The sequence below is a fragment of the Hakea prostrata genome, chromosome 4, assembly GCF_041222555.1.
Source record: "Hakea prostrata isolate BN-2017 chromosome 4, UWA_Hpros_2, whole genome shotgun sequence".
In the NCBI taxonomy this organism is placed as follows: Eukaryota; Viridiplantae; Streptophyta; class Magnoliopsida; order Proteales; family Proteaceae; genus Hakea; species Hakea prostrata.
Genome location: NC_142603.1, coordinates 50929439 through 51072451, shown reverse-complemented (window position 1 = coordinate 51072451; position 143013 = coordinate 50929439). Strand labels below are relative to the sequence as shown.

Sequence of the window (143013 nt, the reverse complement as noted above, 5' to 3'; positions counted from 1 at the left end):
GGTAATGTTGCATCATCCTCAACTATATCTTCATGCTGGAATAAGATTTGGAATATGGATACCCTCTAAAAAATTAAACATTTTTTGTGGTGCTCCTCTCATGAAGCATTGGCTATTGGTAATTCTTTATTTAGTAGAAGTAGTTCCCAAACTCCCCTTTGTTTAATTTGTGGTGTTGGTTATGAAACTGTGAGTCATACTTTATTTTTCTGTGACCATGCTAAGGAATGTTGGTGTTTATCCCCCCTTCAGATTGATATATCAAACTTTTTAGGTGTTTCACTTTTTGATTGGATGGATTTTATTGCTCATCATTTTAAAGATGTAGATGATAAATATACAGTGGATCAAATTTGGAGTGCTATGGTTTGGTGTATTTGGAAGTTCAGAAATGCGTCCTTATTTAGGCACATAAAACCTTCGATTATCCATACTATACACTTTTATCACTCTTTGTTTGCAGAGATCCAACTCCATGTCTTTACTAATCCTTGTTTGGATCCGAGCCATGCTACAATAAATCTAGATATGGGAGAAGGTACTTACTTTTTTCAACTGTATGTTGACAGTTCGTGGGAGAAAAACTCTTCTTCAGGAGGGAGAGGCTGTTTAATTTGGGATTCAACGGGAGTTTTCTTGGCTGCACAATGCAAGTTTAGTTCAGCCCAATCTGCTTTGATGATGGAATTGGAGGTCATTTGTGATGGTTTTTTTCTAGCATCTTCTCTAGGAGTTTCTGCAATCCAAGTAAATTCGGATTGCCACTGCGATTTTAGCTTTGCAGGACTCTTCTATCTCTTTAGATTGGTTATATATGGGTCTTGTATATGAGATTAAACTCCTTACTATCAGGTTTACTGGTGTTCATTTTCAATTTATTCCTAGGCATCTTAATAGTTTTGAGGACTATTTAGCCCGTGGGGTGCATCTGTTTCAGTTATCTAGGGTGTGGTGGGGTATCCCTTTGTTTGTAATTAACTTTTCTTTTCTCTCTGTGGGGTCTCTTTCTAAAGACCTCTTCATCTAATGAAATTTTCTAGTTTTTGACCAAATATAAAAAGTAGACTACCACGTACCACCAATACAAGATTTTTCTCTTTTATATTTCTTTTGAAACAGACTTATAACGGACTACAAGGGCCGAACCTATTGACTTTTATTATTTCGTAATAAAGTTGACTTTATAATACAAACACAAGGTGATTCTGACTTCGAAAATTTTATTTTATTTTTTATCAATTAAATAAAAAAGAACTTCCACATGAAACAACGACTCAATCGAAATGAGACAAATACGAACACTAATAAGTAAATTAAGAATTCGAATTTTCTTTAGACTGGAGTTTCCTATATATGCTCTATGATTCGCCTTCATCATATAATCTCATGAATCATGCATGCCACAATCGCCTCAACCATAGGAACTAAAGATTTCGAATAACATCTTAGATTCTACTCCTCCAAGAAAAATCATTAATTTCTCAATAATTAGACGTGGAAGCAACTTGTGATGTTAAAAAAAAAATGCTATATAAAGGGGTAATGGTTGTCTTGAAGACTTGAACCAATCACTCATAGTCATCGATCATTCATAGGAGTTGAAAAACCAAATTATGATTGGGCTCTTCACCATGCCATTATGGCTTTTATTCCTTCTAGCTCTCCTTCCTTTGCTTCTTATTCTCAAGAACAAACAAGTGAGGAGAAGGAACCTTCCTCCTGGCCCTGGTAAGCTTCCCATTATAGGTAACTTGCACCAATTTGGCGCACTTCCTCATCGCTCTTTACAGCAACTCTCTAAGCAATATGGTCCAATCATGCATTTGGTACTTGGGCGCATACCTACAATAATCGTCTCATCTGCTGAAATTGCAAGTGAGATCATGAAGTCTCATGATATTGATTGTTGCAGTAGGCCTGACTTGTCAGGGCCAAGGAGGCTTTCGTACAACTTCTCTGACATTGCTTTTGGGCCTTACAATGAGTACTGGAGGGAGATGAAGAAGCTCTGTGTACTCGAGCTTTTCAATGTGAAGAGGGTGCAATCTTATAACCCCATTAGAGAAGCATGTGTTGCTTCCATGATTAACTCAATCTCCAAATCTGCTTTAACTCCTGTTAATCTCAGCGAGAGGCTTTATGCCCTCACTGATGAGATAACTTGTAGGGTTGCTTTTGGTAAGAGTTACAAGGGGAGAGACTTTGACAATGGACGCTTTTCAGAAGCTGTACATGATGCCGCAGCTATGTTGGGTAGCTTCTCCGGGACAGATTTTTTCCCTCATGTAGGGTGGATCGTGGACAGACTCACTGGCCTCAACCGAAAGTGTGAGGAGATATTCCATGAATTCGATCATTTCTACCAACACCTGATTGATGAACACCTCAAAACCAAGAAGAATGAATCCGAACAAGAAGACATCATTGATGTCTTGCTCAGTGTAGGAAAGGATCATACAGGTGCAAGTGGTCTTACTCATGATCAAATCAAAGGACTCCTCATGGTAATTAGCCCACTTGCTAACTAAATGTCTCTAATACTTTTTTTTCTTGGATGGGTACACTTAATTAATTACCATCTGATTTTGGATTTCTTTGAATTGTTCTTGACGAAATTATTTTTTCTTCTCAGAACATATTTTTAGGTGGGGTAGACACTGCAGTTGTTACAATGGAGTGGGCAATGACAGAGCTTGCCAAGAACCCTGATGTGATGAAGAAAGTACAAGATGAGATTAGGACCACCGTTGGAAACAAAGGAAAAGTTGCTGAAGCAGATATTGATAAACTTCAATTCTTTAAACTGGTGATAAAGGAGACTCTGAGATTGCATATTCCTGCTCCTCTAGTGGTCCCACGAGAAGTCATAAACCATTTTACCATTGATGGATATGATATTCACCCAAAAACAAGGATTCTAGTGAATGCTTGGGCCATAGGGAGAGATCCAAAATATTGGGTGGAACCAGAAGAATTTATGCCAGAGAGGTTCATGAATAGCACGGTTGATTATAAGGGGGCACATTTCACACTGTTGCCCTTTGGAGCAGGTAGGAGAATGTGTCCTGGGATGAACATGGGTCTTTCTAATGTTGAGCTTGCACTTGCAAATCTTCTCTATGCCTTTGATTGGGGCCTTCCTGATGGGATGAAGATGGAAGATATAAACGTGGAAGACCAAGCAGGTGTCGTTGCTCGTAAGAAAATTCCTCTTTGTCTCATTCCTATTAAGAAGGTGATGGACCCTTAGAAGCAAGTCAATTCCTATTTGCATGATTTGAACTCATAAGGATCACTTTTATTCCCCTTCCCTTCCATTGTTGTTCTTGTTTACATTGGTTTTCATTGTTGTTCCTTAGTTGGAGACAGATTTCACAAATTCTAGAGTTGTGTGAGATCTACTGTGAGAGTGGGAGCAAAGATGGGTGGAGAGCTAGCCCCACCTGGGTAGAGAGGATCTGGACTCTGCATCCTCCTAAGGGCTTATGCGAATGTGATGTCAACGCCCTTGATTCGCATGTTGTGTATCTAGCTTAAATTAACAAATAAACCAAAATTTGTAACTTTCATATTAATATTTATCTTTAAAATTGGAATTTGAATCATTATTTCCTTCAATTTAGAATAAGATTTGTAATTTGTGTGTTTGCTGAATGGAGCAAATCCACTTCAGCTTCCATTCTGTAGCTTAGAATTTATATTGCGAGTATTCAAAAGAGGATGTGCTAACTGCAGCTGATGAGTACTGATATCTTGTTGATCGTTACCTACTCCACAATGTTATACATTGGCACGCTTACATTATTATCTTGGAATGGGAATTTTGATGATCAAACGAAAGCTGTTTTGTCTTGGTCAATTCAGCCCAAGAAACTGGGAAACTGAGTTCAGGAGAATCAAATAAAAGGTATCTAGAGCATCATTGATGGGAAGAACAAATAGATATTTGGATAGACTCTAAGAGCTGGGAAAAATTGGCTCTTACAGGAATACTATTACATGCTTTCCTCCAAGGCTCAACTTTGTGAGATTGGAATTTATGCAGCTCAGTCCAACTGTTGCTTTGTCATTGATATTTATTGGGCAATACCCCTAAGGAAAGTAGGGGTTGTGGGGCTTGACACATTGGTCGGTGAATTATAGTTGTTGCCCGAGGTCGAGGCATCAAAATATTTCCTTCAATTTAGAAAGCGAAATCCTACAAGATTCTGGAGCAAAATTTAACTTCTTAGCCTAGAATAAACAACTTAAATTGAAGCTCGCCCCATGAATCCAAAGGTCATTATCATAAGGTGAATCATATAAATAACCCATTGCTAAACAAGGCCAATGTACGTAGCTGAATCACCTTTGCTCATTGTGATTTTGTTTTCTAGTTCTATGTTTTAGTAGAGCCACTTGAGTGTTGCAACTACTGACTTGATCATTAGAGACAGCTTCCCAACCACTGTGGTCGACCTGTGTTTGAATTTTTTTTGCAGGTTTCCATCGATTGAGTTATTTTCAAATGCATCATAAAGCATTCTTAATTTCTGTGAGTAGGAACTAGACACAATTTACCATTTCGACCATGGTGGGAGAAATTTCGATTATAAAATGAAGTCAATGTAAATGAAAAGATCATTTCCATTTCTGATGGATAAAAATTCTATTAGTTGACACTCCCTAAGTATATGTAGTATTCCCAACCCCTAGTATAAAGTTACCTATTCCAAAAAGAAGGAAAAAAAAAACCTTGCTCTAGGGGCTTTGGGCAGTGGGCTGCATTAGGGTTATGCATCCAAATCCAGGTGTTAAATCCCGATTGGAGACCCATTATAATAAGGATTATCAAGATTTTTAAAGAATATTTAATTTCTTTATCAGACTAATTAATAAAAGATTAACTCGTTCATGCACAAGCAGCACACCCATTTACCAAGAAAAACGTTCAAGCACAGCCGGAAAAGTGGAGTTTCTTCCACGTGGCATAACAGCGTCGTCGACTCGTCGTAACGTATAATCTAACAGCAAAAGGGGGAAGATTCCTAAAACTGTCGTTTTGTAACTGTCTACTGAAGACGCTCCAACGACACCGGGCAACCGTCTTATCTTCAAAGGTCGGTGTCGTTCTTTTCTTTTTTTGGGTCAAAATGTCTGGCTGATTCTTACTTTGAAGTTTGAAGTCTTTTTAGGGTTAGGGTAGTTACGACTGTTGGCTCCAGGTAGAAAATATGTGTAGGGACGTTAATCCAGGTAGGCCAAACGGTTGAATCCGGATTAGATCAGATTGGTTGTTGCCTGGTTGGCTAGTAGGTTTGAAAAAAAAAAAATGGTTTTGTCGGGTTGAACCATCCCAAAATTCATTGCCGTGATAATTCCTGTTTTTTTCAAGAAAAAAGAATTGGTCCCTTTTCTCAATTCTCTTTCTCAAAGTCATGGGCCCATGCGATCGACTTCTAGCATCTGAGCCTAAATCAGAAGTTTCTTAGTGGATACCAAAATCACAGTCGGATCGTCAATGTCTCCTACGTCTCGGTTACCGCCAGCAGTGCCCAGATAAGGTTAAGTGGCCCGCCGAGATGGGCTCACCACCTGCCCTTATCTACTTCAACGCCGGCATGTTCGTGTTCGAGCCCAGCCTGATCTCCACCTGCGATGATCTCTTGAAGACTGTCAAGGTCACTCCACCTACACAACTTTTGCAGAGCAAGACTTCCTGAACATGTTTTTCAAGGACATCTATATGCCCATTCCTCCAGTATACAATCTGGTTTTGGCCATGCTATGGCGTCACCAAGAGAATATCGAATTGGAGAAGGCCAAAGTCATCCATTACTGTGCTGCGGTAAGTCTTTTAAAAATTGTGTACGTGTGACTCGATCATCAGCCAGAGATACTGTCATGGATCCAATATTAATTGGTTATTGTATGAATATGATGAACAGGAATATAATCGAAGCCCCGGAGGTACACGGGTGAGGAATAGAACATGGACAGAGATGATATATATATATATATATAAAGATGCTGGTGAAGAAGAAGTGGTGCGACATTTACGACGACGAAGCTTTGGATTACAGGAAGCCGGCAGAAGTTGAGCCCCGGCACGGCAGCCTCTTGTCGCGGCGTTGTAAGGCCCCCATCGGCTGCTTAGAGTAGGGGTACCATGGATGGTACTAATTAATAAGATGGGCATGACTAGTTCATGGCCGAAGTAGCCATATTACTCATTGGATGATTTTTTTTTTTTTTTTTTTTGGTAGATGTAAAAATTACTCAGATTGATATCCAAATACAGTTTCGACTTATATTTATTTACTTGAACATCGTTCTTTGGTATTTAAATTTGATGCAAATGAAGTGGATACTGTATTTAAATTTGATCGCTCGAGTAGTGTGTGTGATATGGCGTTGCTCTTCCAAGAAACGACCAATTTATTTTTGCTTTTCAAAATCCTGTTGACCGTATAAATTGGAAGTGTAATGAAGACTCTAGTACATGCGTGCAACAAGATCTCGAAACCTTTGAGGACATTTATGATGAAATCGTTAAGCTACATTTCAGTAATAATATTGTCCTACTCTTTGGAGAAACGATCAATTTGAGTCTTACGTTTCAAAAACCTATTGACTGTATAAATTGCAGAGTGTAATGAAAACTCCCGTACATGGGTGCAACAAGAATTGGGAACTTGTGAGGACATTTGTGATGAATTCTTTGACAATTACAAAGGCAATTGAGAGATTTAGAAAACCTTAGATTTTTTAGGATTTTGAGCCAGTGGTGGCAGCTGATTTTCAGCAAGGGGCAGGTGGGGGCAGTGGTCACTGGTCGAGGAAAAGGGGGTGTGGTGATATCCAGCAGTAGTGAGTTGTTTCTTGTAAAGTGTAGGAAGAAAATGGTTCACCCACATAAGAGTTGCACATGGGGAGGGGATAAATGGGTTAATACCCCTTTAAGGGCATTAGGGTTTCAATTTTAAATTTTAATTTAATAAACTGAGTGAGGCTACCTATATCAGTGGAACCAATAATTTTGGAATTGCCTCATGAATGATTTTTATTTCACTTAAGTCGGGTGAAGTGGGCCATCAGTATAAGATTCTTTCTTTTATACTTCTTTTGTTCCGGAACAGATGATTTTATATAAAATGGATGGACATATATTACATATGAAATTAAGGGGCAAACCCATTGGTTTTTATTATTTCTTAATAAAGTTGACTTTTTTTTACAACAGATAGTGATTTGACCAAGAAAATTTTAATGTTTTTTTATTTATTAAATAAAGGTTAAGTGTAGCTAATGGACATGTGAATAGGTTAGCTAAACTGCTTTGAATATTTGCCGTCAAATTTGTTAAATTAAATCTAAATCATCAATAATATTCCTATTTTTTTCTCTTATTATTTAGGATTAGTTAAGTTTAACCTAATATCACCAGTTGTTGATTCTCGTTGGCAGTAACATCTCTTTCTTCTTCCTCGGTTTCTTCTCTAATATTGTTCTTCTATAGGTTAACACTTTCTTTTTCCTGAGTTTCAGGGCCAATGGAAAAGGAGAAGGAACAGAGGAAGAGACAGAGAAGGAACATAGGAAGAAGAAATTTAGCCGTCACATTAACCACCAGCAAAATTTTTTTTTTTTTTTTAATTTTTTATTTAACTGGTGATAGAAGGTTATCTTAATTAATACATAAATATTAGGAGAAAAAATAAGAATTTTATCGAATGATTCAAATTTAGTCAACGGATCTAACGGTAGAAATTTAGAATCATTCAGTTAATATATTCACACGTCCCTTCAGCTACCCGGCCCTTCCCTTAAATAAAAAAGAAGTTCCAAATGAAAGATTGACCCAAAAGAATTAGACAAATATGCACATGGATAAGTAAATTAAGAATTCGAATCTATTGAGCGTTGGGATTCCCTATGTTCTATCACTCGCCCTTCATCATATAATGCATGAAGCGTATGCCACAATCGTTTGTGGCGCCGGAACCATAGGAACTAAAGATTTCGAAAGACATAGGATTGGGATTTCTTATGCTATATCATTCGCCGTTCATCACATAATCCCATGAATTATGCCACAATCGCCGAACCATAATAACTAAAGTAAGGTCTTGGATTCCCAAAAAAAATCATTAATTTCTCAATAATTAGACGTGGAAGCAACATGTGATGTAAAAAATAAAAAATAAATAAGCTATATAAAGGGGTATATGGATCATACTTAGGAGCTGAAAAACCAAATTATGATTGGGCTTTTCACCATGCCATTATGGCTTTTATTCCTTCTAGCGCTCCTTCCTCTGCTTCTTATTCTCAAGAACAAACAAGTGAAGAGAAGGAATAACCTTCCTCCTGGTCCTAGTAAGCTTCCCATCATAGGTAACTTGCACCAACTTGGTGCGCTTCCTCATCGCTCTCTACAGCAACTCTCAAAGCAATATGGTCCAATCATGCATTTGGTACTTGGGCGCATGCCTACAATAATCGTCTCATCTGCTGAAATTGCAAGTGAGGTCATGAAGTCTCATGATACTGATTGTTGCAGTAGGCCTGACTTGTCAGGGCCTAGGAGGCTTTCGTACAACTTCTCTGACATTGTTTTCGGGCCTTACAATGAGTACTGGAGGGAGATGAAGAAGCTCTGTGTACAAGAGCTCTTCAGTGTGAAGAGGGTGCAATCTTATAATCCCATTAGAGAAGCGTGTGTTGCTTCCATGATTAACTCAATCTCCAAATCTGCTTTAACTCCTGTTAATCTCAGCAAGACGCTTTATGCCCTCACTGATGAGATAACTTGTAGGGTTGCTTTTGGTAAGAGTTACAATGGAAGAGACTTTGACAACGGACGCTTTTCAGAAGCTGTACATGATGCCATGGCTATGTTGGGTAGCTTCTTCTGGGACAGATTTTTCCCTCGTGTAGGGTGGATCATGGACAGACTCACTGGCCTTAACCGGAAGTGTGAGGAGATATTCCATGAATTCGATCATTTCTACCAACACCTGATTGATGAACACCTCAAAAGAAAGAAGACTGAGTCCGACCAAGAAGACATCATTGATGTCTTGCTCAGTGTAGGAAAGGATCATACAATTGCAGGTGGTCTTACTCATGATCACATCAAAGGAGTCCTCATGGTAATTAGGCCACATGCTAGCTAAATGTCTCTAATACTTTCTCTCCTTGCATGGGCACGCTTAATTAATTACCATTTGATTTTGGATTTCTTTGAATTGTTCTTCATGAAAGTATTTTTCTTCTCAGAACATATTTTTAGGTGGGGTAGACACTGCGGCTGTTACAATGGAGTGGGCAATGACAGAGCTTGCCAAGAACCCCGATGTGATGAAGAAAGTACAAGATGAGATCAGGACAGCGGTTGGATACAAAGGGAAGGTTGCTGAAGCAGATATTGATAAGCTTCAATTCTTTAAAATGGTGATAAAGGAGACTCTGAGATTGCATATTCCCGTTCCTTTAGTGGTCCCACGAGAAGTCATAAACCATTTTACCATTGATGGATATGATATTCACCCAAAAACAAGGATCCTAGTGAATGCTTGGGCCATAGGGAGAGATCCGAAATATTGGGTGGAACCAGAAGAATTCAGGCCAGAGAGGTTCATGAATAGCACGGTTGATTATAAGGGGGCACATTTTACACTGGTGCCCTTTGGAGCAGGTAGGAGAATATGTCCTGGGATGACCATGGGTATTTCTAATATTGAGCTTGCACTTGCAAATCTTCTCTATGCCTTTGATTGGGGCCTTCCTGATGGGATGAAGACGGAAGATATAAATGTGGAAGACCAAGCAGGTCTCGTTGCTCGTAAGAAAATTCCTCTTTATCTCATTCCTATTAAGAAGGTGATGGACCCTTAGAAGAAAGACGATTCTTATTTGCATGATTTGAACCCATAAGCATCACTTTTATTCCCCTTCCCTTCCATCATTGTTCCTATTTACATTGGTTTTCATTATTGTTCCTTAGTTTGAGACAGATTTCACAGATTCTAGATAGCTAGCTAGCTACTCGGCTTCTCTCCCATTAGCTTTAGGCCATTGGATTTGATCGGATCCACTACACTCTGCGTACGTGAGTGCACATCATCTACGCCCAACTACCCGTCCTCCCGTCCCTCCACCTTCACACATGGGCCTGCCATGTTGTGTGAGATCTACTGTGAGAGTGGGAGCAAAGATGGGTGGACAGCTAGCCCCTCCTAGGTGGAGAGGATCTGGTCTCTGCGTCCTCCTAAGGGCTTATGAGAATGTGATGTCAACGCCCTTGATTTGCATGTTGTGTTTCTAGCTTACAAATAAACCAAAATTTGTAACTTTCATCAATATTTATCTTTAAAAATGGATTTGAATCATTATTTCCCTTAATTTACATTTCAAAGGTCAATCATCACTTACCAAATCATTTATTTTTCTTCATCACATTGGAAAACGTACCATATAGCAAGTAGTTACCTTCAATATTGTCTACCCAAAAAAACACCATCAATGTTGTTATATGTATTCCTTATTGTATGATTCTTGCCCACCCTTGATATTCTGACCGAAGCAACAGAAGCATAGTGTCATGCTATTATATACCTCATCACAACTTGGATATATCATGTTCTTATCACAACTTGGATATATCATTTTCTTTGTGATACCACCTCTGTCACGACCCCAGTTTTCACAGGCTTGGTGGGGCCCACATTATGGACATTTAACTAGGGCATGTGACAGTTCCTTTCTTTATCAACCTGTTTATAACTACTAAAACAAAATATTAAATTAAACATTCTCAATAACAAAACAAACAACCTGTTTGATAGTTTGACTCATAAAATATGTATATAGTCTAAAGTCCTGTTATGTTTATATTTGACCTTTCAATAGTGTCTAGTTCAGTACATACAGTCTCAAAGGAATATATACATCTAAAGTCCAGTTAAGCAATACATCAGTTGCAACAAAAATAAAAAGGTTTCCATCTTCAATTTTAAAGGTACTGTTAGGTGGTAGCACCCTTACTTTTATCACATATCTGAGAACTTGTCACAAATTTATTTGTAAGTCCTTCAAATTCATTGTTGTTGAATCGACCTAGCTCGGACACCAACGTTTGGTACTTGACCAATGCACCAAAAGCTCCAAAGGTAGCTCACACTTTGGGGTAAGTAGCCCTCTCTAAGTGATTGCACTCTGCTCCCTCAATTTTTTTTTTGTATTTTTTTTTTGGACAGTAGGTAGCCTTTTCTTAGTAGCCCTTTCCGAGGTTCAACAACAAAATTTGGAGCTGGCTTAGGGCAAACTTGTATTGGGTCATGTGTCTTATAATACAGATATTCAAAGCACATGCACAAATAAAGGGCAGAACTTGAAGCTCTGACATACCAGAAAACTAGGCTTGTCTGTGTTTGTGGCCTAGACGGACATCTTACTTTCGGTGCAGATGGAGAAGATGAAGTTGTCAGTGCCCGAGGGAGAGGAAGAGGGGGACATGGTTTTATTTATGGTGCTAGAGAGATAGAACTCCAACTTCAATGTCGAAGAATCTTAGAGTGACAAAATCATTTACTGTCCCACATGGAAGAAGTTCGTCTGACTCAACATTTGTAACGTGCTTCTTGCAAGATGCGTGGAGGCATAAATGGTCAAGGCTTAGCAATTGTTGTTGTTGGACACACAAATGCTAGGAATTCTACTCTAGTTAGTGTGCTCTTTCAGACAATGATTTATATAGTGATGACAGGGTATTTGTGACAGTGGATCATTGGTTTCGAAATGTAATTCTTTCTTCAGGGAGGAAAGTGCTTCTTGATGATACAACCGGGTTTAACTCAGATTCATCTATCCAATTAGTGGAAGCATTTCATGCTACCTTAGAGAAAGTGGTGGAAGCAGACCTTTTAGTGCATGTACTTGACTCGACTGCAGTCAATTTGGATGAGGAACAGTTAATTGTACTTGAAATACTGCAGCAAATAGGGGTCTCTGAGGAAAAGCTTCAAAATATGATTGAAGTTTGGAATAAGGTAAATCTCTTATAGAAGAAAACTAGTGTTGATGGAACTTTGTGTGACCTATCTAGTTTATGAGAGGGGATGAGGATGAGGTAGCATCTGAGCTGTCACCTTATGAGCTCAACGATGAGGAAGATGGTGCATTTGATCTGTCATCTATTGGAGTTCACAAGCTTTGGGTGATGGACAAGATGATGGCTTGGAGAATTTGGAGATTTAGGATGAGCAACAAAGGGAGTCCTCTAAAGCCTAGAAAACCATGTTTATTCCTTTCTTTGATACCAAATGTTAGGTACTTACCAATGCACTAAAAGTTTAGAATATAAGCTAATGGAATGAGCTGAGTCAAGCTTTTTAACTTATCCCACACTACGCTGGCCCAATCTAGCATCCATACATCGAATTAGGCCCCATTAGGCACATTATAAGATCAATGTTAGTTAAATCCCAAAACCTTTTATAGAACAATGGTGGCAAACCATCGGGATCAGGAGCTTTCAAGGCTCCCATAGACATCAAAGTGATGAGTGAAAGAATAGATCGGACGTATAATATAGATTCGGTGAACCGTGGTCAGGTCGGAAGGATTGAAGAATGAACCGGAGCATCAATGGCGTGTGTTGAGAGAAATCCAGAACCTATTCTCAACAACTCGGGAAAGGTGAGATTCCGTGGAATAAGGATCTTCATCCCTACAGACTCAGGGACCGAATAAGGAAGGAATCCAAATTGAATAGGAAAGCGGAATCGGAATCTTACAGGATTCCCAAGCAAAATCTGACTTCATGTTTTTCTTCAGAAAAAGAGTTGGTCCCTTTTCTCAATTCTCTTTCTCAAAGCCATGGGCCCATGCGATCGACTTACTAGTATCTGAGAGCCTAATTCAGAAGTTTCTTACTGGTTGCCAAAATATATCACAGTCGGATCGTCAATGTCTCCGGCCTACGTCTCGGTTACTGCCAGCAGTGCCCAGATAGGGTTAAGTGGCTAGTTCGCCGAGATGGGCTCACCACCTGCCCTTATCTACTTCAACGCCGGCATGTTCGTGTTCAATGCCAGCCTCTCCACCTGCGATGATCTCTTGAAGACTGTCAAGGTCACTCCACCTACACCACTTTTGCAGAGCAAGACTTCCTGAACATGTTTTTCAAGGACATCTATATGCCCATTCCTCCAGTATACAATCTGGTTTTGGCCATGCTATGGTGTCACCCAGAGAATATCGAATTGGACAAGGCCAAAGTCATCCATTACTGTGCTGCGGTAAGTCTTTTAAAAATTGTGTACGTGTGACTCGATCATCAGCTAGAGATACTGTCATGGATCCAATATTAATTGGTTATTGTATGAATATGATGAACAGGAATATAATCGAAGCCCCGGAGGTACACGGGTGAGGAAGAGAACATGGACAGAGATGATGATATATATATAAAGATGCTGGTGAAGAAGAAGTGGTGCGACATTTACGACGACGAAGCTTTGGATTACAGGAAGCCGGCAGAAGTTGAGCCCCGGCACGGCAGCCTCTTGTTGCGGCGTTGTAAGGCCCCCATCGGCTGCTTAGAGTAGGGGTACCATGGATGGTACTAATTAATAAGATGGGCATGACTAGTTCATGGCCGAAGTAGCCATATTACTCATTGGATGATTTTTTTTTTTGGTAGATGTAAAAATTACTCAGATTGATATCCAAATACAGTTTCGACTTATATCCATTTACTTGAACATTGTTCTTTGGTACGTTCAAATTTGATGCAAATGAAGTGGATATCAATAGAGAAACTAGCAAGTAATCTGTTTCGGATAAATCTGCAATCAAGCAAGGAACAACATATACATCACGATTTTTAAATTCTTCATCAAAACGTTCTCTTTGATTTATCTCTCCAAAGAAGATTACTTAAATGGATCTTGCTTGAGTAGTGTGTAACATATATGGTCTTGCTCTTCCAAGAAATGTCAATTTTAATCTTGCTTTTCAAAAATCTGTTGACCGTATAAATTGGAAGTGTAATGAAGACTCTAGTACATGCGTGCAACTAGATTTTGAAATCTATGAGGACATTTATGATGAAGTTTTTAAGCTTCATTTAGGGCCTGTTTGGTTACATGAGTCTGGAGATTTCAAATCTATGGAGTCATAATTTATAAAATTAAGTGTTTGGTTGTGGAATTAAATCTGTGGATTCATCCTAAAAAACTATTTGATGGACGTGATTTTTGTGAATGTGCAAATGTATAGCTTTTTTGAAATCTCTGGATTTCACCCTTTACCCATAAATCTACAGATTCACGTTTTTAGTGTAAAAAGATGAATCTCTAGACTTCATGAATCTAGAGATTTTTACAACCAAACGGGTATAATTCTCAGATTCATGAATCCAGAGATTTCAAGATTCACGTAACCAAACAGGCCCTTAAGTAATAACATTGTCCTACTCTTCCGAGAAACGATCAATAATGAGTCTTACATTTCAAAATCTCATTGTATAAATTGCGAGTGTAATGAAAGCTCCAGTACATGTGTGCAACAAAATTTGAAAACTTGTGAGGACACTTGTGATGATGTCTTTGACAATTACAAAGACAATCAACAAGATTTAAAAAACCTTTGATTTTTTAGGATTTTGATTTGTTTTGTTTTATTTTAGGGTTTTGAGCCAGTGGTGGTAGGTGATTTTCGGCCAAGGGAATGTGAGGCAGGAGCCACTGGCAGAAGGAGGGGGTGTGATGGTTTCCAGTGCTAGGTAAGCTGTTTTAATTTTAAAATTTAAAATTAATAAACAGAGTGAAGGCTATCAATGGAACGAATATTTTTGGAATTGGGTCATGAGTAATTTTTTTCTCTTAACGGGGTGTCTAGAGTTTCACCCCATTTAAGTAGGTCACCAGTACAAAATTCTTTCTTTTATATTTCTTTTAGAAGAAATGATTTTATATATAGGGGATGAACATATTATATATGCCACCTATAAGTGCTGAAACAAATTGACTTTTATTATTTCTTAATAAATTTGACTTTTTATTCCAAACCAAAGGTGATTGTGAGCTAGAAAATTTTAATGTTTTTTTCATCAATTAAATAAAGAAGAAGTTACAAATTAAACATCTTACCAACCGAAAGAATGTGACAAATACAACAAGTAAATTAAGAAAAGAATTTGAATCTTGTTAGGATTGGGATTTCCAATCTATCATTCGCCCTTCATCATATAAACTCATGAATCATGCCACAGTGATGCCTCAACCATGGAAACAAATATTTCGAATAATATCTTAGATTCTACTCCAAAAAAAATCATTAATTTATCAATGATTAGACATGGAAGCAGCAACATGTGATTTAAAAAATAAAAAATGAAAATGCTATATAAAGGGGTGTATGCTGGTCTATTGAATACTTGAACCAATCACTCAAAGCCATCGATCATACATAGGAGTTGAAAAACCAAATTATGATTGGGCTTTTCACCATGCCATTATGGCTTTTATTCCTTCCAGCGCTCCTTCCTCTGCTTCTTATTCTCAAGAACAAACAAGTGAAAAGAAGGAATAAACTTCCTCCGGGCCCTGGTAAGCTTCCCATCATAGGTAACTTGCACCAACTTGGTGCGCTTCCTCATCGCTCTCTACAACAACTCTCAAAGCAATATGGTCCAATCATGCATTTGGTACTTGGGCGCATGCCCACAATAATCGTCTCATCGGCTGAAATTGCAAGTGAGGTCATGAAGTCTCATGATACTGATTGTTGCAGTAGGCCTTACTTGTCAGGGCCTAGGAGGCTTTCGTACAACTTTTCTGACATTGTTTTCGGGCCTTACAATGAGTACTGGAGGGAGATGAAGAAGCTCTGTGTACAAGAGCTCTTCAGTGTGAAGAGGGTGCAATCTTATAATCCCATTAGAGAAGCGTGTGTTGCTTCCATGATTAACTCAATCTCCAAATCTGCTTTAACTCCTGTTAATCTCATTGAGACACTTTATGCCCTCACTGATGAGATAACTTGTAGGGTTGCTTTTGGTAAGAGTTACAAGGGAAGAGACTTTGACAACGGACGGTTTTCAGAAGCTATACATGATGCCGTAGCTATGTTGGGTAGCTTTTCCGGGACAGATTTTTTCCCTCATGTAGGGTGGATCATGGACAGACTCACTGGCCTCAACCGAAAGTGTGAGGAGATATTCCATGAATTCGATCATTTCTACCAACACCTGATTGATGAACACCTCAAAAGCAAGAAGAATGAATCCGAACAAGAAGACATCATTGATGTCTTGCTCAGTGTAGGAAAGGATCATACAGGTGCAGGTGGTCTCACTCATGATCAAATCAAAGGACTCCTCATGGTAATTAGGCCACCTGCTAGATAAATGTCTCTAATACTTTCTCTCCTTGCATCGGCGCGCTTAATTACCATCTGATTTTGAATTGTTCTTGACGAAATTATTTTTTCTTCTCAGAACATATTTTTAGGTGGGGTAGACACTGGAGCTGTTACAATGGAGTGGGCAATGACAGAGCTTGCCAAGAACCCTGATGTGATGAAAAAAGTACAAGATGAGATAAGGACCGCCGTTGGAAACAAAGGAAAAGTTGCTGAAGCAGATATTGATAAGCTTCAATTCTTTAAAATGGTGATAAAGGAGACTTTGAGATTGCATACTCCTGTTCCTCTAGTGGTCCCACGAGAAGTCATAAACCATTTTACCATTGATGGATATGATATTCACCCAAAAACAAGGATCCTAGTGAATGCTTGGGCCATAGGGAGAGATCCAAAATATTGGGTGGAACCAGAAGAATTCATGCCAGAGAGGTTCATGAATAGCACGGTCGATTATAAGGGGGCACATTTTACACTGTTGCCTTTTGGAGCAGGTAGGAGAATGTGTCCTGGGATGAACATGGGTCTTTCTATTGTTGAGCTTGCACTTGCAAATCTTCTCTATGCCTTTGATTGGGGCCTTCCTGATGGGATGAAGACGGAAGATATAAACGTGGAAGACCAAGCAGGTCTCATTGCTTATAAGAAAATTCCTCTTTACCTCGTTCCTATTAAGAAGGTGATGGACCCTTAGAAGAAAGATGATTCTTATTTGCATGATTTGAATCCCTAAGCATCATTTTTATTCCCTTCCCTTCCACTGTTGTTCTTGTTTACATTGGATTTCATTGTTGTTCCTTAGTTTGAGACAAATTTTGCAGATTCTAGATAGCTAGCTAGCTACTCGGCCTCTCTCCCATTAGCTTTAGGCCTTTGAATTTGATTGAATCCACTAGACTCTGCGTGAGTGCATCGTCTACACCCAATTGCTCGTCTTCCCATCCCTCCACCTTCACACATGGGCCTGCCCATGTTATGTGAGATCTATTATGAGAGTGGGAGCAAAGATGGGAGGACAGCCCTGCCTAGATGGAGAGGGTCTAGACTCTGCATCCTCCTAAGGGCTTATGAGAATGTGATGTCAATGCCCTTGATTTGCATGTTGTGTATCTAGCTTACAAATTAACAAACAAACCAATATTTGTAACTTTCATTAATATTTATCTTCAAAATGGGAATTTGAATCATTATTTCCTTCAATTTACATTTGAAAGGTCAATCATCACTTACCAAATCATTTTTTGTTTTTCATCACATTGAAAAACATACTATATAGCAAGTAGATACCTTCAATATTGTCTACCAAAGAAGAAAAAAAAACCTAAATGTTGTTATATGTATTCCTTATTGTATGATTCTTGCCCACCCTTGATATTCTTACCGAAGTGATAGAAACCTATGTCATGCTATTATATACCTTATCACAACTTGGATATATCATGTTCTTATCACTTCTTTATCATATGATCTTGCCTCAATTGGGGGTAAGTGATGTACAACCCTAAGACATGTCATGTTGGTGCAAGATATTGATGCATCAAACTCCTCAAAACATGGAAATTCCATAAGGCATTTCAAGTGCATACATGATATTGGTAATCTTTCTTCCTTCTTAACCATGGGTGTTGTCAAGATCTTTGGCTTTATTATTTCTGTTGGTCCATGGTCTATATAAGTTCTACAATCAGATAGATCTATTCACATCGAAGTTGGAACAGAGCTACACAATTTTCACCAAAATAGTAAGGAATACTGAAGATCCTTGTGTAAATGAACCAAAGAATGTCAACCTCAAGAACTTATATTTTCATAAGCAATCACTGCAATGAAGTTCTCTTTGAGATGTGTAATGAATTCACATGACTCAACTTTATTGATTACTCCTTTAATTATTTTCAGATTTAACTGGTAATCCATTTTCTTGACTTGGTATAAAGCATGTGCCTATTGTATCCGCATGATTTCTCAAACACTCTAGGTTTGTTAATCGTTTAAGGTAGTTTTAGGTAGTTTCAGGAGGTTGTAACCCATCCCTCTATGAATATCAGTGTAAGCTCATTTTTAGACACCAATCATCAATCAAATGACAATTTACACTTATCTTCTTATTCATTTATTTATTTATTTTTCATTTTTTAATCATAGTTTAGTTTTAGGTTTTGTTCTTCTTCTTCTTCTGTAGCCTTAGCATAGCAATGGTATAGGCTCACTTAGAAGGAATCCCACAAGTTTGTGTTGCCTTCTCCCAAAAGGCATCAAAGTCCTCAATACATTGAAACAGATAGAACTCACAAGAGCCTAATAATTCGCAATTCCCTTGGGTCAGTCACAAACTCTGGCATGCTAGTGCAAATCTAAGATGAAATTGGACAAACATTTTTTTGGCAGGCTCGGTGGGACGTCAGCCATAATGGTAACAACACGAATGGCGAGAATTGTAGAAAAGAAAAGAAAAAAATACTCTTTTCCTCCAGGAAGTGAATTAGGGCAGGGAGAGTAACAATGAAATAGGTCATCGACCCCTTAATGGCAATTTTGTTGAAGAGACATTTAGAACCCTATGTCAAGTCTTGGCTGAGTCACAATGCGATAGCCAGCATGCAACGCAGTTGTTTGAGAACATACTCTAGTGCATGAGGCTCCTCAGTCACGTGACTCACGTCTAGCGGATACTTGGCAACATCAAACAGGGTAGAGGCTCCAGGCATTGAAAGTTTGCCCAAGCTAGTGTATTTTGTACGAAAATCCTATGGCACAGTCTTCAAGGCCACCTCCACAGGTAAAAAATCCCCATGGCCTACCATAAGTGGCCATAGAAACAAATGCCATTCTTTTGGGGTAAATCAGGTTCCTGATTTGCAAAGTGTTGGAGACCACTATAACAGCTATCCTCCTTTCAACCCCTTTCAAAATAGATAGTAGACCCCATTGAAAGTGCCTGAAACAGACCCTTTGCCACCTAACAGTGACCCTTTTACACAAAGAGGAATCCTAGTGGAGAGGCAAGGAGACTGACCAAAGTTTTGGCCTTAACAGGGGCAACAGACATGCCCTATTGACCGAGAGAGAGTTATTCATTTAAACAAGACTAGATTAACCCTACGGATCGATAGGCCTATGATGAGGCCAGTTTATAGAAAGCTATACCCAAAATACTATAACCAGATAGCCCTAGGACGAAACTTCAAAGTCCTGGAGTTTACCAAGTTTTCTGGGGAGGACAACATGTCCATAGTAAACCATGTGGCGCGTTTTTTTGTGCAACATAAGCATGCTAGTTGAGATGAAATACTAAAGTTGAGATTGTTCCCCAATTCTCTGACTAGAACAACCTTCACTTGGTACTGTAACCTTCCAACCAACTCTATCTTCAGTTGGCAAAACATGGAGGACAAGTTCCAAGCCCAATTTAATGTGGCTGAGCCTCTGCTTCACAATCTTTACAAGTTTTCATTGATTGGCAGACTTGATTTTCATCGCACATCGATGGATATGGTGTGACAAGAAGTTCATCAAATGTGAAGCTTACAACCCCGGTTTTTCTACATTATCTAAGAAGGGGTAATTTCCTTTTTCAGTTTGGGAATGAGAATGACATGACAACAATTTGGCATCAAAGCCCCTTTTAAATTGGATTTGCGATTGTTATGTTTTTACATTGGAGTCGCATTTTAATGATCATAGGGAGGGCACAACTTTCATTAAAGTTAGTTTGGGTCCGTTTTACTAGATCCTCCAATGGAGTACTAGCATGAAAAGATTTTTATTATCGATTATGAAGATAGTGGGTCATTCAGTTACTCTAGACATGAGAACTCATGTGCTGTCATTAGGAAACTATGCTCGTGTCTTAGTTGAAGTGGACTTGGATGTAGAGAGGATAAAAGAGGCGCAGGTAGAAAACTATACTCTAAAGATGGTGGTAGTGTATGAGGATAGTTTGTTGAAATGCTTCTATTGTAAATGATTTGGACACCATGCCAATCAATGCAAGTCAATGAAAATTTCAGCTTCAGCAGAAGCACAGTCAGTTAGGTTGCTGGACCAAAAGAATAGGGAGGTAGACACAGGCAATTTGGAGGGGAGAGAGAGAGGATTCAGTTGAGGGAGATTTTATTTTAGGAAGGACTCTAGAGGCGGCGAACTTTGGCAATTTGGAGCAGAGAGAAGATTTTATTGTTGGAAACTTTAGTCTTGCGAGGACTTTACGGGTGGAGGTGTCAAAGGTTGAGACTCCTTTGATCTCTCAGTCTTTTGATGCTTAGATACCAGTAGACGACATCAGGTCCCACACACTAAGTGCAGCTTAGGAATATCTTCAATTTCAAATTCATATGTATGTAATTAAGAGAAGGATGTAGACCTCATTCCTCTAAGTACTTTCAAAATATGGATGGAGTGCCATACTCATTCGAATCTCATCACTCTAATGAGGATAGACTCATGGATGGGTCCCAACAGGGCCCACCTAAGGTAAAAGAGGTGAAATGGTTGTTCCACATCCAAGGGAGGAAAATGTGGGATCAACTTGATCAAGGGAGGTGATTAAACATTCTCTGCGACAAAGTCAATTTTTGAATGTGATCTAAGCAGATAAGGATAAGGATGTATGCCTTCACCTTTATAGTTCTCAATCTCAATATTCAGATGAGTTGTCACTCTCGTCCAAATCTCATCCTCTAGATGAAGATTGACTTGTGAATGCCGAATGGGTCCCACTTCGGGCCATCTCAGGTAAGGGTGAATTGGTAGTTCTACGTCCATCAAAGGAAAATGTGGAGATTAATTTCTCAAGGGAGGTAATTGCAAATTTCCAAGAATTAGGAACGAACTCCCTTTCTCAATTGGGCCCTGCAGCTAGGCCTGGAAGGACATGATTTTTGTTATACACACAAGTAAGGAAGAGGGATTTTTGTTCGTGGGCATGAAAATCGTCAGTCTTCACAACCCGTTCTAATGGATGGTGCTTATATTCAAAGCACCTTTGAGATTTTGGAGAGGGTGGATCGAGCACTAATGGAGAAGTCAAAGAAAGCTGGCAAGTCTTCTAACGCTTGCATTGAAGGTACCAATATACACTAACTTTCTATGAAGATTCATTTATGGAATGTAAGGGACATGAAAGAAGTTGGTAGTAGGCAATGCCCTTAGTCTCGACAACATTGTCAAGAACTCGTGAGCTTTGGGTGTATTGAGGCAATTGATGTTGTAGAGTTGAGTGTTTTTAGTTCCTTGTATTCCTTATTTTCTTTTATTATTAATTCTTGATAAAATTGACCTCTATCTAGGAGAAAGAAAGAAGAAGAAGAAAAGGTGATTTTGACCAATGAAATTTCTTGATAAAAAAAAAAAGTTCCCCATCAAGTGTGGAATGGCAGGGGAGCCAAGGGAAACCCTAAGGTGGAAATTTGCATGGAGGCGCTTGACTAGATCCAGCACAGTAGTAAGAAAATCAAGAGAGAACAGTTAGGCTAGGATGTAGGTGAAGTTCCCTCGGATGACCAAAGGAAAACTTATGCAGCTATGGTTTCGGGTGAGGCAGCCAATGAGGGTCAGGAAACTATGGTGGAGGATGATGAAGGCTTTGACAGTGATGGTTTCTATCCTGAAGGTGCGGATGCCTGGATCTCTGATGGAGGAGTGGAAGAACAGGGGGACAAGGAAGAAGACATATTTTGCCTTACGATCATGTTGTCAAAGGAAGATTGTGAAATCCCCTAAAAATTTGACCCTTTAACCCCTTGCATTCAGGACCGCGAACCCGGAGTACAAGTAAGTGACAACTCTGGACCATCTGAGTTGATCCCGGGTGTTTGGAAATTGAACCTATGGAGGTGGATGACCACGATGAAGACCCGATCACTCTGATGGACTTCAAAATAAGAGAGAATGTCAATCTAGAAGGCATAAAAAGGATGTTTTGAAATGTCTGTAAACCGATGGTAGAGGACTCGAAATTTAAGGTAAACTATACCAATGATTAAGCCTTGAAATGACCTTTTACCCTCCGAAGCCCGTCGCAATCAGATTTCTTATGAAGGAGATATAGGGCCGGTTGGTCAGAGGCAGTTGACCGGTTGGATCAACCTCCCCTACCCAGATTCGGGACAGATTTGGAACTTCAGGTTTAAAACCCTATTTTATGTTTCTCTAACCCCACAAACACATTGTTTATGCAAGAAGGAGGCTAATAACGTGGGAGAGAAGGAGAGCTCGTGATGTTGAACCTTTTTCACTCCTTGGGTGGTGCCAAAGTGCGACAAAGAAAAGAAATCGCACGATAAGGTAAGGAGACTTGGAAACCACTTCACAACCTCTCTTTTGAATGCAATTATGATGAAATATTTGCATTGTTGTGGTGGTTATTATTGTTGGGTTACATTGAATGCTACTTATTGTCCCATTAATGCTTCCCAACCTTTTTGAGAGTTGGTTCATGCAATCATTTGCATTCGAAACCGATTTGAACCTCTCAGAGACCCCCGCGGGCAAATACTGAAAGCTGAATTTGGGAGTTTTCGGTTGAGAACCAATTGGGGTGTTTAAAATGTAGCTTGGGGACCCTAATACCATCAAATTGAGGACCTCTAAGTCCTGTTTCAAGTTGAATTCAAATTGGGGACGAAATTGAGTTATTGGGTTGGAGCCCTATACTAAGCGGTCGACCAAGACCTGTGTGGCTGAACCCCCTTGCCCCCCCCCCCTTTTGATTCCAGACGATTCCCGATTATTACTCATTTAATTTCTTATTTTTCTAGGGTTATTTTAGGTCAATTACACACTCTCTTTTGTGGATTACTTTGGGATTTAAAGATCTATATAAGCTTGAAATGTGACGAATATACTTAATCATATCTTGTATTAAGGGTGTCGATTCGGTACGGTAACGGTAATTCGGTACGATATGGTACGGTATTGAATTTGAAAACCTCAAACCATAACCGTACCGTACCATATTTATACGGTACGGTATGAAAACGGTAATTTAAAAAACGGTACGGTATGAAAACGGTATAAAATCGGTATGGAAAAACGGCACGGTTCTGTATACGGTGCGGTTTTGTTACGGTATTGTCTTGCTTCTCTGTTGCCCTCTTCTTCTTGTTTTGTCACTTGTAATGGGTTTTTTATATGGGAACAGTTCTTGCTTTTTTTAAAGTCTAGATATGTGATGGTGGAAGAAGCCACATATCTTGATATGCAATTGCTAAGGTGTTGAAATGCTTGAGCTCAGCAACATTGCCATGATCTACAAAAACCCATAAAAGAGCAATCATTAAATCTATCCATTATTTTCTGTCTTTGCTTGTCAACCAAGGGAGAGGGAATTCTTCTCTCAAGACTTCCAATTCATTCACTAGATTTGTCTATTCCATTGCCCCTCCGACTATGTCTACTTGAGTTTACTTGACTACAGTCCATGTCCACGTTTTCAAACAGAATAAGAAAGGGTAGTTAATAATTAATTAGATCTATAACATTTGATTAGTTACTTACCTCAAGCATTATATAATATCACTCTCTATGCTCCCAACACTGGCAGTGTTCTCTATCTTTGTGACTCTTGTCCTCTGATTCTTCGAAGTGAAGCGTGACTCTCTGACATGAGTTTAGGGTTTAAACTTTAAAAGGGTTAATATCTTTACGGTATATGGTACGGTAAATGGTAATCGGTAATCGGTAAAACGGTACGGTAAATGGTATTTACCGACGGTATGACACTGTTTACCGTAACCGTACCATACCGAATTACCAAATTCGGTAACGGTAAAAACCGTACCGAATTTGGAAACGGTACGGTACGGTAAGGTTTAAACGGTTCGGTACGGTACGGTTTAACGGTTTTTTAACCAAATTGACACCCTTATCTTGTATGCATGATAAGTTATTTAAATCTTCAATATTTTAATATCTTGTAATCTCTTATAAATTGTGTGTGAATTTGTGTAAATGAAAGGTAATGTTAGTTTATACTTGTTTCTATTTCAAATTTCATAAAATTGTTATATGTGAGAATGGTGTGAATGTGTAGACTTGATTTTGGGACTATGTCCTCTTATACTTATATACTTATTCTCCGAAATGAATATGATTATGGATCAAATATGATTTTTGAGTAGACATTTATTAATGAGGGTTAGGGTTGTAACTTGAAAGTGTAAGAGATACCTCTTCGTTCACTCTCTTAGTGTTTAAACTTTGTACAATGTCTAAAAAATAAGTATAAAAATTTGAAGACAGATTTAAATTATCTATTACAAAAAGATGTAGACTTGAGAACGGATTTTATTTATCTATTCCATAATCCATGGTTTAAAACTTGGTTAGTGCTTGAGTGAGTTAGTGCTTGAGTGCGAAACAAAATAACTCTACAATATTCATTTAATCAAGATTATAACATACACACAAAAACAACAATAACAAAAAAAAATATATCTTTAATCCTATGCATTTATGTAAAGTTTTACGCCGTAGGATCTGAGATTTCGGTTGAGATTTTGACAAGAACTGACTGAAGCAAGATCCCTCAATCTCGTGCACAATGCTTGAAAAGGTAAACTTCATGGAAATTTCAACAGTCATGTCCTTATCTTATCTTATTAAGATTTAGGGTATTCCACTTTTTTAAAATCCGTTGTGACTATAAGATTATTAAATGGTGATTACAGATTTACAATTGATGACTTCTGCTCTAGCTTAACACCGTCCTTTGCAGCATATTGTGACACGTGGCCACTATCATTTATTAAAGTGTCCATCCTAATATCCTATCAATTTGTGCCCAGTCGGGTCAAAGGGAAAGATTAATATCACTGTACTCTCAAAAAGTTTAAGGGTAATTTTCATCTGGACCCCCTGAGGTTTGACCTATGTCATTTTTAGTCCAAATGAATGGACACTTTGCATCTGCCTCCCCTGAGGTATCCAATAAGTTCAATTAAGTACAAATTATGATTTTTATGACCAAAATACCCTCATATTAATTTGTATCTTATAAATTTATGAATTATAAAATCTTTGAATATAAAAAATTAACGATTTAAAATTTGTTAATTTTTTCCCCAATTCCTACGTCTTCTTCATCTTGGACCCTTCATCTTCTTTTATCTCTGTTTCTCTCTGTTTCCATAGCCACAAATCTTTAAACCCTAAATGTTTAAACCTCAACCATGAACTTTACTCGCATCCCCACCACTACATCCACCCACCGGCAGGGTCACTACCACCTCCAAAGCCCAGGAAGCAGAACAGATTATACAGCACCACCACCGCAGCCATTGCCGGAGCCGAAGACCCAACTAAGCCACTTCTACTGCAATTAAAAGGTTGTGGGAAGAAAAAAAAATGTTGTGTTTGGATTTATCCCGCCCAATCGTTGACACTGTAAATTCAATCTCGAATCGGCGATTCTGAAGTTGGGCACCGTCCAACTTCCGTGTGCCTTGGAAGAATAAAAGTAGACTTTTCTCCAAGCGTATCAGATACGAAGTTCGTAAGCTCAATGCTAAGAAGCGACCTCGGATGAAGGTAACTTAGTTTGTTTCACAGCCAGTTGATCGATTCAAAACAACTCATCCATCTCCCTTCTTGTATATTTGTTAATTTTGACTTGCATATGTGATATTGTGATTCCTTTCTCTTGACATGGTCGATCTGTGAAGAGGAACTGATTGAATTTCTGTTGTCTAGCTATATAAAAATGTAGCTAAGAGCATATTCGATCTGGGTCTGGTGGGATAGACTCAGCATGATCTTTCCAATTCATTATCTGTAAGAACTTCTCAGGTCATCGTGAACCAATGGAGAACAGATTCCTCCTCCAGGTAGGTGGGTTCAGCTGCGGGATTTCCAGTGTCATTAATCAAAGGGCGTTTTGAAGGTGTGGATGCATAATAACAAGCATAGTTTTGCAGAAAGAGAATGCTAGGAACAACAATGGCAGTAGAAGTGGCTTAGTTGGGTCGTCAGCGCCGGCAATGGTGGTGGTGGTGCTGTATAATCTGTTTCGCTTCCTGGGCTTTGAAGGTGGTAGTGACCGTGCCGGTGGGTGGATGTAGTGGTGGGATGCGAGTAAAATTCATGGTTGAGTTTTAAACATTTAGGGTTTAAAGATCTATGGCTATGGAAACAGAGAGAAATAGAGATAAAAGAAGATGAAGGGTCCAAGATGAAGAAGACGTAGGAATTGGGAAGAAAATTAACAAATTTTAAATCGTTAAATTTTTATATTCAAAGATTTAATAATTCATAAATTTATAAGGTACAAATTAATATGAGGGTATTTTGGTTAAAAAAATCATAATTTGTACTTAATTGAACTTATTGGATACCTCAGGGGAAGTAGATGCAAAATGTCCATTTATCTGGACTAAAAATGACATAGGTCAAACCTCAAAGGGTCTGGATGAAAATTACCCAAAGCTTCAGTCGCATTAAGCGGCTTGCGAAATTTTAGGCCGTCAAATCTAAGATTTTGGTCAAAGATTCGTTAAATAAATATTAACGGTTGAAATGGGAATCTCGATTCGATGGCCCCACTCCATATCGCAGGATAATCTATATTCTATACTGTGTAATGCAACACCTAGAGAGAAGATACGTACGACCAATAATAGATGGTTATCACTTGTAACGTAAGATGTCAGGTCCTACCAAGTGGGCGCTCCTCGTTTGTTGGACACCGACAACGGTTTATCTTCAAACGAGGGTGGTTGACTCAGCCTTTAACTGCTTTTACGGTTAGAGCAGTTGTGCGTGTGGTCTTAGCGAGGAGACATGTGTACTACACCACCTCATTTGTTCTGAGCAGTAGGATCGATTTGAAACCGGATCTGTTCGGCTCCGATCGTTTCCTAGCTTAATTTAATAATAGAATAAAATCTCTTCTTTACCCGAAAAAAACAAAAATTCAAAAATTTCTTGACCGCATGAATTGCGAGTGTAATACTGTAATGAAAAGGCTCCAATACATGCGTGCAACATGATTTGGAAACTTGTGGGGACATTTTTTATGAAGTCTTTGACAATTACAAAGACAAACAATAAGATTTGGTTAGGGCCTGTTTGGTTACGCGAATCCAGAGATTTGAAATCTCTGGATTCACAAATGGGAGATTTTTACCTGTTTGGTTGTGTGAATCTCTAGATTCATGAAATCTAGAGATTCACATTTTTACACTAAAAACGTGAATCTGTAGATTTATGGGTATGAGGTGAAATCCAGAGATTTCACCCATACTATCAAAGCGTTAAAGATTTGAACCATAATTCAATAAATATTTTTTTAGGATAAATCTAGAAATTTCATTCCAAAAATTCAAACTAACCAAACAGTTAATTTTACGAACCACGACTCTAGAGATTTGAAGTCTGTAGATTTGAAATCTCTAAATTTTTGAAATCTACAGACTCACAAATGGGAGATTTTTACCTGTTTGGTTGTGTGAATCTCTAGATTCATGAAATCTAGAGATTCACATTTTTACACTAAAAACGTGAATCAGAGATTTATGGGTATGAGGTGAAATCCAGAGATTTCACCCATACTATCAAAGCGTTAAAGATTTGAACCATAATTCAATAAATATTTTTTTAGGATAAATCTAGAAATTTCATTCCAAAAATTCAAACTAACCAAACAGCTTAATTTCTACGAACCATGACTCTAGAGATTTGAAGTCTGTAGATTTGAAATCTCTAAATTTTTGAAATCTACAGACTCAAGTAACCAAACAGGCCCTTAGAAAACCTTAAATTATCCTTCTTTTTTTTTTTTTTTTTTGGTACTGGTGCTGATTTTAATACTAAAACTTTAATGCCGTCCGCAAGGGTCGAACCCATGACCTCTCCACTGAGAAGTATGGATTTTTACCACTCAACCAACCCTGCATTGACAATGGTAGGTGATTTTGATAGGAGGAAGGTGGGGCAATAGTCAATGGCAAAGGGAGGGAATGTGGTGGTTTCTAGTAGTAGTGAACTATTTCTTGTAAGGTGTAGGAAGAAGATGATCCACCCACTTAAGCGTCGGGCATGGGGAGGATAAATGGGTCACAATACCTCTTTAAGGGCATTAAGGTTTTAATTCTAAATTTTAAATTAATAAACAAATTAAAGGCTGTCTATGGAACCAATAACTTTGGAATTGTAACATGAGTAATTTTTTCACTTAAGGGGATGTCTAGAATTTCACCCCATTTAAGTGCGCCACCAATACAAGATTCTTCCTTTTATATTTCTTTTGGAAGAGACGATTTTATATATAACAGATGGGCATATTACATATGCAATCTACAAGTACTTTAGGGCCTGTTTGGTTACATGAATCCAGAGATTTGAAATCTCTGGATTCATGAATCTGAGAATTATACCCGTTTGGTTGTAAAAATCTCTAGATTCATGAATTCTATAGATTCACCTTTTTACACTAAAAACGTGAATCTGTAGATTTATGGGTAAGGGGTGAAATCCAGAGATTTCAAAAAAGCTATATGCTTGCACATTCACAAAAATCATGTCGATTAAACAGTTTTTTAGGATGAATTCACAGATTTCATTCCACAACCAAACACTTAATTTTATAAATTATGACTCCATAGATTTGAAGTCTATAGATTTGAAATCTCTAGATATTTGAAATCTTCAGACTCATGTAACCAAACAGGCCTTGGCTTTTATTATTTCTTAATAAAGTTGACTTTTTATTCCAAACAAAAATTTTAATGTTTTTTTCTATCAATTAAATAAAAAAGAAGTTGCCAACACAGAACTGTTCTAGTGGTTGAAACCAACACCTCTTAGTGAAGAGGTCATGGGTTCGATTCTCGTTGAGGCATATTAATATCCCATCTCCCGCTTAATAAAGCCCCATTAAACAAAAAAAAAAAGTTAGAAATGAAACACCTACCAATCGAAAGAATGAGACAAATTAAGAATTTGGAGTCTTCTTAAGATTGGGATTCCACTCTATCCATCGCCCTTCATCATATAATCTCATGAATCATGCCCAATGACCTCCTGAACCATAGAACTAAAGATTTCGAATAATCTCAATAATTAGACGTGGAAGCAACATGGGATTTAAAAAATAAAATAAAAATGCTATATAAAGGGGTAAATGCTGGTCTTGAAGACTTGAACAGTCACTCAAAGCCATCGATCATACATAGGAGTTGAAAAACCAAATTATGATTGGGCTTTTCACCATGCCATTATGGCTTTTATTCCTTCTAGCTCTCCTTCCTTTGCTTCTTATTCTCAAGAACAAACAAGTGAGGAGAAGGAACCTTCCTCCTGGCCCTGGTAAGCTTCCCATCATAGGTAACTTGCACCAACTTGGAGCACTTCCTCATCGCTCTCTACAGCAACTCTCTAAGCAATATGGTCCAATCATGCATTTGGTACTTGGGCGCATGCCTACAATAGTCGTCTCATCTGCTGAAATTGCAAGTGAGGTCTTCAAGTCTCATGATATTGATTGTTGCAGTAGGCCTGACTTGTCAGGGCCTAGGAGGCTTTCGTACAACTTCTCTGACATTGTTTTCGGGCCTTACAGTGAGTACTGGAGGGAGATGAGGAAGCTCTGTGTACTCGAGCTGTTCAGTGCAAAGAGGGTGCAATCTTATAAGCCCATTAGAGAAGCGTGTGTTGCTTCCATGATTAACTCAATCTCCAAATCTGCTTTAACTCCTGTTAATCTCAGCGAGACGCTTTATGCCCTCACTGATGAGATAATTTGTACGGTTGCTTTTGGTAAGAGCTACAAGGGGAGAGGCTTTGACAACGGGCGCTTTTCAGAAGCTGTACATGATGCCATGGCTATGTTGGGTAGCTTCTCCGCAACAGATTTTTTCCCTCACGTAGGGTGGATTGTGGACAGACTCACTGGCCTCAACCGGAAGTGTGAGGAGATATTCCATGAATTCGATCATTTCTACCAACACCTGATTGATGAACACCTCAAAATCAAGAAGAATGAATCCGACCAAGAAGACATTATTGATGTCTTGCTCAGTGTAAGAAAGGATCATACAGGCGCAGGTGGTCTCACTCATGATCAAATCAAAGGACTCCTCATGGTAATTGGGCCACCTGCTAGCTAAATGTCTCTATACTTTCTCTCCTTGCATGGGCGTGCTTAATTAATTACCATCTAATTTTGGATTTCTTTGAATTGTTCTTGACAAAATTATTTTTTCTTCTCAGAACATATTTTTAGGTGGGGTAGACACTGGGGCTGTTACAATGGAGTGGGCAATGACAGAGCTTGCCAAGAACCCCGCTGTGATGAAGAAAGTACAAGATGAGATCAGGACCGCTGTTGGAGACAAAGGAAAAGTCGATGAAGCAGATATTGACAAGCTTCAATTCCTTAAAATGGTGATAAAGGAGACTTTTAGATTGCATATTCCCGTTCCTCTAGTGATCCCACGAGAAGTCATAAACCATTTTACCGTTGATGGATATGATATTCACCCAAAAACAAGGATCCTAGTGAATGCTTGGGCCATAGGGAGAGATCCAAAATATTGGGTGGAACCAGAAAAATTTATGCCAGAGAGGTTCATGAATATCACGGTTGATTATAAGGGGGCACATTTCACATTGTTGCCCTTTGGAGCAGGCAGGAGAATGTGTCCTGGGATGAACATGGGTCTTTCTAATGTTGAGCTTGCACTTGCAAATCTTCTCTATGCCTTTGATTGGGGCCTTCCTGATGGGATGAAGACGGAAGATATAAACGTGGAAGACCAAGCAGGTCTCCTTGCTCATAAGAAAATTCCTCTTTACCTCATTCCTATTAAGAAGGTGATGGACCCTTAGAAGAAAGACGATTCCTATCTGCATGATTTGAACCCATAAGCATCACTTGTATTCCCCTTCCCTTCCACCACTGTTCGTGTTTAAATTGGTTTTCATTGTTGTTCCTTAGTTTGAGACAGATTTTGGATAGAAAGCAAGCCATTCCCTCCACCTTCACACATGGGCCTGGCCATGTTGTGTGAGATCTACTATGAGACTGGGAGCAAAGATGGGTGGACAGCTAGTCCCACCTGGGTGAAGAGGATTTGGACTCTGCGTGCTCCTAAGGGCTTATGAGAAAGTGATGTCAACGCCCTTGATTTGCATGTTGTGTATCTAGCTTACAAATTAACAAATAAACCAAAATTTGTAACTTTCATTAATATTTTATCTTCAAAATTGGAATTTGAATAATTATTTCCTTCAATTTACATTTCAAATTAAGGTCAATCATCACTTACCAAATCATTTATTTTTCATCACATTGGAAAACATATTATATATATAGCAACTAGTTACCTTCAATATTGTCTACCAAAAAAAAAACCCTCAATGTTGTTATATGTATTCCTTATTGTATGATTCTTGCCCACCCTTGATATTCTGACCAAAGCAACAGAAACATAGTGTCATGCTATTAATATAATGTTCTTATCACAACTTGGATATATCATGTTCTTTATCATATGACCTTGCCTCAATTGGGGGTAAGTGATGTACAACCCTAAGACATGTCAAGTTGGTGCAATATATTGATGCATCAAATTCCTCAAAACATGGAAATTCCATAAGGCATTTCAAGTGCATACATGATATTGGTAATCTTTCTTCCTTCTTAATCATGGCTGTCGTCAAGATCTTTGGCTTGATTTTTTCCGTTGGTCCATGGTCTATATAAGTTCTACAATTAGATAGATTTGTTTACATCGTAGTTGAAAAAATGCTACACAATTTTCATCAAAATAGTGAAGAATGCTGAAAATCCTTGTGTAATGAACCAAAGAATGTCAACCTCAAGAACTTCTTTTTTCTTAAGCAATCACAACATTGAAATTCTCTTTGAGATGTGTAAAGAATTCGCATGACTCAACTATTGGGTTTGGGTGTCTTGTATTCTGTGGGTCCATGTAATTATAGTTTTGGTTGTATTTGTAATTGAAACAGGGTCTGGGTCAATTACTAGTACTAGGTTAAAATTGTAATTATATTGGGATTAGGGTTTTAGATTTCTCTGTAAATAGTCTATGTGGGATAATCTATAGGTATCAATCCCTGTAGGAGATTGGGGAACCCATCTTGAGGATAGGGATTGGGCAAACAAGCAAAGGGTAATACTTTGTGGGTGTGAGAGTGGTGTGAGTTTTTCGAGATAGTGAAACTTCTTTTCTCTCTGGTGGACGTAGGCAGGGTTTTGCCGAACCACGTTAAATTCATCTTGTGTGCTTTGCTTGTGTTATTCTTTGTTAGTAGTTGTGCATCCATTATCCCTAACATCAACTTTATTGATTACTCCATTAATTATTTTCATGTTTAACTGGTAATCCATTTTCTTGACTTGGTATAAAGCATGTGCCTATTGTATTCGCATGATTTCTCAAACACACTAGGTTTGTTAATCGTTTAAGAATCAGGGGTAGGTGAAGTAGGAGGATGATGACAAGAATAAAAATAAATTCCTTGAACCATGCTCTTAAATCCATGAATATCTAATAAGCATCTATGTTCCGGAAAAAATGGAAGTTTGACTTAGATCGTGGCTTTTTTATTATTATTAAATTTGTGATAACTAACATCACTGTTAATCATTATTATACAATAAATAACCCTTGTTGTAGATTTGTTAGTCCCCAAAAACTAACTATTGTGAACTGGTTCCGAAACAAAGCATACTAAATAAAGTTGTGGTAAATAGTGCTAGCTTAGGACAAAACTGATATTCGTCCAAGTAGGCCGATACTTGTCGAAGCATAGTAGTTATTCAAAAGTTACATGTTTTTGAATTTGAACTTTCTTGTGTCCAAAACCTTGGGAGATTATCCTGAGGGTAGTTTTAGGTAGTTTCAGGAGGTTGTAACCCATTCCTCTATAAATATTAGTGTAAGCTCATTTTTAGACACAAATCATCAATCAAATGACAATTTACACTTATCTTCTTTTTTATTTATTTATTTTTTTAAATTTTTTAATCATAGTTTAGTTTTAGGTTTTGTTGTTCTTCTTCTTCTTCTGTAACCTTAGCATAGCAATGGTACAGGTTCACTTAGAAGGAATCCCATAAGTTTGTGTTGCCTTCTCCCAAAAGGCATCAAAGTCCTCAATACATTGAAACAGATAGAACTCACAACAACCTAATAATCCGCAATTCCCTTCAATCAGTTGCAAACTCTGGCATGCCAGCGCAAATCCAAAATGAAATTGGAAAACATTTTTTTGGCATGCTCGGTGGGACGTCAGCCATAATGGTAACAACACAAATGGTGAGAATTGCTTAAAAGGAAAAAAATAAAAAAAATAAAAACTCTTTTCCTCCAGGAAGTGAATTAGGCAAGGAGAGTAACATTAATGAAATAGGTCATCAACCCCTTAATGGCAATTTTGTTGAAGAGACATTGAGAACCCTATGTCAAGGCTTGGCAGAGTCACAATGTGATAGCCAGCATGCAACGCAGTCATTTGAGAACAGACTCTAGTGCATGAAGCTCCTCAGTCACGTCAAGTGGATACTATGGCAACATCAAACAAGGTAGAGGCTTCAGCATTGGAAGTTTCCCCAAGCCGGAGTATTTTGTATGAGAATCCTATGGCATAGTCTTCAAGGCAACCTCCACAGGTAAAAAATCCCCATGGCCTACCATAAGTGGCCACAGAGACAAATGCCATTCCTTTTGGGGTAAATCAAGTTCCTGATTTGCAAAGTGTTAGACCATTATAACAACTATCCTCCTTTCAACCCCTTTCAAAATAGATAGTAGACCCCCATTGAAAGTACCTGAAACAAACCCTTTGCCACCTAATAGTGACCCTTTTGCACAAAGAGGAGTCCTAGTGGAGAGGCAAGGAGACTGACCAGAGTTTTGACCTTAGCAGAGGCAACAGACAAGCCCTATTGACTGAGAGAGAGTTATTCATTTAAACAAGACTAGATTAACCGTACGGTTAGGCCTATGACGAGGCCACTTTATACAAAGCTATGCCCAAAATACTATAACCAAATAGATCTAGGACGAAACTTCAAAGTCCTGGAGTTTACCAAGTTTTCCGGGGAGGACATGTCCATAGTAGACCATGTTGCACGTTTTTTTGGTGCAAAATGTGCCTACTAGTTGAAATGAAATACGAAAGTTGAGATTGTTCCCCAATTCTCTGACTGGAACAACCTTCACTTGGTACTGTAACCTTCTAGCCAACTCTATCTTCAGTTGGAAAAACTTGGAGGACAAGTTCCAAGCCCAATTTTGTGGTTGAGCCCCTACTTCACAATCTTTACAAGTTTTCATTGATTGGCAGACTTGATTTTCGTTGCACATCGATGGATATGGTGTGACAAGAAGTTCATCAAATGTGAAGCTTACAACTCTAGTTTTTCTATGTTATCTGAGAAGCGGTAATTTCATTTTTCAGTTCAGGAATGAGAATGACATGACAACAATTTGGCGTCAGAGCCCCTTTTAAATTGGATTTGCGATTGTTATGTTTTTAACATTGGAAGTCGGATTTTAATGTTCATAGGGAGGACACAACTTTCATCAAAGTTAGTTTGGGTCTGTTTTACTAGATCTTCCAATGGAGTACAAGCATGAAAAGATTTTTATTATCGATTATGAAGACAGTGGGTCATTCGATTACTCTAGACATAAGAACTCATGTGCTGTCATTGGGCAACTATGCTCATGTCTTGGTTGAAGTGAACTCGGATGTAGAGAGGATAGAAGAGGCGCAGGTAGAAAACTATACTCTACAATGTTTAGCTTTCTACAGAAGGTGGTGGTGTATGAGGATAGTTTGTTGAAATGCTTCTATTGTAAATGATTTGGACACCATGCCAATCAATGCAAGTCAACGAAAATTGCAGCTTCAGCAGAAGCACAATCAGTAGGTTGCTAGACCAGAAGAAGAGGGTGGTAGACACATGCAATCTAGAGGAGAGAGAGAATTCAGTTGAGGGAGACTTTATTCTAGGAAGGAATCTAGAGGTGGCCAACTCTGGCAATTTGGAGCAGAGAGAAGATTTGATTGTTGAAAACTTTAGTCCTGCGAGGACTTTACGGGTGGAGGTGTCAAAGGTTGAGACTCCTTTGATCTCTCAGTCTTTCGATGCTTAGATACCAGCGAACGACATTAGGTCCCACAAGCTTAGTGCAGCTCAGGAATATCTTCAATTTCAAATTCATAATTCATATGTATGTAATTAAGATAAGGATGTAGACCTCATTCCTCTAAGTACTTTCACAATCCGGATGGGGTGCCATACTCATTCGAATCTCATCACTCTAATAAGGACAGACTCATGGATGGGTCCCACACAGGGCCCACCTAAGGTAAAAGAGGTAAAATGGTTGTTCCACATACAAGGGAGGAAAATGTGGGATCAACTTGATCAAGGGAGCTAAGTGATTAAACATTCTCTACGACAAAGTCAATTTTTGAATGTGATGTAAGCAGATAAGGATGTATGCCTTAACCTCTATAATTCTCAATCTCAATGTACAGATGAGTTGTCACTCTCATCCAAATCTCATCCTCTGGATGAAGATTGACTTGTGAATGGGTCCCACTTCAAGCCCACCTCAGGTAAGGGTGAATTGGTAGTTCTACATCCATCAAAGGAAAATGTGGAGATTAATTTTTCAAGGGAGGTAATTGCAGATTTCCAAGAATTAGGAACGAACCCCCTTTCACAATTGGGCCCTGCAGCTAGGCCTGGAAGAACATGATTCTGTTATTCACCCAAGTAAGGAAGAGGGGTTTTTTTTTTCAAGGGCATGAACATCGTCAGTCTTCACAACCCGTGCGAATGGATGGTGCTTCTTTTCAAAGCACCTTTGAGATTTTGGAGAGGGTGGATCGAGCACTAGTGGAGGAGTCAAAGCAAGCTGGCAAGTCTTCTAACGCTTGCATTGAAGGTAACAATTTACATTAACTTTCTATGAAGATTCTTTTATGGAATGTAAGGGACATGAAAGAAGTTGGTTGTAGGCAATGCCCTTAGTCTCAACAACATTGTCAAGAACTTGTGAACTTTGGGTGTATTGAGGCAATTGATGTTACAGAGTTGAGTGTTTTTAGTTCCTTGTATTCCTTATTTTCTTTTATTATTATTTCTTAATAAAATTGACCTCTATTTGGGGGGAAAGAAAAAAAAAAAGGTGATTTTGACCAATGAAATTTCTAATGTTTTTTATCAATATAAAAAAAAAAAAAGTCCCCATCGGTGTGCAATGGCCAGTGGAGCCAAGGGAAACCCTAAGGTGGAAATTTGCATGGAAGCGCTTGACCAAATCCAGCGCAGTAGTAAGAAAATCAAGAGAGAAAAATTAGGCTAAGATGTAGGTGAATTTCCCTCGGATGACCAAAGGAAAACTTATGCAGCTATGGTTTCGAGTGAGGTAGCCAATGAGGGTCAGGAAACTATGGTGGAGGATGATGAAGGCTTTGACAGTGATGGTTTCTATCCAAAAGGTGTTGATGCCTAGATCTCTGATGGAGAAGAGGAAGGGGACAAGGAAGTAGACATATTTTGCCCTACGATCATGTTTTCAAAGAAAGATTTTGAAATCCCCTGGAATTCTAACCCTTGAACCCATTGCATTCAGGTTCACAAACCCGGAGTACAAGTAAGTGATAACTCTGGACCATATGAGTTGAGCCCAGGTGTTCGAAAATCGAACCCATGAAAGTGGATGACCACGATGAAGTCCCGACCACTCTGATGGACTTCAAAATAAGAGAGAAGGTCAGTATAGAAGGCATAAAAAGGATGTTTTGAAATGTCCGTAAACAGATGGTAAAGGCTCAAAATTTGAGGTAATCTATACCAATTAAGCCTTGAAAGGACCTTTTTACCCTTCGAAGCTCGTCGCAATCGACTTTCTCATAAAGAAGATATAGGGCCGGTTGGTTGGAGGCGGTTGACCGGCTGATCAACCTCCCCTACCCAGTTTCAGGGCAAATTCGGAATTTCGGGTTTAAAACCCTATTTTATGTTTCTCTAACCCCACGAACACATTTTTTATGCAAGAGGGAGGCTAAAAGTGTGGGAGAGAAGGAGAGCTCGTGATTTTTTAACCTTTTTCACTCCTTGGGTGGTGCCAAAGTGTGACAAAGAAAAGAAATTGTGCGATATGGTAAGGAGACTCGAAAACCACTTCACAACCTCTCTTTTGAATGCAATTATGATGAAATATTTGCATTGTTATGGTGGTTATTATTGTTGGGTTACATTGAATGATACCTATTGTCCCATTAATGCTTCCCAACCTTTGTGAGAGTTGGTTCATGACATCCTTTGCATTTGAAACTTATTTGAACCTCTCAGAGACCCCCACGAGCAGACACTGAAAGCCTAATTTGGGGGTTTTCATTTGAGAACCAATTGGAGTGTTTAAAATGTAGTTTGGGGACCATAATACCATCAAATTGAAGACCTCTAAGTCCCATTTCAAGTTGAGTTCAAATTGGGGACGAAATTGAGTTCTTGGGCTGGAACCCTATACTGGGCGGTCGACTGCCCCTGTGTGGCTGAACCCCCTACCCCCCCCCCCCCTTGATTCCGAACAATTCCCGATTATTACTCATTTAATTTTGTATTTTTCTACGATTATTTTAGGTCAATTACGCTCTCTTTTTTGTAGATTACTTCGGGATTTAGAGATTTATATAAGCTTGAAAGATGAGGAATATACTTAACCATATCTTGTATGAATGATGAGTTATTTAAATGTATAATATTTTAATATCTTGTAATCTCTTATAAATTGTGTGTGAATTTGTGTGGATGAAAGATAAGTTAATTTATATTTGTTTCTATTTCAAATTTCATAAAATTGTTATATGTGAGAATGGTGTACATGAATGTGTAGGCTTGATTTTGGGACTATGTCCTCTTATACTTATATGCTTATTCTCCAAAATGGATATGATTATGGATCAAATATGATTTTTGGCTAGACATTAATTAATGAGGGTTAGGGTTGTAACTTGAAAGTGTAAGAGATACCTCTTCATTCACTCTCTTAGTATTTAAACTCTATACAATGTCTAAAAAATAAACATAAAAATTTGAAGACGGATTTAAATTATCTATTACAAAAAGATGTAGACTTGAGAACAGATTTCAATTATCTATTCCATAATCCATGGTTTAAAACTTGATTAGTGCTCGAGTGCGAAACAAAGTAACTCTACAATATTCATTTAATCAGGATTATAATATCCACACAAAAACAACAACAACAAAAAAGATCTTTAGTCCTGCGCATTTATGTAAAATTTTACGGCGTCGGATTTGAGATTTCGGTTGAGATTTTGACAATCTTCTTAAATATGCAGACTAAAGCAAGATCCCTCACTCTCATGCACAATGCTTGAAAAAGTACAACTTCATGGAAATTTGAACAGCCATGTCCTTATCTTATTTTATTAAGATTGAGGGTATTCCACCTTTTCTTTTTAAGTCGTTGTGATTATAAGATTATTAAATGATGATTACAGTTGATGACTGCTGCTCTAGCTTAACACCGTCCTTTGCAGCATATTGTGACATGTGGCCACCATCATTTAGAAAAGTGTCCAAACTATCAATTTGTGCGCAGTCTGGTCAAACGGAAAGATTAATATCACTGTCTCAAAAAGCTTCAGTCGCATTAACCGGCTTGCGAAATTTTAGGCCGTCAAATCTAACATTTTGGTCAAAGATTCGTTAAATATTTAACGGTTGAAATGGGAATCTCGATTCGATGGCCCCACTCTATCTCGCAGGATAATCTTAATTACTGTGTCATGGAACACGTAGAGAGAAGATACATACCGACCACGTGGCCCGTCCTTGTTTGTTGGACACCGGCAACGGTTTATCTTCAAACGAGGGTGGTTGACTCAGGCTTTAACTGCTTTTACGGTTAGAGCAGTTGTGCGTGTGGTCTTAGCGAGGAGACATGTGTACTACACCACCTCATTTGTTCTGAGCAGTTGGATCGATTTGAAACCGGATCTGTTCGGCTCCGATCGTTTCCTAGCTTAATTTAATAATAGAATAAAAGTTTGCTACCAATGGAGGAATAATAGGATGGTTAGAAACCTATTTTTCAGTGGAGAGGTCATGGGTTCAACTCCTACCGGCGGCATATGTAATATCCCTAACCTTATCCCTATATATAAAAAAGCACCTTTGTACCAAAAAAAAATGGATAAAAGTTTGTTTGTGTTTAATTTATTTTTCGGCTCAATTCGATTAGACGTATAGATTAGGATATGGGTGGGTTTAAATAAAATTCAAATTTAGTTTAAATTGGATAACCATTGGATTACTTAAATGCCACATGGCACAATCCAATGAGGGAATTGTAGGGAAAGGAATTATTACAGAGGATGTGAATCCCGTTAGCTACACGATACCGTGCGCTTGCGGTTACTTTTAAAATTCACAAACAAGTTTTTGGCGCCGTTGCCGGAGAGGTATTAGTCCACTTTGTTTTTCTCATTCTTAGGTAAATCGAAGTGATTTAAAAAAAAAAAAAAAAAAAAAAAAACACTGTACTGCTCTTCTAATAAACGATCAATTTGAGTCTTATGTTTCAAAAATCTCTTCTTTACCCAAAAAAAACAAATTTTAAAAATTTCTTGATCGCATGAATTGCGAGTGTAATGAAAAGGCTCCAATACATGCGTGCAACATGATTTGGAAACTTGTGGGGACATTTTTTTATGAAGTCTTTGACAATTACAAAGACAATCAACAAGATTTGGTTAGAAAACCTGGGGACATTTTTTAAGGGTTTTGATTTGTTTTATTTTAGGGTTTTGAGCGATCAATGGTAGGTGATTTTTTTTTTTTTTTTTGGTACTGGTGCTTATTTTAATACTGGAACTTTAATGCCGTCCGAAAGGGTCGAACCCACGACCTCTCCACTGAGAAATATGGATTTTTACCACTCAACCAACCCTGCATTGACAATAGTAGGTGATTTTGATAGGGGGAAGGTGGGGCAGTAGTCAATGGCAAAGGGAGGGAATGTGGTGGTTTCTAGTAGTAGTGAACTATTTCTTGTAAGGTGTAGGAAGAAGATGGTCCACCCACTTAAGCGTCGGGCATGGAGAGGATAAATGGGTCATATTACCTCTTTAAGGGCATTAAGGTTTTAATTTTAAATTTTAAATTAATAAACAAATTAAAGGTTGTCTATGGAACCAATAACTTTGGAATTGTAACATGAGTAATTTTTTTCACTTAAGGGGATGTCTAGAGTTTCACCCCATTTAAGTGCGCCACCAATACAAGATTCTTTCTTTTATATTTCTTTGGAAGAGACGATTTTATATATAACAGATGGGCATATTACATATGCAATCTACAAGTACTGAACACATTGGCTTTTATTATTTCTTAATAAAGTTGACTTTTTACTCCAAACAAAAATTTTAATGTTTTTTTTCTATCAATTAAATAAAAAAAGAAGTTGCCAACGCAGAACTGTTCTAGTGGTTGAAACCAACACTTCTCAGCGAAGAGGTCATGGGTTCGATTCTCGTTGAGGCATATTAATATCCCATCCCCCGACTTAATAAAGCCCCATTGAACCAAAAAAAAAAAAAAAAAATTACAAATGAAACACCCTACCATTCGAAAGAATGAGACAAATTAAGAATTTGGAGTCTTCTTAAGATTGGGATTCCACTCTATCCATCGCCCTTCATCATATAATCTCATGAATCATGCCCAATGACCGCCTGAACCATAGAACTAAAGATTTCGAATAATATCTTAGATTCTACTTCTAAGATAATTAAAAAAATCATTAATTTCTCTATAATTAGACGTGAAAGCAACATGGGATTTAAAAAATAAAATAAAAATGCTATATAAAGGGGTCAATGCTGGTCTTGAAGAATTGAACAGTCACTCAAAGCCATCGATCATATATAGGAGTTGAAAAACCAAATTATGATTGGGCTTTTCACCATGCCATTATGGCTTTTATTCCTTCTAGCTCTCCTTCCTTTGCTTCTTATTCTCAAGAACAAACAAGTGAGGAGAAGGAACCTTCCTCCTGGCCCTGGTAAGCTTCCCATCATAGGTAACTTGCACCAACTTGGAGCACTTCCTCATCGCTCTCTACAGCAACTCTCTAAGCAATATGGTCCAATCATGCATTTGGTACTTGGGCGCATGCCTACAATAGTCGTCTCATCTGCTGAAATTGCAAGTGAGGTCTTCAAGTCTCATGATATTGATTGTTGCAGTAGGCCTGACTTGTCAGGGCCTAGGAGGCTTTCGTACAACTTCTCTGACATTGTTTTCGGGCCTTACAGTGAGTATTGGAGGGAGATGAGGAAGCTCTGTGTACTCGAGCTGTTCAGTGCGAAGAGGGTGCAATCTTATAAGCCCATTAGAGAAGCGTGTGTTGCTTCCATGATTAACTCAATCTCCAAATCTGCTTTAACTCCTGTTAATCTCAGCGAGACGCTTTATGCCCTCACTGATGAGATAACTTGTACGGTTGCTTTTGGTAAGAGCTACAAGGGGAGAGGCTTTGATAACGGACGCTTTTCAGAAGCTGTACATGATGCCATGGCTATGTTGGGTAGCTTCTCCGCGACGGATTTTTTCCCTCATGTAGGGTGGATTGTGGACAGACTCACTGGCCTCAACCGGAAGTGTGAGGAGATATTCCATGAATTCGATCATTTCTACCAACACCTGATTGATGAACACCTCAAAAGCAAGAAGAATGAATCCGACCAAGAAGACATTATTGATGTCTTGCTCAGTGTAAAAAAGGATCATACAGGCGCAGGTGGTCTCACTCATGATCAAATCAAAGGACTCCTCATGGTAATTGGGCCACCTGCTAGCTAAATGTCTATATACTTTCTCTCCTTGCATGGGCGTGCTTTAATTAATTACCATCTAATTTTGGATTTCATTGAATTGTTCTTGACAAAATTATTTTTTCTTTTCAGAACATATTTTTAGGTGGGGTAGACACTGGGGCTGTTACAATGGAGTGGGCAATGACAGAGCTTGCCAAGAACCCCGCTGTGATGAAGAAAGTACAAGATGAGATCAGGACCGCTGTCGGAAACAAAGGAAAAGTCGATGAAGCAGATATTGACAAGCTTCAATTCCTTAAAATGGTGATAAAGGAGACTTTTAGATTGCATATTCCCGTTCCTCTAGTGATCCCACGAGAAGTCATAAACCATTTTACCATTGATGGATATGATATTCACCCAAAAACAAGAATCCTAGTGAATGCTTGGGCCATAGGGAGAGATCCAAAATATTGGGTGGAACCAGAAGAATTTATGCCAGAGAGGTTCATGAATATCATGGTTGATTATAAGGGGGCACATTTCACATTGTTGCCCTTTGGAGCAGGCAGGAGAATGTGTCCTGGGATGAACATGGGTCTTTCTAATGTTGAGCTTGCACTTGCAAATCTTCTCTATGCCTTTGATTGGGGCCTTCCTGATGGGATGAAGACGGAAGATATAAACGTGGAAGACCAAGCAGGTCTCCTTGCTCATAAGAAAATTCCTCTTTACCTCATTCCTATTAAGAAGGTGATGGACCCTTAGAAGAAAGACGATTCCTATCTGCATGATTTGAACCCATAAGCATCACTTGTATTCCCCCTCCCTTCCACCATTGTTCGTGTTTAAATTGGTTTTCATTGTTGTTCCTTAGTTTGAGACAGATTTTGGATAGAAAGCAAGCCATTCCCTCCACCTTCACACATGGGCCTGGCCATGTTGTGTGAGATCTACTATGAGACTGGGAGCAAAGATGGGTGGACAGCTAGTCCCACCTGGGTGGAGAGGATTTGGACTCTGCGTGCTCCTAAGGGCTTATGAGAATGTGATGTCAACGCCCTTGATTTGCATGTTGTGTATCTAGCTTACAAATTAACAAATAAACCAAAATTTGTAACTTTCATTAATAGTTTATCTTCAAAATTGGAATTTGAATAATTATTTCCTTCCATTTACATTTCAAATTAAGGTCAATCATCACTTACCAAATCATTTATTTTTCATCACATTGGAAAACATACTATATATATAGCAACTAGTTACCTTCAATATTGTCTACCAAAAAAAAAAACCCTCAATGTTGTTATATGTATTCCTTATTGTATGATTCTTGCCCACCCTTGATATTCTGACCAAAGCAACATAAATATAGTGTCATGCTATTATATACCTCAAATTGGGTTGTAACTTGAAAGTGTAAGAGATACCTCTTCATTCACTCTCTTTGTATTTAAACTCTATACAATGTCTAAAAAATAAGCATAAAAATTTGAATACATATTTAAATTATCTATTACAAAAAAATGTAGACTTGAGAATTGACTTCAATTATTTGTTCCATAATCCATGGTTTAAAACTTGATTAGTGCTCGAGTGCGAAACAAAGTAACTCTACAATAATCATATAATCAGGATTATAACATACACTCAAAAACAACAATAACAAAAAAAAATGGGTAATTTTCATCTAGACCCCCTGAGGTTTGGTCCAAGTCACTTTTAGTCCAGTTTATGTTTTCTTTTGCATATGGCTCTCCTGTGGTTTCAAAAATGATTAAATAAGGACAAACTTAACATAAACCGTTAGTTTAATAATTTTTGTGACGAAAATACCTTCTTCTTTTTTTCAATATATTTGTTTTAGTTTTTTTCTTTTATTTAATCTATCAAAACAAAAAATAATTAATAAATAAATCGAAAATCAACCCAAAAAATGAGATAAGATGAGAAAAACTCAGGTAGATGGCGGCAGATCACCATGAAAGAAAGCCTGTTCTGAGAAATGGTTTCTCCTTTATTTAGTTTTTTTTTATTTATTTATTTGTTTTGTTTGAATCACCTCTTAAATTCGTTGTTCCATTTCGATTTTGGAGCAATGGCGGCAGATCACCATGAAAGAGAACATGTTCTGAGAAATGGTTGAGACTTAAATCATTATTGAGATTTCAAGACTAGATTTTTAAAAAAGGTTTTGCGACATTGAAGGATTAGGTTTAAGAAGAGGAAGACAGACCGATTCAAAGTCCCTGCAAATCTGGGATATCAAGTTTCGGAAGAGGAAGACGGACCAAACCGATTCTGGCAAGTTTAGGAATAGGAAAACGGGGTAAAGGTTGTTGATTCACGATGGAAACAAATTGCTGTCGATTGATCTCTCTTCTCTTCCATCTTCACCATTCTTCTGCTCAACGATTCTCTATGATCCTTAACAGAGCTTTTGATTTTGAAGAAGTTTTCTTTCGGTTGGGATGAATGTTTTACCCTTTGTTTTTTGGATTTTTCTTTCTCTCATCGTTTGAGATTTTTTCTTTAAGATTACCTCTGTCTGGTTTTTTTTTGGCTTCCCTTCCTTATTGTTCTAAGTTCTCATTATGTTTATTTTTGAAGTTATTTGTTTGGTATGACTGTGTTGTGATGAAGCTTATGTGGACCAGAGTTTTGGGTCTGGACATCTTCCTGAATTTGAAGAGAAAATCCTTGGTTGTTCGAGCATTTCTTGTTACTTGAATTTTTTTCATCTTTATCTCATTTTTTGGGTTGATTTTCGATTTATTTGTTTTTTTTTAATTATTTTTTGTTTTGATAGATTAAATTAAAGAAAAAAATAAAACAAATAAATTGAAAGAAGAAAAAAAACAAGGGTATTTTCGTCACAAAAATTATTAAACTAACGGTTTATGTTAAGTTTGTCCTTATTTAATCATTTTTTAAACTACAGGGGAGCCATATGCAAAAAAAAAAACATAAACTGGACTAAAAGTGACTTGGATTAAATCTTAGGGGGTCCAGATAAAAAAAAAAACTCCAAGATTGCGCATTTATGTAAAATTTAACGCCGGATTTGAGATTTGGGTTGAGATTTTGACAGTCTCCTTAAATGTGCAGACAGAAGCAAGATCCCTCAATCTCATGCACAATGCTGGAAAAAGTACAATTTCATGTAAATTTCAACAGTCATGCCCTTATCTTATCTTATCTTATTAAGACTTACGGTATTCCACTTGTTTTCAATTCGTTGTGATTATAAGATTATTAAATGGTGATTACAGTCAAGGAGCGAAAGTTCGTTCATATCGCCCGGTTCAGTGGGTAGCGAACCGGGCGAAATGGCAAAATCTCGCCGAAATTTTGGCGAGATTTTGCTGCCTATAATAACAATTTCGTTTCAAATAAAATAATAAAAATATGTAAAAAGCATTTATTAATGGCAGAAGTCAAGATATTTCACGAGTGTTCTGCACCGTGTATGAATAAAATATTAAAGGGGTTACATCATTGTTTACTTTATGCATTTGGGGTTTTACACTTGATTAAAATATTAAATGGGTTCCATCATTATTCACTTTTTGCATTTGGCGTTTTGTGTAAAAGAGGGTTTAAAATTTTAAAATATTTATTTCAAGTTTCCAAGCGTGAAAGGTGAAATACAAGTTATACAAATTTCCAAGCCACTGTAGAGATGCAGACTTGTAGTTCAGCAATTTCTTCAGCTGTTTACAACAAATTCCTGAAGCAAAATCCGCTAACTGAGTGCAGAGAAGAACTTCAGCGGTGGAGGCGTGGAGCTAGGCAAGAAGAATTCGTTTGTTGACGGTGGATTAGTTTAATCACTGAGCAAAGCAACAAAAGAAGTGAAGAAAATAGCCGGTGATCAGAAAGTAACGGTTAGGGCTTTGGTGCGATCAAACCATTTTTCTCTTCTTCTTGATCAGAAAAATACAGGGTTTCTTCTTGTTCTGCTTCAATCTTCTCGTTTTTCTTGTAGGGCTTGGTGCGACTAGAACCATTTCCTTGCACTTCTTTTTTATCAGAAAAATTGAAAACACAAAGAGGGTTCTTCTGTAATCTATTAGGTAACAGAAATCAGGGGAGATGGAGATGTAATCAGTTTTTTGTTAATTATCGCCGGTTCGGAGAGAAATCGACATAATGCAAAGTTCGTTTCGCCCCTGGTATCGTTTCGTCAGGGGCGAAACCAGCGAATTTCGCCGAAAAATAGTTCCATAATTACAGTTGATGACTACTGCTTAACACCGTCCTTTGCAGCATATTGTGACATGTGGCCACTATCATTTATAAAAGTGTCCATCCTATCAATTTGTGCCCAGTCAGGTCAAACGGAAAGTTAAATATCACTGTCTGAAAAAGCTTCAGTCGCATTAACCGGCTTGCGAAATTTTAGGCCGTCAAATCTAAGAGTTTGGTCAAAGATTTGTTAAATGTTTGACGCACGATTCGATGACCCCACTCTATCTCGTAAGATAATCTTTACTGTGTCATTCAACATCTAGAGAGAAGACACGTAAAACCAATAGATGGTTGTCACTTGTAACGTAAGATGTGGGTCCTACCATGTAGCCCGTCCTCGTTTGTTGGATACCGACAACGGTTTATCTTCAAACGAGGGTGGTTGACTCAACCTTTAACTGCTTTTACGGTTAGAGCAGTTGTGCGTGCGGTTTTAGCGAAGAGACATGTGTACACCACCTCATTTGTTCTGAGCAGTTGGATTGATTTGAAACCGGATCTGTTCGGCTCCGATCGTTTCCTAGTTTAATTTAATAATAGATTAAAAGTTTGCTCCCACTTTCGCTTTTTCTAGCCCAAGCCCAAGTCCAAGCCCATCATGTCTGAGTTCTTGTCGGTAGTTGGTTTTGTATTATTGCTGCTGCTAACTGGCACTTCAGTAGTATAGTAACCCTAAACCCTCGTTTGACAAGTCTCATACATTACTAGATTCTCTCTTCCACCGTTGGATCGTCACTGATTGTTCCTTCCAGAGAAACTTCATTCCCTGTGCGATATCGATATCTTCCAAGTTCGTAGCCTATATAATACATACCCCCAACCCATCCCCTGTAAAACGAACCCAAGCAAGATTTCCTTCCTGTTCTTGTCAGAAGTACTTTTTCCAGACCAAAACCTACATTTTTGCACTTCCTTCCTCGGGGAACAGAATTTCTCGCAAGCTTCAGTATTTCATGGCTTCCATCACCATGAACGCTGCTTTGAATAAACCAGCTGCTATGTCACCAAGAAGCAGAGCCTACGTTACGTTTTTGGCAGGAGACGGTGACTACATAAAAGGAGTGGTGGGTCTGGCCAAGGGGCTTAGGAAGGTGAAGACCACTTATCCTCTCGTGGTGGCCGTTCTCCCTGACGTTCCTGAAGAGCATCGCCAGATTCTTGAATCCCAGGGCTGCATCATCAGAGAGATCGAACCAGTGTATCCACCTGAGAATCAAACCCAATTCGCCATGGCTTATTACGTCATCAACTACTCCAAACTCCGTATCTGGCAGGTACGTACTATTATTTCCCTTCAATTCTCTAGTTGAAAAACTTTGGTGTAATATATATGTAACAGATTAACAGATTAAAGGGTTCCAATTTTGTGTTTGAAGTTCGTGGAGTACACGAAGATGTTATATCTGGACGCAGATATTCAGGTATTCGAGAACATAGATCACCTCTTTGATCTTCAAAATGGCTACTTCTATGCGGTGATGGATTGCTTCTGTGAGAAGACATGGAGCCACACTACACAGTTCAAGATTGGTTACTGCCAACAGCGCCCAGATAAGGTCAAGTGGCCCGCCGAGATGGGGTCACCACCTGCCCTCTACTTCAACGCCGGCATGTTCGTGTTCGAGCCCAGCCTCTCCACCTGCGATGATCTCTTGAAGACTGTCAAGGTCACTCCACCTACAACTTTTGCAGAGCAGGATTTCCTTAACATGTTCTTCAAGGACATCTACATGCCCATCCCTAACGTCTACAACATGGTCATTGCCATGCTATGGCGTCACCCTGAAAATATCGAGTTGAAGAAGACCAAAGTCGTCCATTACTGTGCTGCGGTAAGCCCCCTTCTAAGATTATATATATTTATTGTCAGTCAGTCATTGATCATGGGGTGGGGTATCTGTGGTTGAACTCATGAACATGATCGATGATGAACAGGGATCAAAGCCATGGAGGTATACTGGTGAGGAAGCGAACATGGACAGAGATGACATAAAGATGCTGGTAAAGAAGTGGTGGGACATATACGACGATGGAACTCTGGATTACAGGAAGCCAGCAGAAGACGACGTCCGGCAGCCGTTCGTGGCGGCATTGTCTGAGACTGGCGTCGTCAACTACATTAAGGGGCCGTCGGCAGCTTAGTGTAGACATTTTTTTTACAGGGTATTGCTAGAAACAAATATAGAGGTCTTCATGGACGGAGATCTACGTCTGTAAAAGTTGATGTAACTAAATATATGAAAGACAAATTGTTATGTAAATCCAATGAGAGAAAAATATTATATATATTTATATATGCTTTTTTTTTCTTTTCTTTCTTTCTCTTTTTTTTTTCTTTTTAGATGAGATGAGATGAACATTGCTGGCAAATGCAAAGGTCATACACACATGCAATCTTCTATCATATTTTTGTATATAGCATTAAGAGCTGGGTTAGAAAATCAGTTGGTCCGAAAATCACTTTGGAAACTTTCAACACAAGTATTTGCTGTGTAAGGACCATAGAATAGTGAGAGAGCCAACTAAGTTAAAAAGCCATGAGTGGATATGCGGTTTAAGTAAAACATCAAGGATTTATGTTCATCACACCAAAAGTTGATTTGAAAGCCCAAATTACAAGGAAGATTTAGACCAGAATGGATGCACTGAAGCAAGGCCTCTGAAAAAATTCTGAGAGAACTTGAAAAGATTCTTCAGAAAACAGCAAAAATCTATTGGGTTATTTTCAACTTTAGATTAGAAAATCCTGCACGCATTAAACTTGGGATCATGATGTAAAATAGTGTAGTTTAAGAAAAACATATACAATTTTTCAAAGCTATTTGATCCGATTAAGGGTGAAAGAATATCAAGCTTAAGTGGCTCAAACACGTGATTTTATATATTGAGGATGAGGGTATTACATAACTCGCGGCCTCTTCACTAAGAGGCATTGGACTCTGCATTGGCAACACAAATACAATCCTTGTGTTGGTAGGGGGATCACCTCTGACGCCCAAGTTAGTCTAAGCAACAATAGAAGGCCTTGAGAGGGTTCTTAAAGCGTAGAGACTGATAGTAAGTTGAATCTCGTACTTTGCCCATCTTCAGATGGAGGTTATATAGTGGTTACCTAGGGGCTGCCCCTCCTTGATTTCGTCTATTTAGTTGAAGAGTGGGCGAGTTGCCTTAAAAAGCACTCTTAGTGGGATTAATGGAGCCGTTACTCCATTATCCACTTCCCCACGTTTCGAAGTGGATATGATAGGTGGTTATCTCTAACTGACCCTTTTGACTTGGTTGTCTTCAACCTTTCTCTTGCACTTAGCACTGGGCGTTCTCTCACTACCCAAGCCTATCTCGAGTGCATATCAAAAGATCCCTTCACGAAGGGGTTCTTCAACTCCCCGAGGGGATGTATGTGTTCTCCACGAGGGGTTCTCAAGTTGCATACCCTCTACAATAGTGTTAGCTATCCCTTACAGATGTAGTCCAAGTACGCATAAATTGATTTGAATAAACCTCAGATTCCTCCCAACCCCCCCCAAAAAAAAAAAAAAAAAAAAAAGAAAAGAAAAGAAGAAGAAGCAGCCAATACAGAAACCATGCTCATCGATTTTATAACGTGGCATGACCATAGAAAGGAGATTAAAAGTTTTCTTCCGAAACTAGGAATTAAGAAGAGATATTCCGAGTTAGTTGATGACTTAGGCTTAAAAATTCTGATTAGCCCACGACATCAATCTCAACCAACTCTCTAGTCTCCTAATCTGCATGTCATACCAGATATATGTTGAAAAGCACCTCGTCAAACTGGATAAAACTTCAATAAAATATCTAACAAAATATTTATTTACCAAAAAAATTTTAAAAAAAAAATTCAATAATAAGTGTCGTGGTAAAAAATTTAAAATTTTGATCTTGACCGTTGATTTTTCAAGCTTAGTTCGATCCAACACTCCAAATACAGTCAGGACTGAACAAACGAACTTGTTCAAACTCAATGTCACCGTCTTTAAGAGTTGACTGACTGACATAGAAAACGATGCACCCGTAGGGCCACGTGGCCTAACGGATATAATTAATAATTAATGATCCTTTAACGGTACTATGGATTCACATCCTCTGTAATTCTTTTCCCTACAATTCCCTGTAATTCCCCCATAGGATTGTGACACGTGGAATTTAAGTAATTCAAAGGTTATCCAACAAATTAGAGTTTAAATAAAATTCAAATTTATGGGTGGGTTTATATAAAATTCAAATTTAGTTTAAATTGGATAACCTTTGGATTACTTAAATTCCACATGTCACAATCCTATGAGGGAATTACAGGGAATTGTAGGGGGATTACAGAGGATGTGAATCTTCCTTTAACGGTACTATTGGGTTCATTGATGTAGATTTTTTTTTTGGGGGGAAATGAGGTTCATCCGGTTCATTAACGTAGATTTTCTTTTCTTTTTTTTTCTGGATATTGAAACATTAGCGTAGATTTCCGATGATAAATTTATGCACACATACCTAAAATGAATAATTTATAACGTGGCATTTGTCATTGAAAATGATATTAAAAATTTATCTCCCACTGGTAAGTAGCTTGGTCTGCTTAAGCAAGGTTTCGGTATCATAATCTTGTGGATACAAAAAATTCCCGCTTGGAGACTCACCCACCACAGCCACGTGTGCGACCATATTCAAACATCAGATTAGTCAGGTCAGTGCAAAGCCTTGAAAACCAGGTTTGGCAACAAAAAAAACCAAAAAAAATAAAAAGAATTTTCTCCCGCAACAAGTAATTATGAAGAGATAATCCCAGATCCAGCTAGTTGGTGACTTAGGCTTAAAAATCCTGATTAGCCCACGACATTAATCTCAACTATCTCTATAATCCAATCTCCAAATCTGTACGTCATACCAAACAAATGTTGAAAACCACCGCCTCCGGCCCCTCAAAATCATGCACGTTGCGCGCCGGGGGTAACGCCGTCCTTAGAGAGGATAAAAAGATTGACTGACGTAAGCATAAATGTACCCGTGGGGCCCACATGGCCTAATGGATAACAATAAATAATTAAAATGTTCCTATAACGGTACTGTTGGGTTCATTAACGTGACTTATTTGGTTTAACTACGCACCAACACGTTTTATCTCCAAAGGGACGGACGGTTGTTGGTTTTGTCTTTGAGTGTAATTATCAACTAATTATGGATAGGGCGGTTAAGACACTAGAGCACTCGAGAGTTGAGATCATCTGTATTATGGGTAGTTTTCAATACTTTTCATTTGGACCTGGAGTTTTGAATGAAGTTTTCCAATTTTTCTTTTTCTTGTTTTTGGGTAATTGAAAACATAAAATATTAACAAATTCAGATGTCCAAACAAATGATATTGATATCTTCGCAGTCATTGATAAGCCCTAAGATGGCTCCTAATTGTAAGAGTTCAGTTGCTACTCTTATAGACTTTCTTGTTTTTGCGATTGGGATCCAGTTCACTCAGTTGTTGGATTCAAATAGTTATAATCTATAATCATTCAGTTTGTGTCACTCATATTCTAGCAGAAGTCTAGCAATAATACCTCTATTTGCATCATCTTTATTGTTGAAGATTGTGACTACCCCTTCCCACTGCATTGTATTTGATCAAAACCCAGTCACACCTAGTTTGGTTTGTCTTGGGGAAAAGATTTCTATACATAGGAATCGTATCACTCTTGATTCTTAAATCTTTGGATATCCTGCAAATACAATTGTAAGAAAACTAAGCCAGTTAACTGATAAGAACTCGTCAAGGGAAGGCACCCATTCGACCTTGGCAAAGAATGAAGTAGTTGATTAGACCAACGTTGCTACCATTAGATTATGATTCCAATGATATAGAGGTGCAAGTTTGGCCTTGATGGCCCTGACCCTCCTTGAGCCCGAATAGGATTTGGGCTCAAAATTTTGGCCCTGAGGGCGAGTTCGGGCCAAAGGGAGGCTTGGAATTACTCTTTGGCCCGTCAATCCCAACACATCCCTAATTTTTTGCCTTGATTCTAAACCTAATTTTGTCCTTGATACTTGATCTTAATGAATTAGGAACATGGACAAAGTTAGGGCCAATCAAAGTCAAGGCCAATCAGGGCGGGAATGGGCTTAACTTGGCTTTGTAGGGCTTAAGATCAGAGACAATAATCATTGGCCCTGAATTTGAGTCAAGGCGAGAATAGGCTTAGATTAAAATATATAAGACTGGGCTTGGGATAGCAAAAGTCTGGCCTAGTCTGGCCTTGTTGCAACCCTAACAACAATACCAAAACTGCAAGCAAGGAAATTGTTTTGTAAGAGTACGCAGAAAAATCTTGTTGCCTCCTCACGTAATAGCTTGGTAGAAATTTTTTCCACATAAATGAAAATGACTTGGTAGAAACTGAGTGACTACAAGTGGCAAGGTTGACAGGTGGTTTGGACTGGAATTATATTTATCATTGGCATTTTTCAAACATACCTACCTTCTGAATGGGTGGAGATATGTGTTTGAACAAGGAATGCGAGGATGTAATGTACCCTTTCATTGTCTAACTTGTAACCACCCAATCTCATCAGCACACCACCTTTTTACAACTTACCCTTCATTTTATGGCACACCCTCCACCTACATCCGTAGGACCCTCACAATCATTTGTCTCTCAACTTTAGCTCCTTTGTATCCCAATCTACCTCATCATCCTCTAATCGATTCCAAATCTTCCAAACCCTCATTGCGCTCTGGGGTTACTATGATCTTGCCACTCACTACTCCCAACAACCCATGCATTAGGAAGCCCAACATAGTTTACAAAAAGCTATTTTTGAACTCACACCTCCAATCCAACATAAACCCCCCCCCCCCCTCTAGATGAGCCACCAACTCTTACACAGTGGGAACCCCCTTGGAACGGCAGAATCAAACTCAATGTGGATTAATCCTCTTACTCAGCTCCAAACCGCAAGTATTGGCAGTTTGGCAAGAGACCACAATCATCAGGTAGTTTTTGTCTTTGGACTAGGAACAGGATGTCAAGATTCTCTTATCTCCAAAGCTCTACCATTCAGCGTGGACTCTCTATAACTCTTGACTTTCAGATTTCTAATGTTCAAGTTGAGAGTGACAACCAAGCACACGTGTTCTCAATTACCAATCCATCATTTCGACATTCAGATTTCTAATGTTCAAGTTGAGTGACAACCAAGCACACGTGTTCTCAATTACCAATCCATCATTTCGACATAATCAATGATATCCTCAAGGTTAACTACAACTTTCTCGGAATGCTCATTTACTCAAGTGCTTCAAGAATCAACAACATTATGTCAGGATCAATCATCCCTCTCCAACCCCAACCCCACCCTATCTTGGACACTCCTGTTGGATTCCCTTGTGTAAACTCCCTCATGATTTTTTTTAAAATCAATGAAGTTACCTTTCTCACCCAAAAAAAAAGAAAAAGAGACGTGTTTGAATTTGCTGTGCTTACCATATTAAAAGGTTGTATTTTTTTGAATATCCACGAGGACAACCTTCCATTCTAAATTCAAATGCCTGTGTCGCTCCCATGTCTGAGAGCGATTTCCTCCTATAACATGGGGGTGGTTTCATTAAATTTTTGAAGAATATATTGTAGATAAAAATTAAAAACAGAGTGAAACCTAACACCAGAACAGTTCATGGCTGGAGGTTCAAGCTGTTTTCCATCAGTCAACCACGACAAGCAACAAGGAAGCACGGGCGCATTGCATCATTGATGAAAAACCAAGAAAGCTAAACGTCCATCAAACAAACAATATTAACTCGATGACCACCTCCCCAAATTATAGACAACAAAATTCAGCAGGCTCATCGTCCCAGCAACGCAACACGATCCTTTTGAATGGCCTGCGAAATGTTGATATCAAAGAGTTCACACCGTATTGGCATCTCCATCTCATAGAAGGGATTTTTCAGAACATAATCGGTGTACAATTCGTATATCACTTTCAAGAGGCCATCCATGTGCAGCGCTCCAGTTTCGGAGACTACAAAGAATTTTGTTCCTGTAACATTCACACACAGCAAAAACTTCTTCATCAAATTACCATAAGACTTCAATTCCAAACTGGCTACAAGAGAAGTATGCATCATTTTGACCTCTAAATCATGTTGGATTTAACTGGAACCACTTTGATGCAAACTAATTCGGTTGGACTCAATACAAGCAGAATCAGGGTTATGTCAATTTTGAATCTACTTGACTGTTAATTCCTATCCAAGTTTTAACAACACTTACATTACTATTTCTTTATTTCTGTAATAATATGAAAGAAAATGTAGCTCGCCTATCAAAATCACAGCAAGGGAGTGGAGGGAAAGGGGGGAAAGAACGAAAACCCGAGTTCTTTACATACTAAGGACAGAAACAAACATTGGAATTAAATGCAGACATGGGTCGTTTGACTTGAACCACAAGAAGAAGCCCTCACCCAAGTGAACGGGGTTGGCTACATGGATCCTTGCTTTACAATATTTGAGGCCATACTAGATACAAGGACCCAGCTATGCATATCCTCTGTCACCAATTCTCTTAAAGTTATCCTAGGTCTGCCCAAGTTCTTCTAATTCCTTCAATCTGGATTAAGTCACATCTCCATAGAAGCATTTGAAAGCCTTCATTGAACATGGCTGTGGAATTTCAATCGACTTTCTCGTAGGTTATCATTTATTGGAGCTACTTCTACACCAACACTATACGATTATTATTTACCTTATCCTTCTTAGTTTTTGACACTCATCTATCTTAGCATCCTTATTTATGCTATGCTAAGTTTATCTATATGATGCTTCTTAACAACCCAATGTTCTGCACCATCTAAAAAAGAAACAATATATATGAACATGATAAACTATTACAACTCAAATTAATTGAATCAATTACAAAAATTAGAACCTAGCATGGGTTACTTCCCTTAACCATGCATTGGCAAAGTAGACTCACTCTACCTAAATATCAAGCCTTGAGTCCAAGGTTTTATGACTTCTTTCCCACTATTATGAACTTCATAATCAACTTGGAGACTCAAAATATTTGTGAATAGAACTAGCATGCTGTTCTCACTGTTAAGAAGATAAAAGCAAAAGTCAGAATGATAACCCCCAGGCTGAAACTCTGGAGAGGGCCTTAAGGCCACTCCAAGGTGGCGCACCTATGGCTGGCTGAACCCCCAAAAGGGGCATTTTGGTCCAAAAAAATTCATAATTTTCAGAGTCCAGTTTAAGTCTTAGTTAGAACTAAGAGTTGAGTTCTTGTGTTTTAACGAGTATTTCTTTTGAGTAGGATTCCTATAGATAAATTAAGTCTTTTTGTGGTTGATATTTAGTTGTAAAGAGAATCCTGACTTATGAAGGAAACCCTAGTTAAGTTGGTTTCTAAGTCCTTAGTTGAGTCCAAATATCTTCCCAATAAGAGTTAGATTCTTTATTAATGTAAGGCTATAAATAAACCAACCTATCATTGTAAAGATTAGTATGCATTGAATAAAGAATTGAGATCACCTGCAGAAAATCGGGCACTGGCCTTCTTGGGAGGGCCACAGCGGATTTGCAAGTATTCTTACCTTCAATTGCAGCATCTCGATTGAAGAACCAGCAGCTTCCTTCTACTTCCAGCAGCCTACAAGTGCGTGCATACACCCCCAGCCCCTTCGCCTTCTTCCCAAACCTATCGCATCTCCCCTCCCCCTTCTCTTCTCTCTCTTGCACACCTAGGAAACCCCACCCCATGCATTGCAGCCCCTAATCCCCTCTCCTACCCCCTGCAACACAACCCACCCCTACCCCTCTACCTTGCAGCTCCCCCAGTTCCCTCTCTTCTCTCTCAGCCCCCTCCCTCCCTCTTTTCTGACTTGTGGCAGAACAGAAAACAGAAAAGAATGATCCAAGAAATCCAAGAAACATCCCAACTTTTGATCCAACCCTTTCCAATCATCTCTAAAACCCCCCCTAACCACTCCCAGCTACTTTTAGAAAACCTTTTTTTTCCAAGATCGATCCCCATTATTCTCTTTCAACCCTTGGGTGATTCTGGTTATATCTCAAAACCATCCCATAGGGATTTGATAAAACCATAATCCTTTCCAAGATCCTCCCATAAATTCCTTAAAGATCCATAAACATCCCAAACCTTCCCCAACCCAAGTTAAACAATATTATCTCTTATCCTTTCGCATCCAAACCACCCCCATAGGTTATCCAGCAATTTTGAGCCATCCCAAAGAATTTCAGAATTAGCTGCTGGAAGATTCTACGCAAACTCTTATTTTAGGGAATTCATCCAAGAAACCCTAACCCCAAAATTGGGTTCGTATCACAAAATTCAAAGAACAGAAAAAGAGAGGAGGGGGGGGGGTTGGGGGTCAAGGGAGAGTTGCTGTATCCCTTTTATGTTAATCATTCATCATCAATAGATCTCCATCGGGGATAGCTCTGTATTGCTTTCCTAATTTTATTTCACTGTCCATGGATTATGCAACGGGATTTGTTGAAAAGAGTCGTGCCATTTCAAATGAGGAGTCAATGTCAACTACCATCACTAGCACATGATGGGAAACAGGTAGCAAGCAGATCTGTGGTTGCTACCAGTACAGCAATAATAAGCAGACACCCTAGCCATGCAATGATCACAAATATAACATGCAAAGTTTACAGAAAGGCATTTCCCTATGATGGGTTTTAAAAGGACATCTGAAGCTCTTGCTGTGTTGCATCAATTTTTTGAAAATAAGATTATTTATTTATTTATTTTTTTTTTTGTTTCGGAAAAAAAGGGAGGCAGAAAATGCTATTAAGAAACTCTGAAGGGCAGAGTACATTCAAGGAGCTAGGACTTTTGTATGATCCAATGCACAGGAAAGGAAGATCTACCTGTGAGTGACTGAAAGCAATGAAGGTCAAAAGTGTCAGCCTCAAGAAGTTCAATTCCTGAGCAACCTGGTGTAGGGGATAACTGTTGAGAGATCGCATGCATTGAATGCCATAAACTTGCCAATCGCAAGCTATCATTTGTATCCATCCGCCCTTGAGATCCATAATCCTAAAATGAAGAAAGAAATTTTAGTAAATATATCTCTAACAGAAGCAAAATATTATACACAAGGCTTACATTTCAGGAATTCTTGCAGGGAAGGGGGGGGATACAAGAGGACAAGAACTTACCTTGTAGAATATCAGACCACCAGATTTGTTAATGATGAAAAGGCTGTAGATCGCAGCCATTCTGAGAACTCTGAAGAATACAAGCACAGAAAGTACCGCTGCAAAGGATGCACAACATCATGAAACAGGAACATCTAAAACAAAACCTATTAGTGTTCCTCTAAACAGATGAAATCAATCATGCATAAAGAAAGAATTTTTCCTATGGTTGTTGCCTGCAGAGAAATGACAAGAAACCAAGGTTTGAACTGAGGGTGCCAACCGGCTTGGTTCTGACTAACGGTTTAGTTAACAAGATTGAAATCAAGTTGAAATTAGCTATATTCAGTCTTAGTTATCTGATTTTATTCAGGTTCGATCCCCAATTCCATGTTTTAGAAAACAAATAAAAATTCAGACACAATGATGAACTTAGCTGAACTAGGACCACAGCATCTGAAAAAAGGGGGGGGAAATCCTCAACCAGACCAGATCGCAACCTTATGATACAAAGGGAGTGGCCCACCACCTATCTCTTTTCCTCAATATTCACCAGAAACACCTTTCATTTTGAAAAATTAGTCAAACCTGCCCAGACACATATATTAGCTTAAACTCTTACACAGCCGGCAGTATGCTGAACTCTCCCTTAATAAAACTAGCCACCATCCACTTCATCCACGAGAAACATCATGTTCTTCCCTAAGCATATCCTTTGTCCTGCTTGGAACATATATATGTCCCTTACCAACCCAACCCACCAAAAAAAAAAGGAAAATTTTTCTGCTACTCTCTCTCTCTCTCTCTGGGCTTTAAATTCCAACCAATATGATCCTCACAGCTCCTCCATCCCTTGCATGGCATAGAAAAAGAGTGTACCCAACACATCAGGATCCCGCCACAGCCAGGTCTGAGAGGAACATAATACACAATCTTACCCCTGCTTTCCCAGAGAGGCTGAAAGTCTCAACACACCCAGGTAATTGCAAAATGTGCAACAGAGCAACCTGACACAATAGTCTGAAAAAAACTTCAATCTGTTCCCATTGCTACAATAGTCTAACATGACTTCCAGAAAAGAATGGGGCCGGGCTCAACAGCCCAGGCTGCAATTTCTTGGCTAATGAAGACAAAGAAGAAAAGAGGAATAGCGAATGTGTGTCTGCTGATGTCGTCTTGGAACACTGTCTTCAGCTGCTGCAATTAATCGAGAATGAAGATGGAGACAATGAAAGGGGCAGCCACCAGTGGACGTTCATGATCTGGATGGGTGAAAGGGTTTTGAGGCTTTTCCTTTCTTTATCATTTTTTTTCTTGTTACATCCCCCCCCCCCCCTTTCTTTTGATAGAAACAATAAATTGATAAGTTGGTCGTTTTTTTCTTTTGGGTAAAGATAAGTTGGTCATTTTAATTTCACAAGTTTCAGCAGAATAGCTCGTGAAGGAAAAATAAATTTTCATTCAACTACTAAAAAGAAAACTAAAACCATTGTTTTCATGGGGCTCCAACTAATAGCTTCATATAAAATAAAAAGTCATAGCTTCAGAAGTTGGCAGCAAGGTTAAAAGTATCACGTATCAGTGGGTGATTTTGCGAGATGCTGAGCTTTGTATCATATCATATTGCAGATATGTATTGATGGGTGCAGAATTGAATGGAAATGATCAAATTATGTAAGAAATAAGGTCTAATTTAAACAAAAAATAATAAATATAGCTAATAAATAATCATTCTATCATGCACCTGTTCCTTAAACATGTGTAATTCATAAGAGCACCAAGAAGACATGACACCTCTAAGATCAGATTTTATTCACTATATTTAGGAAAGATTTTATTCTAAACAAACACATTCATTCAAGATTTATGTTCAAAATTATGATTCTTACTCAATAATCTTTTGAACTATCACTGTGGTCTAACAAGGGAATTATTTTGCAAATTAGGTTTAACTAAGACAAAATAATGGTTTTGTACTTGACTTTAAAATATCTTGGCTTAAAATAGAAGGGGGGGGGGTTGAAGACATGCAAACTAGAGCAAGATGAACCAGCAATTCCAATAACTAAAATGATTTGTTACCAACATGAGAAAAATTTTGAAAGAATGCAACAACATAAATACTAATTAGATGAAATTAAGATTTTAGTAATTTCATCAGTTAGAACCCAGAAAGCAATGAAGCTAAGCTTAAGAAAGACACACACACACAGAGACCAATAACAGGATTGCTCTGAATTGACTTGCATTCAAGGACAATTTACAATAGCTTAACCAACCAATTTGGCAAGCTTAGATACCCCTTAGCAGCATGTAGAGGCTACAAAATATCATCTGTTAGCAAAGCACAAAGTTAAGTAGTCTATACAACAACAACAAAAATTATAAAACACCAACAGGGTGCACTATCCTAGTTGAAAAACCAATTACAGGCACTTCGACAATAACCTGAATCAATTTTTTGCCCACAGTAGCTCTTTTTCTCACAGCACCATTGGAACAAAGCCTAAGTTTTGTTCATCATAAATCATGGGAAAAGCTCTTAGCCTTACAAGTATGGACGGGTTGAGTAATCCCCAGTTCTGGTTTGAGTGACCGGTAATAATCCAGCACAATGGTCAGTTGCATCGTAAGGTTCCAAAAGGGGGCACCATATACTACTTATGGTCTGCTTCCCTTCCTCCTTTGATAGAGATTTGAAAATCTATCACATCAAGAACTCATGTAGATTTGGCATGTAGATTGGAGAGACAAAAATAAAATCTGATTTTAAAAAAATGCATTATTGTCATCCATCTTTCTCTAAATTTCGCAGAACAAAACAATCTAGTCTTCAGAACTTTCCTGGAAAGCTGATATTACAATTTTTTCCCTGAAAATCTCTTCAGTAGTTGAGAGTGCAAGAAAAAAGCCCTCACTGAAACATGTATTCACTAATAAGCTCCTCATCATTGAACATGGAGGATATGAAACCCAGCCACAAACAAGTATGACACTATGATTAACCTAAATTGACAGTCATATTTCAAATTGACTGGTCCACACCAGCTTACAAGAGTGGAAGTTTAGTCCGCATGTAATTTAAATTATTTTTTTTCAAAAGAGGTGGTGCAGGCTGACCTTTTTTGGATAAAATTGAAAAGAACAATCAAGCTTCCAATAAAAAATCTAGAGCAATACAGGAAAATGTTGTACCTTGAAAGACCCGCTACTCTTGGAATTACAAAAGAATTTTGTAGGATTAAACATTGAAGCAAAACAGGAGGAAAACCAATAACAGAAAATAAGCACCAGACAGCAAACAAAAACCCAGCCAAACCGAATCAGGAAGGAATAACGAGAAGCAAAGGAAAGAGGATTAGACCTGATCTTGACCTTGAGATTGATATGAGCCGCAGACTGGAAACCAAGATTTAAATGTGAAAACAGTGGAAAACGACTAAGCAACAGATGCCAAACGACAAACCCTTTCATCCACCTTCTACAACTCATCCCGAGACATGAAAGAAAACCTTTCTTCCCCCCCCCTTCTGAAGTGGTTCAATACGTAGCAATGGTACATGTATCGGTGTGTATTCAAGCCATAACGGTTCGATACGTTTAAAGAAATGTAAATGTAAAATTTTGAAAATTAAAAAGCTATACACGGTCATATGCTATCGTTTTGAGCTATGTAGCTATATGCAAGGTTTAAGTATCGCATATCGGTAATGTATCAGTCGAGTGATCTAAAGAAACGCTTCGCTTCGTATAGTATCGCAAATATGCATCTGTAGCTGAATAATTGAATGGAAATAATCAAAATACATAAGGAAATACTCCAATTCAAGCAAAAAACTAATAGACATAGCTAATAAATAATCACTTAATCATGCAACTATTACTTACACACGTGTACTTCATAACCACTAAGAAGACAGCTAATAAGTGTCTCTAGTGGTTTGATCATTTCTCATACAAGGTGCATAAAATGTTCCCATTTAACAAAAGTAGGATTTGAGTTTTAAATTTACAATGTCATGTACTCTAGCTATAAAAGTAGTATTTGTTGACACCTTCCACAACTACCAAAAGGAAGAAAGAGTAATATTTAACAGCAGGATACAGTGAATAACAACTTCATAACTGATGAACCGAAGTACTACAAATCATAGACCCAAAAGTACAAGGGAAAAATTCACCAAGCCTAAAATAGACAAAGTTTCTTCGATGGTGAAGTTTGACATGGTCTCCAATAAGTTCCCATTTTCAATAGGAAATTCATCATCTCTCTTCAAGAGGTTGTTTCAAATACCAATGCATAATAATTCTGGTTCACCTAGAGGACCAAACCAACAAATCAAGTTTCAAAAGATAATAATGAAACAAATACAGATTATGAAATGTTTAAAACAGAATGGGTTAATTCAGCTACCCCATCCACCCATCTTCTACATTCCAAAACAAACCAAAACACCCCTACCACCGTCCCTCACTGCCACTGTTCCAAACTCTAAGGCTGCGTTTATTTGTTGGAATAAAGGTGGGGTGGGAAATAGAGGTGGAAAAATTCTTGAAAAAAGCAAACTTTTCCTTTAAATTCTAAAAGTATAAATTGTTTGGTTGCTTGGGGTGGGAAAGTGAGAGACAAGTTTCCTTGAATCAAGGAAACTTGTCTGGTAAGGTAGCAACCCAACTTTCCCACCCCAAGCCTTTTCAAAACCCCCCACAAAATATGTGGGACTTGGTGGAAAATTTTGAAAAAGTAAAAAGTGGGACCCACAACTATCACTTTTCCACAAAATCCTTTCCTTTCCTTTCCTTTCCTTCTCCCTCACCCCACTACACATGGGGTCCGTAAGGCTGCGTTTGTTTGCAAAGGTGGGGTGGAAAAAAAAACATGTGGACCCCATGTGTAGTGGGTTGAGGGAGAAGGAAAGGAAAGGAAAGGGTTTTGTGGAAAAATAATAGTTGTGGGTCCCACTTTTTACTTTTCCAAACTTTTCCACAAAGTCCCACAAATTTTGTGGGGTTTTGAAAAGGCTTGGGGTGAGAAAGTTGGGTTGCCACCTCACCAGGCAAGTTATCTCTCACTTTCCCACTCCAAGCAACCAAACAATTTGCACTTTTAGAATTTTAAGGAAAAATAAGAAAAGTTTATTTTTTTCAAGAATTTTCCCACCCCTTTTTTCCCACCCACCTTTATTCCAGCAAACAAACGCAGCCTAAGGGAAAGACCAAGGATATACCAAGATAACTTTGAAAGACGAGGGGGAAATATGTGAAAGGATTAGCTATGACAAGCTGTGTTGGAAGGCAACAAATAGGTTCCCAAAAGAAAATTTTAGTTAGACGGCAAAAACTACTTGATTTGGTATACTTAGATACAAAAACAAAAATTTAATCAGGTAATAAGAGGTTTGGACCATTTCCTACAACACAATGTTAGAATTAATTTAGACTCAAGTACCTTAATCAAGGGAACAGGATCACGAAATGTACTAGCAAAATTAGCTCAAAATTGTTTTCTAGCAAAATTTCAGAACTGAGGCTAAAGATCTTGGATTCCTGGCACCTATTCACTTGATGTCTAAGGCTACACTACCCCCCCTCCCACCCACCCCTTTTTCTTTCTTAATTCGCTTCAATGGATTTCTCAAAGAGTTAATGAGAGCACAGACGGTCAAAGTCTTATGGAAGGTGAGGACTGGGACTGGGTCTCTTGTCTAAGGCAGAAACTTACTAACTAATTCTAACATGGGAACCTGTTCACAGCAACAGTATGATTGGAAGTTGCAGTCCTAAACCAACAAGGCAATAAGGAACTGAAAAAAGAAGCTGACAAATCCAATCACCAAATCTGTGATTTAAAATCAGACAAACCTTAGCTCTTATACCAGTATTCGCATGCCAACCATATGCTGAAATCACAGGGACTGTCGGTATGCATCAACCCGTTAACTATTTCTGAGTGGCAAAATCCATGTTGGGCTGTTGAAATCGAACAAGGTCTAGCTCTTTAAATAATATACTAGGAAATCTCCTTGGATTTAATGGGTGACTGATTAACATGGTATGGGGATCAAAAACTGGGATGCCATGAGCTTTAGAACTTTTAACAATTGTTTGATTGTAACAGAAAGATGCAGATACATAACATTTTGATCAGAGAATAAATATTAGCCAATTCATAGTTAAAAGTTGATCAATCACGCTACAGACCTAGTGAAACATAGTTAAATGGAAGAATTACTAAGAACAAAACCTCAACAAAGATTCAGTCATCAAATACTAGATCCGTCTGCTAGTCATCAAAATTTAATGTAACAAATACATTCAACCGGAAACCATAAAAACAGAGGAACTGAAATTGAAGAAAATAGGAAACACACGAATGGTAGATGACCATGGAAGCACAATAGAAAACCAACCATGCTAAGAAAAATTAAACTAAGATTTACTTCAAAATGCAAATCAAATACCTGACTAAAAGGAAGCTGATAAATTTCTCACACAGAGAGATCCACGTTTCACGCTTAAGAGAAAGAGAGAACCCACGCTTCGAGCTTTATTGAGAAAGAGTGAACCCCCCGCTTGAGGTGCAAAGAGAGTAAACCACGATTCAAGCCCTGTGGAGACGAAAGAGAAGACCCAAGGTTTTCATTGTACTAGGATGTGAAACCAGAAACCAGAAACCCCAGATCGAACAGTTGAGAATCAAATGGAAAGGATTTACTTGTAAATATTATTTTTTATTTTTACATTTTAAGAGTGTAATGTTTACTAATTTACAAAATCAGACCCTCATTACCCAACTACCAAATTTCATCCCCGAGGAGATGGCTCTCTCTGCCCCCAAATGCAAAAGATCAAATAAAAAATAACGATCAAAGACGGAAATTAAGATCTCGATTTCCATCCAAGTCGCAGGGATCTGAACAGTAATTTATTAACCCTAACCGCAGATGTTAGATAAAACCAAAAATGACGATCAAAGACAAAAATCGTATAGTTAACCTACTAGCACAACATGATTACCATGAACAAAGGAAAAAGCTTAGAAGAAACTTTCAAGATCTCAGGTAGTCTATAATGCGAACCACCCAATTGACCTCAAGCATTCGTAGCACTTCACCAAATTAGAACTTAGAAGGTCCAAAACCTAATTTGAGAAATTTCAAACATCTCAGTCTGTTGAAAAAGGCAAACAGAAAACTTTAAAAATCCAAATAACAAGAACCAGCAGCACCAGGAAATGAGACTGACTAGAAATGTAGAAAAAGCGGAAGCCATGGCACAGGCCAGTTCTTATCTCACCAGTCCACTCTTCTTCCTCAACCTTTCAGTTCCAAATCTCTCCTTCTGCCTATTCTCTCTTCTTTCCCTTTCACCCACTGAATGAGTTGAAGTGGGAGACACAGTTGAGATGGGGTGGAGAAGATTGAGTTGCAGTGCGAAGAGACACGGTGGAGATGGTTGCTGAAGAGGATTACCATTGGAGAGAGAGTCAGGCAAAATAAAATAGGTACTTGGGAGTTGGGACTCGGGTAAATGAGGGTCTAATTTTGTAATATTAAACTTTAAGCCTTTAAAAGGTAAAAATAGAAAATAGTATTTACTACCAACCTCCTGCCATTTTGACTCTCAAGTCTCAATCATCCGTTCTTATTTTAATTACATGATGCGATCAAGACCGTTGGCAGCAGCCAGCAGCGGCTGCTGCAACTAAAAATCCTGCCATAAAAACCCCTATAGGATTTTTGTTGAGGCTGTGCGCGGATGGATAGACGTTAAAATGTGACACATTTCTTTATGAAAATGAATGGCTAAAATTTATTTGATCATTAACATGTTTCAAATATACAATTAAAAATCCTTGAGATTTTCTAAATTTATAAAATAATCCTATAACATATATCACCATCGACGCTACCCGTCGGACTGCTTCACCGTCTAATCCCTGATTATTACCTCCGTTTATTCGAACTTTTGACAAGTGAATTAGAGATCCCGTGATCCTTTAGTCACAACCACGATAAAAACCTCTTTGCTTTTTGTACAGAACTAAAGATTAGGTTTCGGCACCATGGTTTTTATGTCATAAACAGATTTGAGGCAGAATCACTAATAGTCTAATGGTGCGGCAATGAAGGCAACTGCAGGGATGCCAGAGGAGCCCTAGTTGCAGCAACGGCACATTTTCACTTAAATCAAAAACTCGACAACGATAGATTAGGCCCCGTTTATAAGGTATTTTACTCTCCTCAATCAACTCTTTAATGCCGAATTTTGACTAATGAAATGGTTTGATATTTGATTATGTTAAGAATTAGAGTTTTGATTTTGGAAAAGTTTTGGGACTTAAGTGGATATGAGCATATTCTCCGTTTTGATAATATACCCTAATCTTTTTAATGACTAACAGGGGAAATTGGAGGATGGAAGAGAGATAGCAGTGAAGCGACTATCGTGCTTAAATCAAGGGAAGAAGGAGCTCGTGAAAGAGGCTAAGCGACTAGGAAATGTGCAGTACATGAACCTGTTAGGCTACCGTGCCGATGAACCAGAGAAGCTTCTCGTCTACGAATCCGTACCAAATGAGAACTTGAAGAAACTTATCTTCCTTGAGTGGTTTTTGACTTAACATTCCCTTTCTCATATCAAGAATGGTTGAATGCTCCATTGTATCAGATGCTGCAGATTCAGGATCTACGAAAATTATATACCAGTGATGACATTGGTTTCAGACGAAGCCAAGGTAAACGTGGGAGGGGAAGGAGGTGTATGTTCGGAGGGTAGAGATAGAAGATGAAAATGGAGAAGAGGAAGAAGAGGATGAGGTTGTAGCTGCTAGTGATTTCTCAATGGTGAACTTGGCATCAATTCTTAGCATTCAGATGAATCGTTAGATTTTTTTAACCCAAACGGCCATTGTTTGTGCAAGTTTAGGTTTTCTTTGATGTGAGTTTACTTCGTAAATTTAGAAAATCTCAAGGATGTATGAAAACTTGTCCATTCTCATAAAGACATGTGTCACATTTTAACGCCTGGCGGATGGGCGCCAACAAAAATCCCAGTCTATCTTCCCTAATTTGGGATATAAATGGTAAGATCAAGGTACGAAAATTCAGTAGAGTTCGTCAGTTCGTTAGCTAACGAACCATGCAAACCGGCAAAATCGAGATTTCACCAACATAGCAAATCACTAACATATTGTTATATGTGCAAATCATAAATGTGAGCCTGTGAGGTAAAGTTTTAGCAGTCTTAAGAGTCTTGTTAGTCATGTCACTTTCACTGTTTCACATGAAGTAATGTTTTAACTTTTTTTTTTTTTTTTTTACAATTTCATGGTTTTAACAGTGCCACGCGTGTGGCTACAAATGCAAAACGTAGCCTCTAAGTCATCCACTTATCTTTTTTTAAAAGTTCATTTCATCTTCTTCATTTGTATAGTTCGGTGATGGAAAAACTTCAGTAGTTCAGTGATGGAAGGCTAACCAGCAAGAGATGCACTCATCTTCTTCTTCTTCAAACTTCAAAGGAAGGTTGGACCTCACAATTAGCTCAACACAGAGATGAGCTACAATCGATATTTTGCTTTTTTTCCGGAATTTGTTGTTCGACGGCAACATTTTTCAAGTTCGACAGCGATTATCGCCAATATTTCGCCAATTCAGTCATTCTTCAATGATTTTCTGGCTTTTTTGGCGAGATTGTGTGATTTCGTAATTTCGGTTCGCTACTCACCGAACCAAACGAATTTTGCCGAAATGTTTTATCCTAGGTATGATACATATCGATACACATAGTTAGCGTAACGTGCGTTTAAAAATTATATAAACAGTTTTTTTGCTTTGCGCCCACTTAAGTAGGTCTATAATTCTTGGCTGCCCATTTAAGTAGGTCTATAATTCTTGACTACCCATTTAAGTAGGCTAAATTGCATAACACCCACTTTGTATTTTTTATAAAATCACAAGTATACCAACAGTTAACTTTTATGTTAGTTTGAAACTAAAATGACCATTCTGCCTATAATGTGTTAGTAAATATAAATTTTATAATTTATATTTAAAATAAATTGCATTGACACCTCAAAATGGAGGCTTTAAAGTACTGATACCCCACTTTAGACAAGAACTCAAAATTGAATTTTCAATGGATACATTTGTCAAATTTACCATTGAAAATAGTTAAATAACTGTTTATCTTCAAAAATCCCCCTATAATAAACAGAGGTTTTCAATGACAAATTGGACAAATAGTTTTTTTTTGTGAAGAAACTAAATTTATTTAAAAGAAAAACTCCTGGAATACAAAGTACCAATTACATTGGACAAATAGTGTCTAAAAGGTTTTCAGTAACAAAAATATGCCAATTGGTAATCACACCCTTCTCATTATAATCATTAATTAAGTAAATGTAATGACAAATATAACCTTAGTTGTATTATTCTATATCATACAATATAATGACAAATAGAAGAAGAAAAGAAACTCACAAAGAAGAAACAGAAAATGAAACTTATTATTCTATTATACTAGTGTCAACACTATAAAGTCATAAGAGAATAAGAGCAACATAGGAATTATGAGACTATCTCTAACCACTATTTAATGAATTTGCTATTAGAATTGTACAAATTTATGAGACGTTTCAAGATGACTTTACCAACTTAATTTATTTTTAATTAACATATCTGTGCTTTTTTCCAATTAATTTTAGGTATCTCTGAAATTTTCCCTCCAAATTATAAATATAATGTATAAAAATATTACTTAATTAGATTCAGAAATCAGAGCTGGTGAGAATAGTTTCCAGACACTTCATGAAGGACACAGAAATGAAGTGATGAACAATGGTTGGTTGGGCAGCAGGGAGAGAAAAGACTGCCACTCAAGCATGGTTGGTCATGGGACTTTTCTCAAAAGCGTCAAATAAAACAGTGCCCGGGTTCGCATGTATTCACAGAGGCATTGTCACTTTTGCCTTCTCTCTCTCTCTCTCTCTCTCTCTCCCCCTCCCCTCCCCTCCCCCCTCCCCCCTCTTCCTTAAGTTGTATATTCGATGCAAGGAGGCTTTTATGAGAATTTTTTAAGAATTATTTTGGGCTACCGGTAAACAAATACCAAATGTATATGGAGGAGACAGAAGGGGAAACATCTCACTTTAGAAGAAACAGATACAGAAAAAACGCAATGAAACCAAAAAATAGTATTAGTTAACATCTCTACTCCGACATGTCTGACTGGAGGCCCTCAAGTCACTGAAAACATCCCCTCTTTCTATGCCTGCAACAAGAAGAATGCAAGTCAGAAGAAAAGAACAAACACCGAATCAAACTCTTATCACATTCTGCTCAAGTTCGAATTGCAGAGAATGCATCCTACAAGGTTCACATGGAGTGATTTGAATATAGACCAACCTTGTTAGCAATGTTGTTGGAAAGCCAATCCAGACCCTCGTACAGGCCTTCCCCAGAAGTAGCACACGTGCTCTGGATGTACCTGCAAGTGAAATGGGGCACACAGAGATAAATACCTTATCAAGGAACCTCCCTTCAATTATTTTTAGGGAGGGGAGACCTGGTGATAAAAACTTATTGTACCCCCAGAGAGAGAGAGAGATGCTATTTATATGACTTTACCAGTGACGTTGGCGGAGGGAATGGAGACCTAGCTTATCTGTGATCTCAGCAGCATTCATTGCATTAGGAAGATCTTGCTTATTTGCAAACACAAGCAACACAGCTTCCCTTAATTCATCCTGCCACAACAAAAAATCAAGGAAAGATGGGAACGTTAGCTGAAACCTAACTTTTTTTCAATGATTACTCCAATTTAGAAGGTTGATTAGCTTGGAATGAAAGAGCATCATTACCTCATTCAACATCCTGTGCAGTTCATCCCTAGCCTCAACAACTCTGTCCCGGTCATTGCTATCAACCACAAAGATGAGACCTTGTGTGTTTTGGAAGTAATGTCTCCACAATGGTCGAATCTATTTGCATCACAGTAGAGTGTAATCAAAGATTTATAAGAGCCAGCAAAGTAAACAAAATTAGGAAAAGAACCTTGACCAACAGTTTAGGAGGTAATCCACAGACTGCCAGTTTAGGCGCCAAATTCCCTAATCAAAACTTCAGTTGCAAATGATTAGTCCATAATATATTCATGTAAAACTCAAGTATGAGAAGTAGATGGACCAACAAGGCGGGAAATGAAAGGGTTTGAAGTGCTGGACTGGTTGCTGTTATTCAGCCAGCAGAAAAAAGGGGGATCAAAATAAGGCCTTGCACTTTTGGGTTTAGCCTGGTTTGGTCCAACCTTGGGGTCAAACCATGTTATGCTTCATTATTTGGTTAGTCTAGTCACGGAGGGATATTTGATGCGTTATTTCCTTTTAAAAAAGTGTTTGCACCATTCAAAAAATCCCAAAGAGCTGGTAGACTAGATTCAGATTCCTTGCCCTCTTGAGTATGATTTACTAAATAGGAAAGTCCATCTCAGCATACAAAAGGGAGATGGATTCTTTATTTTAGTCAATCAAGCTCTCACAGCCTTCCCCTCCAAGAACAAATTTGCATCAGTTTGAACCTTACTAACGAAAAAAATTTAAATGCATCTTGTCACTAAATTCTGTATATGAAAATCAAGCACAAACTGAGAGAACAAGCCTACATCAATTCAAAACTCCACTAAATTTAACTACCAAGCACAAGGCAAGTATGGCAGATCTATATCCAACAGCAATGACAACCAATCTCAAAGCAACAGATAAGGATGTCATGCAAACCACCAAAATAATAATAATAATAATAATAATGAATTTAAAGAAAAGCAAGTGCTCAACCTACATGCCTAGGAAGTTAAACAGATGTTAGACATGTCAGCCACAATGTATCAAGTCTTCTCCTCATGAAATGAAGAAAACATTGGAAGAGGCTAAAAAAAAAAAAGAAAACAAAAAGAAGTGGCATGAGAAATCTAGCTTACTATTATGCTAAGTGTTGATGGAAGTACATCAATCAACACTAGACCATCCACTAAGCATGGTTCATCATAACAAACAAGTACATGAATACAAATCTCACAAATGCCAAAGGCACCGTAGGAGGTACATTAGGTGTTACTTGCTGAAGTATAAGCCTATGTCCTAAGCCAAATTCATGCATCATGTAGGGATTTAGAACCATTACTATGCTTCTTTACTTAACAGGGAAATAGTACAAATGAAAACTCCAATCACATTAAAAGACCAAGCTGGCAACCAGGACTACGTATCATGTCTCCCAAAAAAAGGGAACATTGTGGCAAACATATCATGAATAAGAGGAGTAGTTTTCTGTCCATGTATCTTTTTCCTTCTCAAAACTTGGGCGCAGAGATGTCTTTTTCACATGGAGAGGAGAGAGGTTTCATGAGAGTGCTGACACCTGCCACACTCCTGGCATAGCTCTTTTTTCTTTATAGATGAACAAGAGAAGAAAAAACTTTTGACATGTCAACCATGATGTGTCATTTCATTATGAGGCAAAAAAAAAAAAAAAAAAAAAAAACATTGAAAAACAAGAGGCATGGGAAACCTACCTTATGATTATGTTAAGTGCTGACAGAGATAAATACTAGACTGCCCACAAGCATGGCTCATTCTAACAAACAAGTACATGCATACAAGTATGCGAATACCAGTATACACCTCCTGGATGCCAGTAAATGTACTATTCAAAACATACATAACCTTAAACTTATTTTTCTGATAACAGTACAGTTTCTGATTTGAAACGGAAAAAGTAAAAGCGTACACCCTCTACAGTGAAAGGACAACCTGACAACAATGGTTGCATGCAATGTTTGGCACAACATGGATTGTCTTTCCTAGTAAACAGGAGAAATGACTGAAAGATAAAGGTGGCAGGGATCAAATCTCACTTATGTTTGGGTTGAGAAAAAACATCTAATCAGCACAATACCTTCCACAACAAGACCAATTTCCGATGGTAATAATAACTTGATTCACAATGCATACGGATGAACATGTACGACCACAGCCTTATTGGGTGCGATACAACATTTGGGAATAGGGATGAGTCATAGATATGACTATATCTCTGTTTCTCTGAGATTTAAAGCCATTCTAATTTCTAAGAACACCTTTCTTTATCGTCCGAAGCGGTGCATAAAAATGATTTCCAGATTTTAATGTTTATCAGAATACAAAAAACCTGCCTAAATAACTACGAACGGTGTAACAGAGAATTTGAAGCCATTTTGAAAATATCTTAGCATCGTCCAGATGCTCTTAAGCATGTACTGACCAACTCATGCAGAAGTCAAGCAACACCAACAAGTTGGGCAGCTATTGTTACATACACTTATACATTTCGCCTTTTAAGTGCTCAATATATAATTTTAATCATTTTAGAGCATGCGCATATATATGACATGTATGTGTCTCCATGTTATATGTAGTTGCCAGGGTTCGGTCTTAAACTTTTATCATGTTAATTAATGGAATAGACAATAAAACAAACAAAAGAGAACAAATCATGGTAATGATGATATCTATTTGTTGTCTCTAGACAAATTAACAGAAGAACCAAGAACATAGTAAACTGATGCCAACACATACCTTGTCCTGGCCACCTACATCCCAGACAGTGAAGCTAATGTTCTTATATTCCACAGTTTCAACATTAAATCCTGTGGGAAGAACAGTTCAAGTTAATCAAGAAGAAAGGGGTCATAGATGCCTTTCAACAAATACACAAGATGATTACAGAAATGGATAGTGTATAGATGCAACATAGCTTCTCTAACTCTCTACATGACAAGCTTTGTAGATGGTTTGATAACCTATAACATAATTATTCCAGATCAATGAATTTATGCTAGGAAGAGGACATCACTTTAAATGGATCAAGTTAATCCAGCTCAACAACAGCTTGAAAAAAAAAATAATGCCTTAATAAAATCATGAACAGGTTTCAGCACAACACTCAATTACAGACCCCCCCCCTATTCAGTTAATGAATTTCAACAAGCAATTAAAAGACAATATATATATATATATATATATATATATATATATATATATATATATATATATATATATATAAAATCTTTGTAAGAGAAATTTTAAGATAACAAGAAATAATTAATAACTATGCCCCTTCATTCTCACATTTTCTCTCCTCTCTTCTTCCCCTTGCCTCTGCTTCTCCTCATCTCTCCCTCTTAGTTTGTTTATTTCTCCTACACTCCTCTCTCAATTTGTCTATCTCTCTCCTCTCCCCCTCTTGTTCGTCTCCTCCTCCTCACTCCCTCACCATGGTTTTGGTTCTCTCATCCTCTCTAACCTTCTGTTGGTCTCCTCTTCTCTCCCTCTATGGTGTTCTGTTTTTCCTCCTCTCATGGGAGTTAGGGCTTCCCTGCTTGTAGGTTCGATGGGACTGGCAGGCGATTCTTCCTCTCTTCTCCTCTTGTCTTCCTTCTTGATCATTTTCTCTTCCCTTCTTAATCCTTTTTCTCGAATTCTTCTTGTTCGTCTCTTGCCTTCCCTCTGCCTTTGTTTCTCCTCCTCCCCCTTGCTGTCTCCCATCAAACAGGTGCAATCTGTTCCCCGCTGAGTCGCTTCGTCTTCCTTGTTGTTGCTGCAACCTTCAGTCAGTCCAGCAATGCTACCAACCCTGTTGCCCTCTGTGATGAATGCTAATGCAGTCCTTGCTGTGATGTCCATTGCAATTGTTGCAATGAAGGGCCCTTTTCATCAAACAGCCGAAATGCCCTCCACAGTTGCTGCAATGAAGGCCCCCATTCATCGAACAAGAAAGTACATCAGTCTAGCTTGGCCCACTGGCCTTGGTTTTTTGTCCATTTTGGTGTATTGTGTGTGCTAGTGTTGTTCTTTTTGCTTTATTGTTGGGTTACACACCACTTCTTGAGACTTTTCACCTTGGTTAGCTTTTGTATTATCATACCCTTCCCTTCTTTCATTTGGTTAATGAAATTTTTATTCATCCAAAAAAATTAATAGAAGGAAATCTTTTAAGATCTAATTGAGAAAGAAGCATAAAGCCAAAGATCCTTTATTCATATATTGAATAGACAACCATATAAGACATACCAATTGTAGGAATCGTCGTGACAATCTCTCCCAGCTTGAGCTTGTACAAAATGGTGGTCTTACCCGCGGCATCAAGACCCACCATAAGAATACGCATTTCTTTCTTGGCAAACAGCCGACTGAAGAGCTTGGTGAAAGACAGCCCCATCTTCGTATCTGAAAGCAAAAAAATCACAAGGGAGATGTTCAAAGATTCTGTGTGAAACACGATGAAGATCAAAAAGGTGACGAAATGATAGATTAAATATCATTTGCTGAATTAGACAACGAAAATCTACGTATCCGATTAGAATATATGAGATCAACCAAGAGATCCAGCGACCTAAGATGGAGGAACAACGACAAAAATGCTTGCAATATAAATTCTCAGTTCCAAGATCAAATGGAGTTTCAATTCATCAACCTTAGTGCGACAAGAGATCCAGCGACCTAAGCTGGAGGAACAACGACAAAAATGCTTGCAATATAAATTCTCAGTTCCAAGATCAAATGGAGTTTCAATTCATCAACCTTAGAGCGACAAATCCATATAATCCGGCCAGAGACTGAATTACCGAATTCCACAAAAACAATTGCAGCAAAGTTTAAGACAAAAATCGAGCAATCAATAAACAAGTCCCTCAATAAAAATGCAGATCGCACAGATCGGGCTACAAACTTCTGTAGTATATACGCAAATTTGAAAGGCAAATCTATCAAATCAAATACCGCAAAATCCAACCGATAATCCTTGAAACGATCACAAGAAGTTAGAGTTATTCGGTCTTTCCAAAGCAAACCACGACTAAAACTCACAAATTACCTGCTGTCAAAGCTCAATGAAATATAATGTTGAACAGATCAGATCAAGCATGAAACATAGTCCAGGAGATTAAACAAACCATGAAAAGCGAGGAAAAAAAATGATAGATCAGAGAACGAGACATGAAAGAAAAGTGAATCGAATCAAATTCTTACGTGAAGAAGGAATGCAGTTTTTCGCTGATCCGAGCGAGCAAATCTCAAAGAGCTGTCCACCACAACCGGGTTCCAACAATATGAAGATGCTACATATTAATATAGATCCAGTATTCGAGTAGGACGGCGTTAACGCGTCATTGGAAAAATGTCCAAAGCAGATGGTGGCCGTCACCGTCAGTTAGCCAAATGAGTTCGTTGGGGACCCGAGCCGGGGCTTTTAGACCGAATGGTCAGAAAAGGATTCTTTTTTTTGGTCAAGAATCAGAAAAGGATTCGACACCGTTAAACATAAAATGGTCAAGTTTGCTTACCCGGTCTGTACGATCGTTTGAATTGGACGGCCAATTTTGTTGGTTGAACGGTTCAAATTTCAAACCGGGATTGCATTTACAAAACGAGATACAGGCAGGGCGGAGCTGGACTCAACATTGTGTGGGCCACAATGACTTTTTCAATAAAATTTTCTTCCAAAAAGGGGTCAAGTGCTAATATGAGGCCAAAAGACGAATTAAAAAAAAAAAAAAAAAAAAAAAAGAGAAGAAGCTCAAAGTGGAACTTCTATAAAGATTTTTAAAATTTGTTAGAGCAAATTGCACAAGCACCCCAAAATGGAGGCTTTAAAGCATTGACACTTTATATTTAAAAAACACTGGCACCCCACTTCATTAAACACGTTAGTCCATTCTGTTAATGAAACCATTAACTCATTATAATTTTTTTTAAATTCCAAAAATACCCTTACCAAAATCTAGAGAAAAATGGGCCAAATCTCTCTCTTCACTCGGTTCTCCGCTGCTTCACCTCTCCACCTTCGGTTCCGGCAGCACCTGGGACGCTGCCACCACGATTACCGTCATTCAATTCCTTTTGGGTTGTTGTTGTTATCGAATAAGCAATCTCTCTCATACCTATAAACAGCTATGCTTTCTCGGAATATGAATACAACTCTAGCTGCCCATTTTGGTGAGAGAAATCCATTCGAAATTTAGACCCCATTTTGGTGGGAGAAATCCATTCGAAATTTAGACCAGAGAGAGTCCATGGCGTTCAAGAGCTTAGATTGTATAACGGTGGAAGATATCGCTGTTCTCGGGATTTCTTCCAAAGTTGCAGATGAACTCCATGGAAATCTCACTGATATCATCCGAAATTGCGGCAAGGATTTGGCGGAGAGATGGAAGAACATCACTGGGAGACTCTTAAACCTTGACTTACCTTTCACGTTTCATCAGATGATGTATTATGGATGCTACAAGATTTCGCCTTTGATCCTCTTGCTTGGATTCCCAATCCGTAAACACCAAGCTTTGCTTCTCAGTTTTGATTCCATTGTTCATGTCTTCCATTTGTTGTGAAATCCTAACATCTGTCCCTGCACTCTAGCGTTGCTTCACTAATATCATATACTAATATCATTTCTGACTTTTCATCACTGTAACCCATCAAGACACTAAATGCCTGTGCCTTAGCTTGGACAACATTTGAATCTCTGTTTGGAACTCTATGATCCCCTGTTCAGACTGTTGGTTCCCTCTCTTTACAGCTACTTCGGTCCCATCATCCAATTTCCCCAAGTAGACATCTCTAAATCCTCCTACTCCAATTACTATTTTTCTATCAAAAGTTTTGGTTACGTTTTGCAATTCGCCAGAGAAGTGACGACCAAACCCATCGGAGGAGGATGCGTAGGGGCTACCAGATCCGCCCTTATGTAACCCAATTGAAGTTTTAGAATAGCTCATGGAGGTAGAGTTAGTTGTATGGAGAGGAAGCAACCATGAGGAGAAGCTGTGACTGAATTCTGCTTCCTGCCGATTCTTCCAGTCCGGAGGTGGTAATCGCGGAGGCGACGTCGCTGGCACTGCCGGAACTGAAGGTGGAGAGGTGAAGCAGCAGAGAACCGAGTGAAGAGAGATAATAGATTTGCCCTATTTTTTTTCTCTCTCATAAATTGGTAAGGGCATTTTTTAAATTTTAAAAAAATAATAATGAGTTAATGGTTTCACTAACAGAATGGACCAACGTGTTTAATAAACTAGGGTGTCAGTGCTTTTTAAACATAAAGTGGGGTGTCAGTATTTTAAAGCCTCCATTTTGGGGTGTCTGTGCAATTTGCTCAATTTGTTAATAGAAAAAACATCACTATATTAGAAGCTGTACAAACACTAGCTTCAGCTACAAAGTTTCATGAGTTGGAAGTTGATTCGTTATCAAACAGCTGGAAGCTCAAGTTGTGGAATTAATCATGCTTTTGAATGTGCGTCGAAAGATATAGGCCAACTACTGACCCCACTTTGACTCAACCGAACCACTCAGGGGCCAGTCACGAGAAGCAAACTATTACATCAAATGGCTGTAACAGCAGGGAGCCTAGGAGCAAAGCCTCTCATAGGAAATGGCACTCATAGCGCGTAAGTTCACCAATCCAGAGTATTAGCCAACTAGTGCATGCCTATCCAGGGATAGCTCTCTATTGAAAAGAAAAGATTTTAGGGGGGATTGAAATCTTCGACTGAATTTTCTTTTGTCAAAGAATTGACATATCTTGGAATACACAAATAACATGAATATGATGAGTACATAAGTTTGGATATGTTAAAAATAATAAGATCTAAAACTTTGCCACAATAAGATTCAACAATATTCTGGAATTGCTTTTGGCTGTAGGTAGACAAAGAGCTAATACATCCCTCATAAGAATCGAATCAAATGAATGCCAGTTGAAAAAAACCAATACAAGAGAACCCCAATGATTTCTCCAAACACCACCAATGCCTTGGTTTTAGAGCTTGAGTTCCATGTTACATCACAGTTAATTTAATGAGCCAGATCCATAAAATTGAGTCATGAATAGGATATATATACATATATAAAAAGTTATGAATGGATAGTAAAATAATCAAATTATTATTATCTTGTTAGGATCACGACCAAAAGTGTCCGATAGATAATTATAGATCTATTTTATTGGATTAAATATCAATCTTATAATAGGCCACTTTGGCACCTTGAACTAAAACTTATATAAAACTTAACATTGTAAATAAAAACGTATAACGTCTACTTTTTAACTGTTTTCCTTAACATGCAAGAACTTGATTTCAAATTTTAATTTTTACCCAAAAAGATAAACAAATAAATGAATCCCATCGACATGTTTCATCAATTGCTATATGATTTTTCAGTCAAAATTTACTTTTAATGGATATATGTTCTTTTTTATTATCGAAATCATCTTAGATTACCAATTGTTTTTGTTTTCTTTCAAAATTGTTAAACTTTTATACTAAAAGGAGAGGGATAATTATTTTATGAAAAAATTACACGGCACCAACTATTTTTGGAGTGAAATTAATGACCATCCACTATTATCTCTCCAAATTACATGATACCCACATGACCACATGCATAATTACAAGTTATCCACAGTTAAATTTTACTGTTAAATAGATAATAAAATTACCTAAATGCCCTTTACTGCCCATACCCAACACCTAGGTGGTTGAAATGATTCTTTCTTAACCCGAGATCAGCCTCAAAAGTCCATGAAGGTCAACTTCCATAACCACACTTTGTACCAAACGAGAGAAACATTGCACCATGGTCTAACTTATTTATCATTTGAAAAAAATCTTGGCTTTCTACTTGGGAAACAGTTACCTACTACCAGTATTGTCCGAAATTTATTTTTTGGAACAATCAAAATGGCATCTCACCAAATATTAAAGGTGCCACTTTGTGACCCAACATCACACAACATCTACCCCCTTCTAGGAATTTCATTCCACCGAAAAAACAAAAAGTGCTCACCTTAAGGTAAAAAAGTGCAAGTCATTTCTGGCATGAAGAAACGGGGGAGACAAAAACCTGCAAATCTCCATCTCTTGTAAATCCATGGGAGTAGTGGCAAAAGAAGCATATTCAAATGAGATCTTGGGAACACGAGCTGCATTAGCTTTAGGTAGATGTAACTTGTAAGCTATGTTATGTCAGAATTCCACAGCTACTTCACAGATAATCTCTCTGAAAAGAATAGAACAAAAAAGATCTAGTCAATAATAAAAAGACTTCCAAAATTCAGTACAGTAGAAGCTGATCAACATAAGTAATGTAATAGAATTATCTACAGCCCAAATCATAAGATAATCTTCCAAGGATCTACTGCAGTCCTAGTAGCATTCACCAGAAAAGAACTATCAGCATAGTATCACGATAGACGGTGACATATATGGAATGTGTAAACCAACAATTTGTTCAGTCCACCAGGAAGACCTTTGTGAGCACTCAATCCTGAGTGTTCCCAAAAACACAGGGTTCTGAACCACCACAAACAATGAAGCAAAACAGAGCTCAATTTTTTATTCCAGTAATGTCTCAGGTTTGGCCATTGAATGGCAGGCCACGGAAACAACTGTACATGCCCTGTGTCCACGTCTTGTGCTTATATCAATGGTTTTTCTCTTCAATAACCAAAGCATAAATCTGACCATTCTAAAGTGGGAGAAAAGTTGGGTGTGCTACATACTTATCAGTTCATAGGTAACAATCATTGAGGTTCCATAGAGTGACATATTCAAAAATCGGGGTCCAAACCCTCTGTATAAGCCTCTCCACCCATCTTCCTGAAGGAGTGCCTTTGTTGTCTTCATAACCGAAGGTCTTCCAACACCATAATTATCCAGGACCTATAATTTTAGTACAAAGCTATTCAGTTAAAAAATGACAATCCAGTTTAGAATTTTATTGGACTAGTCCAGAGAGATTGCAGAGAAGTTTAATGAGTACAGGATTAGACACACCCTGAATCTTATTACAGTACAAACAGCAAAATTTAAAAGGAAATGAAAATAACAGAGATGAGATTCACCTGAAGTCGTGTTTTTATGGTGTCTATTGGAGTAGTAAGCACTGAAGAACAAGCACCAGCCAGAGTTCCCGCAGTAGCTTGGACAGTCACCATCTCCATATGTGAAGGTTTCTTCTCTGCATCGTTCGTATAACCCAAACTCCTAAAATCATGAGAGGAAAAATGATAGATAGAACCCAAAAAGAAGTCATACCCAGTGCATGAGGCTCCTGCCTCAGAGGCTTCTGGGAAATACTGCAGATAAAACTCAATCACTAGAAACTACTTCCGTAAATTATTCAGCTATACCTCCAAATGACATGCTGGGCAGTACCATATGAACCCCACCAAAGTGCAGAGGCAGGAGATTGGGTCACAGCTGTTAACCCAAAACCTCTATACATACCACGAATCCCCTCAGACTTGATCACTTTACGGATAACATCAAATGGCCCAGCACAAGAAGTTGTTCCAGGAAGGCCTTGTACCATTAGTCTTTGGATAGTCTGCGATTACATATAATTCAAATGAAATGAAGGTGGAGTTCATCTGATGAATTACAAGACATGTTTCCAGAGAGAATTAAATAAACCAAATTGCATTGACTTTTCTGTTCATTTTTTTGAGACTTTCCACCATCCTTCAGGACAATCTTTCAAGTCTCACAGTTGTAGAACATAAAACATAGAGGAAACTATATATATATATATATATATATATATATATATATATATATTATATATATACATATATATAGTTCTTTTTTTTTTTTTTGGGGGGGGGGGGGGAGAAAGCAGCCGAACTTACCACATCTAAAGGCACATAGTACACACAGGAAAGTAGATTTGAGACCATGCCTGCCACTCCATTTGCAATACCAACACGTGTTGCTTCAGGAATATCTAAACCTTCAGTATACTTCAGCATCATATCTTTTGACATTTCAAGGGAAGTCAAAGCCAAGACCCGACCAGGTAGTGATCCAACAGCAGAAGTACCAAAACCTCGGAAAATACCAGGGATACCATCATTCTTCAATATATGACTGAATACGGAGACTCCACGCATGTGTGCCAGTCCAGATCCAGCTACCTGCATTCTGGTTTTTACAACTGCCATTGGATGTAGTAAGGCTGACTGAGCAGTAAAGAGGATAGCTCCAATGACATGGAACCTTGACTTATCCAACCTTAAGTTGCAGTCAATTCACAAAGTCAAGGAATAGAAGCATAGAAAGTGTTAGTTTGGGTAATGCTGATCTCTAGATATAACAAAAACAGAAATTGAAGTAGGAATTAGAAGGGAAGAAGAATAATCTGGTCAAGTTTTGTATAGAATAACAGAACAGAATTCTACTAGGGGGGAAATTAAAACACAATCAGAAAATTTAAAAAACTCTCCCCAATAAAAAATTATACCAATCCTCATCCAATACTACTCAATCACTAAACCATGTTGCCCCAACAGATGTGGTAAGAGCCTGATGTGAACGAATATCACCCGGAACCAGTCTAGAAAGAATAAGTTCATGAATTGATTCTACATCTAACTCTATCTCAACTCATCCAAGCATTAAAAAAGGGACAGGTTAATTAATCCATTTCAACCAGCAGGTTAACAGTTAACTAATTTGGTTAACTGGGTGGGTTTTGTTTTATCGCAATGCAGTACACATAATAGCCTTGTATAGTTCACAACATTGATGGTGATGCTGGCATCTTAACCCCATTGTCTAATTAAAGAAGGTGGTCATACCTAGTGCACAAGGCTCCCATGTTTAGCAGGGCCCAAGGAAGGTCGAAAGCAACCCTGCCTTAACCCCCTGTTTCCAATACTTGAAATGTGACCAAGTGTTCAGAAAGTGAGCACTTGACCAGCATGCCAAGCATGACCTTGCTGCATACACCGTTATTAACTCACTTCCGGAAGTGTTCAAAGCTTATTCGGAACAGCACCGAAAATTTTCCCTAGAATATCAAAACAGTTTTTAACATAGGAAGAAAGACACATCAACAAAAGGAAATAAAATGTTTTTGTTTAGCAAAGAAGCTGAAACACGAAAATGGTTCACCTACACATAAAAAGAGAGGGGGAGCGCAGTTGAGAGAAAGAAAAGGAAACCACTAATAGAGAAGGCAATAAAATCTTCAACTACAGATGATATTTTGCGCATCTGGCAAGAAATATTTTCCAACCTCAGTTTAGTTCAAATGCAATTTTAACAACTTCCCAAATTGGGAGATGATAATACTACTAAAGTTAGGTTGGATGTAATAGAGGACACTAAGCATAAAGTATTTAGTTTTGTTTGGGGGAGGGGCAGATCTAGGCATCTGTGCTGAACCACGGGAAATTCCTCATGTTATAAGCATTGTTTAATTGGTTTCTTTTTTGTGGTTGCACATTCATTTGCAACTAGTACTAAATCAAAGTTCGACATTTGTCACAGCCCCATGTTGGTGCATGGAGATCTATGAAAGGAGTAGTGCTTAAGAAAAGCAAGAAGGTAGACCTGTCAGTCAGTTTTTTTTTTTCTTTACAGAAGTGCATGGAATGTTTTCAGGTTGCATAGAAGGAAAAAATAATTAGAGAGAAGCACTGATAGATTTTAAAATACGATTCTATCAAGTTAGGGAGAAGGCGAAAAAATAAAGAAATCCAAGGTTTGAAGACTGCAAGCTAGATGTAGTAGATGGTGTGCATCGGGCAGATTCTGCTCTGTTGATGTAGAATGTGCAAGTCCATGCAAGATGAGAAGTGTATATTTAGGTTGATGGTGGGCACGGAAGGCAAATAACAGAAAATTAAATTGGATGGTGGTGAAGGTTCAAGCATTTCCATAAAACTTTTTTGATGACCATAATAACTTCACTTAACGGCAATGGGTGAAATTGTTCTTCTCTGGTAGGGAATAGTCAAAACTCTCAAGGTGAAAAAAACACATCAGCCAGAAAACATGACAGAAAATGAGTGGCCAAAGTTGAAGGATCCAACGGATAGCACAATACAGTTGTCCCTTATTGAAAACACTCTCCATGAGGTCAGCAGATCTTGAGGAAGTCACAGCAAAGCTAAATAGCAGGTACAAGTGCAGGTCATTGACAAATCAGTCATTTTATAAGAAACAATTAAAATGACCTTCACTTTTCAAAAGTAGCAAAATTTGAGATGAACTTCAATGAGCTAAACAGGAAGTTCTACTGACAAAATTGTCGGCTTCAAATGATAAGATCCAAAAGGACAGCAGAGCAATTCTCATGATGACCTCTCTAACTCCTTCAATTTGATCAATTGTGCTATTGCACTGAGGAAGGTCATTTAAAATTGTAGGACAAGAAGGAAAATGAAGATAAATCATCCAATGTTGTTGTCCTGGAAAGGTCCTAGAGTGATGGATGTATATTTATCACTACTCCATCCAGTAAGGAGATTTCTGATGTGTTCAGTCAGGTATCGTTATTAGGTTGTTCAGTTTTCCCGGAAGTATAAGATAAAATACGCGCACAAGTGCATTGATAGGGGCAGTTCAAATGGAAAACAATGTTTAAAGCAAGATTATTGGGACTGTAACTGTACGCATGCTGGTTGATGCGATTATGTGAACTGACGCAGTAGGCCGGCAGATCTAAGGAAAAAGCTGATTTACCAAGAACAGGCTTCCAATTTAATTGGATGCTCATCCAAGAGTGGAGTTATCCAGGTTTTTGATGGGGCCATAATTGTGATGCATGGACGCTACGGAATTTGAAACAGATGGAGCTAAAGTTGGAAATCAAGCAAGAAGTATAGGTGGACGATGAAGATATTAGGAATTTAAGGTAGTCACCATATACAAGTCTAGAAAGAAGCGTGTAACAGCCATGCTAGTTGGGTAGGTACAAGCAAGCACACACAATGCTGGAGTTTAGCGTAGTCAACATCAATGCTTAACTTCTTCAGGATGGCTTGCCAAAATCCAAAAGCAAGGGGGAGTTTTTTTTTTTTTTTTGGGGGGGGGGGGGGGGGTTTAAATCTTACATTCTATAGTAGTCCACAACTATTATAGAGCTTGTTCAGTTTTGGGTCCATTACATGTAAGGGGAAAAACCTATACACAATATTGCGAGCCAGAGAATGGTGTAAAGCATTTAGTAGTTTATCAATCCAACCAAGAATTTTTTGCTTGGGCATATCAATGAAAAAACGAACAATAGGCAAGCAACTATTTTTAGCTCATTTTGCAAGAAGAGAACACTATCCTTGTAATCAAAATACCCAATGCATGAGGACTTAATAGCAGGCGAACATATCGCACTTACAGGCTTGATAGCCCCAGTGACTGCGCCTGGAGGCTTTCTCCTGGACACACCCCTCCAGTAAGTTGAAACCCATTAAAATCCAAGGGGAGAAATCAGATCACGAGTAACGAAGCCATACTGCAGGCGATAGAAATCCAATTCAAAGTTCAAAGACAAAAGTATGAAGAAAGCGCAAAACAATTTGTTTTAGTTTCTATCCTGAGCGAAAGAAATGAGATATTCAAACTAGACAGAGGATCCAAGTCAAAGCTAAAAACAAGCTAAAATGAAAACCCGAATAGTACAGATTGCCGGAAGAAACTCCACGAAAAACAAAGACTAGATAGTACGAGAAGAAAGACAGAATCAAAGGAAGGAAGAAACACAGGGAATGAGAGAAAACCTGTCCCAATTAATGTCGGTTTCCGAAAGAGTTAATCCCGTGGTGGAAGCAGATTCAGCTTCCACGGCCATCGACTTCTCACCAGTTTGTATTCCCTGAACCGACAAAAGCTACCACAGCTTTTGCAGAGATTCTCAATGCTCAGAAATGATTCTCAACTTTCTCGCCCCTGCTAGAAACAATTAGACAGGTGCAGGAGACAGAAGGGTGAAGAATGTTCCGGGCTTCCAGTGGAGGGAGCGAAACTCGAATAATTTTAAATACCGACCGCTGCGATGGACGTGGAACGATCGAGCCAGGGGGTCGGAGAATACAAAAAAAAAATATAAATCCCTAATCTAAGTTGGCAAACTGCCCAACACTTCTAGACCTTGGTGGCATGTTCCACCAATGTTCATGATTAATTTCTCTTTGTTATCGTCCAAGTTTTCTGGTTTGAACAGTTTTATTTAATGAAGTTTACTCGGTTTAGACAAAAAAAAACGGCTCAACACTTCTACGTAGGAGATCAAAGTTTGAATCCCTTCGAGACTAGGGGCTCAGCCTTGCTTGTATTAATTATATAAAAATTCCTTTGAGGATGTAATCGCATTATGCATAAGCTGGCTCAAATGAACCTCAGATCTAAAGCAAAATAAATTAAAGGTGAAACTCCACGTGTGCCTCACATAGACCCTTCCTTTATTATACTATGTAGATGTGAGGGGAGCGGGGAGCACAGATCACCACCCTGACTAATAGAGGATTTGAACTTGTGCGAGATAAACACAATCCTCTCTTTCATTAGTAGAAGATTCCAACTCCAGTTTTGGATCCTCTGTGAGCCGTTCGATGTATGGAAGAAATTAAAAGGATACAGAATAACTTCGGTTATAATTCTATACTTATTCTTTCTTTTTTTTTCTTCCTTTTTTTTTTTTCAGAAAAATCAAAGTTTTATTTATTCAACTGAAATCCCTTGGGGATACACACTAAAGAGTCAAAGAATAAAACCCAATTTAAAAAGGGGGGGGTGTGGGGAGAACGATGCATAAACCAATCTTGTGTTCGGGTCACAAATTTAGCAAGTTCATCGGTTACAAAATTGGCTTCACGAGGGATGTAGGAAAAGGAACATTCAGTAATGGACGATGCCAGCCTACGGATGTTGGGAATGAGGTGTGAGATTTTTCAACTTCCACTAGATTCTAAATGTGTAAGGGAAAAAACAAGCGACTGATTATCACTTTCCACTTGGATATGTTTGATCTAGAAGTGGAGAGCGAGGCAAAGACCGCAACGAACTGCTTGTACCTCGGCTGTAAGAGAATCTTGAGAGCTTGTTCATTGTCCAAAAGCAAACACCACCTGATGACAAGATTCACAAGTTAAACCACCAATCCCTGAGCATGATGGATTAATAAATGAAGAGCCATCCATATTTAATTTGATTCCTCCTCGAAAGTGGAGGTTCCCACCTGATGAGAGAGATAGGTTTACCAGGGAGGTGAAGAGGGGTTGGGGGTGAAATGTATGGATCGCATGTTCTAAAAGCAACATGGCTTCTGGAGTTCTTCTTTCTTTCTTTCTTTCTTTTTTAATCTTTTGGCCTACTTTTTAGTGTGAAATAGCAGCACTTTTCCCCTATATTGGAAATTTTTTTTAAAGTAAAGTCAATGGATAGTAAGTTCATTATGCCCTTTTCTTGAAACCAATATTGAATCTTGACTCCACCTCAGTATCATAAGTAAAATATTATTCTAAAGCTATAAGATGTAAAACTTTAGTTACTTTTCACTGAAATCCCAAATTGGAGAAGAATTCTTTTCTGGAGTCAATTGTTTAGATCTGAGAAATAAATTGTCTATACTCTTTTATGTTCTTCATTCTTCTCCCTCATTAACCTTAGGAGGAGTCAATGGAGAGTGCCATCTGATATATCTACCATTTCACCATCATTTGGAAGGTTGCCATTTGAATGCACAGATAATTCCATACCACCCTGCTCCAAATGTTCCTCCCCTGATCTCAACGCATTGTCTTTTCTTGTCTCATCAATCTCTTTCTCCTTGCCCCATAGAACAATGTAGAGTCCCAACACTATCAATGCTGACCCCAAAGCACTGAAAATGCAAAAACTGTGTTAGAACCCTGGATCGATCTTTTGCAAATATCAAGTTTGTTCCTATGAGCCCAATATCAGCTAAATATTCCTTAAATTGAACTAAATATCCTTAAAAAATAAAAAATAAATAAAAAATAAAGGAATAAGTACTACATAAATAATGACAATCAAAATGACAAAATATATACCTTCCTATATGTAATTTCTCGTTGAGAATTGCCCAACCAATTACAGCCACAACTACAAGCACCAGTGGGTTGAACATGGAAACATAAAGAGGACCTCCCTTCTCTATGCACCATGACATGATGCAAATTATTAGTGATCCCGCTATTCCCTGCGATCAAGAAGTATAGTTGGAGAACTTGATAGTCTTGAAACTAATGGGAGAACAAGAAAATGAATATTTTAATTTCAATTTATCAAACTTACGGAGTATAAAGCTGTGGTGAGTCTAATAGGGGACTTTAAAGACCATCCAGAGATATTATGCTCCACGCATATTCCGACGACTCCACATTGAAGGGTAGCCATCAAACATAGTAAGGCCGTGCTTGAATAAGGAGCTGCAAATGTCTTGTTCAATTTAGCCTAAAAATCATCACCACAAGACAACAAAGGAGGATTAGACAGGAAAATGGAATTTTTCTTTCTTTCCTCCCTTTTTTTTTTATTTTTATTATGGGTATCCAAGCCTTCACTCAAAATAGTCCCATTGACCTATATTGACCCATAATTGCATGACTTAGGTTATAATGAAACTAGATAAGAACCATTCAACTTAACTAAAAGCATTGGAACATACTAGACATTAGTGTGAATGGCCTTAAGGAGATGAGGAATTGCACATCTATCAATCAATGAAGCTGTTGTGTGTACAACAGTCGGGCAAATTAGAGGTTTCAAGATATTGAAATTGACCTTACTTGGATTATAAGCCATAGTGAACAAGCGATGGAACTTCCAATTATAAGCAAGGGACCAAAGAACAGATTGGTTTCCCTGCCAGAACCTTTGTGCTGCAGCCTCTCAATGTATCTCCAATGGATTTTGGATTCCATAATGTTGATGGATCTGCCTTTATAAAATGACATTAACATGGCACCACCAACACATAATATTGTTCCCAACACCTTAGCTTGCCCGGATCTCTTCTTGATTCCAAGACTTTCCAATCTTCAAAGTCATAACATTCAATAAAAGCAACAAAGAAAAAAGAAAAACACTACTAGCTCATCTAAGAATAAATTAGTTAAAAGGACTCAAAGAACAGAACCAGTGGGCTACCCCAAAGGAACAGCCATGATGAAGGTGATTGCTGGCATTAAATTGCCCAATGCAGATGCTACTGTTGGTGTTGTATATCTGAGTCCAAGTGCGAAAAGGCACTGGTTCATGGTCACCCTGCAAGCATGCACAGAAAGAATCATTTAGTCCAATACATTTCTAGTCTACCTAGAAAGCACAGGCCCCTGGATCTGTGATCACCAACCGAGCCTAAAAACAAACTCTCTAAGGCGTAAAACTAAGTATAGCATGATCATTATTTGCTTGGGTTTTTGGGCATAACTCACTCAAAAAATGAAACTGAACTCACCCAAAAAATGAGCTTACGAAAATTTGGCAAAGAATTCGAATGGTGACCCTTGGTCTGCTTTTCCTACAGTGTAAACAGGGAAATTATATGAGAGAGATTGGAAAGGATGATTAATGAGAAGAGTAGGTAGATGATGAATTTTGTCAAAATTTTCAAGTAAGTGTATCATGTGTATGTACCTCTCCCAGAAATAAGCTAATGGTGATATGGTAAGGGCAGCGAAGACCTGCCGATAAGCAACAAGGACAAAAGGGTTCATGCCTGCGTCTAAGGCGAGCTTTGATATCAGATACAATACAGCAAACCCGAACTGAACCAAGATCATGGCCAAACAAGGCACTAACTCTCTCGCCATTTTTCTTTTTCTTTTGTTATGGCAGGGCTCTCTGTCTGTCTCTCTCAGCCTCCTGAAGATGAAGCTCAGGGGAAGATTATAATATAGGCCATGCAGAGCGGTGGATCATGCATGGTTGCTATAGATGTTAAAAAGGACACAGATTCTTACGGAAAAAGAAAAAAAAAAAAGAAAGAGAAAGAAAGCAGAGAAAGGTTCACGTGATATAATGGCCAAACAAGCAAAGCAACGTTGCAATAGCGTAAAGTTACTCAATCTTTTCAACCTTAACGAAAATGTGAAACCCTCAGTTTTCTTGTACCATCTGGGTTTCCTCTTTTGTTAATGAATTATCTGGGATTCTCAGGAGGATAAACGTTGTCATCACTTGTTACTCGTGCATTCAATTTTCTCTCCCTCTACCTATGTGGATGATCAATCACATTCTGCTTTCATAAATGCGTTTTCAAAGGTGGAATGATGAGTCAGAGAATCCGGATCATCACCCCGTCATCCGGAGTGCTCCCCGATGGCTTTACCACCACAAATCTTGTGAAGACCCACAAGTAAAAAATAATAAAATAAAAATCCCATCACCCAACCCCTTGGTCCCCTTGTATTTATGGAGGTAAAGCCATCAGGAGCACACCCGACGGGTAGCTGATCCGGACTCTTGAGTCAGAAGTCTAACAGATTCAACATGTCAATGATGGAGAATCCATCATGCTGTGGATTACATGAAGGTTAAAAAATATCCCAAATGTAATACTAACCGATACGTATCATATTCAACACAATTGACTAAATACATATTGATACATCTCTTTATTGATTTGCAGTAAAATACAATACATTGATTAGTATGATACAATACCCGATATAAAATAATACATCTCTTAAAATCACCTGACTGATACAATACTGGGGCGAATACTTTTAAACATTGCATGTGAATGGCTCCTTAAGTGTCTTGGACGTAATATATACTACACACATTATCAACCTTCGTTTGAAGAGCTCAGACTGCTGCAGGTATGTTCACGTAAACTTACATCTGTGTGTTTCAATTTATATTTTTCTGCTTAGGTAGAAATTGGGAGTATTTATTCAAATCAAAATAGCAGGATCTTAAATCTGGGTAAACCAACCCTAATTTAAGTCTTCTCCAGGAGTAATTTCTAAGAAACTATGGTCATGGCTCATAAATATAATGCACAGGCTGACGTAAAGCAGTAAGCCAAAAAAAACTATTTTAAGGGTCTCTCCCAGTGTTGTCAAGCAATTAATGACAAATCAAGAAGTTGCTCAAGCAATAACAGATACATAGGTCTTCTCCTTGTCGTAACTCATCACTCATTGATTCAATTTTCTCTCTCCCACTGTTTTGTGTGCATAGATGATCGATCACATTCTCCTTATAATAAACACAATTTCCACAAGGAAGAAGAAAAAAAAGGGGGGGGGGGGGGGGTGTGCCGGGAGGAGCCAAGAATGACAGATGAATCTCATTTTTTTGTCATGTCTGATGAATCTTCGGTTGCTTAGGCTAAATAATTCTAGAAGGTTGAGAAAACTTCTCCGACAAGTCTAGGTTTTAGATTTGCATTGGTTGTTTACAGTTAGACCTAAAAACGCACCACAAATATTATTTTGATTTAACAGAAACGAGTACTGCTCACTTAGAAAATAATTGGAGGCACAGCACAGGTAAGATGCCGGTCATACATATCTAAAGACACATCTCAATTACTTTTGATGGTAGAGGTCATATCAGATCGCCCACCAGTCATCCTCTCTGCATCCTTTCCTCGCTCACCTGAAATTCACCTCATGCTTTTGTTAAATAAAATTTTATGTGGACAGAGAAAAAGAATTTTGACAGAATCAAATGTACGACTATAACCACTAAATAGCCATTTTCTAATAAACAGAGGAGAAACATACCTGTGCGAACTCTAATTACATCTGAAACAGGCACCACTGCACAAATAGCGAAATGTCATTAAAGAACTGACCCATTAGTTTCCTGCTACTAAAGAAGGGATAATCATTAATAACTTGAACAGATAGATGATGATAAGAGGAATAATTAGTGTCCTGCTAAAAGTGCATTATGGGTAGAGTGATGTATCAGGGTATGGTGCATGCTGTAATATGGGATAGTACAGCATTTGATTAGTAATTGGTACCTAGATTAGCTTTTAAAGTAATTAGCTTTGGTATCATAGCACTGCAGGATTCATTACTAAGAGCTGTTTTGACTTGCTATTATTATAAATAAACTAATCTAGCACATAATAGGAAGAGTATCCTATTGTGTTCTAACTTTCTACTAGAGGCTGTGTGTCTAGGGAGGGTTATAATGCATGCAACACCACCCCGGGCTTTTGCGGAGAAGCTGTTTTCAGACACCAAGCTGAGACCACTTGGTCGAAACAGAGCAACCTTACCTTGCAGCTAGATATCAGAGAACATTCAGATCAGTATCCACTGCCCTATCTCAGGTTCGATAGACTCTCGGAGATCTTTTCATTTGGTTGTAGCTACCTATGCTGCAATATACAGTATGAGATTCTAGTCAATGGTTATTCAGATATAAACTACTCTCCTTCCACAAACTGCTTACTTCTGTATTTCTATAGAGCTGCTCATCTCAGGATTTAATTTTATCGACAAAAGGAAGAGATGACTGCCTCTTTTTCTGAAGTTTGGAGATCCATGGATAAACTTATTCCTGATCTAACCATTAGATTTCAGTAATCCTATGATGTATGGAAAACCTCTGCTGTTGAGCCACTCGACCAAAGTTTGAAGCCAACCCCAGTCTTTGACGTAGTATTATTCAAAATCTCCCATTGAAGAAACAAGTGGCTATTTTTCTTTTTCTTCTTTATTTATTCAGAACTGATAACTAATTCAGACTGCCTGAGTTTTCTGGGTCTTAAAGGTCCCCTCCACAGTTTCTTGGACCGCTTAGGCCTCTGAGTTAATTGCAGTTATAAATCTCCATATTGATCAGTGGTACTCTGTTTTCATGGAGTTTTTGGATTGCCTGAGTCTTCTGGGTCTTAAAGGTCCCCCCCCCCCAACAGTTTCTTAGACTGCAGTTCAAAGCTATGCTATTTTATGCCTGTGAGTTATTGCAATTAAAAATTTCCATATTGATCAGGTACTCTGTTTCCATGAATTTTTTGGACAGCTAACCATTCACACGGGTATCACAGGTCTATCCATAAAATGTTCTCCAATTCTTGACCATAATCTGTCTGTCTAAATGGGTCCCTTGACTTCAATTTGGTGTGATCTGAGACCTTTACAAGTAATTTCTAAAATCCATTGGGGACTCTACTCCTTTTGGCTGCTGTTTTTAGTGCTGATTTACTGATACAAGTATCATGAGTGATTCCAAACCCATGGAGACTCCTTCAATGTCCATATCAGCTTAAATAAACTCAAAGATGCGTCCAACTGTTTAATCTTGGGCTAAAGCAGTTAGCATGTATATCACTACCAGGCACAAAATGGATCACGTGACTAAGCCGCTAGCATTCCGATGACCGCCACTGAATATTCGATATCTGAAAGTGCCACAACACTTTTCTGGCTGGGGAGCTGTAGAGCCTTCTTGTTCCATCCAAAATGATGTTTTACAACACTGCAAAGGGTGTCAAGGATGACCCAAAGAAACTTACAAAGGATAAGAATGTGTCTAAGGTATATGACATATATGAAAAGGTGTTCTTCTTCAAGCAGCAAAACTTCTCTATCAGTGATTATGGTGCAGTGAAAGGTATTGACGATTATGGTTTAGCATGGCCAAGATAGAGTTTACTTTCTATTCTACTTGTTGCTCGGTTGAGAAGCTCCCTAGGATAGTTTTTCTTTTAAGAAGATTTGGGAGATTTATGTAATCTATGCAATATTTACTTTTTGAAGTAACTCAGTTTTGGAAAACTTAACTAAACTGAGATTAGTTTCTAATTTGTAAATAAAGACTGATAGGCGAGACTCATACATGTGTGAACATTCTCCCTCTTTCTCCCCCTCCTCCTCTTCTTCTTCTTCTTTAGTCTTCTTCTATTCTTCTTCTTTCTCAATTTTCTTTAGGTCCCTAGGTTGATTAGTTACGGGCACTGAGATCCTAGCATGATATCAAAGCAAGTTCGATCGGCCTAGGGACTCCTCCCTCGATTGCGCAATTAATTCTCTTTCATTTTCTTTTTTTAATTATTATTATTATACAGGGCAGCCCAACGTTCGCTGCAGTAATTATTGGAATGATTGTCCTTTTCTTTGACTTTTGAAGGATCAAAATATCTGTATAATAATACTACAAAAACGCCCAAGAGTTCTGAAACCCCTTCGATCCAAACCGAGGTTGCTACTGCCTTGCTTTCTGCACAAATCTGAAGTTCAATCTGCTTTCTAAGTCCTGGGATTTCTCTTGATTTCTGCAAGGATATGCCCACTATTTGGATCGCAAGAGCCAAGTATTGTGCATTTTATATGCCATAAGTTCTGCTGCAAGTTATATTACTGCTGCCCCTGTCTTGTTGAATTTTTCTGTTCTGAAAAAATTCTGCTGGTACCATATTGTTTTACTGCTGCTTCCATTGTTTGTTTTGGAATTGAGTTCAGCCTTTCCATGATCTAATAGTTTTAAAATAAAAACACCTTTTAGATATGTTTACCACAAAACTAGTCTACCAATAATTGACTTGCATATACCTTTGTTTGAGGCTTTATTTTTTCCTTTGGTTAAGTAGAACTGCTACCTGTCACCTTCTAGTGGAGAGCAAACTACCTCCTCTTCTAGAATCTGCTGGCTGGTGTTGAATACGACAACTCCCTTCTTTAGGACACTCTCTCACAAAGTGCCCCTTTTAGTGACAGTAGAACTATTGACCCCGGGTGTTGTTGAGACTGGGGAGCTGTAGGGATTCGGCCCTCTGGGTGGAACTGCAGTGGAGGTGGAGGGGTTCTTTCTGAAGTCTTGGCTGCATTGCTTCTTCTATGCTAGTAGGTTTTTTACACACAGGGCTTTGTCGAATAGATCTCTGAGGTCATGTGTGTCTGTCACACCTAAGTCCACCTATATGTCATACTTCAAACTAAGCTTGAATCAAGTCATGGTTTGTAGCTTGCTTTCCCGAGTCCCTATCCTTGAGGCCAAGGAGTCAAACTACTAGATGTAATCGGCAACTGACATGGTACCCTATTTCGAAGTGTGGAATTATTTCTGCAACCCAGTTTTGTAGTGTTATAGTACATATCTCTCAATCAGTTCTGTTTTATTTGGTTCCCAAGTGGTAAGATCTATATCCACGTAGTACAGTTCTCTCTCCATAGGGTTCAACCAATCCTACCTACAAATTTGGTCTTGGCTTAGTCCCATCTTACAGTCCTCTGATAGGTCATACCGATGAAAGTAATCATCTAAGGTAGCTCTCCAGTCATAAAAAACTTGAGGGTCTAGGGATCCATTAAATTCTTTTAACTCAAGCTTTACCCTATGGTGGTCTGCTCCCCTTCTATGGTTTTGGTCCCCATTAAAATAGGAATGAATGTGCTCCAAGGTGAGGGGCGTCAGTTGTTGGTCTCTCCCATAGGGCTCTCTCCTTTGTTTCAAATCTATCATAGATAGGATTGTCGTACCTAGATTCCCGTGTGACGATTCCTATCCTTATCTTTTCTGTATCGTCCAAGTAGTGCATCATCCTTCTACCTATTTAGCTCAATGGTCTCTCCATGATGGGGTAAATACAATCTGGGATTGAACTCTAGGAGGTGGGGATGAGTGTTTTTAATGGGGGACATAATATAGAAGAAAGAAGGATATAAAGAAGATTGGGGGAAGAAGGGAAATCTTAGAAGAATTAGTCTTGAAGAAGAAGAAGAGAGAAAAGAACACTCATAAGAAAAAAGAAGAAGAAGAAAAGAGGAGAGAAGGGGGGTTGCAAACGCACAAAGCTTAAGCTTCAATTCATTTTTCTATTCCATGCTCAATAAGCTGATTACAAGTGTTTAAATAACAAAACAAACATACTTGATATGAAAACAACTATAATAGGACTCTTGGTAATTTAAAACTAACAAAAAACTGATCCTACAAGGACTCTTAGGAATTTAAAACTAACTAAAACTTATCCTAGATATTCTACCCAAATAAAAACTTTGATTACATGATTATCCCAATAATAAATAACAAAATTCTAGATTATCTCTAGAACTCCCACAAAACAGTTCCTATTTTATCTCCTTGCAAGATGAAGGTTGAGCCCACCAAATATGAAATTATCATCTAAGTTACTGTTCACGCTACAGTAGCATGAACAGTAACTTCTGGTTGTGCTGCATCAGTTTTCTTCTCTGCATGGCTGTTCAAGGTAAGACACTATTGGTCAAGCCCTGTAGTTATAAGGCCTTGTAATTGTGCTAGCATCTCAGTATGTATCATCTATATGTTCTCAAGCATTGAATTTCGTTTCAAATTTGATGTTTCCACCCTGTCGAAACACCTGAAATTTTGGCAATACATAGCACAAATCTGATGCCCTATTTCAGTGGATTTTAGGTGATTTTTTGTTTAATTTTTGGTACAAAACCTAATTTGAGATAAACAGAACGGAAGTGTAATTTTTTTGCTACAACCTAACCAAAAGTAGTTTTCTTAATCTGCACATGCCTGAGTGCCCGATTGTATGCAGAGTTGCGGACAAATCTGAAATCTAGAACATGCATTTTCATGTAAATTTTGATATTATGCAAGAGAAAACTAAATTTTTCATCAAGACACAAATAACAAATACAAGAAAATAGACTTGTAGAACTTGATTCTTGGTTAAAAATTACATTGAATAAATGAACAAGATATATCATACAAGATATCAGAAGTCCATAAAAAGAATACACAATGAATAAGACCTAGTTTAATCTAATAAAAGCTGTTATGTTCAGATGGATTCATCCCCTGAGCCCTAGAGTACTCTAAATACTGTACATAAGCAGGTCATGACATGGTAAGCATAAAGTTATCCATGTAGTCCATCACTGCCCTTCTATAGGTAACATCATCAACATAGAGTAGATCCTACCCTAGGGAATGTGTCATAAGGCCATGTACTGTAACCCCGCAAACTAGAGAATTGGTTGTGATGATCCTGATAGATATCCAAAGATGGAGTCCACAAATAACACACTTGATCCATCCCCACTAGACACACTTTGATCAAAAATTGCAAAATTTCGGTCTCACCAAGGTGAAACTTGTATGGACAAATTTTTTTACCAAGTTGTCTGTACTCTGTAGGGGCATTCATGAGTTTTGGTTTAAGGTGCGTGTGCGTCACAACTGAAACATAAACCCTTTATCCATTTTGGCTTAAATTCCTGCGGCCTTAACTATCACGAACGATTATTTTTCTTGGTGGCCGCAACTTGGGAAGATAAAGGTAAGGCCGAAGAGTTGTTTCATTGCTGGGTCAGGCTAGGTTTGGATCAGTTTGGTCAAGCCATCAAATCAGGCCCGGCTCCATTCACTTGTACAGATAATGGGCTGGTCTTGGGCCCGCCCAAAAGGACTAAATTAATGTTCAAATACTGTTGGGCCACATTATAGTTTACGAGGTTCATGGTTTGACTATTATTAGGCTTCCTTGGCCCACATAAGGCCTTGTTCTTAGCCTCAATGGCTTGGGCCAGGTCCATTATTTGGGCCATACCCTTGTTTGAAGGGCTTCACCTCCGCCCTAATGTCCTCTGCCAAACCAGATAAGAAGGAACCCTTCAACCAGGTCTCTTCTCCATCTCTGGCAACAACAACTAAGGCTCCAAAATTAATCCTATATTCTGCGACTGTTCCTCCCAAATGAAGCCTTATTAGAGCAAACTGTGGCATCTTTTTTTTTTTTTTTTTTGGACAAAAAAAAAACCTAAGTCTGAATTCTTCCTTCAGCTCCGACCAAGAGGCTATAGGATTTTGCAGCTCCCAGAACTAAAGCCAACCCAGATCTGGTCCATCAATATAGATGGTGGCTGCTCAGAGCTTCTCCCCTACACTAAGTCCATACTGCAAAAGTATCCTTCCGCTCGCAGCGCCCACCCATATCAGATCCTCATCACTAAAGATCGACATCCAATTGCTGTGGTAGGAATCCAGGGCTTCCCTCATGCTCACAGTTGTAGAAGAACCTCTCCTGGTGCCCTCTCGCTATGTTGCCAATCACCATAACCTGCATTCTCTTCTGTCATTTCTGACAAAAAAGATCCCTCCTCGATGGTTTTTGCCTTCAACAGGTACATCTATAGTTCCTCCCGAAATGTTTGATTGGTCTCTTCTTACTTTTCTATATGTTGAACGAGTGAGCTCAACTTGGACCCTAGAAGATCTCTGCCCCTAGATTTGCCTCGCGCTAGCCTTGAATTCTTCCACTCTTCCCTCCATTCTACTCCTGACCGTTCCCTGAGACCAGAACAGCCCTGATACTGATTGATAAGAACCCAGACAGGAGTCTTGTTCAATCCCTGAATCAGCTCTTGGCAGCCATAAAACAAGCTTCAGCAACTCCTAAGACTCAATCAATATCACTTGCACGCACATTGCAATTAATGAACAGGTAATATATAGGGAAACACTTTAGTTAATTCAACACTGCAAATAACTCAATTAGAAATGCAACACAAGGCTTCCAACCCCCAAATACCCTACTCAAGTTGCCCCTAACCAAAGAGTCTTCCTCTCCCGGCAGGCACATTCAATCCACCATGCCTATTCCCTATGCCCACTAATATAGCACCAATAGGCCCCCAAAATATTGTAGCTAACTACTATCCACATAGGTCAACATGGGAGTGGCTGCTCCCCCATAGAATGCTTCCACTAGTCCTTGTCCTTTTAGTCCCCCCCAATATGGTCATTAGCATACCCTCCCCTACCCCTACACCCTCAACTTTAGTGTCTTAACAGTCTTGCTTCCTATTACAATGTAAGGGCCTATTTATAGCTTGGTTAAAGCTTTACAAGAAATAGAAGTTTTGTGGACTGAAAATAGGTAATAACTTAGTAATAGTGACAATACAATCTTATGGAAATACAAACTACTAGGCTTTATATTTCAGCCACATGCATAAGTAACTAAATTAGAAACTAAACTGAGCTACTAAATCTCTCAAGAATAAAATCATTATATAGTCTGATCTTGGGGCACAAAAAACTTATAAGAATATTTCCAATATGCCAAATAATGGGTTGTGACACTGTTCACATGAACAGTGACGTGAACAATGTTTAGACGTTTTTCCTTCTTCAGTCATGCTTCATCGAACCAACAAAGACCTGCCACATCATCAAACCAGGCTGCTCTCACAGCAGTCCCACAACCTTGCTGGGCTGATATTGGGATTTGTTCTTATGGGCATGCATGGGATTTTGATCTACATCAACTCTCATCTTTTTTAAAAAATGAAAAAAAAGAAAAGAAAAGAAAAGAGAACTTATCCTCAAGTTTAGTAGAGACACCAAAATTGACTTGCATGATGAATCTTCAAGTAAAGTATGCAACAATTCATCTTGCCTTTTGTCTCTCCTATGCTCTGATGCCAAAAAATGCGTAGTCAACTTTGAAATGGATAAACAGCAGAGATCGATTGCAGCTAGGATCAATAAAATAATGAAGATAAACTATAATAACTACAAATTCTCTTTCTTTCTTTCTTTTCTTTTTTTCTTCCTTTTCTTATATATGAAAGAAGAACATGAAAGGATAAGGAGGATATAGAAGAAGCATAGTGATGTGAACCCAATTTTAGGGCCAGGGATTCTTGGATGAATTCCCTAAAATTAAGGGTTCACCCAGAATCTCTCAACCCACACCAGCAAATAAGATCCAAAGCTAATAGATGATGGTTAGGTAACTAGGAAACTTAAGGGGAAGGTTATGGGAAGATTTGAAAGATGTTTGGGTTTTATTAGTATCGCATGTGGATACTTTGGATCATTATGGTAGGATAAGAATTATTCTAAATTAATAAGAGATGAAAAAGGATCAAACTAAAATTATGTGGGAAAGCTCCATTATCACAAATCAAATGAGTAGGGATAATTTTGGGAAAAGGGAAGGAAAGGGAAGGGATGGGAAAGGAAGCCCACGATTAGGTATGGGGAAGGGTTTGGGATAAAGGGATAAAACAATTGGGAATTAGATGGAAGAGACATAGGCTGTTATAGGGTAATCTAAAATTATCTGGGAAGGGTAGGAAAGGGAATGAAAGGGTAGGGAAGGAGTTAGGAAAGGAAAGCGGCAGATTCTTGCGACTTCCTTTCTTTTCTTTTCTTTCTTTTCTTTTTCTGCTGTTTCAGTACTATACAATAACCAGAAAATATAATAAAAACAGAAAAAAGGGGGAAGAGAGGCTGCTGCAAGAAAGAGAGGGGGCGTGTCTTGGTTGGATCGCAGGGTAGGGGGAGGGGCTGCACTTGGCAGAGAAGGATGCTTCTGTAATGGATGATTGCCTGCTGGTTTGTTGAAGAACGGCTGCTGCAAACTGAATCAAGACTCAAAATCCACCGTGGCCCTCCCAAAAAGAACCACGACCAGTTTCCCACAAACAATATTCAATCTTTATTCAATGCAGAGTGAAGTTTACAACTATAGGCTGGCTTATTTGTAGCCTTACATCAAAAAGAAAGAACTTGAATCAAACTGGGAGACTCTATCTTGACTCAACTAAGACATAGAGACCAACTTAACTTGGGTTTCCTTATAAGTTAGGATACCTTTTACAATGAATCAACCATGGAATAAATTTCGATCAAAATTGCTGCATATTTTGAAATTGAAACCATATGCAAAGTTTTTCATCGAAGTCATATATTTTGACCGAAACGGTACAAAATTTCGGTCGTAACAACACGAAATCTTGTACCGATTCGAACGACACATTCCAAGTTATAAAACCTCTCTGTTTTGAGACGCAGGTTCCGTTACTTTCGACCTCTTCCGCCACTTGAGATTTCAACTCTATTTCAAGTTTTTTCTAATTTCTTTTGGATTCTAACCCCCATTTCACCTCATTTTAGCAACTCCTTTGCGTTCCTACTCGACTCTTGCTCCTCCATTGTTGGGTTTTTGTGAATCAAACAACGTGAGTTAACCAAGTTCTCCATTTTTATTATTTTTTTTTGTTTATGGCTCAAATCAACTTAAATTGCTTTCAAATTAAAGTATGTTCAGTGACTTTAGTCTAGAGTATCAATCTATGATATGTGAAGTTCAAATAAATTTTTGCATATTGTTACTATTTTTTTATTTTTCTGTATTTAAAAATTATTTTCTAAAATATATATATTCCTAAAATACACATGTACACTCATGTATGAACTTCAAATTGATGAATGTGAGACACCATCATTTCATCTATGCTATGATGGCATTGAATCAGATTTTTTGTTGCTAATTATTAAATTTAATTGTGTGAAAAATATTAAAATATTTTTTAAAAATATTTAAATATTAAAAAAAATACTAATTAATTTATGTTGTATATTTAAAAAATAAGAGATTATTTATAGTATCATGTATGTACTCTTTGAGCTTATTGTAATGCTTTTTAAGATACTTAGTGTGTATTTTTTATATCAGGTACTCTCTTTGAAAGATGTCAAACATAGTCTGGCAACACAGGAGGCCACTGACAGTCAATAGGAAAAAGAATGAGTAAAATTATTGCAAAAAATAGATAGGAGGAGGTGGGGCCACTAGATTGAAGGGGCATTTAACAAGGAGAAGAAGGGATGTAGTAGGATGCCAAAGGGTGCCCTCAAAGGTCAAGAAAGGAGTGGCCTCATACTTGGCTTGGGAAAAACAAAAGAGGAAAGAGAAGAGAACACAAAGGAAGGAGTTTGAAGATGCATGACTAGATGACCTTACAAAGCCAGGAGAGCAGGATTTTGATCCAAAGGAGCCAAGAGAGTATGGATGTGACCTTGACTCAAATTCCGAACAGATGAGGAAGGCGATGATGATGAGTAGGGAACAGGTGTGGATTGATGACATGAGGAGGTAGTAGAAGGCTATGGGTTGTGGGTCCTCTAGAGAGCCAGTAGGTATGGGAGGCACACACAGCTCCCAAGGTCATATAAGGAGGAGTCAAAGTTTAAGGGAGGAGATTCATATCCAAGGAGCCCCAACACAGGGTCAAGCTTCATCAGCACACACTACAGATCCGAATCTTGAGATTCTTCGTAATGATCCGGCCATATTTAGGAGGCCAAAGCATAAGCAAAGAAAGTTGAAGCACTTGTGGAGCAGTGTGAAGGAGAAAGTGGGGATGGCTTTCTCCAAATGGGCTATGTACCATAGTATTCCAACAAATACACTCAAGGGCCCTACTATAAGGATATAATTGAGGAAATAGGCAAGACTGGGGGTGGTATACAGAGACCCAACCCACATGAGATATATCATGTATATTTGCCTAAGCCTAAAGAGGACTTGAATGAATACATTAATGGATTAAAACCCATGTGGGCTCATTATGCAATGACTATGATAGTTGATGGTTGGACTGGTGCCACTAGACAGTCCATCATCAATTTCATGTTGAATTGTGATGGAAGGACAGTGTTCCTAGTCGGTAGATTCATCAAGTGAAAAGAAGGATGCAAAATATATTTACAAAATTATGAAGGAAGTTTGTTGGTTGAGTTCTACTAGGAGTTCAACTCTATTAGAGTTTTTGCTCATGTAAGTTTCTATTTCTTGTTACCCAAGTAAGGGTATTTATGTAAACAATGTTCTTTCTACGTTATTATAGAGGGTTTGAGATCACACTGATCAATAAGCCATTCCACCAAAATCGTGTTTCTCAACATGGCATCAGAGCCAAAGTCTGATTAGGGAAGAGAAGAAGATAAAGAAAAAGAGCCGCTGCAACTGCTCCGTCACCGAAACCGAAACCGAAACCTTCTGCCTTCTTCTGATTTCATATTCCGCCTTCTTCTTCTTCTTCTCTGAATTTCTGAAACCAAAACCTTCCACCTTCTTCTTCTTCTTCTGATTTCATATTCCGCCTTCTTCTTCTGGTTTTCTTCTTCTCTGAATTTCTGAAACAATAATTCTTCTTTGAATTTCTGAAACCAGACTCCATTTCCATCGCAGTTCTGATTTCTGAAACAATATTCTGAATTTCTGAAACCAGACTCCGTCTCCATCGCAAACTCCATCTCCATCGCAGTTCTAATTTCTGAAACGATATTCTGAATTTCTGAAACCAGACTCCATCTCCATCGCAAACTCTATCACAGTTCTGAATTCTGAAACCTTCTACTGATTTCGTAACGATAGCTTCCTGCACATTTTTCTTCTTCTGATTTCGTTACAGCCTCTTACATCTTCTTCTGAGTTTTGAAACGATAACTCTAAAAACATACTCAACCCTTGAACCAAAATCATGCCTTAAACCAAAAGTATGGACCAAATCAGACCAGGGGTCTACTTGTAAATTCGTATAGATGAAGGGTCTCTTTTGAGAATTTACAGTTTTACAAGGACCTATATGAAATTATTCATATTTTCAAGGGCATTTCTATAATTTTGCATTTTTTCAGGGGTCTATTTGTAATTATCTATGTTTTCAGGGGTTTTATGTAATTATTCATATTTTTATGGGCCTTTATGTAATTTTACATATTTTGGAGAGGAAAAAAACATGGTGTTCCTTATATGCACCTTTTGAATCGTGGTTTGGCTATGGCATTCTGCGACGTTTCAGTTATTTTTTAAAAGGGTGAAGACTAAAAAACTGCAGACAATTTTTTCAACATGGCAACTACCGATGGTACTACTGCAAATGGGTGTTTGTGGTTTAAAAAAAAAATGAATGGATCAGTCAACAAGTTGAAGACTAGACTAGTTGCAAAGGGGTTTATCCAGACCTATGGGATTGATTATCAAGAGACTTTTGCCCTTATTGTGAAACTGAACACTGTCAGAGTTTTGTTGTCTGTAACTGTGAACAAAGACTGAAACTTGCACCAACTAGACTTAAAGAATGCATTCTTACATGGGGAGTTAGAGGAATAAGTCTACATGGAAATCCCACATGGTTTCTCCGATGACAATACTACTAGGAAAGTTTGTCGGTTAAAGAGGTCAATTTATGCATTAAAACAGTCTCCTAGATGCTGGTTTGGACGCCTCCTGAAGGCAATGACTTCTATTGGGTACAAGCAAAGCAATGCTGATCATACACTATTTGTCAAAAAGTCAAGTACTAATATTACACTTCTCATTGTTTATGTAGATGACATTGTCATCACTAGGAATGATGGTGAAAAAATTCAAAGGTTGAGGGACTTTCTTGGTAGAGAGTTTGAGATTAAAGATCTAGGGAAGTTACAGTACTTCTTAGGGATTGAGGTGGCTCGATCAAAGAAGGGTATATTCCTATCCAAAGAAAGTATGTCCTAGATTTATTATCAAACGTGGGAATGTTAGGGTGTAAAGCAGTTGATACCCCTATTGAAGCTGGAGCTGAACTTAAAGAAAAAGAGGGAGAACCAATGGACAAAGGAAGATAACAAAATCTGGTACAGAAGCTTATTTACTTGTCCCACACCAGGCCAGATATCGCTTATGGCATGGAAATAGTGAGCTAATTCATGCATGATCCATATTTAGCTCATATGAGGCTTTTACCAAAATACTACAATATTTAAAGGGAACTCCTGGAAAATGAATACTTTTGTCACCCACTAATAATCTAAAAGTAGAAGCATACACTAATGCTGACTAGGTTGGATCTCCAGACAGGAAGTCAATTTCAGGTTATTGTACCTTTGTTGGAGGTAATCTAGTTACTTGGAGAAGTAAGAAACAGAATGAGGTAGCTTTATCCAATACAGAAGTTAAATATAGAGCTATGGTTCGTGGAGTTTGTGAGCTACTATGGTTGAAAGGCTTGCTACAAGATATTGGAGTCCAAGTTCCAAACCCTATGATGTTATATTGTGACAACAATGCTGCTATTAGTATTAATAATAATCCTGTGCAACATGATCGAACTAAGCACATTGAAATTGACAGGTTTTTTGTCAAAAGAAAGTTGGAACAAGGGCTTATCTACATGCCTTTTGTGAGATCTGAAGACCAAGTGGCAGACGCTTTCACCAAGGGTTTGAAAGAAGGAGATTTCCTTCCTATTGTAGGCAAGTTGGGCATGACTAATATCTATGCCTCAACTTGAGGGGGAGTGTTGGTTGAGTTCTATTAGGAGTTCAACTCTATAAGAGTTTTTGTTCATGTAAGTTTCTATTTCTTGTTACCCAAGTAATGGTATTTATGTAATAGTGTTTTTTCCACTTTATTATAAATAGAGGGCTTGAGATCACACTGATCAATAAGCCATTCCACCAAAATCGTGCTTCTCAACAAGGTTAGAGTGGAGAATGTGATCCAAATTGTGACTGATATTTGGCTCCAACTACAAAAAGGTTGGGTTGAAGATGATGGAGAACTCCATGTATCAAAACATGCTTCTATCTACTAATTTAAATTTTCAAATAGATATTACATTACATATACACTTTATGACTTTATATTGATGCCTTGATAGTTCAGTAAATCATCACTAATTTGGACATTCTTATCTGGACAGATATAGGCTCTTTTGGACTCCAAGCTATATCTGTCAAGCTTGTGAAGAAAACTGTGGAGCAAGCCTAACAAGTTAGCACATTCATCTATAACCACACCTATATACTAAAGATGATGAGGGACAAGTGTCAAGGTGACTTAAAGAGGCCATGCATATTCAAATTTGTTACCAATTGGATAGCATTATAGAGCTTTGAGAGTAGGAAGACTGGCCTTAAGAGCATGTTTGTATCAAAGCAATGGTTTAATTGAGAGGGTTCTTCATCCATAGAACGAAGGAGAGCACAGTTGACCATACTCAATGACAGTTTCTGGAATAGTGTGAGGATAGTGGTGAAGGTGCTTGAGCCTGTGGTGCATGTGTTGAGGATGATAGATTAGCGGCGAAGACCTACACTACCACACATATGGGCTACAGTAAATAGGATGAAGCAGCAAGTAGCTCAGGTCTACCCACAGGGCAACAAGAAAATCCTTGACATCATTCAACTTAGATGGGAGTCTATGTTGTAGCATCCACTACATAAAGATGGGGAGTCGTTAAGTATAGTAATCAATTTAATTTTCATTATATTATCACACTAGAGTATTGACTTTTCCTTTTTATTTTTGCCTTTTCTTACACAACATACTATCTAAATCCCAAGTACCATTATAAAGACATGCTTAGGATGAGGTAAAATTTGATCGATGTCGTCCAAACTATAGTGGAGAGGTTGGAACCGGATCCATCTAAATAGGCAATCACCTTATGGAGGTGAGATTGTGATTTGATATTCACAATTCATAGTTTTATACTAAGTTATTAAGTATTAACCTAGTTATTGTTTGTTTCTTTATATATTAGATAGATGAAGGCATTTAGGGATGCCACCAAGAGTTTCGATAGTTCCACGGCCATATCGGGGTAGGAATCTGCCCCTGGGGGTAAGTTAATTTATTATATATTTAATTACTTATATTCTATCTTTAAGTTAGTTACTTAAGTATTGAAATGACTTGGAGTCTATATTTGTTGCAGCTAAATGGTGGTTGCAATTTGGCCATGACTCATCACCCCACTTAAGTAAAATTGCATGCAAAGTGCTCTCTTAGACATGTTCTGCCACTAGTTGTGAGCGAAATTGGAGCACATTCAGCCTCATCCACTCAAAGAGGCACAACTAATTAGGTGTGAAGCATCTAGAGGACCTTGTCTACTTACACTATAATATAAGACTTAAAGAGAATCATATCAGACAAGGAATGGATAGAGAGTAATGTGATCAAGTTGGTCTAAAATATTTGAGATGGATAATGATGATAACCTAGTAGTTGATTGGATCAAGGACAATGGAGAGCCCTTGCTAGATAAGGAGGGAGGTCATCCCAGAAGACAGATTGCAAAGGAGATGGGGCTGATGTGGCGGACTTCATGGCCCAAGAGGAGAGTGCACATGCAGCGCCAGCCCCATCCCTTCTTGCCACACCCTAGTGCGTTCACCCAAAGTGAGGATTTGATTGTCTGGTACACCAATGATGATGCAACACAGGCATCCCCCGATGACGATGATGGAGGGGATGAGGAAGGTGTTGGACCTCATGATAAGGATTCAGCTGATCTTAGGAACAGACCAACACCACCAGTATGTGACAATCAAGAAGGGGGAGGACAACCACTGAGATTCATAGGTGAGAGTAGTTCACCCATACGACACAGGATTTAGACTATAGTGGAGTTGCATCTCGAGACAAAAATGTTTCGTCGACATATTCGAGGAAGGGAAAGGGGAGACAACACAGACATGGTATGGAGGACACACCATCATATAGGTCTTACCGTCCGGCTGATGAGGAGAGCTCGGTGGGCTCTATGAGATCGATGAGCATAGATGATTCCAAAGACTCCACCTCTAGAGGATCCGAGTGGCATAGGCCCGCAAGTCCTCATATGATACTACTGTGGAAAGTGTTGGTTCTACTGGGTCAACTTATGAAGCTTACGGTTATAGACCTTATGGTGTTCCTCTTGGCTATTAGACTCAGGGTTAGCTACCAATGGAACCTTATGGTCATCGAGCTTACGGTGTCCCTCCTCGTGTCACACCTATAGGAGTCAGCACTAGAACCTTACTATGGTTATGGAACTTATACTGTTCATACCCCTATCGACAACAAGGGTGGTTCCTCATTTGTTGAGCAGATCTTCCACTCTATACCACAACCACCACCAGCCTTTCTATCAACTCATTATCAGGAGATTCCCAACTTCCCATGATTAGGATATCTTAATCATGTGAATGAGGCCACATACAAAGCTACAGTTGTCAATTATATGGAGCCAACATCATGGGACATGTATTATCATTTGTATGGGGTGCAGAGAGAAGAGGGAGACATGTATTAGGCAAACTTGTACTTGGTAATATTCTCGGTTCTTCTCATATATACTATATACTTGAATGTTACATTCTCAATGGTTTTTTTGGTAAACTAGTAGTTCCATTATGTTTATTACGCTTGAAATACGTATGATGCAAGAATCCAGATCATTTTGAGCCCAAATAAGGCTCGAAACTGAAGTAACTTTTTTTGGGGGGGGGGGAATCATTGGTTTGGAAATCTCGCATTTTCCTTGGGTTGAAACTTTGGTTTTGATCAAAATTTGTTCCTTGTAATTAACAACCTCCTAAATTAAAAGATTCTTCTTGAAATAAAAGACTAACATATTTATAAGAGTCCAACTTTAGAGAAAGACTCCTAAGGACTTAAGAACTCAACTCACAAATCAAATCAAGACTTCCAAACAAACAAGACTATGGAATTAAATACACAAATTCTGAAATTAAATCCCAGCAGATAATAGGACCGAAATTGACCAAATTACCCCTCCTAAAGGGTTTGGCCAGCCCTAGGTTTGCCACTTCAGGGTTTCAGCCAATGGCTGGATTCTGGTTCACATGAGATAGACAGAAGAAATGGGCTATCTCAACCCTGGGTCTCTCAGCCACAACTATCTCAGCGATTGAACAGGGATTTTACTCCATAACTCAGGGCAATTTCTCCAAAAGTCCCTCTTTCTATCGCAATGTAAGGGTGTATTATAGCTTCGTTACAACTTTACAAAAAAATAGAAATTTAGTAGACTAACATCTAACATAGAAACTAATAACTTAATGATAGTGACAATAGAATCTTATGGAAATAGAAACTAATTAAAATCAGAAACTATTATGCTTTATATTTCAGCCACATGCATAAATAACTAAAATAAAAACTTAACTAAGGTCCTAAGTCTCTCAAGAACAAAATCTTCATGTAGTTTAATCTTAGGCCCCACAAAATCCTCTAAGAATATTTAATATGCCAAATAATAGGCTGTGACACTATCCACGTGAGCAATAACTTGAACAATGTACAGACATTCACGCTCCATTAAACCAAGAAAAACTCGCCACATCATCAAACCAGGCTGCCTCTCACAGCAGTCGCAGCCAACCTTGTTGAGCTGATTTTGGAGCTTGTTCTTATGGGTATGTATGGGCTTTTGAACTACATCAAATAAACACATTGATATCTCCAAGAAAGTTGAGTTCAATCAGCATTAGAAGAAAAAGACATAAAGAAAAGAACAAAAAATGAATTAAGACTGTCCAATGTCTACTGCTGGGAATCCCAAAACTAAATACTCAAAATGGTTATTCACAAAAATGAGTGTAAATTCTTACAAAATATCTTGCCATCGCCAATCTCTCCAGTTCTTGCCACCTCAATTATCTTAGCAATTACTTCTTCAACCTGAGATGGAATCACACGAAGGTGCAATGAAAATTTGAAGGACAAAAAAATCAGCAGACAAAAGGCCACAAGACTCCCACTAGCAATGTAAAAATAGAGAATCAAAACTATCTCTAGCCGAATTGAAGACAAAGAAATGCTACATGATGCCATGGTACCTGATCCTTGCTAACCACAATTTCCATTTTCACTTTGGCCACAAACTTGTCTTCAGAAAATTCAGAACCTACAGGGTTACAGGTGACATTTAGATTAGAGAAAGAAAGTATAGGAAACTAAACCAAAATGGAACAAAGCAGGAATAATTAATTACCAAGCCAAAGTAGGAAAATGCTGCTTCTCTGCCCCTGAGATGGAGATATACGGGGCAATTACAGCAAGACTACCAACTGATGTTTACAAAATCTGTTACGTACTATTAAGTTCAATTATTTTATTTTAAGTGGGATAACAAAAGAGAAGATCGAGAGTATCAGGAGTTGTTTGAAGATGTCAGATGAGTAGTCATATGTCATAAGTGGATGTTGTTGTTATTGATGTAATTATGTAACTGTGTAATATCTCTATAATTGTTAGTTAGAAATCAAGCTCTTAAGAATCAAACTAGTTGTTGAATTGAAAGACAAAACAAGAGAGAAGAAGAAGAACCAGTAGTAGCCTACGATTCTAGATAAACTCCCTAGAATCGCAGGCTAGTCTTAGTTATAGATTTCAACCTCCAATTACAACTTGAGAGACAAGTATCCTTGTCCTCCAAAGGAAACAAAATTACAACTTGTGGACAAAATAAACTCAAGATTTTGCCCAAAATAGAAAAAACAGAAAAGGAAAGTACAAAAATAGTAACAAGTTGAAAATAGAAACTACGTAACTCTAATTCTTCAAAATTTGTGCACTAAGGATTCTTCTCCAAAAATAGAAACTTAGTAACTTGAACATTAAGCTTGTTGCCCTAGGTCTTGCGCACCAAGGCAGCAACTTAAAGCTAGTGCACCAAGGATGTGCAAGTCTCAACACTCCCCCTCAAGCTGGAGCATACAAGTTTCCCCTTCTCAGCTTGAAACAGATAGACTGAAAACTAGGTCTGAACAAAGCTTTAATCAACACGTCAGCTAGCTGATAAGCATAACCCACAAAGGGTGTCTCGATAGTTATCTTCTTGACTGCATCAGGAACTAAATGACAATCTACCTCCATATGATTCATCCTCTCATGGAACACTAGGTTACTGGCAATACAAATAATAGCTTGGCTATCGCAAAACATCTTCATGGGAGCACAGAATGGAAACCCCATCTCCTCCAACAAGGAATGAAGCCACATCAACTTTGCAGCCATGCGGACCATAGCTCTGTATTCTACTTCAGCACTAGATCGAGTAGCTGTGGACTGTTCTCTGCTTCTCCAAGTCACAAGATTCCCCCCATCAAGCACAATAACCTGTAGTAGACCAACGATCAACTAGAAATCCTACCCAATCCACATAAAAAAGAGCAACCAATCCATACTTCGATTTAGTCGATAGATAAGTCCTTTACTAGGAGCACTTTTGAGATACCGAAGTACTCTCATCATTGCATCCAATGAGCCTTTCTAGGGGACTGCATCAACTGACTTGCCACACCTACAAAGTAGGAAACATTAGGCCGTATAACTATGAGATAAATAAGCTTCCCAACAAGACTTCTATGGCGATGGACATGAATGGTAGAAGATCTCGCTCTCGAGAGAGATCTCGACCATCTCGGTGAGATCTCGGTCGAGATATACAATTTTTTGGCGTCAACTCGGTGGCCCATCTCGGTGGGTTTTAGGGTCCCAATTGGGTTGAAACTTGGTATTTAGCTTATTTAAGGCCTTTTGAACACGTTGGTGGCCTTGGATTTGTCAGAAACAACCCATGTATGATTTCTAAGTCTACCCATAGTGTGAAACCGAAATGTAGTAGGATTAGAGAATGCAATGTTATACAACATGTAATATAGAACCTTTAAAGCATATAAATGAAAAGCAAGTATATCAAATGCATCAACTAACTTAAATGTTATCAAAATTCCATCCATATGAGTATCACAATCTCAATTTTCAAGAATAAAATAATTATACAACCATTAGAAGTTCTATATAAGTCATTAAATCATAAATTCATAAGACAAGTAGAGAATGATTGATCTTCCTTGTTGTAGATGTGCTAAGAGTAGTTACAAGTGAAAATTCAGCCAAAATCTACCAAAAAAAAAAGGCAAAAATTGAGAGTTCCAGCGAGATCCAGGGCAAGATATGGCGAGATCTCGAGCGAGATATCCCAACTCGCAGATCTTGACCTCCATCTCGTCTCGCCAAGGTGAAAAAACGAGATATCTCGGCGAGATCTCGCGAGATCTCCCACCATGTGGACATCATCCAACAACTCACCATCATCAAAACCCAATTTTAACTGAGAATCCATAGGGATGTTAAAGGTTTGGGGCAACCATTCCAATTTCTACCAAAAGATCCAAAACATGTTTTCTCTGTGACAAAATAAATCTTTTACTACGAATTACCTCAATTCCCAAAAAATATTGTAGGTTACCCAAGTCCTTAATCTAGAAGTGTTTTTGTAGGTGTGCCTTAACTGCATTAATAGCCCCAACATCACTTCCTGAGAAAATAATATAATCAACATAACATGCCATAATAACTACATTATCACCCTATCATTTAATAAAATTAAAATGGTCATAATAACACTGAACAACCCAAAAGACTCCGCAGTCTTGTTGAATTTCTCAAACCAAGCAGCAGAGGTTCTTTGAGACCATAAATTGCTTCATATAACTTACAAACACGGGCATTGCCCTCCCCCTAAGCAACATACCTTGGAGGTTGCTCCATACTAACCTCAAGGAGATCACCATACAAGAATGAATTTTTAATATCGCATTGAAAAAGAGGTCAATCACGATTTACAACTAAAGAAATTAACACACGAACAGGATTAAGTCTAGCCACAAGAGAATAAGTCTCAAAATAGCCCACACATATGTTTGTGTATAGCGGCTATAGCCCTTGGCCACCAGACGAGCCTTAAGTTGTTCAATTGTACCATTAAAGTGATACTTGACAATTTACACCCATCGACAACAAACCACATCTTTCACAAGTGGAAGAGACGCTTCTAGAACCTAAAATAGGAGTGGAAGTCCCATTAGCTATAACAACAGAAGTATTCATAATAGATTTAGAAATTGAACTAAAAAGCGATTACTTACCAATTATATGGGAAGAAGCTTCTGAATCAATAATCCACGGGGTCAATTTAGAAGTAATATTGTGTTGCCTGCATGAGAAAGGGTTGTGGCAGAATTACCAATGGATATAGGAGCAGTTGTTTCAATATTTTTCAGGCGACAACGGATTTGGCTCACATCATCTCGTAGAGTCTTAAATAGTTCCCTAAAGGAGATCCAGAAACACTATCGTTGGATGTTACTATTTTTGGTACCACAATCAGATACGACATGATTGGCAAGTTGCTTGGTCCATTCTGGCTACCCATGCGTAGCCCAAAAAGCCTTTACCAAGTTTTTAATTTTACCACAATGAGTACATAACCGAGATGACTTATCCGACTGCTGGACACCACGAACACCAGATGATCTATCAACTCCCCTTGAACCACAACCACGGCCCCTTCTATGAGTAAAATTAAAAGCAGAACTCTCTCCGTCGGAACTATTTTCAAGAGAATTATTCTTAGGCAAAGCAATCCGTTGGAGTCTAGAATATGCATCATTGAGATTAGGGACATGCTTACCAGCTAAGAGGTGTTCTTTGACGGCCTTTAGTTCAGGATTCAAAACTACAAAAAACTAGTTTCTCTGGGCCTTAAGCTTCTCTATATCAGTAATGAGGGGCTAAAAAACATTCAACTCCTCCATCATGCCTTTGAAAGAACTGTAATAATCCTGCAAAGATTTGTCATCCCGCTGAAACTAAAATAATTCTTCACAAAAACATTAGACGTGCCATATTTTTTGCTCAAGAATATATTTCTTATACAAATCATCCCATATTCCCTTAGCAGTCTTGTGGAACATAACATTGACCGATGTGGCAGGTTCCATACTATTCCGACTGTTGGACACCACGATGATAGATGATCTACTAACTCCCCCTAAACCACGGCCATAGCCCCTTCCACGAGTAGAAGTAAAAGCAGAATTCTCTCCTTTGGAACTATTTCTAGGAGAATTATTCTTAGGCAAAGGCACTGGTTGGAGTCTAGAGTATGCATAATTGAGATTGGTACATGCTCACTAGCTAAGATATGTCCTTTGACAGCCTTTAACAAATGTACTTAGGCGAGATGACTTATCCGACTACTAGACATCACGACCACCAGATGATCTACCAACTCCCCCTGAACCACAACCATGGCCTCTTCCCTGAGTAGAAGTAAAACTAGAGCTCTCTCCTTGGAGCTATTTCCAGGAGAATTATTCTTAGGCAAAGCAATCCGTTGGAGTCTAGAGTATGCATCATTGACATTGGGGACATGCTAACCAACTAAGAGATGTCTGTTGACGGCCCTTAGCTCAAGATTCAAACCTATAAGAAACTTAGACACAAAAAACTCATTCCTCTGGGCCTTAAGCTTCTCTATATTAGTAGTGAGGCGTTGAAAAACATCAACTTCTCCATTATGTCTTTGAAGGAATTGTAACCTGCAGAGATTTGCCAGCGAGTTGAAACTAAAATAATTTTTCATGAAAACTGTAGATACATGTCATATTTTTGGCTTGGGAATACGTTTGTCACTACCACAATTCTTAAGGCTTGGTGGGGCCTACAACAGAACCCAATTGGGGCATGTGACAGTTTCTTTTAGTTTTAACCTGTTAAAGAGCCACAAATAGTCTATGCTGAACAAATAACAAAGGACCAAAATAGCTAACTCGGTTGACAGTTTGACTCAATGACTCCTCTATATATATATATATATATATATATATATATATATATACATCACATAGAGAGAGAGAGAGAGAGAGAGAGAGAGAGAAAGAGACAGTCCATTGCCTTTTTTAACTTATATGTAAGTTTTTAGACGAGACCTAGTTAAATACATACAACCTCAAAAAGAAATATATACACTTCACAATTCAGTTTAACAAAACATCACTTGCCCCTCCCCCCCCCCCCCCAAAAAAAAGAGTAAGTTCCCATCCTCTTCTTTAACTGTGTTTTTGGGTAGCAACACCTTTGCCTTTGTCATTAATCTGGGAACCTGTCAACATATACATATGAAAAGCTTTAGGGCCTACAGAGGTGGTATCAGGGCCTAGTTCTAGATAATGTAGACTAGAATGACCAATGGCATAAGAAATTACCGCGCGGGGGGGTGGGGAACTAGGCTAAGGGAAAGTTAATTATGGTCCGATGAACAAATTGATCTGAGGAGAAATTGTTTTGGCTGAGAATATCAAGCATTTGATTAGTAAGAAAAAGAAGAATAGCAAGTGAGGATTGCCTATGTAATGTCATAGATTGGAAAGGTTGAATTGAAAGGAATGAATGTTTATAATTGTTAAGTTGAAATATGATGATGTTTCTACGATAATCAAGTAGAATTATGTGAAATGAATTATGAATTGTGAATGGAGGATTTGTAAATTTTCGTTTGGTAATCAGGAAATGGTTCCATCAGGAGAAGGCAAAGGAGCTAGTCAGGGGACAGGAGGAGAAGCTAGGATTCCTATATCAAATCCAATAGTTGATCCTACCCTTGGTGATGCATCCTAAACTGGAGAATTCTTGGGAGCACTCAAAAATTTAGCTAGTGTTATGCAAAGGCAAGCTAATCTAGTTGATCAAGCTACCCAAGCAGCTGAGCGAGAAGAAGAAAAAGGGAAACTAAGAAAGGATTTGATGATGACTTGAGAGTCCTGAAAATTTTCAAGAAATTTTATAAGGAATTTAAGGGGGATAACATTGATCCTACTATTGCTACACCGTGGATTAGGGACATGGAGAAGGCTTGTGATGCCATTAGATATACAGATTCTTAAAAGGTGATGTGCGTCACATGTATGCTCACTGATGATGCAAATGAATCGTGGCAAGCAACTAAACCTATCCTTTTGGCTACACATGGAAAAATTCCATGGACCCTGAATAGAGAAGAATTTGATAGAAAGTATTTTCCCCCATGTGTTAAGAAACAAAAGATATTTGAATTCAAAAACTTAAAAGTAAGAGTCTATGCCAATTGTAAAGTCTGAAAGAAAATTTGAGGAGCTCTCTAAATATGCACCTCATATGATAAGCACTATAAAAAAGCCCCAAAGCAAACAACCACAAGAAAAGAAAATTTGCCCCAAGTGTGGAAAGAAACATTGGGGGAAGTGCCTTTCTGACACATTTGTTTGCTACAAGTGTGGGGAGGAACCGAGGGCTCACTTAGCTAGAGATTGCCCCACTTTAAGAGAGCAGCCCAAGCAAGGACAAAAACGAACTTTGGGGGTCCAAGGAGTTCAGAAAGGAAAAGAAATTGAAGATTCACAGAAAGCTAAGCACCCTAGGCAACTCTTTAAAATGACATAGAAAGAGGCTGAGGATTCCCAGACAATATTGACAGGTATAATCTTTATCTTTAATGAAATGAAATAATAAGTGGACTAATGGCTAAAATGTTTGCTTTGTTGTTTTTAATAAGTTACGTTTGTTTAATGTGATATCAGGAATGCTTAGAATTGGTATGAGACTGCATACACCCTCTTTGACTCCGATTCGACCCACTCATTTATATCATGTGATTTTGTTTTGAGATTTAGATTGGAAGTTAAACCAACGGATTATTTGCTATATACAACTACACCATCTAGCAATGTGATGGAAGCAACTGAAATGGTTGAATCCTGCGAACTAGACTATGAGGGAAGAAAGTTGAGGGCTGATTTGATAGTTATAAATTTGAAGGATTTTTAATGTGATTCTAGGGATGGACTGGCTAGTTGTAAACCATGCCAATGTTTTGTGTTATGAAAGGATGGTGGTACTTAGAACTTTGGGGGAGCCTGAGATGCAATTCTCAGGAATGAAAATAAGGTCTTCACCAACAAAAATGATTTCGAATACTCAAGCTAAGAGATTGCATAGACAAGGATGCCAAGGATATTTAGCTTCTGTGCAAGATTTGGAAGCAAATGGGGTGACTTTACTTAAGATACCGATGTTGAAAGAATTTCCTAATGTCTTTCCAGAAGACTTATCAGAGTTACCACCAGAAAGGGAAGTGGAGTTTGCCATCGAGCTTATCCTTGGTACGGCTCCAATTACTAAAGCTCTATATAGAATGGCGCCACAAAAACTGAAGGAATTGAAAGAAAAATTGCAAGAGCTATTGGATAAGGGGTTCATTCAACCCAATGTTTCACCTTGGGAAGCCCCAGTCCTATTTGTGAAGAAAATTGATGGACTTTGAGAACGTACATTGACTATAGAGAATTGAATGAAGTCAATATTAAAAACAAGTATCCCTTACCTAGGATTAATAACTTATTTAATCAATATAAAGAGCAAAGGTCTTCTCTTAGATTGACTTGAGATTTGGCTATCACCCGTTGAGGGTGAGGGAAGAAAAATGTGCCAAAAAATGCATTCAAGACCAGGTATGGACATGATGAGTTTCTTATTATGCCTTTTGGGTTAACTAATGCACCTATAGCCTTTAAGGACTTAATGAATAGGTCGTTCCATGATGTACTGGATCAGTATGTTCCTGTCTTCATTATGATATATTGGTGTATTCGAACAACAAAGAAGAACATGAGAAGTATTTGAGAGCAGTTTTACAAACTTTAAGGAAGGAGAAGCTTTATGCTATGTAAAAGAAGTCTTGAATTTTTGCATAATAAGGTTGTGTTCTTAGGACATGTAATTTTTGCTACAGGCATTTTGGTGGACCCTAGCACAGTCCAACCTCAAGTGGATTGGGCCAGACCAACTAATGTGACTAAAATAAGGAGTTTTCTAGGACTAGCTGGTTATTATAGGAGATTCATTGAAGGATTTTCCAAACTTGCAATCCCATTAACATGACTTGCAAGAAAAGAAGTCAGATTTATATGGAAGTCAGATTTATATGGACAAATGAATGTGAGTAAAGTTTTCAAGAACTAACGCGGAGAATAATAATTGCACCTGTTCTGAATTTGCCTTCTGAAACTGGAGGATTTGTTATATATAGTGATGCATTCACGAGTGGCATAGGTTGTGTGTTCATGCAACAAGTCATAGCATATGCATCAAGGCAATTGAAGCCCCATAAAAAAATTACCTAACTAATGACTTGGAGTTGGCAGCAGTCATCTTTGCACTAAAGATATGGAGACACTACTTACATAGAGAAAAAATGTGAGATATACACTGACCACAAGAGTCTTGAATACATCTTCACTAAAAAAGAATTGAGCTTGAGACAGAGAACGTGGTTAGAACTACTGAAAGATTATGACTGCCATAAGTTTTCAAGAACTAAAGCAGAGATGAATCATTGCACTTGTTCTGAGTTTGCCTTCTGAAACTGAAGGATTTGTTATATATAATGATGCATTCAAGGAGTGGTTTAGGTTGTGTGTTTATGCAACATCGGAAGGTTCATAGCATATGCATCAAGGCAATTGAAGCCCCATGAACACAGTTACCCAACTCATAACTTGGAGTTGGCAATAGTCATTTTTGCACTAAAGATATGGAGACACTACTTGTATGGAAAAAAATATGAGATAAACACTGACCACAAGAGTCTCAAATACATCTTCACTCAAAAACACTTGAGACAAAGAAGGTGGTTAGAACTAATGAAAGATTATGACTGCAATATTAACTACATACTGATAAAGCAAATGTGGTGGCTGATGCATTAAATAGGAAGTCACAAGGATACTCTGCAGCTCTAATAACTAGTCAACCTCATCTTATAGAAGATGCAAGGAAGATGGGAATTGAACTTGTGTTTGGAGGTGAGGTTACAGCATTGGTTGCAAGCTCAGTTGTAAAACCTTCCATTCTTGAACGCATCAAAGAAAAACAAAAGGATGACATTTTCCTCCAGAAGAGTAAGGGAAGAATACAAGATGGAAAGCGGGCAAATTTTAATGTTGATTCAGCTGGAATTATTAAGTATAAATCAAGGTTACGTCTGCCTTATGATCAAGAGTTAAAACAAGAACTGATTAATGAAGCACACAATAGCCCATACTAAGTACATTCGGGTGGTACCAAAATGTATCAGAATTTGAAAGAACACTTTTGGTGGAATAATATGAAGAGAGAAATAGCTGACATTGTCCAGAGGTGTTTGACTTGCCCACTAGTAAAAGTAGAACACCAAAGACCTTCAGCGTTGTTACAACCAAGGTAGGAAAAATCGGCTTTGCCGAATTGGTAGGTACATAAATAAAAAAGGACCAAAACGAGATTTACCAAAAATCGCCGATTTATTGATTTCTCACGATATTTTAGGCGAAATTTTTGCTCAATTTTTCTTTGTTTTCCAGAGCTTTTCTCTCATGTTTCTTGCATTTTTTGCTCTATTTTGGTTCGATCTTCGACATTAATGCAGCCTACTTGAAGAACAAAGAATTCTAGGAACTCTGATAAACTGAAATTTGTAATCCAAAAGTGGGAATCTCCTTACAAGATAACAATGACATGTATATATAGCTAAAAAACCCTAAAAATATTAGGAAAATAAGACAAAGCTAAAACGACTCAAAAATAGAAACCCAAATTTAACTAGGAAACTAAAAGTGGCCCGAAAACCCACTAAACAATGGAATTTGGTAGTCAAAATGACACCTACTAGGTATACTCATGTAAGGACGGCTATACAACTTTCTGAGCTGTTTATTTTGATATGATGTGGGTCCCAAAACTCATCTCGGATCAAAAGTAAAGGCTGTTTGAATATTTACTGTAAAACCGGGCATATGCTGATCAAGAATGTCAGTTTAGGTGATGTTTTAGGCCAAAATAGCACTTCCAAGGTATTTATTGGCATCAAATTAGGCTAGACACCAAATTTCGGCCAAAAATGACTTAAAATGCCCCCCAAAACTGGGATAACGAATTCCTACCAAAACCTGGTGAAATATCGGCGAAATTCTCCATTTCGCCAGTTTTGCCAAGGAGAGAAACAACGAATTTCACCGATATTTTGCACCTTGGTTACAACCACTAGATGTGCATGAATGGAAATGGGAACAAATTACTATAGGTTTTCTAACTGCCTTGCTTAGAACTTCCTAAGGATATGATGCCATTTAGGTGATTGTGATCGGCTGACCAAATCAGCACACTTCCTTCCCATCCAAATTAACTATCCACTGGATAAATTGGAAAAATTAGATGTGAAAGAAATTATAAGAATGTACCGAGTGCCTGTTTCCATAGTTTTAGATCGTGATCTAAGGTTTCCCTCCAAGTCTCGGAAATGTTTACAAAAGGCTTTGGGTACTCATTTAAACTTTAGTACAGTTTTCCATCCACAAACTGAGAGGACAATTTAGATTCTAGAAGAAATGTTAAAGGCTTGTGTGATTGATTTTAAAGGAAGCTTGGAGTGATCATTTAAGTTTGATTGATTTTGCTTATAATAATAACTACCAGTCATTGATCCAAAAAATAATAATAATAATAACTACCAGTTTACCAAAGGAATGGCTCCTTATGAAACCCCCTATGGAAGGAAATGTAGATCTCCAATTTGCTGGAGTGAAATTGGTGAAAAGCAATTGCTCGGGCTAAATTGATGCAACAGACACATGAAAAGATAAAGTTGATACAAGAAAGGATGAGAATTGCACAAAGCAGACAAAAAAATTATGTTGATTATAGAAGAAAACCGTTGGAATTTGAAGTAGGTGACAAAGTCTTTTTGAAGATAGCACCAGTGAGAGGTGTTCTCAGATTTGGTAAAACAGGGAAATTGAGTCCACGAATATAGGACCATTTGAGGTTTTGGGGCAAGTTGGAGCGGTGGCCCATAGACAGATAGACTTGCTTTGCCACAAGAGTTGTTCTACATACATTATGTATTCCATGTATCAGCATTGAAGAAATATGTCACTGATCAATCTTACGTTCTGCATCATAAAACACTAAGTGAAACAAGATGTGACATATGAAGAGAAACCAATAAAGATCCTTGATCAAAAAGAAAAGAGGCTAAGGAAGAAATCCATACCACGTGTAAAGGTATTATGGGGTAATAATTCAGGCCAAAAAGCAGCCTGGGAGTTGGAGAAGATATGCAAACTCAATATCCTAAACTTTTTTATTGATAAAATACGTAATTTTCAAGCACAAAATTATTTTAAGGGGGAGAGGATGTAATGCCCCGCATGGGTATTGTTTTTTTTTATAAAGGTTTACCTATCTTATGAATATATCCTAGTGTGCGTGATCGGCTCAAGGTGTTGGAGGCTACAAGAGGTAAGAAAAACAACTAATGAATGTGTATTTGTGTTTAATTCATTGTTTATTAATAATATGAGTTGTTAGAGTGAACATGTATGGGGGTTGGTTTGGTTCAGATTTGAACCAGACCTTCAACCCATGATTAGCTTTTAAAATAAAATAAAAAAATAAAAACAAAACACCCAAAAGGAAAAACGAATCACAAAAGCTCTCTTTGTTCTTGCAAGAGAAGGAGAAAACGGTGAGTTAGGGAAGAAGAAAGGAAGAAATTAAGGAAGAATCAACTACTGTCCTTGGCTTTAGAAGATGACTAACTATACAGCTTGGGCTGTTCGCTTCAATCCTAAGCTGATTTAAGCAAGGAAGATAAGGAAGCTTGGAGATTTGCTTCTTGAGGGCTTTTAGATTGTTAAACTGAGGTAAGACTCGTCTCTAAAGCTCAAAGCATACAAATTATCTTTGAGGTTTCTTCTTATGGTGGTTGCATGTTTTATTTTGTTAAGAAAAACAAAACTTTATCTAGAAGGTTATGCAAGGTTGTAGCCCAAGTGTTCGTGAAAATGCTTGAAAGACAAAGTTATATCTTAGTTGGTTCTCCATAATGTGGATTGCAACTCATGTTGGTCCTTGATACTTCTAGGCAACTCTTTGATCTAAAGTAAAGGTATACCATCTCAAGATTGTACCCAAACCTGAATGCTAATGTAGAATCTGAAGTTTGGTTGTGAAGTATGTGTATTAGAGGATAATTGTTCTTGATGCAAAAGAAAGGGGGGGGGGAAATACAGCAAGTAATAGTAGCTGAATTTAGTCTTACCAGAGGTGTTCTAAAGAGGGGGGGGGGGAAGAGGAATTGTTGCCGACTAGAAGCGAAGAGGACATGGGAAAATTGTCTGACAACCATTTGCCTAGTTTTCTCAAGAACTTATGCACCCTATAGTAATTATTAGCTTTTAAGAAGGTTATAAAGCTGAAATTAGTAGAATTGGGTTTATAATCCCAGCTGAAACCAATAGGCTTAAAGCTTTTTATGAAGGCAACAATATGAGTTTTATAAATGAAATATATGTATTGATCTAATGGGAGAAAGTGCAAGTTCTAACTGATTCTAGATAAAGGGATGTGTCCGGAACAAGAACAGGTAAGTGATATCGACTAATTCATGCCACCCAATAAGAGGGCAATATATACTTGTAGATTATGAGTTCTTACTTCTTTCTCTTGTGCAATTCATAGGAGTGCATTACGTGTTGTTCAACGAGCTAAATATAGCATAGTTATGAATGGCATATTGAGTGATGACTGAAATACTTGAATGAAAATATGAGCTAAATATAGCATGGAATTGAATGGTATAATGAACAACAGCTGAAATACTTGAATGAAAATGTTGATTATAATCCTGAACTATTAAACTACAAATGAGCAACAATGCTCAATGTGTATACTTGTAAATTTTAGAATTTGCCTGTTTTCCTTACTAAATGTGGGATTATATTGATGCTTGCATGAACAATGTCAAGCCATGTTCAACTAAAACTAAGTGACAACTGAAATGATAGTAAAGCAAGATTGGAATTGAACATAAGAAGGGAAAATGAGAAGAAAAGAGAGAGAGAGAGAGAGAGAGAGAGAGATAATATGCTAAAGTGCTGATAAGCACGCTTTCTATACGGCCTGGTATTGGTTGTACCCAAATGGGAAGGCATGAAGCAAAGTGAAAAGTGAAAAGATAGACAAGACCAATGATAGTTGTCAATGGAGAACACCTAGCCTTGTGCCAAGAGACTGAAAAAAGAATCTCCAAGTAAGAGCCTCTAAGATTATTGAGACTAATGCCACTCATATGGTCTAGACTGAGGGTGTCTTCTCTATAGGTAAAGCTTAGGTTAAGAATTAATAATTAAAAAATATATATAAAAAATAAAGAAAGAAAGAAAGATAAGGAAGGGGGGGAAAAGAAGGAAAAGCTGAAGTGGGAATCAAAAAGTAACGGAATAATTTTATGGCCAGGCACTTTGGTGAAGTAATGGATGTATATTGGGTTTGCCTCACATGGTTATCTATATCACTTATTGGGCTCCCAAAGCTCATCATTGTATATGTTGACAGGTTCCCAAGTTAATGACAAAGGCAAGGGTGTTACCCAAAAACACGTTTAAAGGAGAGGATAATGAACGTTTTTTTTTTTTTTTTTTTTGGGCAACTGATGCTTTTTGTTAATCTGAATTGTGAAGTGTATATATTTCTTTTTTAGGTTGTATGCATTTAACTAGGTCTGGATAATGGACTGTATATATATTATAGGAGTCAAACTATCAACCAAATTAGTTATTTTGGTCCTTTGTTATGCTTGTTTAGCATAGATTATATGTGGCTCTAACAGGTTAAAACTGAAAGGAACTGTCACATACCCCAATTGGGTTCTGTTGTAGGCCCCACCAAATCTTAAGAACTAGGTCGTGACAGAAGAATTAGCTAATATCACTTACCTGTTCTTGATTCAGGCACATCTCTTGATCTAGAATCAGTTAGAACCCACATTTTCTCCTATTAGATCAAAATATATGTTCCATTTATATAAGTCATATTGTTGCCTTCATAAAAAGATTTAAGCCTATTGGTTTTAGCTGGGTTTATAAACCCAATTCTACTAATTTCAGCTTTATGACCTTCCTAAAAAGAACTACTTGAGATAACTAGGAAAATGATTGTCAGGCAATTTCCCCATGTCCTCTTCACTTCCCAACGGGCAACAATTCCTCTCTTCTTTTTTTTTTATCTTAGAACACCTTTGGTAAGACTAAATTCAGCAACTATTACTTGCTTTATTTTTCCCCCCTTTCTTTTGCATCAAGAACAATTATCCTCTAATACACATGCTTCACAACCAAACTTCAAATTTTACATTAATATTCAAGTTTTGGTAGAATTGCCTAGAACTATCAAGGACCAACATGAGTTGCAACCACATTATGGAGAGGCAATTAAGGTATAACTTTACCTCTCAAGCATTTTCACGAACATTTGGGCTGCAACCTTGCATAACCTTTTAGATGAAGTTTTTTCCTCCACAAAATAAAACATGCAACTATCATAAGAAGAAACTTCAAAGATAATTTACATGCTTTGAGCTTCAAAGATAAGAATCTTACGCCATTTTAACAATCCAACACCTCAAGAAGCAGATCTCCAAGCCTCCTTATCTTCCTTGCTCAAATCAGCTTAGGATTGAAGGTGAACAGCCCAAGGTATATCGTTAATCATCTTCTAAAGCCTAGGACAGCAGTCCATCCTCACTTAATTTCTTACTTTCTTCTTCCCTAACTCACCATTTCCCCTTCTCTTGCAAGAACAAAGAGAGCTTTTAAGATTCGTTTTTTTTCTTTTGGATGTTTTCTTTTCTTTTTTCTTTATTCTTTTTTAAAAGCTAACCATGGGTTGAAGGTCTGGTTCAAATCTCAACCAACCAATCCCCATACTGGTTCACTCTAAGAACTCATATTATTAATAAACAATGAAGTAAAAATAAATACATTCATCATTTTTTTGGTTTAATTCCTTACCTCTTGTAGCCTCCAATGCCTTAACCCGATCACTCACATTGGGAGCTATCCATAACATAGGTAAACCTTTATTAAAATAACAATACCCATCCGGGGCATTACAATGTTTGTTATGAATTATCCCATATTCCCTTGGCAGTCTTGTAGAACATAATATTGGCCGCTACGCCAGGTCCCATACTATTCCACATCTAGATCATAATGATAGTGTCACCTTGGGCCCAACTAGAGTAGGTTTTATCAGTATCGACAGGGGGTCAGTCTCAATAAATTTGAGCTTACCTTGTGCAAGAATATAGACACGAACAACTTAGGACCACAATAGGTAGTAGTAACTACCTTTTAATTTGATAAAAGTAATTTGAACATTCACGTAATCTCCTAGAGGTCCCTTAGACTCAGCAGTACTCATGGTAGAATCACTAGTGATAGAAGACATGAAAAACTGAAGTAGGAATTACACAAGCCGTAGAATAGAAGGCTCATAACAGCAGCCCAGGACTTGGAGATTAATAAAACAAAGTTCTGCAGAATGCAGAAGCAAAAGGGCTAACAAAAATTCTGCAAAATGCAGAAACGAAAAGGGGTAATAAAGGGATAGATAAGTCTGAATTTGATCCAAATTCTAGGATATTCAGCACAAGTAATAGGTGGGAAGATCAGTTTACATAAAAACCTGATCTAACAGCACATTACTTGCAATAAAAAAGTGGGTGCGCACCAGGGAAACAAATGCAGAAATCTGTCTCAGAAGAGCTCAATTAGGTGAGATCTGATTTGATTAACACAGCTTTGGTACCATGTTAGAAATCAAGTTCTTAAAAATCAAACCAATTATTGGATATAAGGAGAAGACAAGAGAGAAGAAGAGGAAGAAGAAAGAAGAAGAATCAGCAACAGCCTCTGATTCTAGATAACTCCCTAAAATCGCAAGCTAGTCTTATTTATAGATTTCAACCTCCAATTACAACTTGAGAGACAAGTAATCTTGACCTCAAAAAAAGGAAATAAAATTACAACTTGTTGATAGAATAGACTAATATAGAATTTTGCCTAAAATAGGGAGAACAGAAAAGGAAGGTACGAAAATTGAAACAAACTGAAAAATAGAACTAAGAAAATCCAATTCGTCGAAACTTGTGCACTAAGGATTCTTCTCCAAAAATAAAAACTTAATAACTTGAACACCAAGACTGCTGCCCCAACTCTGGGCACCAAGGCAACAACCACAAAACTTGCTCACCAAGGCTACGCAAGTCTCAACAGTAAGCTTGTACACCATTGGTGTACAAGCTTTGTGGTTGTTGCCCTAGTGCGCAAGGCTTGGGGCAACAATCTTAGTGCTCAAGTTATTAAGTTTTTATTTTTAGAGAAGAATCCTTGGTACACAAGTTTTGAAGAAATAGAATTACTTAGTTTCTATTTTTAGATTGTTGTTATTGTCATACTTCCCTTCTCTGTTTCTTCCCATTTTTGGCAAAATTATGTGTCGGTTTATTTTGTCCTCCAATTGTATTCTTGTTTCCTTTTTTAGAGGACAAGCTTACTTGTCTCTCAAGTTGTAATTGGAGTTTGAAAGGTATAAATAAGACCAGCTTGCGAGTATAGGAAGTTGATCTAGAATCACAGGTTGTTGCTGGTTCCTCTTCTCCTTCTTCTTCTTCTTTCTATTCTTTTTGTCTTTTCTTTCGATTCAGTAACTGGCTTGATTCTTAAGAGCTTGATTTCTAACATGGTATCAAAGCTCTTTTAATCAAATCAATGTGTCTCCATTGTTCTCTTCTGAATTTTTTTCTGCTTCTGTTCTTATTAGTGCGCAGCCACTTATAGCTGCAAGTAACATGTTTTTTTATCAGTCTTTCATGTAAAGTAATCTTTGTACCCACCGCATGTACTGAAGACCCCAAAACTTGGAACGATTTTAGTTTTACTACCCTACCTACTCTCTTATTCTGTGTAATGTAGAATTCTTTCTCCCCCGATCCAAGTTCTGGGTCGTTGCTGTTTTGTTACTCCTTGCACTGCAGTTTTTGGAGTGAGTTTATTCTACGGTGTTGCAAAGATCTACCCTATATGTCTAACATAACTAATGATTCCACCATGAGTATTACTAAGTTTAAGGGACCCTTAGGAGACAACGTGAATGTTCAGATTTCTTCTGTCAAATTAAAAGATAATTCCGACTACCTATTGTGGTCCCAAGTTGTTTGTGTCTATATTCTTGCAAAGGTAAGCTCAAATGTATTAAGACTGTCCCCCCTACCAAGACTGATAAAACCTACTCTAGTTGAGCCTAAGATGATGCTATCATCAAGATTTGGATGTGGAATGGTATGGAACCTAACATAGCGGCCAATGTTTTGTTCTACAAGACTGCCAAGGGAATATGGGATGATTTGCAAGAAACATATTCTCAAGCTAAGAATATGACACGTATATATAGTATTTATGAAAAATTATTTTAGTTTCAACAGGTTAAAGGAGTTGAATGTTTTTCAAACCCTCACCAGAGGAATGAGTTTTTTGTGTCTAAGTTTCTTGCAGGTTTGTATCCTAAACTAAAGGCCATCAAAGGACATCTCTTATCTGGTGAACATATCCCTAATCTCAATAATGCACACTCTAAACTCCAACAGATTGCTTTGCCCAAAAATAATTCTCCTGGGAATAGTTCCAAAGAAGAGAGTTTTGCTTTTACTTTTACTTGCGGAAGGGGTCGTCACCGTGGTTCAGGGAGAGTTAGCAAATCATCTGAAGGTCGTGGTGTCCAACAGGCGGATAAGTCATCTCAACTATGTACTCATTGTGGTAAAACTAGACACTTGGTATAAGCTTGTTAGGTTAAGTATGGGAAGCCAAAATGGGCCAAACGACTTGCCAATCATGTGGTATCCAATGGTGGTACTGAAACAATAACATCTAACGATAATGTTTCTGAATCTTCTTCTAGGAACTATCTAAGACTCTACGAGATGATGTGAGCCAAATCCGTTGTGACTTGCAAAATATTGAAATAGTTGCTTCCACATCCATTGGTACTTCTGCCGTAACCCTTTCTTATGCAAGTAACACAGCATTACTTACTTCTACATCCACCCCTTGGATCATCGATTCAGGGGCTTCTTCCCATATGACTGGTAAGTCATCACTTTAGTTCATTTTCTATATCTACTATGAATAATTTTGTTATTATAGCTAATTGGACTTCCACTCCTATTTTAAGTTTAGGAAGTGTCTATTACATTATCATCAGTTCTGCATGTTGCTCATTTTCCTTTTAATTAATTATTATCTGTTAGCCAGTTGATCGAAGGTTTAAATTGTTTCGTAACCTTCACTCCTACTTCTTGTGCTTTTCACGATCTTCACACGACAAAGACGATTGGTGAAGGGTGGGAATGGAATGGACTTTACTATCTAGAGCACGTTGTCCCAATTGCAACTCTTATCGATGATGGTGTAGATGCTTTTCAGTGGCATTGTCGCTTAGGGCAACTTTCCTTAGACACATTGAAAATTTCATTTCCACTTTTAGGTCTAAGTTAAACTATGAGGCGTGTGAGTTAGAGAAGCATCATCATACCACATATCCTCCTTGCATTGTTCCTCAGAGTGAGTCTTTATTTTCTTTAGTTCACTCTGATATTTGGGGTCCTTACAAAGTTCGCAATAGGCATGGTTTTCGGTATTTTGTGACTTTTATGGAATATTTTCCCGTCTCACGTGGTCGTACCTTTTAAAGGATTGCACTAAGTTCTTATATATATTCAAAAAATTTGTGCAAGAAATAAAGACACAATTTTGATTGCCTATTAAAGTGTTTCAATCCGATAATGCTTTAGAATATGTGCAAAATGATGCATCTAGCTTTTTGTGATTCTCTTGCCATGATTCATTAAACTAGTTGTTCCTTCACTCCCCAATGAAATAAAGTGGTTGAATGCAAGAATCATCACCTCTTAGAGGTTGCACGAGCACTTTTACTTCATATAACTATGCCCAAGAATTACTTCATATACTTCATATAACTTTCACTTTTTGACCGCGTGTCATTTGATCAACCGAATAACTTTGGCCTTGCTTTCTAACCAATCCCCTTTTTCAATTGTTTTTCCCAGAGGGGAAACTTTTTTTAGTGCCTCCTAAAGTGTTTGGTTGTGTATGTTTTGTTCACATACCCCATAATGTGGATTAGCTTTGTCCTCGGTCTATAAAGGTTTTCGGTACTATGGTTATTCATTGTAAACAGTTTGTAAGTGTTGATGTGACTTTTTACTCCGTATTATTCAAGTCCATCTCTGTCTAATGAAAATTTTGTTCTGGATGATGTTCCTCCCATTCCATCTTCAGTTTCGTCGACTGATAGTGCTCCTCTCCAGGTTTATCAGTGAAAGTATAAGTTAGCAGACCGTATTACGAATAGTACAATTCCTTATAGCGACACTGGCGTTTCTCCTCCAATGGATGTTGATGCTAGTCCCACTATGGTTCCACCTTCATCCTCTCCACCAACGGATTCTTCCAGCGAAGACCCTCTTCAGACTTCATATGACTTACCAATTTCCCTGCTCAACATTCCAATGTTAATTACCTTATTTCCCATTATGTGTCTGCCTCTCATTTACCTCCCAATTTCTGTCATCTTGCGGGTTCCCTATCTGTCACTCATTTCCGCAAATTTCCAGCTGCAAAGCCGCCATGGATATGGAAATGGATGCTTTACAATCTCGCCATACATGGTCTTTGGTAGATTTACCACCTGGGAAGGATATGGTTCGTTGTCGGTTGGCGTATATTATCAAGTATCACTTTGATGGTACAGTTGAAAGGCTCAAAGCTAGTTTGGTGGCCAAGGGCTATACCCAAAAGTATGGTGTTGACTACTTTGACACTTTTTCTCCTGTGGCTAGACTCAATAATGTTCGTGTGTTAATCTCCTTCACTGTAAATCATGACTGGCCTCTTTTTTAGCTTGATATCAAAATCGCATTCTTGTATGGTGATCTCCATAAAGAGGTTTATATGAAGCAACCTCCAAAGTATGTTGCTCATGGGGGGATAGAGCCCATGTTTGTAAGTTACATAAAGCAATTTATGGTCTCAAACAATCTCCACGGGCTTGGTTTGAGAAATTCAGTAAGACTATGGAGTTCAGTGTTATTCTGACCATTCTATTTTGATTAAACGGCAGGGTGGCTGTGTAGTTATCATGACAGTATAGGTTGATGATATTATTCTCTCAGGAAGTGATGTTGGAACTATCAATGAAGTTAAGGCACACTTACAAAAACATTTTCAGACTAAAGACTTAGGTAACCTATAATATTTTCTGGGAATTGAGGTAATTCACAGTAAAAAAAGGAGTTAACTTGTAACAAAGAAAATATGTTTTGGATCTTTTGGCAAAAACAGGAATGCTAGCCTCTAAACCTACTAACATCCCCATCAATCCTCAATTAAAATTTGGATTGGATAATGATGAATTGTTGGATGATGTCCATCGATACAGAAGTCTTGTTAGGAAGCTTATCTATCTCAAAGCTTTCCTATTATGTAGAAGTGTTAAGTCAGTTTATGCAGTCTCCTAAAAAGGCACATTGGGATGCAGCAATGAGAGTCTTCGGTACCTCAAGAGTACTCCTGGTAAAGGACTTATTTATCAACTAAATCCATGTACGGATTTGGTTTCTTTTTTCTGATGTGGATTTCGCAGAATCCGCAGTTAATCGTCGGTCTACTACAGACTATTTTACCTTCGTTGGTAGGAATCTTGTGACTCGGAGAAGTAAAACGAAATCCACTGTTGTCTGATCTAGCGTTGAAGTAGAATATAAAACCATGGTCGAATGGCTGCAGAATTGATGTGGCTCAGTTCCTTGTTGGAGGAGATAGAAGATGTTTTGATAATCAAGTTGCTACTTTTATTGCAAGTGACCCAGTTTTCCATGAGAGGACAAAGCATATAGAAGTAGATTGTCATTTTGTTCATAATGCAGTCAAGAAAGAGATTATCAAGACACCCTTTATGGGCTCTGCTGATCAACTAACTGATGTGTTCACTAAAGGTTCATTCAAACCTAATTTTCAATCTATTTGTTCCAAGCTGCACACGGGAGACTTGTATGCGCCAGCTTGAGGGGGGTGTTAAGACTTGCGCAAGCTTTGTGACTGCTGCCTTGGTGCACAAGACTTAAAAGTTAGCAATCTTAGTGATCAAGTTACTAAATTTTTATTTTTGGAGAAGAATCCTTAGTGCAAGTTCAAAAGAATTAAAGTTAGTTTTTATTTTCAGTTTGTTTCTATTTTCATATTTTTCTTTTTTGTTTCTTTCTATTTTGGGCAGTATTTTGTGTCAATTTATTATGCCCTTCAATTGCTTTCTTGTTTCCTTTTTTTAAAGAACAAGGTTACTTGTCTCTCAAGTTGTAATTGGAGTTTGAAAGCTATAAGACCAGCATGCGATTATGGGAAGTTGATTTAGAATCGTAAGCTGCTGCTGGTTCTTCTTCTCCCTCTTCTTCTTCTCTCTTCTTCCTGTCTTCTCTTTCGATTCAGTAATTGGTTTGATTCTAAAGAACTTAATTTCTAACTCAATATCAGAACTCTTTTAATCATCAGTGTAGTTATTATCATAACAGAGGTGATGAAAAATTAAACAATAATTTTACCTCTAGAGATTCTCTTTTTAGAGGTCAGAAGCCTCCCAATTGCACCAGATGCCACTCTTAGCCCGTAAAGCAAAACTCTCACTCTCCCACCAACCAACCCCCCCCCTATATTTTTCTCTTAGTTTGTTTTATTTTTAGACTGTCTTGCTTGCAACAAAATCATAATTAGTCAGTGGGAATTTCGAGGTGAGATGGATGCATCCATTGGATGGCATGACCAATTTTAAACCATCCATCGGGTGATGTCCATCTTAACTCATCAGTTGTCTTTGTCCAGTATCTTGGCTACATAAGCCACAGATATTAATTAGCCCTCTCTTCACCTTGTAACATCACCCCATGAAGTTTCAAATTCCTAATGACAGCAAGCCCAGAAAAGAGGATTTGCTTTTGCATGTTACAGAGAAAATTGGACCAAAAACTAATCAGGACAGGAGAGTGATATGCAAACTAAAGGAAACTCAAAAGAATGCTGAACAGATTCTGTAGAAGTCCTGAGCAGTTTCACACAAGTTCCAATATTATGCAAATGCATGGATTTTAATTGCATAAGCTGCAACGGTTTCTATACTGTGCATAAAGAAATGTCAAAAAGAAAACTAAATAGAAGCAAAAGCATGACAGTTCAATAATAAAAATCAGATCCACTCAACCAGGAAGCAGTTCACTCCTGTTCAACGTCATTGATGATAGTGAATTTATTGCATTTGAAGAAAGAAATAAAAGTGGGAAAGAAATCATTAGAAAATCACTCTAGTTTGGACACTCAACAAAATGATATTAATACTCACCAGCATACCTTTCTTTTGACCCACCCTGAGCTCCAAACCCCCGAACATCGGAAACTGTAACGCCACGTATACCCATGTTCAGCAGAGCCTACAAAATTTGCAAAGATTAAGCACAGCTTTTAAAAAAAAACAGAAATAAGATAAGTAAATAACCACCCTACGTTAAATGTATCGGCTCCATTTTTTTCTTCTCTTTTACTTCATCAATCAGTTACCATAGACACAGAACAGTCATGGGCAACTTCCCTGATGACGTTACCAATTCTGAGTACAGACTCTATAGAGGAAAACAATTAATCTTTTAATCTCTACCAGTTCTGAGAAAAGACTAGACAGAGAAAAATAAGTAATCATTTTAATTTCTTTCTATTTAGAAGTTAAAGGGTTACGAATTGCCAGAAATAAAGTCAATTAAAATCCTTGTCATCAATTCTTTTCCTAACCATACCCCCAAAAAAACAGGAAAACAACTTGTCAATAAAACTTCCCTTTTCCTTTTTTCATTGCATCTCACTGCACTTTCACTTTTCCACTCAAAATTGTTTTGCACTTAATTTCTAACCAAACAGGTCCCAAGAAAACATCAACATAATAAGTTAGCAATCTTGGAAGTGAAAAGCCAGATTTTGAAATGATATGAATTTCATTAATCTAATTTAATTCCATTCACAGAGATCTTAAATTCAACATGTTAAATGAACCTTCCAGATACTTGTAATGGACCTTCCAGCATTGACTTCCTTGGGTGCTACATTCAGATCACAGAACTCTTCAAGCAGATACCTGTTTGAGCTTGCAATTTTCCTTACTCTCTATATGTTCCTAAAAGGCTTTGTCTTGTGTTATTTTTCATGCATTTGTCCAATTCAGTAGACAATTCATCATAAGGAAAATTGGGGGAATTCAAAGAAACAGAGAACGCAACTTTAACCCAATAGATCATTTACTTTAGGATATTCATAATGGTCAAATTATTTTTTATTTAAGAATATATGTATTATATTCTCAAAGGATTCAGAATCTCATCGTGCCAAATTTTTTTTGCTTAATTTGATTACAGTTGTGACTCTTTCTTCAAAACTTATCGAGTTTGAGTGAATCTTAATTTGCTTTAACAAGGTACCTGCAGGGTGGAGAGTGAAAACAGTATTGTGGACCTATTATGACCTTGCAACTGTGTTTGATGCTTTTGCAAGACTAGACCAATTTTCTGAAGAAGAAGCTTTTTCTTCGTTGAGTTTGCATGAAAATCACCAACTTATTCACAGCTCAATCCCAATCGAAAGGGGAATTTTTTCCGAATTTAATGCGATCGACTCTGGATTTTTCGTAGTTGATTTTATATTTTGAAAAGCTCCATGGCTGGACATGTAGATTAGAATTAACACTGGCATTGGGGTATGAAGTGTGGAAAGGTTGGGGTTGGTCAGGTTGCAGATGTTGATGTCGATGAGTGATGGTGTCTTAAGGGGGGAGAAGCAGGAAGATGAACACAAGGAGGAGTTTTCAAGTCAAAATACTCTATTATGGGTTCTCAAATGATATGTGTTTGGTATGAGAGGGCAAGTACAAAAATTTAATCATCAGATGGCAACTAAAACAGAATAATTATGTTACTTAGACCTTATCAACGTTGGATATTCAACATCACATTATCATCTGAACTGAACATTTTATATACAAAACACCAAAAGATATAAATATAACCTTCAAACTAAAATGAACTGAACTATCAAAACCAAATAGGAATCTCGAGCTTTCAATCCTAAACTTGGATTGCTACGCCCTTACACTTGTCTTGTGTCCATTTATCTGTACATGTTGAGGAGGGATGAACTACAAAAGCCCAATGAATATTATAAAACAACCATGCTACAAGTCAAAACCATAAAATATATGTTTCAATTTGGTGGTGACAACAAGATGTCAACATAGCAATGTTATGTGTGGCGCTTCAGGGAGAAAAAATTGCATTTCTTTTAGGTGGGGTGGGAGGTGCTTGCGGGGGCATCCACAATATATGCACCATGTGACAAGCGTACTTGTCGGCATGTGCACCGCATTGCAAGCGCCCCCAAACGCATGCGCATGGAAATGTAGGCGCACCTGCAACCATGCACACTATGATGTGAGCACACCTACATCGCACGTAACCTTGAAAAGGGACATGCAACCAAGCCAACAATAAATGCATGAGACTCGGCAGCCACACACTCCATGGTGCAGAAGGTTAAAATTTGACTTCTTTTTTTTTTTTGCTAAAGGGTCATTTGTATTAAAAAGCAAAAGATGTATACTATATACCCCATGAAGGGAACCACAATCACTCAAAACTTCAACAACAGTTGGCCCCAATGCACCCAACCTCACCGGTTCCCTAAAATAGCAAACATAGTGCAAAAGATATACAAAGAAAAGATACTACTCTGATCAAGCCTCATAGGCGAAATCTAAAAACTAAATCTACACTGATGAAAAATCCTGCACTCTTTCATTCCATCAGGGTAAAATCGATCTTCCAAACATTTATGGTGCCACCCCTAGAGAACTGAAAATGATAACATGAATCCATTAATCCCCTCTTTGGGCTACTGTTTTGTGCAAACTTTTTCTCCTGATATTATTCATTTCTCCCTGCTGATTTCTGTAAATTTTTTTCCTCCTCTTTCATCATGAAACCAGTCAATCTGATAATTGAGGTCAAGTTCATCTCAGATTTTCTTTTTTTTCTCTCTCTCTCTCTCTCTCTTTTTTTTTTTTTTTTTTTTTTTTGGGTGGGGGCAATTGGAGCTGGAATGTGTGCAAATTCTCACAATACAAAATATAATATAAAAAGGGTGCACCCCATGCACAAAACTCCAACCACTACATTGTCTAGAAGCTCATAATGTATGCAACCTTACCCAGCATCTTAGGCTGTTTCACAGAAACATTATCATAGCACCAATGCTTGCAATGTAATAATAATAAATAAAACTAAAACTGTTGTCAAGCCAGTTACAAAATTTTGGAATCGTCTTTCATTGTTGTAATTTAATCCTGAATCTTTGTAATAATGAATTGGTATTTCAGTTGAAATTACATTGCACTTAGTTCCGGTCGCATGCGTCTAGTATAATTTTTACAAGTTGCATCAGCCATGAATAATAGAAATACAAAATCAGGATGCTTCTGATCTTACCGAAGAAACTTGAGGAACGCGCCAAGGCCTGGGTTGTTCCAGAGTCATCAGCAGGGAAGAACGAAAACAAAAAACAACAAATGGACGTGAGAATGTTTCATTAAAAGTGAAAGGCAAGGATCATCACCTCAGAATCGCTTCAATTTTGTAAAAAATCGCTTCGGCCGTAAAATCTGGAAGTGAACCGTCGGAAGAACATCAGGACGCAATATTCCTCCATCAAAATTTCGCAAACAAATTGAAAACAGAAAACGATCACAACCCCCAAACAAAGAAAAATGAGACAATATAGTTACCTGGGGAGCGATGAGCTCTTATTACCGGAAGAAATGTTGAAGGGTTTATCGCATTCTTCTTCCGAACGCTGAACAATGAAACTTGAGAAACCTTGAGTTTCGATTCGGTTCGCAACAACATCGGACTGAGAAAAGGAGATTCATTGAAAACAGAGAATTGAGGTCTGAGTACGCCCGATCTCGCCATTGCTGAGGTAGTCATGCTTGATCTTACAAGGCTCGATGAAGCAGTACAACGGCACTTCGACACCTACTATACAGTGATTCAGCGAAGGCTAGATGAAGCAAACTCGTCGGGGTTAACGCCCGCGAAAATGACTTCTGAGTTCCGACCCCACGTGGGGCTTTACGTTCTCCGTTCACCTCGCGCAACATATTACCGCCGAAACAAACGGGAACCCGGATCACCTCCCCCTGACCAGCTTCCCTTTTTTTTACCACAAAAATGCATGGCGCACGGAATAAAAATTACAAAGAAATATTAGAGGTGGGATCCACAACGTGTTTATTATCAAGCTGGAATTTCCGTACTATCCGAAATTTCGGTCGAGTTTTTGATCTCGACCATTGAATTTCGACAGTCAATATCAAAATTTTAATCCCACCGCCAAAAAATGTATGGCTTGATGGTCCTATACATTTATTGTGCAAGACCCAAGCAAGGTCAAATTTTATGGGATGGAGCTTCAGTGTTACACAATGAATGTACAATACCGAACTGGTATGTATGGGGAAAAAAAATTTTGGTCGAAGATGAAATCTTGACCCCCCAATTTGCTTTTTTCTTTCTTTTTTACTTCTTCAACCAGACAACATTTCTATCATTTCTACCGACATAAGAGAAACCCAGCTAGCCGTGGATGGAAACTGATGAATTATGTATGACAGTTAGTTAAGTAATAATATATTTTAATTTTGATAATAAAAAAAAAGAAAAAAAAAACCATCTTCCATTCTTCTTGTCATCTTTTGTTGATTATATATGTTTCTCTAGCTGGCTGTTTATTAACCTCAACTCTTTGTTTGATCTACGGTTCTAATTCTTCCATCTACTAAATGAATATGAAGCTGAACCGGATTCTTCACAGGTCATCCGTCTGATATTTATTTCCTTAGTGGGGTCTAGTGTTTCTACCCGTCTTCCTCATTTTGTCGGTGTCAAACCCAAAAAAGTTGCCTAAGAAGGAAGGAAAAAGAAAACCCAATAAAACGCCAATGAAAAGGATTCAAAGTTCCACAGTTTTTTCACACCAAAGTTTCCCACAACTGCTTCTGATTCATGGCTATCACTCCCACCTCTGCCACTACATGGACTTTCGATGTGTTTTTGAGTTTCAGAGGAGAAGACACACGGAGAAACTTCACAAGTCACCTATATGCCGCCCTGGTCAGAGCAGGCATCAATACGTTTAAGGACGATGAGAAACTGGAAAGAGGAGAGGTGATATCTGAAGCACTGAAAAGGGGAATCATGGAATCCAGGTCTTTCATTATCATATTCTCGAGGAACTATGCTAATTCGCATTGGTGCTTAGAAGAACTCTCCTTGATTATGGAATGCTTGGAAAAGCCTTTCGGCCAGAAGGCTTTTCCAGTTTTCCTCACGGGCGTCGATCCATTGGATGTACAGCACCAGAAGGGGAGCTTTGGGGAGTGTTTTGGAAAGCACGAGGAGCGCTTCGACCCAGACCAATTGGAACGGTGGAGATCAGCTCTTCGTGCAGCTGCTCGACTCTCCGGATGGAGGTCAAATGATTTTTGGTAATTTCTTCCTCTCGTTGATTTTTTTAATTTTTTTAATATGTTATCCCCCACCCATCTCATCTTGCAGGGTTAGTCAATGTTTCCTTACTTATTTTTTCAGTCATTCAGAGTTTGTCAATGGTGGCCGAGACTTGAATGTTGCGCATTAATTAAATGCATGCATAGTCCTTGCTGCTAGCAAACGACGGAGATTTCTATCTCCACCGTCCATCTTGCTAGTGGTTGAAAACGAGACGTTTGTCACACAGTGCTACACATTAAATATGCAGCACTGAAGTTGAACTGGTCAATACTTACAAGAACGTTCTTATAACAAAAGTTTGCAGCCAAATAAATTGAACAATTTAACTTTATCTATTGGTCTCATAAGTATATCTTTTATTCGTACCCAAAAAAAAAAAAGTATATCTTTTAAGATTATATTTCTATGGCTAAAGCTTTTTTAATTATCTTTATTTTTGGTAAACAAATTTCTTTTGTATATGGATGTCCATCATCCAGCCACCATCTCCAAAGAGTAAAACTATGGCATTTGATATGTCCAATTGATTCAAAAAGGTGGGGCCTTGTTGGTGTATTGATTGATTTTGAAATATTTGTAGGGATGGAGAGGCTCATAAGGTTTCACGTAAATGATTATATCTTTTAACCAAAACCACATCAACATTTATCATAAGACAGAAGAAGAGTTGGAGTCAATTGATGGGGGTATGTGTGGTATCCAATGTTTCAGCCATGTGTTCCCTTTCCCTTTTAGATAAACAACTCTCATTAGATCTTGCTTGAGTAGTGAGTTTGTATGTAAGATTTAATGTAGCATACATCTGCATCTGAGGCACCACCACGTAAGATGCACCACCCAAACAAGGTCCCTTCTTATCTATTGGAAATTATAGAAAATAATAAATATAATTTTTCTTTTGTCAAGAAAAGATTTATATTAAAGACTCTAGAGCAATGCTTTTAGATCAAATAATAGTTTTCTAAATAAGGTTGATCTTAGCTTGTGGATAATATATTCACTTGTTTAGTTGGGAAAAGGATTTATAAAGAAAGCTACGATCTATACTCTTTTCAAATTTTTCAATCACATATTTAGGAAGAAAATTCACTTTTATTAATTTTATCAGTGTTGTGAAATATTACCTCATAAAATATATGGTGGAGAGACATGAAAAGAGCACATTTATGAATTTTCCACTCAAAGATTAGGTGTAGGAACCGAAAATATTTGGTTGTTGAACTGAAGAGAGAGAGAGGTGAAAAGGACTCAAGAGGTTAGGTGTAGAAAAAAGAAACATTAGGTTGTTGAATTAAAGAGATAGATCAAGAAGTCACGTCCTTGCCAGAGTCATTGCAAAATGGGATCAAATCCTATCCACTGACGATGATGAGGCGAAGGACTCTCCATGGGTTGTGGGATCCACACACTGTATTTGCTGTAAGGAGTTCTATAAACAGAAAATAGTAGAGTACTTCACTGCAGGAAAGAATTCTGCAAATTTGCTTCCATGGAAAGGCCTTCTTTCAACTCTGGATGGAATTACGATGTAATATTGAATTACAAAGAAGAAGAAACAGCGAATAATTTCGCAGGTATGCTCAATACTTCCCTGCTGAGGACCAAGATGAAAACATTCAAGGATGACGGTGAGAACTCGAGAAGAGAAGAAGAGATCTCTCTGGCACTCATGCAAGGAATCAAAGAATCAAGATATGCAATTATCTTATTCTCAAGGAACTACGCTTCTTCAACACGATGCCTTAGAGAGCTGGAGTTGATAATGGAGTGCTGGAAAAACAAGCTTTGTGAAAAGGTATTTCCTGTTTTCCTCATGGGTGTCCAACCTTCGGATGTAAGGAATCAGAGGGGAAGCTTTGAGGAGCCCTTTCGCCAGCATCAAGAGTTATGCCGACCAGAGCTGGTGAAAAGGTGGAGATCAATTCTCAGAATAGCAGGTGAAATCAGTGGATGGGACTTGAATGACTTTCCTAACCAGTAATTACCCGTTCTTGCCTTAAATGATCATGTATATGTTAATTAGATAAATACTGATGTAAGTTGGCTTTAGAGATCATTCATTGTATATTGGTATAGTTTAGCTGAAAAACTTACCCAAGATTAGGTTCTTGGTCCCAGGCCCAATTTGAATGAAGAGACATTTAGGAGTACAATCACTAGTTTATCCTTCAAAATCAACGCGGTTGATGTGGTCTGAAACAAAATTATGCTCATGACTTCAAAATGGAAAAAGACCGACACAAAATAACGTGGACTCAACTGCTTCCAATTGACATGAATAATTGGTGTGCCACCACAATGCACATGTGGGTATTGATACGCTAATCATAACATGTACTGCAACTTCCATTCTGTCACCTCACCTGCAAAGATAGAGACACACCAAATCATAGAAAAGAAAAAGTATAGTCTGCCTGACAAATTCAAGACTACAGTTGATTCAACATTAGATGTAAAGCAGAACAGAGAAAAACACAAACAGTAGGAGTAGAATTGATGAATTAAATGAGATGCCCAACACATTGTGCTCGGGTGTAGTTCCTTTCTAGTGGTGACCATTGCACAAATAAGTGATCAGCCATGTCTATAGAGAAGCAAACCACTCAACACAGCTTCTAATCCTTGCTACTCTCGGAATGGAAAATGGATGACCATCTAATCAAAAGTACTACCAAATAAGCGAGAGAATCAAACACTTAGAAATGCTAATAAAAATTCCAATCCCAAGACCATTGCATGGTATCTAAAAAATGACAAAAAGCTCACTAGATTTCACAATTAAAATGTGAATAAAATATCTAGTTATTTGCAACAATATTTGAATAGGAAGATTTCTTTGAAGACAAGAATTAAATGAACTAGAAAACGGATAGGAACACCACTTGGGGCCTGAGTTTAGTCATTAACCAGAAAGCATGAACTGTAGCAATTAGGGTTCTCTCAACAGAAGTTAAATACGACTGACCTACTTCTGGGTGTGATAGGTATACGAGTATACGCAACACAAGGAATGTAAAGCCTAGGGAGTCATCTCCATGATTTTCTTTATTTGGGATTAAAAGACCTTTTGCAGCGAAAGGAAATCTTAGAATGTAAAAGGACAGGAACGGCTGCTGGAAACAAAACCCAGAAAGTACCAAAAGTAAATTTCAATAAGAGTAGTGGATAAGGAGATGGTATATACACATTCTATTTATCAGATTATCAACATCAAGAAAGAAGATGAAGATTGACTGCTGCTGCCATAAGGGACACTAAACAATTCAACTTCCATAACTTACCCAGATCGATGGGCGGGGGGAGGAACGATACTAGAATACCCATAAGGGAAGAAAAATCGTAGTACAGCTTCCTTCATCCAAAACATGGTTTTTCTATAGTTAAACCCTCACTCTCAATACCTAACTCTAAAGGATACAATAGATTTATTTAGAGTAGCCTATAATCCAAACTAGAACCAAAGAGGAAAAAAAGAGGAAGTGAGAAATGGTCACCTGAACTCATTGGGTTTAGTGGGAAAGAAAAGCGGGGACCGTTGTTATTGATACAAAAGGGAGCTGATGAGTCTGACTAGTTAGATCGTTGTTGGTTTCATGAGGCTGAAGATCGTTGTTTCCAAGGTTTCCATTTTGGGGAGCATCACTTGAACCTCTCTCCATCCACATTGAATGGAAATCCAAAGTTGAAAACGAAAGCCCTAAATAGTATCTGAGGTTATGGAATGGATTTGAGCAGCTTCTGGTGCTGGTTCCCCATTCAAGCAGCAAGTCAGGTATGCAAAGCTCCAAGCGATGTTCGCATGGGTCTCACTGAAGATTGTTCTCCAGGGTTTGTTAAGGACCTTAAGGTTTTGTGAACCTTCCAACACTCATGTTATGTTTTAGATGGTATTTCCATCTATACTCCTGCATAGATCTGTTTCACTTAAAACTTCAGCACAACCAGTTTTTGCTTCAAGAAACAGATGCAACAACAAACACTTGTTATCTTAAAGTTGTCCCCCCCCCCCCCCCCCCCACCAAAAAAAAAAAGTTGTTTCTTGAAGCAGAAAAAGTAATAAATCTCTAGCTTTCATTCAAAAATCACTTGAAATAAAAACACTTCTATCAAGGAGTTTTCACTTTATTTTTCAGCTTTTTGAAGCAAGAAACACAAAAAACAGTTTCTTGATATCAAACGGGTCCTTTATTGCAGTATGACTATTGAGTGTTTTATGAGAGGGACATTTCTTTTATTGTATTATTCTAGCTCGAGCTATGTAATTTTGGCAAATTTTATCTGCCTACTTTCGTTTCCTTTTCATTCTATTGAGCTTCCTATTGCAGGGATGAAGAGAAGTTGATTAAAAAGATAGTGAAAGACATCAGGGCATTAAACAAAAGCAAAAAAAGAAAGCGAGCAATCCGGCCACCTTCTCCACAGCCTATGATAGAGATGCCAATTGAGCCATTCGATAATCTGCCATCATCTCAACACAAGGTGATACAACAGATACTTGATTGCATAGATAATCCAGAATTTGGTATCATTGGAGTATATGGCATGGGAGGAGTGGGTAAAACCACTGTGGCCAAACTAGTTAACAACATCATTCTTGTTAGACCAGCAATACCTTTTGACGCTGTGATAATGGTGACAGTTTCTGCCACTCCCAAATTACGGAATCTCCAAAACACTATCAGTAGGCGCCTTGGGTTACCCAAAAGTCATGACGCATGTGCACTGTTTAGTGTCCTAAGGAAGAAGAAATTTCTTTTATTTTTGGATGATGTGTGGCACAAACTAAAATTGGAGGATGTTGGAATTCCTCACCCTCAAAACAACAAAGGGAGCAAGCTTGTTGTGATCAGTCGGAATAAAGATAGCTGCACTGATATGGGTGCAAGAAAAACAATTAAAGTGCAGCCATTATTAAAAGAAGAATCATGGATCCTCTTTGTTTGTATTGCTGGTGATCATGTTGAATCTAATGCCTTCAGGTGCTTTGCTCAGAAAATTGTTAAAAGGTGTAGGGGTCTTCCTCTTGCAATTGTCACAGCTGCTCATGCAATGACTAATCGACTTGGAGTTAGTGAGTGGGCAAATGCAGCAAGGGAAATGGAGCAATCTGCTATAGAGATCCGAGGTATGAAAGATGAAGTATTTGTTCCTTTAAAGTTCAGTTTTGATAGATTGGGGGATAATATGCTTAGAAGTTTATTCCTCCATTGTGCTTGCTTTCCTCATCTCGTAGACAAAGAAGATATATTGGATTGGTGCACTGGAGAGGGCTTAGTAGATGGATTAGGAAATCTGAAAGATGCCAGGAACAAAGCTGAGTCTCTAATAGGAAGCTTGAAAATTGCCTGCATGTTGGAACAAGGAGAACTTGTAGGTAGCGTTAAGGTGCATGATGTGATGCGAGAGCTTGCTCATTGGATCACATCTTTCCAAACTGAAGGCAACCCCAATTTTGTAATTAGGGAGGGTGAATCAGTTAAAGAGGCACCTCAGGCTCTTAAGTGGCTAAATGCAACAAAGATTTTTCTGTTGTATACTGAAGTAGAGGAACTGCCAGAGTTGAGAGAGACATGTGAAAAACTAACCACTTTGGTGTTGAGGAGAAACAAGATCCGAACTATTCCCCCAACAAATTTTTTTCAACACATGAATCATCTTAGAGTACTTGATCTTTCTTACAGTGGTGTGGAATCTCTCCCAGATTCCTTGTCATGTTTGCTGAATCTACGGGTGCTTAGGTTACGGGATTGTCGAAGGATGAGAACATTGCCTGCTATAGGAATACAGCTTCAAGTTCTAGATTTGTATTCTTGCGACGGGCTAGAGCAGCAAATCCTCCAATTTGAATGCATGGGAGGTTCAAGTAATTTAAGATACTTGAATGTGGAATATTCCAACATTGCTATTCCAGTGGGGGTTATTTCTTCGTTGGAAAAACTGGAGGAATTAAGGCTGTGGAGATCCAAAAAAGTAAAATGGGGGGTGAGTGGGTCTGATCATAAAGAACAAAAGGAGGACTTCATCAATCTTATTGATTTAAAGGAGTTGTCATACTTGGCACACTTATCATCTCTTACAATTTCCTTCCAAAGATATCATAATCTCTGATTGGTTCAAACCTTTGGCCACAAAGATTACAAAATTGGAGATTTCGGATAGGATTGCCAAGGCCTACATGAAATTGGAGCAGAAACATTATTGCAGAGTTGAGAAACAAGATGCTCTACAGGCTCTCAATGAATCCCAAAATCTACGGGACTTAAGAATTGAGGATTGCCCAGGTCTGACATGTGCACACATTGCTGTTGTAACGACTTTGTTAGAAAACTGTGAAGATTTGGAGGTGGTGTTAGATCGTGAAGATTTGGAGGTTGGGTTGAATGTCCACCACCAAGATTCCTTAAAAAATTTAGAACTAAGGAGATTACCAAAATTGGAAAGGATATGTGCTAATCTCGGACAACAAGGTTGCTTTGTTCAACTAACGCATATAGTCATAGAGGACTGCAAAGGCTTGAAGATGGTTTTCACCAAGGAAACACCACGGCTGTTCAAGAACTTGGAGATCCTTGTTGCTGAGAAATGTGGTAATATGCAAGTAATATTTGATGCAGAGGAAAAAGGTCTGGAGTTGGAAGGTAATAATCCTAAAGGTGGAGACATCATCTCACCCTTCCCAAAACTAAAATGTTTACATCTAGGAGACCTAACAGCACTACAGGATGTATGCAGAAACCACATCTTGCATTGCCCCCTTGTAAGATGTGTGACGGTGAAAAACTGTCCCAGGTTAAAGAAAGATCCTCTCCCCATTAGAAACATGCATGGGGTACTTGTCTTGAGTAACAAGGAAAACTGTGAGGGGGAGCGTTATTGGATCAAAGACTATGATGGTAAAGTCATGGAGGAGGAGATTCAAGCTTCTTTGTGAGTCACATGAAACTAATTCTCATGAGAATTGTTACAGGAAAGTTCAAAGAACTATGAAAGTAAAAATTATGGAAGAGGAAATCCAAGTTCCTCTTTTTTGTTCTTTTTTTGGCTCTTCAGTGATTCAGGTTTTCTTTAATCTCACACATCTATCCCGAGCTTCTCTGTAATTATATAATCAGGTGGTTTGGCTCTTTAAGTTTCAGTATCTAGGTATGATGTACATCTCAATGCACTCTTCCTCTAGGTCTCTATTCATTTTTTTACCCTTAAACCTTCCATGACAATATATATAGTCTTTATGATAACGATTATAACTTGTGCTGGATGTGCAGCAAGGGCTTATTTTTTTTTTTTTTTTTTTTGTGGGGGGGGGGGGGGGGGGGGGGGGGGGGGGGGGGGGTAGGTTGGTGTTGTTGTTGGAGGTGGGGAGGGGGTTCATACAGCTCATCTTGAAACATACATTTTTCTCAGGTTAGGATGTTCAGACAAGTTAGAACAAGAAGTCCCAATGCTCTTATCAAGAGATTCTAGGCAACTTATAAGGACATTGATATTGAAACAATAAATCCATTATGCTTCACCCAGCAAGAATTTCCATGACTCACA

At 38.1% G+C, this 143013-nt stretch overlaps 10 protein-coding genes and 5 pseudogenes across 15 annotated transcripts; 10 read left to right on the top strand and 5 right to left on the bottom strand.

The window, feature by feature from the left end:
• The first annotated feature begins 1577 nt into the window (after window positions 1-1577).
• On the top strand, window positions 1578-3590 carry LOC149019437 (cytochrome P450 71B37-like). The gene is made up of 2 exons (XM_089151030.1): window positions 1578-2504; window positions 2633-3590. Exons 1-2 carry the CDS (start codon window positions 1614-1616, stop codon window positions 3248-3250), a joined length of 1509 nt encoding a protein of 502 aa, XP_089007156.1. The 5' UTR covers window positions 1578-1613; the 3' UTR covers window positions 3251-3590.
• A 4650-nt stretch (window positions 3591-8240) lies between these two features.
• LOC149019436 (cytochrome P450 71B37 pseudogene) lies at window positions 8241-9879 on the top strand (annotated as a pseudogene).
• Window positions 9880-10198: 319 nt separating this feature from the next.
• On the top strand, window positions 10199-12312 carry LOC149019435 (GTP-binding protein At3g49725, chloroplastic pseudogene; annotated as a pseudogene).
• Window positions 12313-13020: 708 nt separating this feature from the next.
• LOC149019434 (galactinol synthase 1 pseudogene) lies at window positions 13021-13592 on the top strand (annotated as a pseudogene).
• A 1886-nt stretch (window positions 13593-15478) lies between these two features.
• On the top strand, window positions 15479-17104 carry LOC149019433 (cytochrome P450 71B37 pseudogene; annotated as a pseudogene).
• A 12487-nt stretch (window positions 17105-29591) lies between these two features.
• Window positions 29592-31741, top strand: LOC149019432 (cytochrome P450 71B37-like). The gene is made up of 2 exons (XM_089151029.1): window positions 29592-30488; window positions 30616-31741. The coding sequence occupies exons 1-2, from the start codon at window positions 29598-29600 to the stop codon at window positions 31231-31233; spliced, it is 1509 nt and encodes a 502-aa protein (XP_089007155.1). The 5' UTR covers window positions 29592-29597; the 3' UTR covers window positions 31234-31741.
• Window positions 31742-41361: 9620 nt separating this feature from the next.
• LOC149019431 (cytochrome P450 71B37-like) lies at window positions 41362-43428 on the top strand. Its single transcript, XM_089151028.1, has 2 exons — window positions 41362-42262; window positions 42391-43428. The coding sequence occupies exons 1-2, from the start codon at window positions 41372-41374 to the stop codon at window positions 43006-43008; spliced, it is 1509 nt and encodes a 502-aa protein (XP_089007154.1). The 5' UTR covers window positions 41362-41371; the 3' UTR covers window positions 43009-43428.
• Window positions 43429-47342: 3914 nt separating this feature from the next.
• On the top strand, window positions 47343-48756 carry LOC149019430 (galactinol synthase 1-like). Its single transcript, XM_089151027.1, has 3 exons — window positions 47343-47765; window positions 47868-48323; window positions 48427-48756. The coding sequence occupies exons 1-3, from the start codon at window positions 47445-47447 to the stop codon at window positions 48631-48633; spliced, it is 984 nt and encodes a 327-aa protein (XP_089007153.1). The 5' UTR covers window positions 47343-47444; the 3' UTR covers window positions 48634-48756.
• A 5265-nt stretch (window positions 48757-54021) lies between these two features.
• Window positions 54022-65173, bottom strand: LOC149019429 (SNARE-like superfamily protein). 4 transcript variants are annotated; one of them, XM_089153448.1, is made up of 6 exons: window positions 64907-65173; window positions 64679-64802; window positions 64123-64269; window positions 57683-57780; window positions 57392-57560; window positions 54022-54528 (listed from the first exon to the last, which is right to left on the bottom strand). In XM_089153448.1, the coding sequence occupies exons 4-6, from the start codon at window positions 57740-57742 to the stop codon at window positions 54332-54334; spliced, it is 426 nt and encodes a 141-aa protein (XP_089009574.1). In that variant the 5' UTR covers window positions 57743-57780; window positions 64123-64269; window positions 64679-64802; window positions 64907-65173; the 3' UTR covers window positions 54022-54331. The 4 variants fall into 4 exon arrangements, with proteins under 4 accessions (XP_089009574.1, XP_089009573.1, XP_089009572.1 ...); XM_089153447.1 differs by having other exon boundaries at window positions 64679-64831; window positions 64958-65173; XM_089153446.1 differs by having other exon boundaries at window positions 64958-65173.
• A 3550-nt stretch (window positions 65174-68723) lies between these two features.
• Window positions 68724-74817, bottom strand: LOC149019428 (ADP-ribosylation factor 2-like). The gene is made up of 7 exons (XM_089153444.1): window positions 74727-74817; window positions 73770-73925; window positions 72276-72346; window positions 69525-69644; window positions 69292-69410; window positions 69070-69151; window positions 68724-68935 (listed from the first exon to the last, which is right to left on the bottom strand). Exons 2-7 carry the CDS (start codon window positions 73915-73917, stop codon window positions 68930-68932), a joined length of 546 nt encoding a protein of 181 aa, XP_089009570.1. The 5' UTR covers window positions 73918-73925; window positions 74727-74817; the 3' UTR covers window positions 68724-68929.
• A 3309-nt stretch (window positions 74818-78126) lies between these two features.
• Window positions 78127-84619, bottom strand: LOC149019427 (uncharacterized). Of its 3 annotated transcripts, XM_089151025.1 has the most exons (7): window positions 84256-84616; window positions 83874-83990; window positions 80383-80764; window positions 79885-80081; window positions 79597-79738; window positions 79255-79414; window positions 78127-78752 (listed from the first exon to the last, which is right to left on the bottom strand). In XM_089151025.1, exons 3-7 carry the CDS (start codon window positions 80692-80694, stop codon window positions 78733-78735), a joined length of 831 nt encoding a protein of 276 aa, XP_089007151.1. In that variant the 5' UTR covers window positions 80695-80764; window positions 83874-83990; window positions 84256-84616; the 3' UTR covers window positions 78127-78732. The 3 variants fall into 3 exon arrangements, with proteins under 3 accessions (XP_089007151.1, XP_089007150.1, XP_089007152.1); XM_089151024.1 differs by lacking the exon at window positions 83874-83990 and having other exon boundaries at window positions 84256-84617; XM_089151026.1 differs by lacking the exons at window positions 79255-79414; window positions 83874-83990 and having other exon boundaries at window positions 84256-84619.
• Window positions 84620-86149: 1530 nt separating this feature from the next.
• Window positions 86150-88314, bottom strand: LOC149019426 (WAT1-related protein At1g09380-like). The gene is made up of 7 exons (XM_089154092.1): window positions 88136-88314; window positions 87957-88019; window positions 87647-87763; window positions 87286-87535; window positions 86792-86950; window positions 86548-86696; window positions 86150-86357 (listed from the first exon to the last, which is right to left on the bottom strand). Exons 1-7 carry the CDS (start codon window positions 88309-88311, stop codon window positions 86150-86152), a joined length of 1122 nt encoding a protein of 373 aa, XP_089010218.1. The 5' UTR covers window positions 88312-88314.
• Window positions 88315-89176: 862 nt separating this feature from the next.
• Window positions 89177-134069, bottom strand: GLB1 (nitrogen regulatory P-II-like protein). Its single transcript, XM_089153443.1, has 8 exons — window positions 133689-134069; window positions 133520-133565; window positions 133393-133420; window positions 130212-130299; window positions 107879-107946; window positions 107651-107720; window positions 90235-90270; window positions 89177-90106 (listed from the first exon to the last, which is right to left on the bottom strand). Exons 1-8 carry the CDS (start codon window positions 133888-133890, stop codon window positions 90033-90035), a joined length of 612 nt encoding a protein of 203 aa, XP_089009569.1. The 5' UTR covers window positions 133891-134069; the 3' UTR covers window positions 89177-90032.
• Window positions 134070-134967: 898 nt separating this feature from the next.
• On the top strand, window positions 134968-135601 carry LOC149019424 (toll/interleukin-1 receptor-like protein pseudogene; annotated as a pseudogene).
• LOC149019423 (putative disease resistance protein At4g27220) lies at window positions 135463-142683 on the top strand. Its single transcript, XM_089153442.1, is given in 4 exon segments — window positions 135463-137451; window positions 139800-140599; window positions 140708-141564; window positions 141566-142683. Coding segments are annotated over 4 exon segments (2985 nt in total). The 5' UTR covers window positions 135463-136963; the 3' UTR covers window positions 142406-142683.
• Window positions 142684-143013: the final 330 nt, after the last annotated feature.

Excerpts from the sequence above, each read along its gene's own strand:
- LOC149019437 (XM_089151030.1), top strand. The coding sequence starts at position 1,614 with ATGATTGGGCTCTTCACCATGCCATTATGGCTTTTATTCCTTCTAGCT. Across the intron at positions 2,505-2,632 it reads AAATCAAAGGACTCCTCATG|AACATATTTTTAGGTGGGGT; the intron begins GTAATTAGCCCA and ends TTTTCTTCTCAG.
- LOC149019432 (XM_089151029.1), top strand. The coding sequence starts at position 29,598 with ATGATTGGGCTTTTCACCATGCCATTATGGCTTTTATTCCTTCTAGCT. Across the intron at positions 30,489-30,615 it reads AAATCAAAGGACTCCTCATG|AACATATTTTTAGGTGGGGT; the intron begins GTAATTGGGCCA and ends TTTTCTTCTCAG.
- LOC149019431 (XM_089151028.1), top strand. The coding sequence starts at position 41,372 with ATGATTGGGCTTTTCACCATGCCATTATGGCTTTTATTCCTTCTAGCT. Across the intron at positions 42,263-42,390 it reads AAATCAAAGGACTCCTCATG|AACATATTTTTAGGTGGGGT; the intron begins GTAATTGGGCCA and ends TTTTCTTTTCAG.
- LOC149019430 (XM_089151027.1), top strand. The coding sequence starts at position 47,445 with ATGGCTTCCATCACCATGAACGCTGCTTTGAATAAACCAGCTGCTATG. Across the intron at positions 47,766-47,867 it reads CCAAACTCCGTATCTGGCAG|TTCGTGGAGTACACGAAGAT; the intron begins GTACGTACTATT and ends TTGTGTTTGAAG. Across the intron at positions 48,324-48,426 it reads TCGTCCATTACTGTGCTGCG|GGATCAAAGCCATGGAGGTA; the intron begins GTAAGCCCCCTT and ends GATGATGAACAG.
- LOC149019429 (XM_089153448.1), bottom strand. The coding sequence starts at position 57,742 with ATGGCTGCGATCTACAGCCTTTTCATCATTAACAAATCTGGTGGTCTG. Across the intron at positions 57,561-57,682 it reads GTGGTCTGATATTCTACAAG|GATTATGGATCTCAAGGGCG; the intron begins GTAAGTTCTTGT and ends TCTTCATTTTAG. Across the intron at positions 54,529-57,391 it reads TTGCTTTCAGTCACTCACAG|GAACAAAATTCTTTGTAGTC; the intron begins GTAGATCTTCCT and ends TGAATGTTACAG.
- LOC149019428 (XM_089153444.1), bottom strand. The coding sequence starts at position 73,917 with ATGGGGCTGTCTTTCACCAAGCTCTTCAGTCGGCTGTTTGCCAAGAAA. Across the intron at positions 69,411-69,524 it reads TGCACAGGATGTTGAATGAG|GATGAATTAAGGGAAGCTGT; the intron begins GTAATGATGCTC and ends TTGTTGTGGCAG. Across the intron at positions 69,152-69,291 it reads TCCCTCCGCCAACGTCACTG|GTACATCCAGAGCACGTGTG; the intron begins GTAAAGTCATAT and ends TTTCACTTGCAG.
- LOC149019427 (XM_089151024.1), bottom strand. The coding sequence starts at position 84,326 with ATGGCCGTGGAAGCTGAATCTGCTTCCACCACGGGATTAACTCTTTCG. Across the intron at positions 80,082-80,382 it reads ACTATGTGCCTTTAGATGTG|ACTATCCAAAGACTAATGGT; the intron begins GTAAGTTCGGCT and ends ATGTAATCGCAG. Across the intron at positions 79,415-79,596 it reads CCATAAAAACACGACTTCAG|GTCCTGGATAATTATGGTGT; the intron begins GTGAATCTCATC and ends CTAAAATTATAG.
- LOC149019426 (XM_089154092.1), bottom strand. The coding sequence starts at position 88,311 with ATGGCGAGAGAGTTAGTGCCTTGTTTGGCCATGATCTTGGTTCAGTTC. Across the intron at positions 88,020-88,135 it reads TTAGCTTATTTCTGGGAGAG|GAAAAGCAGACCAAGGGTCA; the intron begins GTACATACACAT and ends TTTACACTGTAG. Across the intron at positions 86,951-87,285 it reads CACTATGGCTTATAATCCAA|GCTAAATTGAACAAGACATT; the intron begins GTAAGGTCAATT and ends GATGATTTTTAG.
- GLB1 (XM_089153443.1), bottom strand. The coding sequence starts at position 133,890 with ATGACTACCTCAGCAATGGCGAGATCGGGCGTACTCAGACCTCAATTC. Across the intron at positions 133,566-133,688 it reads AAGAGCTCATCGCTCCCCAG|ATTTTACGGCCGAAGCGATT; the intron begins GTAACTATATTG and ends GTTCACTTCCAG. Across the intron at positions 130,300-133,392 it reads GCGTTCCTCAAGTTTCTTCG|GCTCTGCTGAACATGGGTAT; the intron begins GTAAGATCAGAA and ends CAAATTTTGTAG.